Raw genomic sequence first — 126,968 nt, forward strand, 5'->3', positions numbered from 1 at the left:
TCGAGCCAGGATGCCATATCGTCGGCGCCATCGACATCGCCGTCTTCCCTCCGCCGAGCCCACCAATCATCCCCGTGAGTAGTTACCATAAGACCTTCGATCGCAGGTATCAAGTCCTGTCGTCGTAAGGGCTTATTGTTCTCGTGAGTATCGACAATATCTGCGGGTTGAGTGTTTACCCAACGTACTACATGGTCGATGACCTGTGCCATGACCTCGCCTTCCTCCTTCTTGATCTTCAACAAGGGCTGCACATCCGGAAACCGAAGAGTGAGGTTCTGTTGAAGATGGCGGCAAAGACCGTCATAGGCTTCCTTGTCGAGCGAGCTTAGAAATCCACTTCGCCGAGCTGTCTTTTGGACCGGTTTGATGGTGGAAGGGGCCGATGGGCTGGACTTGCTGTCGTCGTTACTGTTGCCGCCTCCCTTGGGATAAAAGACCTGGTGAACATCAGCAGCATCATAGGTGTCGCTTTTGAGGCTGCCGGCTAGCACATTCCAATCGGAAATTTGAATGGACTCGGAGGTGGAGGTAGGAAGTGCCCTCAGAGTTTCGAGTACCTGGTAGAACGCATCGAACCAATACTACTCCCAGGTCAGCAATATGTTCTAGGTAAGGCTTGATGGTGGCCAAGATTATTTTTCTTTTTCTTTCTTTTTCTTTTTTTGCCCTGGAGTGGAAGAGATGGACGAAACGATGAATGATGAACCATGATCCACAGACACCAAGGGCGAGTCACTCACATCGTCCAGTCTGTACCCTGCGATCTGATACCATTTTGAAATGTTAAATGTGGTTCTCCCCAGGGAGGTTCGACACCAGCGGGTAACCCGAGGTCTCCACCGCTCGCTTCGCCACAGCGTGACGAGACGGCTGATGGGAAAGCGAGCTTCACTTGTCAGGCACAAGATGTCCAGCATGCTTTTCTCGATACCCTTCTTGTTGACATTTCTCTCGACGGAAAATAAAGTGGGATCCCGATCAAAGGCCGAGACGAGCTGTAGCCAGATTTGACCATGGGTGTCGGGCAGGGTGAGATCACGGCGATTGACACGAAGCTTGATGTCAAGTTCGACTGGTAGAGTGTCTGTGCAGAAGGGTGAGTATGGTTTGTCATGTATATATTAAACATGTACGGAATGAAGATTTGTTAATAGTATCGGGGACGATTGAGAGGGGTCACACCTTTGTCGTAAAACTCGCAAATCCACCATAAATCGCTCGAATCAGAATGCGTCTGTTTCACGTAGTCTTTCAAGGCCTCGATGCGATGCTGGCCAGCCATGAGCTCGGGCCTCTCGTCAATGAAATCGGCCCAGTTTCTAAACGATAACACATATTGACGTCGGTCCTGGATATGGCTCTGATTGGTATCTGGGAGGGCGTTGATGATCATCTTTTGAACGGCGGCGGCACTGCAGGAGACCTGGATGTAGTGCTGCTCAGCTCGACGTGCGAGGCCACCATTCTGGAAAGAGCGACAAAGATGGGCGACATGGTTGCGGTCGAGGGGCCTGTTACTGCCGCGAGACCAGGAGAAGTCGAGGAGATGGATGGGTAGCTCAGCGACGGCAAGGCGGTAGGGCTCCGCCTGTTTCCTCAGGGAATCGACCTCGGTGAAGGTTTGTGGAGCAGGCTTTGGGGATTTGGCGGGCTTGGATGGTGACGGTGGTGGTGATGATGATGATGGGATGTCGTTGACGACGGGGGTAAGGGAGGGAGAAGTGGATGGATGATGGGGTTCATGAGAAGGGTGGATAGGTGTAGTTTTCCGGCGCTTGGAGGGCCGGGGATTCGTGTTAGATTTGGGAGGCAGAGGGCGACCAATTTTGATCATGGTGGTGGTGAGGATGATGAGGGCAGTGGATTGGTATATATTATGTATGATGTATATTTTATCGTTACTTTGTTCCCAAGTTAGGTGAGATGTGGGAAGGAATAGTTGAGGGGAGAGAAAGAGGATATGGATGAAAGTATGAGGAGTATTATTATATCGAATGGGAGACGGGAGAGGATACAGGGATCAGAAAGGCGACCAATCAAAGAAAGGTAGGAGACAAAGAAGGGAGGGCGAATGAAAAGTGCGGAGAGGGAAATAGAAGGTTAAAAGTTTAGAGGGAGGATGGGGCGCACGGACACTTAAACCTGGGATTGAGATATGAATTGGCAAAAGTTTTGGAGGATTGAGGGTGCACGGACACCTGAACCCAGGTTCAAAGAATGAATTGGCAAAAGTTTTGGGAAAGGTATGGTGCACGGACACCTAAACCTAGGTTTAGGCGGGTCTGGTGTAGAAAAAATGGCAAGTTTACTAGCAAGGTTATAAAAATGTAGAGACCTATAAGTAAAAAGGTCTAAATATTTATGACTTGTAACCCTAACCAGGACCCCTTCGGCGTGTTTTTTGACTACAATCCTCTGGCTCAGCTTTTGTTGATGACAACTTCTGTCAAAGGTGGAGAATGGGTTCACTCGCCTAATTACCGACGTCACCTTCACCAGGGAAGCATTCTTTTCGTCTGTCGTTCAAAACGGGACATTAAAACGGACGATATTCATAGGTTTTGTAACCTCATTGAGGAAATCGCTGTGCCTTTTATCTTGAAGGAAGATGCATCCAGTCCCGGCGCAAAAAAGAGATTGCTGAGTCGGCTTGAAGAAGAAGGAACTCGTCGTGGCATGAAATACCGTGTGGAAATGTACTGAAGTATGTTTTCGGCTTGTACTGTTTAGCATACCTACCTAAATATTACTGCATCTTACGTTAAAAAATACATATTAGAGTGGTGATGATAATGCTAGAGTCGCGATGTAGTTTTTTCCAAGTCTCATCATGAAGGTCCATGCTGCCTCATTTTTCGACACCAGCTAACTACCCTATACCATACACCCATTCCAAGTCGCTGCGTATTTTATACTGCAACTGCCGTAAAGCATCCTTTTGACTGAGGCCATCTAGTATTTAGTATTATGTAGATTTCTTTTCTTTAACTAGCGCGCATTATAGAATTTCTGAGTCGAGTATGATATCGGTCTTAAAAATAGGTCCAGGTATAATGCCGGCCAAAGTTGCGTAATTTCCTGTCAAGCCTCGGCCACTTATTCCACCTGAACAATAAACCTTGTCCGGATTTTGGGACCTAACAACTTGCTTTTTTTCTATCCGTCGGCAGCTGCGATCATAACTTTATGCACGTGTGCGCTACAAAGGTAGCCTTGAAATTACGCAAGAAAATACATCGTACTGCACCCATAGTTCTCACCCCATCATGTACGCTCTGCATACATTCATGCCGCTCACCCCCGTCTAGTTCGACAGTGCAGCTCAAACTAGTGTTATCTTCGCCATAAGGATGGAAGGTACCTACTGCGCTATCCATCATGGAGAAGCCCTCTGTTCGCTTTGACTGATATTCACTGATTGCTACATTACTCTAGCCTGACTATCATCTGGTCTCTGACTGCCTTTCTCAAACGTTTCTGTGGTCTCCACGACTGGTCCGTCTCCTCTGTCTGCGCGCTCGAACCCTTATCGTCGGAATGGATCGAATCCGTACCGACGACAACCTTACCAGCTCGTACACAGTCACGTCGTCGGAAATGTCTCCGGAGTCTTTCCCGCTCCTCCGCTGTTCGTGGACGTTTCCTAGCTAGCAGTTGTAGATAACGGAATCCTCGTGACTGTGCTGCTGGACCTCTTGGAGCTTCTTGCTCAGCTTGCCATGTCGCGGAACGCGAAAATGATACGCGAGACTGTCCAATTTCGGGTGTGATGCTTCCCCCTGGAGTGCTAGGATGAACGTTGCCAACCTCCAGTAGCTCGCTGAAAACTTGGCTGAGCTCGTCTAGGGTTTTATCTCGAATACGCGTGACCATCCGTAATTGGGGCGGATGGCCGTTCTCTACTACGGGAAAGATACAACCTCTATTATATGCCCCAACAGCACGGCCAAGTCGAAGCGTATCAATTCCAATACAGTTGCGCGTGCTGCTGATCAAGTCTCCTGTAGACCAGTGGTAGCACGGTTTTGTATTGTCTGCACTACTTGCCCAGCCTTTATCCCCGAACCGACGCCTGCATACTTCTGACAGTAGTTGCGATAGATCGTCTTGAGTGGAGACCTGACGGTCTGCGTCGTTGACCTTTCGCGTCGGTACAGCAGGCTCGACGTGCCCTGTAGACTTGGAAGATGGAGTGATGTGGACAACCGAGGCCCAAGTAAGCCGGCGTTTGAGATTGGTAGCCCTACTTTCTTTTGTCGTCGTTAGAAGCTCTGTGTCTGACGGCCAGGGCAGAATCCAATGTGTCAATAGCACAATTCGCCTAAGCTGTGCGTACCACTGTGTTGCGGCCGCCGCCCCAAGCACCATCTCCACGAGCTCGATGCTTCGACGAGTCGCGATACGATAGGGCAGCGAAGCCCACCCTCTACGACGCTTCATAGCCGTGCCGGTAGAGCTCGGTGAGAACAGGTCATCGAAGAGATCCTTCATGCTTGTCGACCGTATCTTATTGCCAGCGACAAGGTGCGGTCTCGTGTGGCTCACATCACGTTGGCGGTCGTGGAACAGGTTCGATAGCCCATCGTAGCAGAAGCTTGGTGGGCTAGACTCTGGATATTTCATCGACCCTTCGTCCGTCACATCGGAGCCCGTCTTCCAGCTGACACTCTTCAAGGCCACACGCCAGACATCCCGCTGAAAGAGTTCGATGACTGTGGAGTGTAGGTATTCGAGCCACAGTCTCTTTGCCACCGCGTCGTCCTGCACTCGATATCGCCCTAACCAACTCTGGGCTTGCCACATACGAACGTGGACATCTCGAATATCCTTGAGGACTCTCCATTGACGCTTGTAATCCTGACGTAGGAGGTCGTTGCCTACGGCGAGTCGATCGCCAACATCGGAAGCAAACCGCCAGGTACTCCAGTCAAACTTCCCTGGTAGCCACCAGCCAAAACCGTGCGACGTAGACGTCTTGTTCAGACCTAGCCCTTCTCGCTCTACCTTGACGATCCGCGCTTCCCCACCCTCAACTCTCACGCGCTGCGTCGACGTCCATCTATCTCCACAGAGTACCGATTCTTTCGCGATGAGGGAACAATCGTAGCTGAACCGAAGTCCACGAAGCGCTGCTGCCATAACAACAGTCTCGGGAAGTGAATATTTCAAGCCGGTCTGCGATTTTACATATTCAAATAGGAAACAATATCGATTGACGCTAGCACGGAGGAAACGGGCCATCGTTTGAGAAGAAACGGAGAAGAATGGATGGTCCCTCTCTTCATCTTCTTCATCATCGCCTGACCCATCCTGCGGGGGGCTAGATGAGAACAGACCAGTGATACGCCGTAGAAGGGCCAATGATACCCTGTCTTCTGCACGTATACCATATGTGAATGGGTGATGTGTTGATTCTTCATGATGTATCTCATCATCATCATCATCCTCATTCTGGTCGACAGCGGGAACGTTGCGATGAATACGGAGCTTGCTCAGACGGTAGGCACATTGTACTCGGGACTGGTGGGCATGTGCCCCTCGTGTGGAGTTACGTTGATCTCTGAGATACGATGGGTCTAGCGCCATGCTCTCGGTGTGGCGGTTCTGGAACGGGTACTGCTTAGCTGCATCGAAGGGAACTTTGATGAGGTTGTAGAACTGGCTATACACGAGACCATTTCGAAGCTCCCAGCTTGATGAACTAGGAGTGATGGTCATATCTCTCGCATCACGAAGAGTAACAAACGGATAGGTCGTCCTGCGGATTGGCGGAGCCTGACGTTTGCCCGATTCGTCCTTGCAAGCGTCTTCCTCACGATGATACAGCCGATTTTGGATCCGGCTCCACTGTAGCCGGCGACGCCAGAGCCTATCCATGCAGCAACGGCGCCAGATAAGCACGCGTCCATGTGGTCCTGTATCGGCCGGCGTCATCTGGCGGCCGATGTCAATGTAAGTGACATCCGGATCAATGTACGCCTCGTCAACCGCAGAATTCCAGTGGTGCTGCCACTCCGCGAGTGCCGACTCGAACGTGGGCCGCATCCATGTCAGTTTGGTGTTCTTAGCAGCCATGTAGAGTCGCAACCCTGCATATTCAGGCCAGAGAGCAGCCCTGGAATGTATCTCCTCCCATAAAGCTGCGAGGTAGCGGGACTGAAGCGTGACGTAGAAGTGCTTGCGTCGTGACCCCGGCTGTGCGGCCGGACCGTCTCGTCTTTTCGCTCCGGTAAACCCATCCAGTTCTTCTTCCATATCGGCCTCCTCTTCCTCCGCCACCGCCAGAGCTGCTAACGCTTCCCGAGGCGCACTGCAGTCCGAAGACGCGATGGCATGTGTCTTTGGGATATACTGGAGTATGTTATTGTCATCGACAACAGCTTGTATGGCGGGCAGCATCACCTCCTCGTACCAGTGCACGAAGTTCTTTTTGGGAATACAGGTCTGGCTGTAAGGATCGGAGAGCTTGCCGGAGAAAAGGGCAGGGAAGAAGGCCCAGATGAACGTATCCGCAAGGCCAATGACACGTCCAAGGCAGTAGTTGGGGATGGTATGGAGAGGCTGGGTTGTCACTGTGCCATCTTGCTCACGCGTACCTGGGATTTCCATGCTCAGATGGACATTATCGACTAGGTTGAGCGTGACATGCGACTGAGTGTACCACTGAATCCCCAGCCGGGCCACGCCAAGGGACGTGGGGAAGCTGCAAAGACTATCGATGTCGTAGGACGACGATATCCTGTCATCTTCCAGACGTCGAGCGCTATGGTTAGAATGCATGCAGAGATAGGGCGGATCTTGTTCACCCTCTACCAAGCCTTCCATGGCGGCTTTGCAGGGTCCGCCATAGCGTGTTAGGCCAGCGTCCGGTGATGAGGACTCCCGCGTGCCGGACCTTAAGAGATCCTTCGCTGGGTCAAGGACGCAAGGTAGTGGCCCGTTTGTGCCATCCTCCCCAGTTACACCCTCTAACCTCTTTGCAATATCTAATAGAGAAGAGCAGTTTGGAGAGACGCCTCGCTTTGTAGTTGCATCCGCCAACTGGGAGGAGTGGTCCTCTTCATGTTGCCGGGACGTACATCCTACCGGTCTGCTCCACTCTTGGAACAGGAGCAGCGCAGGGTCAGCCGGCTCTGAGATGGTAACTGCATCGCTACTACTACTCCTCCTGCTGCCGATGGAGGTGGCACTGTGATTTGTTGTTGCGCCCAAATATTGCGATATCACCTCGATCCAGTACGATATAGCACCAACCTCTCGCAAGTCTGGGTCTTGCATCTCGGACAAATACGGCTCCTGCTGTGTCCAGTCGAGTATCCCGGACTGATCTTCTATCATCAAATCCTCACTACAATACTGCTCTCGTGCGGTCAGAAATCGTCGGGCACATTCCACGACTATGACACCGCATGTCCAGCCATTTACTTGTCGAGTGATCGGCACATCGCAAATGGATGCGGGCGCAGAGTCCGGAAGTACCGAGTCGTGGATGTCTCGGAGCGCAGAATAGTAGCAGTCATCACGACTTCCAAGTGAATCGCAGAATAAGAAATGCGGCCGTGCTGGCTGATAGATGGCGAGTGACCAGTGACCGACCCCCTCCTCGATACCTGGACGAAAGATCGACAGTATTGTGGCGTCATGCCGTCTTATATCTTCGATCTCGGCCTGGCTCAGCTGGATAGAGTTGTTCTGAGGCTCACCAAGATGAATGGCGCGTGCGAGCGTTGTGACGTCCCGCCGGCCGCTCAGCTCAATGGCCAGCCGCATACCGCAGAGAACGTCATCGGTGGTAAGGTAGTCTTCCCGTTCCAGCCGACGGCGGAGGTTCCACGAGTAGAGCCCATGATAGATCCATTCTACTCCAAACCCTCTTGGTGATGAATTAGAGGATGGCGATGTGGCACTAGAACGATCGACAAAGCCCGAGTGTTCCCGCGTGAACCTTTGCACGCCCGTGGCTGACGGTAGAAGAAATCCGTTGCAGTCATAAGCTTGTGAAGTTACTCCATTGGAAGAGTTGTCTGAGGAGCGAGTACAAGGCCGCCGTACCCAATCATCTAACATGCTTGTATTTCGTAACTGCGATGACGGCGTTGCAGATGCTGTCGCATGGCTTCGTCCCTGGGCTTCATCAGATCTACGTGATAACCGAGCAGAGCCTTGAGATTGTGGAGTCGAGGATCTCGCATCGCCCTGCAAAAACGCTGAGCCGGAAGCTACTAGTGATTCGATCGTATCTGGTAAGTCGCGTCAGTACCTCTATCAAGATAGAGCCACGCCTGATCTATAGGTTCACAAACTTCCTGCCAGACCATCGCCACTATCCCTCCTTATTGCCTCACTGTCTGGCGGCGTCGTGATGAGCAACTGCTGGACCTTGTCAACTAAATCCTGCAGCTCTTCGTCTCGAGCTTCGAGTTGCGGAGAATTGGCTTCGCCCCTGTCAATGACCGCGTCGTAGCCATCTCCTGTATTGTCTTGTCGTTGTGATATAAGCTCGAGTTGTATTTGGGAGTCCTCGAATAACGGATTGTAGTTATCTTCGGGTGTATCATCTAAACTCGACCGTGCGGCCCGTGAATTCTCGTGATGGTTCCAGACAGGTGGATTCCACGACGTTGATGCCGCTGTTGGGTCCGTGTCCGCCTCACCCGCACAAGTGGGCTCGGCTACTACATCTTGCTCTAAAGGTGTTGGTATGTTAAGATGCGGCTCTAGGTGGAGGCCAATAACGGGGTTCGTAGTCGATGGTAGAGCAGGTGGATGGGGTTGGTAATGATACACAAACTCCGCATTCTGCGATCCAACGGCGACGCGGTGGGAATCAACAGATTGTCCGTGTTGTCGTTGGTAGTATCGTTGTGATCGCGCGCGTTGCGAGGCGAGCCGCTCCTCTTCCGTTTGTGGCACTTTCCTCGGGGGGCGGCCTCGGCGTTTTGGAGCGGGTTGGGACATCGTCTTTCATATAACTTGGCCGAAATGGTTGTTCCCGTAGGTCTTCGCGCGTTTTCCGAGTAATCGGTGACGCGACGCAATTGTTGCTTGCCGTCCCCTGCAGCAGCTGCTGTAGCCTGCATGGCAATCAAACCTTATTTTCTTTTTCGACGGTTACAGGTTCCATGAGTTACCAGTGTCACAGTGTAAACTGGTCTGCGTAGGCCAAGTGGTAAGAAACGGTTTCTTGCAACATCAATTTGCTCAAAGACCTTATAAGTAAGAAGGGAAAACTGAGAGCAAAACATCGTTTGTTAGTGGTTATCTGGTTTTCGAGTCCGCTGCATATGTGATGATGCTGTTGTAAGGAAAAAGTGTATAGTGCGCATCTCTCGTGACTGATATTATTTGGGTATGATCGTGCATTTATTATATAGCATACTGATCGTGTGTATTAATATGTCGTGGAGTTGGTATGCTGAATTATCAGACCGTTGCATCAAGAATCATGATGGTTGTAAAGCTATCTATTCTAGTGGTTCGCTCTTCGCGCTAAACCTAATTGAATTAAATGTGAGCCAAGACTTCTGGGTGGAGGAGCATCACGACCATCAACCTCATTTTCCATCATTATATTTTAAAACTTCATAAGTAATTCCAGAAAATAGCTATGAAGTCAGGGAAACTTTTAATTAGCTTGAAATGGTCTACTTAAGATCATGGGCATAAGATATTACTATATCTGGAGAAAAGTGTACCCTGAACTCACGAACTCGTTGGCTAACTCTTACCCCCATCTTCATGAGTAACCCTAACCCCTGATGATTAACAATCACGTCTTTATTTTATGGGCACAGTCTCACAGAAGGCCAATATGTCCAAGTTCTCAAGGTATATCGCGCCAAACATACTGCGGTTGTCGGCTAAAGTGGCAAATGGAAACCTGGCAACGAGACAATGAGCTGAGTAAGGTGGCTGTACCTGGGGTTGCCAGCGACATTCGATTTGAGACTTCTCTGGCTCCCTCCGTATTAATATGCTTATGAAAAACTCCTGCATAGTTGTAACCACAGGCGATATAACTTTGACACATGAACATCCTAACTACTTTCTCTGCAGCTAATCGCCAAGCTGTTGTTTATATTGCGCAGTAGTGCTGGGTGAAAATATATTTTATGAAACTTGGTTTTTTTTTTTTTTTATTGAGATGAGAGTTCTTCTCAGGTTTACATCTCCAAACGATTCATCTAGGACTTTAAACTCTAAATCTAGGACTTTCAGACTGTTAGTCTGAATCCTGAAGCGAAGGGGGATCCCCGGATTTTCCAACACGCGAGGAACTCCAATAAGGCAGGGGGCTCGGGGAGCGGCAGCCGAAGTGCTAGCAATGTGATATTATGGAAAACGTCTACCAATACCGGCATCAGGCTATCAGTACTGGCGTTGTTTGTACGTTGGATTTCCCATGATAGGCTGCCATTAACCAGCAGATCAAACTGTCATGGGACTGCATCCTACTTGAAACAGCCATCTGACTGCACCACCACGCCATCAACCCAACGAGTGCAGCAGCTGTCGGCTTCGGAGTTAGGTTTCGGGTCTTGCAGAAGGCCGTAACAGGTTCGATAAAATTCGGGGCCTGAGATTGCCACATCGGTCTTTTCACACTAGAATATCCAATAAGTTGCCGCACCTAATTGATGACCGACGATATCATACCCATATATCCCCCTTTTCTTCAGAAATGGCTGTAGTAAGTCAGCAAGTGCCACTCGTATAAACATAATAAGAATCTCTTACATATCGCGCGGTGTTTACCACTGCCACAGGCCTTGATCGTGGCACAGTCATTGGGGGTTCCCGTCTCAGGGTATTTCATACATCGGCACCGATCCCAGTCTTCTGCCGAGGCAGTAGTTAAGTACCTAAAAGCTTAATTAGAAATCGAGCAAATGGGGTTCGAATCTACTCTTTACAGCAAAACCATTGCAAGCGCGGGATTCATGGTTGGTAACACGAGAAGTTAGGGTATTGAAGTTCAGGCGTTGCGGAGACAACTAATGAGTCTTTCCGATATTTTCTGAATTGGGTCGTATCTACCGTCTAACCAACGGACCAGACGTGCGGCAAGGAGAAGTGTTTCTCTTTGTGAGGTAAAATATGTTCGTCGCTTAGGATTAAAACTTCACTTCCGGCGATAGAGTAATAGTTGGGCAGAACGCAGGTTTCTCTTCCTTTAAGTACTTAAAGCACATTGATAATCCATATATTATTAATAACCCTGTTATAGTATACCGTGTGGTGCAATAAGTTTGAGGATCTTTGAAGGTCGTGTTCATCTGCCGATTTGATTTATCTGCCGGTCTTGTGTACTAGTATTTAGGTTAAAGCGGCAGAACTACCTTTTACTTGTATTCTTTTAGTGTTTCGGCATATAGTTTAAGCTTTCATTCATATTACAGTGGGGTGCAATAAGTTTGAGGATCTTTGAAGGTACCGAAGCAGCCGGTCTAGCCGGATTAGATCCTGTTCATCTGCCGATTTGATTTACAGTATGTTACAGGGTAATTATACTTTATACTCTACCCGTATCAAAAGAACAGCTTTTAGGAGAGATTTAAGCAGCGAAGTGCGCCATATAAGACTAAAGATGTATTTAATGATGGACTCTCCCTCTATTTCCTCGTTCCCACTCATTCTTTTGTACCGCACCAAGCGTCCGGGCTTACCTTCCCCTCAGTTCCACTTCCTAAGTAAGTCTTTACGTCCTTACTTATACCCTCTCAATACTATATACGGCAGCTATGCAACCCTTACGCATTCTTTTACTTTTCCCCCTAGCTGTCTCTGTGGCTGCTACGCCTATTGATAAGAGGTATGTCTGATTCTCATGAATACATCTGTCACACATTAATATATAAAGCCTCGACCAAGCCGCCACTATTGAAGAAACTGTTCATCAACCTCATTCTCATGACGAGAGAGCCCTTGTCGAACGGTAGGTAATTTAGTATAGATTTGACGTTGCTTCTAATGTAAATCACAGCGACACCAGTGGCATTTTACTCGCCTGCATAACAGGTGCCGGTTCGGCGTTTCAGGCATATGCAGGATGCTATCTCACTGCATTTCGTAATGACCCGCGCACTCTTACGTTGAGGATGGACAAAACTAGGGGTGAACGGATATCGAACGTGCTTGTTATTTTGAGCGGGGGAGCGCTCTCACATGCGGTGGAGGAGGTAGTCCAAATCGCGCCGGGTGCGGTGAGGAACTTAGCTACTTTAGGTGCATCGACTGTCCAGTTTCTACACAATTTCCGCTAGCTAGTGTTGTGTGTTGTGTGGATTAGGCCCGATGGGGATAAGGAGCAAGCAGGTGCGGCATTATATGGGTGGGTTCCCAATAGTCAGCGGCAGTAGTTAGCAGCAAAGTATAACTTCATATAACTATTGCCTTTGAGGAATCAAACTTACGCATATTGTTGTCGTATTAATTTCCAGTGGAAGCTTAATAGTCTCGGGACTTGTTCTTGTTTAAGATTAATTGGCAGAAATAATCGTCGTGCCCAAGTGGTGATTATCCCACATAGGATCCGACTACCTACTCTCTCGCCTTCGTAAGTCAACCAATCGGAATATTGTGAAACAGATTAGCAAGGTAAACAATTAATGCCGTGAGCGGGGGCCGGAGTAAAGGTCCTGCCTGACGCGAGGCCTAGGCAAAGCAACCAAACATTTCGGGCGCCGTGCCACTTCAGGGCTCTTCTCAAGTTCCCGATTGCAGCAGTCAGCTGAGACCAATTGAGTGGCCTCTTCTGCTGTGCGACCCCGTATTTTGAATGCAGATGACTTTTGTGTCTCTAATTGGCAATATCTGACAATAAGCTCGGCTCACCCTCGTCATGCTCGGTCGTCAGCATGAAATGTTTGTGATTTGATTTGTACAACTTTTGCTTGGCTCATTTGTGCAACGAACTTACCTTATACCTCCTTATCCTCCCTTTAATCTGGTTGGCACTTTTCAGTAATTCCTATAATGATCGCTATGCCAAGCCTAATACATATAACCCTCTGTATACCTAGCACTGATATATCTCTCGGAAAAGCTCGGTTAAAAGTAACTTTAGTACTTACGACGTTGTTCAGGTAATAAAATATCAGTCACCAAATAGTGATCACTTAGTAATTATTGAAAAGCGCCGACCCTGATTCATGCCATATTGTGTTGTGTAATGTAAGCACTAAATACAGTAAGGCTCCTAGACTCCGATAGACTGATAGGCATACAGTCGCTGCATACCAATACTACATCGGCCTGAGCCGAAAGAGATAATTATCAGGCGTAAAGTCCAGAATAGCTAGGTCTGTGACATTCTACAACCCTAGCGCTACATCAAGAGCCAAATTACTATACTTTCGCCTGGGCATAAGTGGTTATCCTCAAGCTATCCTTGATATGATGTTGGGGCTAGCAATACGTTAGATTAGTTGAAATTTCTGTACTTGGGGACTTGATAATACGATAGCTCTATTCTAGCATACATACAGACATACATGGATACAGGTTCGAACGCTAATTACACTGATAGTGGTCTCGTTCTCAATGAATCTCTCCTAAATCAGAATTGTAGACCTTTATAACGACGAGGTGGCATGCAAGCTCACATAAGGAGCCCACATATCCTAAATCATAGGAAGGCGAGCTCCAACATCGTTACAGAAAATTGGTTAGGCCTCAACAGCAGTGGTGACTAAGCTTAAGTGGCGATGAAACCGATGAATATGGCGCATAGAACAGCGGCAGCTGCGCCGACGCTTCGCTGGACGTCTAGACTAGCCGCACTATTGTCTCTGTCGCGCCCCCCGTCGCCAGGTTCATTTATATGTGTCACAACCTCACTCATAGCGCTCAAGACTCGAGACTTTACTTCATCAAGCTTCCCCGAGATCAAGGTTTCTGTTCCATCAAAAGCCGTGCCTATGGTTGACGCTTTATCCTTGATAAGCGTTTCGCCACGGTCCAGGAGGCTGCTGCCTTTCTCATTCGCTTTATCCACAAGCTCTCGAGGTCACGTTCAAGGTGGACTTTAGGCGGTGCAGTGAGCGTGGGGCTAATCGAATCTAGAGTAACGGGGGGTTTATCAAACGACCCTTGGTTACTACTGAGGCTGATTAGAACATGCCAGACAGGATATGAGAGGCAAACACTGACGTCTGATGACAGTGATCGGAATGGTCTGGTATGAGTTGGTATTGGTATGGTAAATACCGCCAAGACTTGGTATGGTTTGGAGAAATCTCAATACCATGGTATTTGTTTGTTTGTTTATTTATTTTTCGTCTGGGTGGCTGTAACGAAGCCAGATCTCCTACTGGAGCAAAAGACGTGCTGAGCTAGCTAGGTACAGGGAAACCCCGCTTCCTTCACCATCCAGCATACCAATGGCACAAAAGGTGCTGTATTTCTCAAGCCCGTCACCCGTCAGCGGGTTCGGGGGCAATCTATTGTCGAACTTTTTCCACCGACCAGAATTCTCTCGCGCGTCACTACATCTGCTGACGCAGTCCACAATCTCCAGTAACCAAGTTGTAGCTCGTAGTCGACTGTCGCGGCGGCAGGGAAGAACCTCGGAATTTGGGGTCCATGACGATTTATGAATAGAAGTGCAGGGTGATTGACTGTAGATTTGCTAGCAAGGCGCTCTCGCGACGCGTGCCCATCGGTCAGCATTCCACTCCAAGAACGCCGTCTTTGCCAACCAAATATCCTCTGAAAAGCTTTTGACTTGGCTGACTTCGCCTGCTTGAATCGCCAGTCACCTTCTTGGCATCCATCATCGTCTCCGACTTCCACGCTCGCTTGTTTGGCACCAGCTGCGCCAACGGACGCCGAGGCGGCTTGAGGAGCAAAGCCCGTTCAAAGTCGATCACCATAACCCTGTTTGTCTCAGGATTGAATAACATGTTTGCAAGTCGCACATCTTTGTGGACCACGCCCTCTCGATGCATGGCTCTCAACGACCGAATGGCCTCGTCTTCGAGCGGCCTGTCCGTGTCGCCAATTCTCTGTGCTCTGTCGATGCTGCAGCCTCCCCAGGACAGAAATGTCATGTGCACTACGTAGGCCCGGTGGTCATAGTAGTAAGTCTTGTTCATCGATCCAAGGTCAATGGCACCCAGGAAAACAGGCACGTGGACGCCTTGGATTGGTTTGAGACGCTCGTAGACAGCAGCCTCGTGCTCGAGATCTTTGATGAAAGCCCGCACCGTGCCCTTGCTGACAAAGGTGTAGCCATGCGCAAGTAGGGTCACTTGGAAAACCACACCCCGCGCACCACCCTCCCCCAGTGGCCTGATCCCGTCGTCGAGCGACTGTTTCAGCTGCTTCCAGAGTAGGCGAAGCCACTCCTTGTGATCGACAGGATGACGTGCGCGGGCGGCGGGAGCACAGCTCTTGCCGTGAAGTGCCACGTTCGGGCACTTTGGGTCGAGAAAACCACCCTTGACCATCCCGACAAGACATTTCTGCGTACAGTACTGCCGACCCTGCTCGCCGCCTCCTCCTCCGCGCGGCCGTAACGCCAGTAACGCTAGTCGCTGGCTCCGCCTAGTTCCTTGTCTTGTGTTTCGTCCGCTTGGCGTAGGCGTGTCCGGTGGCCTGGGCGCCGACTCGTCATCAGATGGTTCCTGCCTGTCGTCCTTCCTCAACGACCCCTCGCCAGCCTGGCACGCGGCTGTTCGACGTGTCCTCTTGCGAAGCAAGGCCGGCGACCGATTGACATCCTTGTAGGTGGTAGGTTCATGGCCAGGTGAGTAGTCTGATGACGCCGATCGTTCATTTTCTGGGATAGAACGCAATGTCGATTCGAAGTCCTCAGCCCACGTCTTCAAGTTCTTCATGGCTTTTAGACGTTCCTCCTGCCTATTCCCCCGTCGTTCTCCAGGCGAACCGAGAGCCATAAGGGTGAACGCCAGATATTGACCGACAGCCGTGCATATATGGACGTTGTTTGGATGTGCCGACACCTCCGGACCAGGCTCTGCTAGGTGATAGTACAGCGTCTCAGGTTCGTCCAAGTCAACCTTGAGAAACACGATGGCCTCGCCAGTAGTAAGAAGACCATACCGGTATGTTCCTGGAGGGTGTGGGTGTTTTCCGGCTCGGCACGCTCGTGCGAACTCGGGCCTATTTGAGATGTTTGTCAGCAGGGTTTTTATAACCTCAGGGGAGACGGTTGATTCTATGGCTTACAGCTGCACTGGTGGTTAAAGAATTTTCGGAGCACACGATCATAAACGCCGCTTTGTGCACGTAAGAAATCAGGACCGCCAGCCGTATCCTGGTTGGAAATCGCCTGGAGGAAATCGCTAAGGATCAAATCCTCGGGCTCATCCGAGGGTAATCCAGATAGATCCGACCACACAGATGAGTTCGACCTCGACAAAAGAAGGCTACCTCTCGATTGGGATGATGATGAGGAGCTATGGTGTCGACTAGAGCTAGGTGATGTTAACGATGGTGTCATCGGTTGTGATGCGGCATCATCCTCCAATACGGAGGCCTCGGACCTGTTATCCTCTTCGTCTTCTGTTAAGAGATTAACATTAGACAGGGCTGAAGATGACAAGGGTAGGACGCTTGTTTCGATATCAAACTCCGGCTCAGACTCAGGTGCCGGCACCGACGAGGGTCTGGGCTCGTTGTCCGGTATATCAGCAGGCAGGGACAAGGACGGTGTCGCATCGTCTCGAAGGCTCAAAGCAGAGAGCTCATGAGTGAATGGTAGATCTTGACATTCTGTAGCTTCTTGGAAGATTTGTTGTAATCTTGTAGCATGCCGTCGATCGCGGTATCGTTGGACACGGAGACGTGTCTGCGAGCAGGGTGATACGATATGGTCTACCTCGTAACGGCTGACGGGCGTCGCAGCTATTTGTTCACTTTGCAAAGGTGTCCTAGAGTCTGGGGTTTCCGCTGCAGAGGTCTCTTCATCCTCGTTAGTTTCGGCTGCTTCCCGGTAGCCTATGTTTGCAGAGTATGGCGTCGCAACACAGATTGTATCGGCAGGTATTTGTTCGCTAATCGGTCGCACGGGTGCTCGCAGTCGCGCGGTTGTATCCGGTCTGTGAAATGCCCCATCCGCTAAGATGATTGATTCGTCAATCGTCAAGGGCGGTTCACTAGCGAGACGTGGGCTTCGGCGACGCGAGCGAGTGGCGTGCAACGGCGGCTGTCTGTCAATTGGGAGTGGGTCGGTTCGGCTAGACGGCTGGCCATCATTACCTATCGATAATTATAAGTAAAGTCACGTAGAGTACGGATGGAAAGATGGAGAGACATGCTTGAAACAACTGGATCCTCCAGGATTGTTTCCGGGAACGATTGGCTGACTATATGGGTCTCGGCATCTTCTATCTGTTTAGCCTGGCGGGCTACCAGACGCTGCTGTCGCTCTCGTTCTCGCCTACGAGCGGCCTTTTCTGCCTTTTGGCCTTCTGTTAATGGACGACGACCCATTCTAGCGCGCGTTGACAGAGTTGTCTTTGTGGAACAAGGAGAGAAATAACGAATAATAGAATGCTCTACTTGATGTGTTTGTTTACTTGTTTACTTGTTTATTTACTTGAACCTCACGTCTATATGCAACAGCAGGGCCTACTTTCGAGTTCACGCTTTCTTTGCTTTTTCCTATGTGACGTTGCTGATCTACACAGTATAATGAGTGCTGATAGGAAGTTTGAGATTAAGAGGGTAGAAACTAGCAGGGGTGTAGCGTTTGAGAAAACAACCAGCTGAAAATTTACGGTACATGGACGAACCTAGGGTAGACATGGTCGTAAATAATTCTAAATGTCTATAACAAATACAAATAAAAAATCAGCGATGATTTTAGGATAAATTAATATGACTACTGATACTTATAACGTTATACTTTGTTTGATGTCCTTTCTTGTTGGGGGGGGTTTTTCTTTTATCCTTCCTTGGCTTGATAAGCTAAGTGATTTCTTTAATAAAATAAGATATTTGTCGATATTGTTTTTCATATTCCACTGTCAAACATCGAAATCATAATGATATGAAGTAAAACGAGATACCTGACGCTCGATTTATGCCATGGCCGAGGGCTGAGAGATATTGAACGATGAATTCTTCAGTCCTGCAAATATCGTGACTTTCCTGTAGGAGTTTTGATTGATCACGAGTCACCTTGAGCGCCAAGCTAGCAGGCAGAGGAAATTAGGGAAAACGTCTTGACTCGTGTATTAAATAAGGAAAGGAGTGACTCTAATGAACCTTGATGCGTAGTCGTAATTTTTGTACGGTCATTGTATATTGTATGGCATCTCCAGACTCGTTATTCTTAGACTGGATGCGACTTTACTCCCAACCCTAGCATCCTGGTCAATTTATCGGCAGGGTTGGGTAGAGTGGGGTCTGTACGTTCAGTTATTCGATATTCTATTGGTTCGGTGGGTCGACCGTTCAGTTAAACGCAATACCATTGGTCTTCGGTATCAGTCACTAAAAAATGTAGGATAGACGTACTGACAAAGGATAACACGATTTAGACATTATAATACCTGGCTGATGCGAGGTACCATGGTTTCATTGGGCTATATAGAGTAATATTTATTGGGCCTTTATTTAAACTGACATTATATGGTCGCCATCGGTGTAAGGATCGAAGGAAGCTAGATTCTAGCTGGTATCTTTTCTGTGTCTTCTAGGACCTTTACAAATAGTGAATCTAGTTGAAGAACAGTGCGATGATTCTCAACGCTAAGTGCTGTATAGACAATTGTCGAGAACAAATGGAAAAAAATCGGGCATCGAGAAGAGCAATTGTTGAGAGTATTGAGTACTGACACAGGTGCTCGAAGTAAGGTTAGCTGAGAGTGGATAGTGGAGACATACGTTCAGTTATTCTTGATAGGATTGGCCGCAATGGCAAGCCACTTGCAGGGTTGTAACGGTACGTACCGAGCAACGTTTGGGTCTAGAGTTAGAAAACCTCTGAGAATGGGAAGGAAAGTACGAAGAAATGCGCAACACGGATCTAAAATGTCTAAAACGAGTGATAGTGGTTGAATTACATTCTGGGCTATCGTTGGACATGACTTACACATCATCTTTCGCAGTGGCGGATTTGTTGTGGATTTTTATCTGTGGTATTGACCTGCGACTGAAATCTCACTGACATTCATGACCATCTCAACCCTGCCCTTACTTACAACACTGATGCTGTGGCCTGCATGGCAATTAAACCTTATTATTTTCTTTTTTTTTTTTTTCGGCAGTTACAGGTTTATGGGTTGCCAGTATCACAGTGTGCACTGGTCCGCATAGGCCAAGAGGTAAAAAAAAAAAACAGTTTCTTGCAACATCAATTAGCTTAAAGGCCTTATAGATAAGAAGCAAGAAATAACTAAAAGCAAGATACTTATTAGTGGTTTTTGAGTCTACTGCATATGTAATGATGTTATTGTAAGGAAAAAGTTTACAGTTGGCGTCTCTCGTGAGTGGTATTATGATCGTGCATTTACTATATAGTATACTGATCGTATGTATTGATATGCCATGGAGCTGGTATGCTGAATTATCAGATTCGTTGCATCACGAATTATGTTAGTAAAGCTATCTATGTCGTTCAAGATTGAAAGGTAGATTCCAGTGGTTGGCTTTTCGCGCTAAACCCAATTGAATTAAATGTGAGCCAAGACTTCCAGGCCGATCCCGCGCTATACCTAATTGAATTAAATGTGAGCCAAGACTTCTAGGTGGAGCATCACGACCATCAACCTCATTTCCATCATTACATTTTAAAACTCCATAAGTAATTCCAGAAAATAGCTATTAAGTCTGGGAAACCTTTAATTAGCTTGAAATGGTCTATTTGAGATTGTGGGTATAAGATATTATTATATTTTGAGAAAAGTGTACCCTGAAACTCCCACGAACCTTTTTGGCTAGCGCTTAGTCCCTTATCTGTGGAGTAATTAGTTAAATCCTATGATAGGTTATATTGTTAGCAGATAGGCGTAGAGGCCATTCATCTGCTAAGGAAGTTGCCTTCGAAGTGTCACGTCTCTTAATGGTAACTTCAATGCGTGTTAGGCTTGATCAATTTAAAGAAGTTTTATTGAAAGCTGGTGAGATAAGTTCTATGTACTGCTAAAGGAGTGTATATATACTAGAGGTCTTCGTGAGGACCGATAGTGTGCTGGCGTCGGTCCCCTCAGGACCGATATTGTTTATGCATCGGTCTGTAGGACCGTTGAACGAGAGTCGTCGGTCCTTATCTTATCTTTGGACCGAAAGTATTGGAAGGTCGGTCCAATGTGAGGTGGTGGGTCCGTTCCTGTGATTGGAGAAAAATAATGAGGTACACGTGATGTAACCGCTAGGGTCGTAACACGATCTCTCCCCTCCGTTGGGTCTTGTCCTCAAGACCTGCATAACCGTCGTTTCTTCCATCCGTTGGTCGTGAGTCAAACCTAGTCTTGTTTTTTTATTTTCAATGCTGACAAAATGTCAGGTCGTGTTTCCAAAAGCAAACCTCATCCGAAAACGTTAGAGGCCGTCAAACTTTCTGAGTACATTGTCAGGTTTGGTGACGAGATCATGCCGTGTTCCCGTTGTTTCCGCAAGGGCCTTTCTTGTCAGGTCAAAGGCGATCAATCTCATCGGTGCCAGAATTGTACTGAGGCCAAGGTGGTGTGCGATGGTTCGGGTGTTGCTTCCTACTGTATGTTCCGGTTTTTTTTTTTTTTTGTTTTCTGTTTCTGATGTTGTTCTGACGTTCTTTTCTTCGAATAGTGGAAAAGAACATGAAAGCTCGCGTTAAGTTGGAGAAGGAGGAGAGCAAGCTGAAAAGGCTCTTGAAGCTGCTATGGCGAAATTGGCTCGTATTCGCAGTCAGAAGCGTTTGTTGAAGAAGAAGGGTGATGAGTTGTTTGCTCGTGGGATGCAATCCCAGGAGGAGTCTGGTGAGCTCCAGGACGAGTCCGTGGTGATTTCTAATGCTCAGTCCCTTGGGTGCCGTGGACATGATCGATTGGAATTCTATTTTGGGCGACGTTCCTTTTTTCGAGCCCGGTTGATGAAAAATCCTTCAGAAGTCGCTGGGCATTAACGAGGTGTTTTGGTGGTTCCCATGTATTTTCATTTTCTGGGTAGTTTTTCCATTTTATCAAGTATTCTCTTTGACCGTTTATTTTGCGGGTGTCCCTGATAGCCTCTGCTTCATAGACTTCTGGTCCTGAGATTTCTCGTGGTTCGTTGCCTGTTTTGACTTGTATTGTGTCCGCTGCTGATTCGAGTAATGAAACGTGAAAGATCGGATGGAGCCTAACTTTCGGTGGTAGGTCCAGTTTGTAGTTGTTTTCTGAGATTTTTTGTAGTACCTTGTAAGGTCCGATGAATTTGTAGTCCAATTTGTGACTTGGTCAGTCTGTTTTGATGTTTTTTGTGGCTAGGTAGACCATGTCTCCCTCCGAAAAGGTTGGTCCCTTTAACCGTTTTAGGTCGTAGTAGTTTTTCATGCGTTTTCTAACAAATTCGAGTTCTGTTTTCATTTCTTCGTGTAGGTTTTTGAGGTCATCACTTTTGAGTATGGCGGCTAGGTTAATTAATTTTTCTTGTTGTGTATCGTAATATGCATTCAGTGTAAATCTAAAATTGGCGTAGGCTGGTATAAGCTTCGTACTTTCGTTGTATGCGGTATTATAGGCGAGTTAGGCTATTAGTAGTTTCTCAACCTAATCGTTCTGTTCGTAGTTGATATAACACCGTAGGTATTGTTCAAGTACTTGATTTATTCGTTCGGTTTATCTATCGACTTGCAGTCGAAACGCTGTCGTAAGTCGGTGGTTTAGTCCAAGTCGTGCTATAAGTGATTGCCAAAATGTTACTGCGAATGTAGGTCCTCTATCCGAAAGGATTTCTGTAGGTAACCTATATACGCTAACAATGTATCGGTAAAAAACATAAGAAAGTTCTTCTGCATCTATTACTTCTCTGTAGGGTAGGTAGTAAGAGAACTTTGTAAGTCGGTTAACAATAACTATGATACTATCATAGAAGATTCCGGTTAAGGGTTCTTCTGACAAGGGTAGTTTGGTTATAAAGTCTATTATAATCAAATCCCAAGGTCGTTGTGCTACTAGCAAGGGTTGTAGTTGTCTATAAGGTTTGTGTCTTTGCGCTTTTGTTTTTGCACATAAATCGCATTGTTTTATAACCTTTTTAACTTGTCCCTTTTTGAAATGGCGGTAGCCTAGTTCTTAAAGTCGTTTCATTGTTTTCGTGACTCCTTGGTGTCTATGTAATAGGTGTGCATGGATTTCATAGATGAATTCTTGTTCTACTCTTTCTTGCTTATCTTAGTCTGTGAGGGATTGTATTAGGTATCTCCATCCCTGTGGTTTTTTCTTGCAGATTGGGCATTTGTCTATAATTTGTCTGATTCGTTCGTCTCTTCCTGATCCGAAATACCAGGAAAGATGGCTTGCGCTGGCTTCTTCGGGTTTCTTGTGCATATCTCGATGGTGTTCTTTCAATTATTGCATGGAGATATATTTCTTGAATCCGATGTAGCGTTGTTTTTCTTCTTCTGTTATTCCTTTGCGGGTTAAGGCGATGGTTTTGATAGGTTGTGTGAACTGATATTCTCCCTTAGAGTTGGTTTCCAAGAGTTGTTCCCTTGGTCTTGACAGTTCCAGTGTCAAAGTCTGGTCGTCGACTAATGGCGTCTGCGCGTCCATTGTCTGTTCCTTTACAGTGCGCTATGGTGAAGTCGAATTCACATAGGTATTCGGCGTAGCGTAATTGTCGTCGGTTTAGCTCTTGCGTCGTTGCAAAGTAAGCTATGTTTTTGTGATCGGTGAACACTTTCACTGGGTGTTTGCTTCCTCTGAGGTAGTGCCTGAATTCCTTAAAGCAGTTGACGATAGCTAGGAATTCTTTGTCATAGATGGGGTAGTTGAGTTCTGCTCCGTGCATCTTATGAGAGTAGAAAGCAATAGGGTGTAGTACACCGTTGTCGTCTCGTTGTCCTATTTGTCCTCCCAAGGCGAAGTCGGAAGCATCGGTCTCGAGTTCAACTTGCCGGTCGGGGTCAAACATAACAAGGACGGGTTCGCTTGTGATGGCTGATTTAAGCTTCTCGAAAGCTTCTTGTGCCTTGTCGTTCCATTGGAATTGTTTATCCTTTTTGGTGATTTCCGTGAGTGGGATAGCGGTTTTACTGAAGTCTTTGATGAATCGTCGGTAGTAGTTGGCGAATCCTAAGAAGGATTGGGTTTCTTTTACCGATGTTGGGACTTTCCATTCAGCGACTGCTGCTATCTTTCGTCTGTCCATCCTGATTTCGTTGTGCGAGATTTCATGTCCTAAGTACGTTACTTGAGACTGATGAAAGTGACTTTTGGTGGGTTCGACGAGCATGTTGGCGTCTTGCAGTGCTTTCAAAACCTTGTGGACGTGTTCTGTGTGCTCTTCTTCTGTGTCAGAGAAGATGAGGATATCGTCTAGGTAGCAGACTACAAAGATGTCAAGGTATTCTCGAAGTACGTTCGTGATCATGCGTTGGAATACTGCGGGTGCGTTGGTTAATCCAAAAGGCATAACCAAATACTCGAATAGTCCGTATTTTGTTCGGAAGGCTGTTTTCCATTCGTTGCCTTGTTGTTGTCTGTGGGTTAGACGGTCACGGTCAGTGCGAGGCGAGGCAGCGGCTACGCTGCTGTAAGTAGGCTTGGGGATGGTAGGTCCGGCACTGGAGAGCTCTCGTTTCCAGGAGTCAAGGAAGCTGTCGGCAAACTGTTGAGCGAAACGTCGTTGCGGTCCGGTAGTGAATTGTTGTGCGGCTTCTTCGAACTTGGCGCAGAAGGCCTGGAATACCATAAGTTTGGCATTGTACTCCTCTACGCGTTCGCGCGCGAGATCATTGGCTGATTTAATGATAGAGACTGGTTGCTGTTCAAAGGTCGATGAGGGGCTGGCGCGCTCAGCTCCTTCCGTAGCTGCAGCAATGGTAGAGGCATTAAGTGGTGAGGATGGTGTCTGAGCCATCCGCCTGGGACCGGGTGAAACACCAATGGTGCCGTTCACGGCCGCAGGGCTGTTCTGTAAGAGGGCTGCACGGGCTCCTCGGTTCAGATTGGCGGGAGTGTGGATCCCTAAATCGAAGGGGTCCGGAGCAGCGGGTGTTGTTTATCATTGACGCAGTCAGTGCTGGGTGAAAAATGTATTTTTTTATGAAACTTGGTTGTTTCTTACTGAGCTGAGAGTTATTCTCGGGTTTATATCTCTAGATAATTGTATCTAGGACTTTAAACTTTAAATCTAGGACTTTCAGACTAACAGTCTGAATCCTGAAGGGAAGGGGGATCCCCGGACTTTTCCAGACAGCGGGCGGGTTCGTCGTAGACGAAGCCATCCCCGCGGCTTGCGGCTGCGCAAAGCGCAAGTCGAGGCGTTTGTTGTGCACTTGTTAAGGATTTAGGCGTAGACAGGGCCACTTTCTTAACAGTTGTATGTCAAGAAAGTGTGATGACAAAGGAAGGTGTGGTAATAAATACTTGTATGTATGTATGTATGTGTATTTTTCGTCCGGGGGGCCGTAGGCCCCGAAAAGTCTCCTACTGGAGCACAGGACGTGCTGGGCTAAACTATCTAAAATCGCTGCCGTGCCGATCCTCGCTCAGGTCATCTGCAAGGCCTTTTGCGTCGGAGCCGTATACATGCTCGAGCTTTTTCTCTACTCATCCCCCCAAAAGGCACCTCTCTACCCGTAGCTTGCCCTACAGTAGTTGTCGGTGAAGCACGTCCCATTGGACATCAATACAATTGATCTTAGCAGAGCTTCCCTCCAGCAGCGTCTCCCATCTAGTTCATCCAGCATATCATCGGCACAAAGGCGCATTTACTTTCAAGAGGTCATCCCGTCAGCGGGATCTATTCCTCTCCAGCCTAGAATTCTCTTGCACAGATAGATCAAGTAGCTTTCCGTACCCTGAGGCAGGCTGTAGTGATGCAATTTCTTGTACACGTACGTACGTACGTACTGTATTTTAGCCGCTGTACGTACGTACAACCTTATTGTACGTACAAATATGTACCATACAAATGTCCCCCTTCCTTTTTAGGTAATACTGGGAACTTAGTAGGCTTCTCACGGTCCTCGTCTTCTGCCATTTTGGCCTCAAACCTCTGATTCCACCTCAGTGCCAACCCCCAATATATCACCCGTCGACTGTAATACACCCTCCCACTCAAAATCTCCACTGGTGGAGGCCATCACACCATCCATCCAGACCTTCTTGCCCTGCGCATTCACAAATAACTCGAGATATGAATCTTCGAGTTCTAGCCAGTCCTTCTCCTCAAGATCCGCCCAGCGCTTTTTATGGGCGTACTTCTGATCCTTAAGGCGATCTAATACGCGGTGGTTCATAAAAATGAAAGCCTGCATGTCAGCGTGCATGGGCGTAAGGCGATTTCGAGCTTTCGTGTGTATGAAATTAATAGCAGAGAAACTTCGTTCTGAGGGCACAGAGTTCGCAAGCGTGTTCATTACCTTCACGGCTACTCTAGCCAGAATCGAACCCTGGTTGAGGAGGCACTGCCACGCCATTGCTGGCTTGAAGCCATCATCGTATACAGCGCTGTGCTTATTAAACAAGCCGTCTGGGCCGCCTGTACGCATTCGGAAGTGTGTGAATTCGGAAAAGGCACGGTGATATTCGTCGTCGTTTTTCAGCTGTTTCTGCATATACTCTTGTACGCGCGCAAAGACGCTAGGCGGCAGTTTCGAATTTGGACCTGTTGTATCAGGCCGGAGGGCATCGGCGATCCAATGTATATCGTACGTCTGCTTATCGAGCCGGGCTTTGAATATAGCGTCAATGTCGTCCCACGGAATATCAGGAAACTGATCAGCCTCTCCCATCTCAGACCATTTGCTTTTGATTTGCAGCCAGCGATTTACAACGTGTGCGATTCCCGCCCCATCAGCCTCGGAAGCGTGTTGAAATTCGTTCACGGGTTTTAGCACAGCGATCGCAGCCTCCAGTTTTAGCCAGAAGCTGTTGTCTTTGATGATTCGAACCGCTTCGGGCAGGAGAACGGGGCAATCTTGAGATCGCAGCTCATCCCGTACGTCTTTTCGAATAGACCAGTCTCTGGCAGGGTCTCGAGAACGGAGGAGGGAGAAGAAAGAATTGTACTGAGAACCCCAGCGTGTAATTATGCTATTCGGAACGAGCGAGTTAGTATATCGATTTCTCAGTCACAGCTAACGATTTACCGTTACCTTCTGATCAGCGCGCGAGTTACTCCGTTCCACCTTGTGCGTTGGCACATTCTCAATCTTTGCAATTGTAATTTAGACCGTGAGAAGAACTTGAGAAGGGTGCTGACGTTATTACAGAGATCCTCAAAGAATGGAAGAAGAAGGATATCTTTAATTAGAAGCTGAAGGCCGTGAGAATCGCATAGAGAGAAGTTGATATGTGAGAGCTCTGGGAATCTCCCTAGCAAGCCGTGTACAGAGCGCATCGTGTTTTCGGTATCTGTACAGATAGAATTGATTCTGGAGAAGATCACCGCCGCACAGTTGCTGCATTTCTCCCCATATCAGCTTCACCCAATTCTCCGCTGTGTGCTGTTCGTCTCCCGTGTCAAACGTTTTCCAGTAGAAGGCTGGGCCGTCTGGTAGCTGTACCGAGATATTAACGATTCTGTGACCCGAGACATTATCTGAAGCGTCAAATATGATGTTGAGCCATTCTGAGCTGGTAATGCGTTTGAAAACCTCGTCATAGAGTTCCTGATAGAAGTCGGGAAGAATTCTCGTGATGGCGGCGCGGCTAGGAGGCTTCCAGCCAGGCTTAATGCGAGTGAAGAAATAACGCCAACGGCGGCTCTCGAAGAGGCTGAAGGGCCGACCACCGGCGATTACAGCAGCGGCGGCATCATAGGCATAACTGTGACTCTCGTCCTGCGAGATATGCTGAATTCCGACCTCGGTTATCTTCTTTTGTATGGCTTCTGAGTAGGAGGGAAGATAGCCAGCGTTATCTTGAGTTTGACGCTCTTGTCGCTGCTTGGCTTGCCATTTCTCACACGCAGCGAGATGCTCTTTCGGTCTCCCAACAGAGGTCGCTGCAAAATCTTTTTGGCAGTGACGGCATCTGTATCGCTTGCTTTTCTTGGAGTTAGAGCGGCCGAGGTCGATAAACTGTCGCCAAACGAAGGCAGCGTTAGCTTGGGTGGGCGCCATCTTTTTGGCGATACCTTCAATCAGGAGAGAATGGCAGAGTGTGTTGAGCTGCTCAGCCAACGGAGTTTTGTACAGCCCCCCGTATTTGTACAATAAATACTACGCCACCCCATGCACATTGGAGCGGCGATGGGGCGCATGGGGTAGCCTCAGCCGAAGGCCGTGTGTCCGCGGGCCGGGAAGCTATTACTACTACTACGTACTGATCCAGTGCCATGGCCATTCTTGGTATTATATATCATGTAAGGACTCCGTGTAAGAACCTGTCGTTTCCTAAGCTCCTGATCCCTCATCTTCATCTTCATGCCATCCGGGGGAGACCCGTAGACCAGGTGATTACGATCAAATGGCGCATCTAACATCAAACCCTCAAGCGTTTTTACACGAGAGACAGCCACGTAGCTTAAACCGGTCTGAAAGTCCCGGCAGGAGAGATCCGTCACGATCATATCTTCTGTGATGCTTTGTGACTTGTGCACGGTAATAGCGTAGCATACGATCAGGGGAAACTGCGTGCGAGCGCAGAGAGTGGCTCCGATGAGAAAGTCTCTCTCAACTGGGAGAATTGGGACAATCTTTTTGCCATCGGGGGTGGTCAGGAACACCGGTCCGTTGTACTTGTCAAACTCCATCATGATAACACAAGGAGGATCTTGGATGGGGTCAGCCCCGGGTGCCCAGCCGATGTCGTAAACCGTACCGCGAGCGCCGTTGCAGAGGCCAACGGGCTGCCAAAGGTTAGACGTCAGCATCAGACGAGCGCCAATGCATATAGGGATCTGCTTCGCAAGGTTGCCCGCCTTGTCATCAGGGGCAGCAGCCGCACCAGGGCCGACGTTCTTAGCTTTGACCTGGACGACTGGCCGGCCGAGGCGGTCGAGGTGATAGTGGTTATACTCGTTCACCCTATCTTTGGTAGCGTATACTCGCAGGGCGCTGGAAAACCTCGCGACCTCTCGATCGTCTAGTTTTGCCTGCACGCGGGTGGACAGGAGCTTCCAAGACTCCATAGATAGTTGGAGCAGCCGCAGTTCCCCGAGAGCTGTGCGAAACGCCTCCTGGTCGTCGCCGCGCTGCCTCTGAACAACCTTCAAGAATACTGATTTATCGAAGCGCCTATATGCGTTCCTGCCCTTGATCTCTACTCCCTGCACCTCTTTGTCGTAACAAAGCGGCTTCTGTAGCACAGGGGGAAGCTGGAAGAAGTCACCAACCAAGAGGATGTTCAGGCCGCCAAAGAACTCCTCATTCCTGTTCGGGAACGCCTCGCGGAGACGGTCATCGATCCACGATAGCTGACGCAGTCCTAGCATGCTCTTCTCATCGATGATGAGGTACTTGATATCCTTCAGCTTCTTCTGGAGCTGGGTCTTATCAACGGGAGATAGAGGCTTGAAGTCCTTATTGATTGGGAGGTGTAACAGGGAGTGCAAGGTAGTGCCCGATATCTGGTTTCCTGCGACGCCCGTTGGCGCAGCACGCCAAACAGGTGTCCCCCTCCCCCCTGTCGCGGATTGGAGGTGCGCGGAGAGCAGGTTAATGAGGTATGACTTGCCAGTGCCGCCTCCGCCATCCACATGGAGTAGCAACTGAGAGGGATCCTGGGTCAGGAAGTGGCCCATCACCGTATCGTATACTATGCGCTGCTCTGGATTTAGGGAATCGCGAGCCTCCAAGGGCTGATCATCCACATCAAGGTCAAGGGTGTTTTCCGCTTTGCGTTGCTTCCAGTAGTCGCTGTTGAGAATGCCATCATCGGCATACCGCCCAACACGAGGGGTCCAATCGTAATTGATGTCAATGTCTCGGCGGCCGAGGATGTCGATGTCCTCTTCCTCCAGTGGGCGGTCAGGTAGCATGCGGGCGAGTTCATGCCAGTCCTCCTCCGCGATGGGCTCCTCATGGATCTCAAGCTCAAATTCATCCTCCTCTGCCGTCAATTCATCTGTATCTGGTTCCCCATAATGATCGTCCGCATGGGTATCATGGTGCTGTCTGCAGTGCATGTACGCAGCCGTGAAGGAATCGAACCGCTGCCCGCCCACAACGAGCAACTCTTCTGGAGAGCGATGTGGATGAACCATCATCAATTTAACACGGCAGAAGTCGTTAAACTGGGAAGAGGCCTCCATAGACTTGTATCGAGGGAAGTAAGACAGGACTCTCTTCTTCGCGTGAGCAGCGAGTCTCCTCCACGTGTTGAGATTGTACGATTGCAGGTATTCGAGATAGGTTATATCCTCATGCTGGTCCTTTCTCTCTAGATATTTCCTGTAGCTGCCGATGGCCTCGTTGACATCTCCGTCCACACGATACGAACGTGCCTGTCGCTCCAACGGACGGCAGTCCACGGTGACAACCATACGGGTGCCTTCTTGCAGCGGAATGTTAAGCAGCAGATGGGAAATCTCCTGCGCCGAGTAATCTCTCTCGGCAATCAGCTTGTTCATCAGGCGAGAGGAGAAGGACAACAGGGGCTGAACGTGCGATGTGTGAGGCAAGACCTGGTCTGCAAGCCTGGCGAAAGACTCGGTCTTCTTCTCAGATTTACTGCAATACTTCGCAGCGTACGTAATAACCGCCTGTAAGCTGGTGCAAGGAGATATGTCGATATTGGCTAGCCAGCCTAGGATAATCGCAGGATTGAAGTTATTCATGAGGCTGTCATTCCGGGCCGCCTCAAAGACATAGTACGACCTGCCTTCCTTCCTGATCACTGCGGCCAGCTCCCGCAAGGCACGAGGGAAGTCAAAACGACACTCCCTCTCTGGATTGGCAACGTTTGCCGCCTCGATATCCGCAGCGGCACCTTCCATGTCCCTCGCCAGATCACCGGTTCTCTTCCTCACGCGCAAGCAGTACGTGGTATTGCACTTGTGGCGCTGGCAGCGGTTGACGATTTGTGAGAGCCGCAGGAATGTCATCTCTATGCTCAGGGGATCCACGCTCAGGGGATTACCCTCACCCTGAGGCATAGTCCTACTCGGCTCAGGGTTAATGGCAGTGACGTGGAATCCCCATGTGCGTGCAAATACATCACGAGCCGCTTCGTCCTCCATGTCGGCCCCTGGACAATTATCCATCCAGTACAGGCCGTGGTTGTGTGGGCTACCACGGCCTTGCCATTCGTACCGATCCCAGTAATCTGTGATGCTGAACTTCTTACTTAGCACGATATCCCGAAAGAGGGTGTATCGGCGGTAGAAGTGGAAAGCAGCAATGTGAGGGTTCTGCCGCAATAGGCGGCGCGATAGAGCCATCCTCTCCGGCTCGGTGGCGGCTAGCCAGTCGTCATACTGGGGCATGTGCTGGTAGAGACTCCGCCAGTGTAAATCTGCCGGGCTAAACGTGATGAATGCACCAGGACAACCAAGGTTATAGGCATAGGCCTCGAGGTCCTGCCTCTTTTTGTTCCAGAATGGACGCGTACCGCGAATAGACACCGCATGCCTTGTGATCGAGTTGATCAGCGCCTGCGCCTCGGGGTCCTCGCTGTGTTCCAGCGCCTGAATAAGTTGCTCTCGCGTCAGCGGCTGCTGTCTCCCATCATGTTGCTTCACGAAGAATCTGGACCGCGAACGTGCTTGTGACCGCATTAGCGTGTTGAAGGCGACGAAGCGGAAGGTCGGGTGGCGTGCAAAACGCCCGTCGTGCCAGCGCATCGCGTGCTCGACGTAATCCTTGTAATCAATGGAGCGCAATCGAGGTTCAACAAAGTCGGCTCTACCGTCAGGAAAGAGGCAGGGAAACGCCAAGGAGAGTAGGGCATGAGAGCGATTGAACTCATTAATGGGTGTGTGTCGTATATTCGGGAGCTGCAGCTCGTGTTGCGCCTGCGCCTGGAAGCTTGTGGAAAGCTCTGAATCAGCTTCCGACTCTCCGGCGAGAATAGACCGCAGAGCATCGAGCTCCGTGTCCTTTGCCAACATGTCTGGCACTGCAGCCTCGTCCTCCAGGTCAGGCTCTGCCTCCTGATCTTCCTCGGGTCCAACATCCGCAGCCTCCACCTGACTCTGGGGGATGGCATCCAGGACATTGCCATCTTGGGGCAATTGATTTAGCCTCTCTTCGTCGATGACGACGCATCGATACCCAGGATGATGGCGCCGGAGGTAGTCTAGCCATATGACAACCGGCTGGCGGCGGACACGGAACTGGCGGGTGAATTGCCGACTAAGAATTGCGTGGGACGACGTATTGGCAGGACGTAGTAATACAATGTTCAACTCCTGCGGCAGAAGCGGGAGCTGGTTGTACACTAAGCCAACCTCACGGAGAAAGTGAACTACGTGCCCCCGATACTTGTACTGCTGCCCTCGCACAAGCATAATGTTCACGTGGACGTGAACACGAGCAATCAAAGACTCTTCGGTAGGCGTAAGCTGGGGCAACCGGGCCGGTACAGGGCCAAAGTCGAGCTGATTATCCGCAGAGAAGAAGTACGGCTCGTCGGGGTGGCGTTTCTCATCTTTTCGATAACAACGCGCACAAATGCCATCGCAATCGATCTTCATCTGGAACCAACACTCCCGGCATCGACCGCAAAACTGCATTTGGTCATTGTCCAGCTTTGTCCAGAACTCGCGGAGGATTGCCTTATCGCGACCAGTCAAGGCGCAAGCCTCAAGGTCGCCATTCCACACCGGATCTTGCGCATGAAAGACCGCCGATTCTTCAGGTGGAATTATCACTGGACTCCGAATACGCCGTGGCGGCATCGACGATCGAGTTTGCCTTCGAGATTTTCTTGGCCGCCCTCCTGTACCAGGGGCAGGACCACGGCGACCACGCCTTAGCTGTGCGGAAGGCTGCCGCAAGCGATGGCGAAGAGGGCTTCCATCCACGCAATCATTATCGTCGTTCTCGTCTTCGTCCCCTAGATCGGAATCAGACTCTACCCCTAATTGTTTGAGGTACCTCCGTGGTCGATCAGGTGAAAGCAGCAAGTTGAAATAGTCATCGGCGTCAATATCAGATTCAGAGAACTGTCCCCTGTCATCCCCTTCCTTGATTATCCCATCCCCATCTAGAAACCCACTCGGTCGTAGTTGATCTTGACTCCCATCTACGTTCCGTGGTTAGCCTGAACAAACTACTGGGGCCACAGAACAAGGATACCTTCTCCAGGACCCTCAAAATCTTCCAAGAAGCCAAGTTGAGATATTGTGGGAGTCAGTGACACAGTCTCCCCTGCACGGCGTCGTGAACGATGGTCGCGCTGGATAACAGCCAGCTTGGCCCTCGCCCCAGCCTTCAAGGAATCATCTTGCGAGTCCTTCCCCCCCTTGTGGAACCTGGTGGCCAAGTAAGGGTAATCCACACCAGGTGTGCTGCTTCGAAGAGTAGATGGATCAGAATGTGAGACGAGTGGATGGGTCGTTGGCTGCACAGGCGGTGACGGAGCTAGAGCCCGGAAGAGCCGCGAGCTTTGTTGGGTTGGTGGAATTGGCGTCCCTAGCACTACGTGCGGCTGGCTAATTGACTCTCCGAATAAACTCCTAGCTGTATGAAGTTGCCGTAGCTTCTCTGGCGATGTAGGCTGGGTTCCGGATCTCTCGTTGGGAGGCGATAGGCCAGCATCTCCTTCGGTTCTCTTCGTGGCAGGTCTGCCAGGTGAGGATGGACGAAGTGCAATGTTCCGCAGCGTCTGGAGCACGACTTTGGATCTAGAATGCTTCATTTGATGAGGGTTAAGAGACTTATAGACGAGGAAGGCAGAACTTACATGAGAAACGCGCTGGTTACGGCAGTCTATGCATTGCTTAGTTTGCCCAGCAGACTGCCTCTTTGCTCTGAAGGCACTCTCCGGTCTCTCCTCCCCACAACGAGCACAAACAACGAAGAGTAAATCAGTAGAGAGCTCTTCGGGGTTGAGACCGATATCCATTACTCAATCAACGAGGCCATATCGAGACCTGTCGAATTGGGGAGATGAATTGAACGCGTGGTACTGGCACAGTACTGAGTAAACAAACAATTCCAAATGGACGCAAGCTGCCGGCACTCCGCGTGAGCCTTTCAGGGGCCAGCACCGATTGGCCCCACTCTTTTGGTGCCATCAGCCAGTTGCGCGTTCTTTCGCGGCTGGCCATACAAAATCTGGACCAATCAGATTCCGAGAAACTTATTTATCCCTGTCTGCACCAAACCCTCATTACTCGGGAAAACTTATGAATTAATGTAGAGTCAGCCTTCGGCTGAATTATTATATCGAATGGGAGACGGGAGAGGATACAGGGATCAGAAAGGCGACCAATCAAAGAAAGGTAGGAGACAAAGAAGGGAGGGCGAATGAAAAGTGCGGAGAGGGAAATAGAAGGTTAAAAGTTTAGAGGGAGGATGGGGCGCACGGACACTTAAACCTGGGATTGAGATATGAATTGGCAAAAGTTTTGGAGGATTGAGGGTGCACGGACACCTGAACCCAGGTTCAAAGAATGAATTGGCAAAAGTTTTGGGAAAGGTATGGTGCACGGACACCTAAACCTAGGTTTAGGCGGGTCTGGTGTAGAAAAAATGGCAAGTTTACTAGCAAGGTTATAAAAATGTAGAGACCTATAAGTAAAAAGGTCTAAATATTTATGACTTGTAACCCTAACCAGGACCCCTTCGGCGTGTTTTTTGACTACAATATAATATTTTATTCTAAAATATAATATTAATAAGAAAGATTAAATAAAATAATATATATAATAAGTAAATTACTATTGAATTTACTATTTATTTCCTTTAACTTAGCTATTTTCCTATTTTCTTTTATTATTCCTTAGGTATCTCTCTTAGAGAAATCTCCTCTCCTATTTAACTTTCTTTTTCTGCTGCTAGCTGTTCTTTCTTGCTAATCACCTTCGCCTTTATTAACACAATCCTCTTTCACTTAACTCTTTCCTTACCCCTTTCGACGCTATGTCGCTTACCGCACAAAGTATGCTGCCGCCGGTACTACCCCCATGGTCTTCGCTTTGATTGAAAGAGGCTTTCTACCTCACTCCACTCTAGTCCCTCTCTGGCCAATCACAGCCTTAGATATCGACAGGGGCTTCCTCTTTCAGTGAAATTGGGATGGACAATAAGGATGTAGAAGTTTTATATCATATTCAGTATCTAGTTTGAGTGGGTTAGTATACGATAGTTGTTATCTCCCACCTCGTCCTCTCCAGCCATGGCCGTTGTTCGGCATACGTGGTCGCGGAACCGACCGCCGCTGTGGTCTGTACATGGGCGGTAGGAACACGGTTGCGCTTGTGCTCGCGTTCTTGCACAGATCTGATCAAGTCCTGTTGTTCTTGACCAGTCTTGTCTCGGTAGCTCAAGGCTGACTCGCGCATCTGGTCCACGGGTATTGTCGGTCGGGTCAGTTGGCCATCCCGCTCAACGATCCAATAGATTCGAGACGAGCCACAGGCCCAAGCCTGCAGGTAAACATACTCGAAATACGCCTCAATGTCGGCACGCCGGGTAGACCGGCGCGGGTGTTGGGGATACTCGGGTAGATCTTGGCTGTAGTGTTGTATGATGAGAGTGAGGTTGATAGTGCGATATGTGCAGACAGGAAAATCCATCGTAAGACCGGAGCCTCCACTCCTCAAGTGAGCCGTCTGGGAGAGGCGCAGCTCCGTCCGGGCTTTTCAGCTCTAGTTTAGCCAATACCTTGGAGAGCCCTTTTCGCCGACTCAGGGGGATATTGTGTTTATCACGAAGATGATTGGTAGGATGGGATCCATTGGGGGAGATGGCGTGTCTGCAATTCTTGTCAAAGCAGATCAGTAATCGTGATTTGGGATGAACCCATAAAGAAAGTGACTCGAGAAATTTATAAGAGGTAATTGGTAGTGTATCCATATTGACCCTTTTTTTTTTTTCATAACTATTCTTCAATGTTCTTTTTCGATCTCTTAGAAGTAGACTAAGAGGCGGATAATAGTAATAAGTGGTTAAATAGAGCAGGAAGTGGATGTGGTGGAGTAGGAGTGAAGGGATGGAGTGCACGGATAAAAAACATATAAACAGGAGGTTGTTTTTGTTGAGCTTTGTTACCATAACAATGTGCACGGACGAAAAGTTTAGAAACTACAGGTAATTTTACGGCAAAGCTCCGGGGAAATCTGGGGTCGTCTGGGTTGGCACGGACGAAAATTAGACAATGTGGCGGGATTTAGTTCAGCCTGCGCACAGTAGGTGGGGCGGGGTACGGATTGGAGCTCCTTGAGCTCTTAGATGAGACAGAATATTTTTACACACTTTGGAACATATTACTAAAAACCATTGCCGAAGAAAGGCGGACTGGAATCCATGGCTTTTTGCTGTTTATATGTTGGTCTGTTCTCAAAGCCACGCGCGAAAGTGTAAATAGAACCCCCAGTAAAATGCACAGCCTTCTAAGTTAAGACGTAGGGGTGATGTGGAGCGGAAGGTTCCGTCGGATCCTCGGTAGCTTCATATACACCAATTAACACATAAACGATCTTCACATGCATCGTCTTTAGATGAACTTTTCGTATAGATGGTACCTATATCTACCTTCAGTCAGAGGGCCGTGACCGGGCATATGTATAATCGAACAATCTATATATAATGCCAGCAGGCCTACCCGCAACAGTTCACGCGCGCACAATGAAGTCAGGTGCAGCCCGTGGCGCTCCAATAGGTCGCGCCAGCTATTTTCTTGATGCGTAAACTATTATCCCATTCTAAAGTACCTTGAGGCATTCCTTAAGCGGTTTCAGTCACGAAGTCGGGTGTACAATACAGAGGAGCTATGGCTATCAATGCGAGTTCGATATAATGCTTTGTACATGAGGTATCAGCATTCGCGGGCTTAGGTCGTACTTATGTGTAGCGCCACCTTGTTTACATTAGACTTTAACAGCTTAAAATCATGTTCTTCGTGGCTTTGAAGAATGCCTTACTGTTCTACTGAGAATGTTGGTGTAGCTAGTTAGCCAAGTGCAAGTGGGGGGCTGCACATCCGGGCTAAGGTCACCATGTGTCCGCCATAGCTACCCTCAGAGCCCGATTCTATTATTAGCAAATAGAATACTTCAGTTATATTTCAGATAGTAGAGGATATTAAAAAGAATGAAAATCCTTAATAACACTACTTTGATACCGTTACTCGATGTCGCCTAAGTAGCAGGCATAACTTCTAAGCCAACTTTTCTGATATTCCTTACTATATACGTTAACATATATACTGGCATATAGGTTAATTATTCTAATAGGCAAATCACTGGTCTAACTATAACTCTGACTGCTTGAAATAGCTTAATCTTAGTGGCTGCCTTATCTATATTCCTTATCCTTATTAGAAGCTAGTTCTAGAGCATTCTAAGCTTTGTTATTTACTAGATAAATGCAACAGATAAGGCTACTAATATACTGCACTTTTAACACCAAGCAATTTTTCGCAATACTGGCATATTAATCGGTGCTGCTTAAGAACTACTGGCGCTTCTATTCCTATGGCGGCATCGATAAACAGGGTTAAGAGACTTCTCGGTGACTATAATTCGGTTATAGGCATAGGCTTTCCTTGCTCTTACCAACTTCTGCATCTAGTCTACGGTTAGACTCTTTTTATCTGCTATTACCAGATCTGCCGGAAACCACATTTTAATTACGCCTAGAACTTATAAGATAGTATTTAATAACACATCTAAAACCAGCCTTTTAAGCAAATCACTTAGCAAAACCATTATTGCAGATACATATGCATAAGGTTATTATAGGAGTAATAATAGCTTGGCATAATGTAATTTATTTATTTAAAAACAAATTACATAGACTAAAGATGCAAATGCATCCTGCGCTCTTAGGAATGGCTTCTGCTCGGCTATACTTAAACTTAATAGCAGATACATCGACTCTTACTATAACCTAGGTATTAACGCGCCCTTAGAAAATAGAATTTATTACTGCAGGGTAACTAAATGCGCTATTATCGATCCTAAGGTAGTCTAAAATTTTATAAAGGAGACTTACACTAACTATACCGCCTACCCCGTATATTAATATTATCTTAGCAATAGCATAGCTCCTAAAATACTATTTACCTTTAAATATAACTTATACCTGGCCGTCTCGGATATTAGATATAGGTTGAGGTAATTTTAGTTACTTGTATTTCTCTATATTGCTAACACCTTTATTGGCAGCTTGATAAGTCAGTATAGCAGAGATATTAAGGCCTTAAGCTGGCTTCCCTCGGAAGAATTCTACCTGCTAGATGCAGATCTTACCCTCGTCTAGCTACTTCCAAATTTTATGTTCTCTATGACCCCTATCGATAACCTATTTTTTGGATTTCATCTAAATAATATCTTAAGAAAATTCTGCTAACCTGATAGTAAGTCTTATCGAATGCTAGAGTGCTAGCGCTAACTAGTAACAGATTTAGTAAACATCATAGCTTATACTAATTAATATCAAGTATATAATCCAAAGAGATAAACGCCTATATGCTCCCTGTTAACCGCAGCCGTCCTACTACGAGATAATATTTCTAATATTAAGCTAAATCCTAGTCAGAATATTACAGCCAGACTAATACTGGCCCTAAATAGTGCTAATAGTATTGGTTCCTCACTTAGGGGAAGAGGGGCAGGCGCGCTTCTTGCAAGTAAAAAGGTTACTTAGTCTATATAAAGTTTTCTTCCTAGCAACCAATAGGCTACTAAAGTTAAAAACTAGTTTGCAATCAGTTTAATAAAACTCTAGTATGCCCTTATTAAATATTTAACTAGTCTGACTTCTCCCTTAACAGAAAATCTTGCCCTAAAGGTTCTACAGACGTCTAAATCCTAGAATCTCTGCCGATTAATAAAAGTCCTAAACCCAGGAGGGTATAAGTCCTTTAGCGTTCTTGCCCTTATTATTATCCTCGTTATAGGAGGCATGGTTATTATTATAAGCATTATTCTTAAGCCTATTACTAATTATATTTATAATAATTAGGTCACAGAGCACTAGTTCTAGAGGCTTTAGTAGATTCTTAATAGAAAGCTGCAGCTTTAGCAAATAGCATATAAATATTCCGGGGTAGGAACCTAGGTAAATAAGGACAGATATATTCCCGTTACTACAGAAATCACAAAGATAACTTACTTTAACAGAATCCCTGTTAATTTACCTAGTATAGAGTTTAACCAAGAAATACCTAAATAAGACTTCATTATCAGGCGGTTAGGAAGCCTAGGGTAACACCATTTAATAATACCAGGCATACCTAATACCCAAGAACACGCACTGCTTCGAAAGCAGCTTGTATAAATATAAATAAAAAACATAAAGGTTAGGAAAGGAAAGATAGTAAAAGGCACCCTGGTGCTGCGCTACTAACTTAATCCAGTTAAGGTTAATATGGTTATTAGCTCGGTGGTTCTGGATAATAATACTAAGGTCTAGGATAGAGCAGCAGAGATATTCTGCGAGAATAAAGCTAAGGCGGCAAAAATTGCATAGTAAAGCAGACAGAATATTAGGAAAGCATATAGATCGATAGTGGTGTATTAGTGGATGCCACTAGTATAGCGCCGCCTAAAACGCTAATTATCGCCAGGCCTATATTATGCTAGCGCCACTAAAGTTCCTATATAAATTTCATTATCGGCTGCCAGCTAACGCAAATAATAATTGCCAGAAGCTAAGGAGAATAAAACTTATATAATAAATTAATTATAGTTATTATCTTTAGGCATCTTGCTTCTCCCTGTTTACCTAGCTAACTTCTTAAAGAGTATTAATGCAATATAAGCATAGGCAATATCTATAAATACCCTACTTCTAGAGATAATTTATATATGCATATAAGTTAAAGTTCTTATGCTTTTCTTTAATTATATTTATACCTCTGACTCTACTAATAGTTCTCTTAAGAGAACTAATAATATTACTATAACTAATATCCAAGTTTAATTATAATATGCTAACTACTAAAATTCCATCCTTACTGCTATTTCTGAAGATTATGGCATTGCTATCAGCCTGTTTCCTAAGGATAACCCTGTCACTTCGGCGGTCGGTTTTAATCCGGCTTGGTAAAGAACTCATCTATCGCACCAACTGAACTAAAGCAGATTTTAAAATTGCTCCATTTATATTCCCAGAGTCCTTTACTAAGCCCTGAAGTACATGGACGATACGTGGACGAAGGGGGAGACTCGGCGCCAACGGAGAGCAGCGACTCCTCTCATGGTGGGCTTTCTAGCGACGCCAAAGCTCGCATCGGAGCTGGTGCGGCTATCGGTGCACTTGCCATCATCGGATTGCTGCTATTTCAAACGGCAGAAAATAGCCCATATGATCGTCAGCACAGACATCTCGTAGGCGGCACTTGGCGTCTTGAGACCTTTTGTCTCAGCTCAACCAGTCTCATAATCATCGAATAAGGTCATTTGGCCAATAGCTAGTATATTGTACCTCGACTAATTGCCAAAGTTGAGCCTAATAACTAAACCTCTGCGGCATAGTATAGCGGCAAGATATACTATAATAGTGGGTAGGCGAGAGCATCCTATTATCGTCTATGCTTATTTATCTTTTCTTGGTAGAACTTCGTCACAGGACTGTGAATCTCTATAAAGATCCTTTCTACTTCGCCTAATAGATATCGCCCTCCATATCCCTGTTAACCTACCCCTCGCGACTCTATTTCTTTCATTTTCCCATCCATGCAACAAACCCATCACAGCATCCCCTTTCACTGAATTCCTCTTTCACTTAACTCCCTCGCTGGCCCTGTCGACGCCAGGTCATTTCCCATGCAAATTACCCTGTCTGAGGTGCCTTCCAATCCGACAGGGGTCTCCTCTTTCACTAAATAAGGACCGAGGCATTATTGCTAGGCGGGTTTCTTTACATGTTGCCCCCCTCGTTTTCAATCAATGTTGCCCCTTATGGTTCAATAGCGCCATTTCATTTTGTAAGTATTTTTCAATCATGTAGCCCCCAGCATGAATGCTGAATGGTTGATAGAGAATGTGGTGGTGTAGGGTAGTATCCTTGAGGAATTTGGTAAGACTTAGCTTTTTTACGATTTACCTCCAATGTATTTACCGATAAACTATGACTATATGCCTGGGCTCCTTAGTTATCGGTAGTAGCGATCCGAAGAAGAAGGCCTTTCTCAAGAGCTCTCAGCCCCGCACTTAGTTGAACCTCGATGACTCCTGGCGCTTTCCCATCTTAGCCTTGATAGTTGGATGGCGTTTAACGAGTCTGGCTACCCAGTGTACACCGGTATGACTTCCCAACCTTGTTGTCGTATAAAGGCAGCAACATTGGCGCGAACTTGACTGTGAGACAGAACACAGCCAAGGGCCTCTTGTCTGAGTATCCAACTGACTGATCTGGTCTCTTGGGTCTTTAATAACAGCTGGTCAGGATGGGTGGCCTCAGGCTTAGGTGGCAGACCTCATAAACGGTCTAAAAGATTGGTCAGAGGGATGTCATGCTTCTGGGCAGATTGCTTTTAGGAGAGGCAGTTGTCCGTGTCATTCTGCATGGTTTCAGCAGCTTCACCCTCAGCAAACGAGTCTCGGGGCGTTTCTGCTGATATTTCTTGAGTAGGGGTACACGACAATTAGGAATAGAAGAGTAAGGTACGCGTATGACCCGGGTAATTTAGAATTTCATTTCCTACATATAATATAGCCTTTTTACCAGGCTTCATACATTGCTCTCGTTTTTGTAAGTCGTCTTTAGCTGGATGTATTAATTTTAGAATTTTTGTTGGGTCAAAAAGAAGTATCCCTGCAAGTGATGAACTCTAAACACATTGGTTAGGTAGACTGCAAAGAGAATATAGGAATAGGAGCTGGGCGTGACAATCAATTAAGAGCTGGAGGCGGGAAAAGATATCATCGTCAGCCATCTTAATTAAGAACTTCTTGAGCTAAAGCAGCAAGAATGGACATTGAAAGGGATGAGTTAGGCGGAGATTACTGTTATTAAGCCATCTGATCTGTTGTGACAGGGGTGCGCGGCGTGCACGGGCCATGATTTCGTGTATCAGGACCTGATACACGGGGTAATTGGTACAGTAGGCTGAGAACTTAGCTGCGTTCTCAATCGCGACGTCTTAGTATATCATCTGTAAGCCGCCGACAGGATATAGGTCCGTTTTGGGACTCTCTCATGGACAAAGCTTGGGAGGCAATACACTAAGTTCATTTGCATGGTTCCTCTGCGCAAGTGGCCATTGTAACACTGTGAAGCTCAGTTAATCGTTCCAGTGAGTTGTTTAGCTTTCTTCTGTATTTAAACCGTATCAGTCAGTGTGCGAGAGATGAGAAAGCTCGAGGCCTTGATCCCTGGCCTGTTTTAGTGCCACCAGAATGCAAGCTCTCAAGTCCTTCACGGCAGCGAATTACCCACGTGACGACGCGCGAAGTTCGTGAATGGCATGGTTTATGGCTAGCAGGTCCTACTGCTGTCAACAGGTTTAGACCATGTATCATACATACGGCTCATGATCCCAAGCCTACATCTCCTTTGAATAGCAGATCCATAGTTTATCCTGGTGCATTTGTGCCTTAAGCCACATATCTCGCAGGCTTACGCCCTCCCACCGCGCAGCATAGAACCATGCGTTAAGCGAGTAGATAGCTACCTTAACTCGGCCTTGGTACTTTTCGCCTCTACTGCAGACGGTCTCTTCAGTAGAGTTATCCCAGTCTGCATCGTATGCCCAAACCCAATATGGATCAAGCTCTTCGTTTTGAGACTCAGGAATCAGTTCAATAGGGACTACAATGAATGTGTTTTGCACAATACCTGGGGATGATAGAGACTGTCTATATTCTTGGAAGTGTCTGCTGGACTATCAGCGTGTATCCAAGATATCAATGAGGCAATGTAACTTACCGTCGGAAGCAATCATCCCCAGCCAAGTCTCCCTCAGAACCTGCGGTAGCCCACACCTCAGTTTGGAGGGCCATCAGGTCATTGCGTTTTCCCTGGCAATGGATACCGAAGTAGGTTGCTTCTCTCACGTCCCTGGCTAAGGAGGGCTACGGGCTGTTGTTGACCATATCCAAGAGTGAACTCCACCTACGACCGTATCGCTGTTCGACCTCCTTGGTTTTGTAGTAGACAAATCCCCAGGGCTGCTGAGCCCGAAGAATCTCTTGTATCCAAGCTGGTGGCGTATGGGATGCTCGCTTCCAGATGGCACGAACCGTTTTCTCGAAGTCCTCAAGGGGCTGTGTTTTTTCCTCATCCGAAAGTCGATCAAGTTCTGAGAGCATCCATTTCGCATTCCTGCGTGCCAGCTTGATCACGTCACGGCGTATATTCTCTCTATCTCGTGCCGCAGGGGTTTGAAGCTCCTCCTCCTGAAGACGACTCTCATAAATGTCTTACAGTGAACAACTATTGTCTCCATCGATATAGTACAAGTCGCAGTAGACTAGCTTCCACGCATCGATTGGTATAGCGAAGTAATAAGCCCGGTCAAAGTTTGAGAATGCTTCGAACAAACCCTCGTACCTGGAAGCGGACCGAGTGACACGTTATCAAGCTGGCGCTAGCTATTTTGGGCGATGTAATACATCACTGATTTGTGGAAACGCGCCTTGTTTTTGCTACCCTATACGATTCATTTTGGTACCAATCTGTCTTTATTGACAACTCTCTCCTGTAAAAATTCTTTCTTGGCACGCACTGTTAGTGCGGTGCTAGGAGCGGGATTTTCTGCAGGCCACGCGACCACACAAAAACTGCGGGGACGCTATCGGCTCCCTAACAGCAGTTTTCAGAGAAGGAATTTTGGAGAGTTCGCCTTCTCTGACAACACCTTTGTCGGATCTAATGGCGGCACCTCAGAACCAGAACGCCTTAGATATCGGAGGGCGATGCCCCGGGCATTCGTAGCGACATCCTTCCGATCAACGACGCCGATTGCGATGGGTTTTTCTCCTTTAAAGGCAAGCCGCACCGTCGGCCTCTGATCCCTTCCCGAGGTTTTTCCCTGCCGCCGCGACAGTCGACTACGAGCTACAACTTGGTTACTGGAGATTGTGGACTGCGTCAGCAGATGTAGTGATGCGCGAGAGAATTCTGGTCGGTGGAAAAAGTTCGACAATAGATTGCCCTCGAACCCGCTGACGGGTGACGGGCTTGAGAAATACAGCACCTTTTGTGCCATTGGTATGCTGGATGGTGAAGGAAGCGGGGTATCCTGTACCTAGCTAGCTCAGCACGTTTTTTGCTCCAGTAGGAGATTTGGCTTCGTTACAGCCACCCAGACGAAAAATACACATACATACATACATACATACATATCTGTCTTTATTGAGCGACTTGACCGCCCGCATACTATTAGCTCTATTCTTGGATTGTAAGTAAACGGCTGTTAGTTTGATTTGGAGCAGGATAAATGAAAGACAGGCTTATATATTTTCAAAAACTTGCTTCTCAAGTGTAACTTAAGCTAATCGGCTCGCTTATCAACTACTGTAGGTTTCCAAATTTACTGTGTGGCTGAGCATTGGCATGTGACACTGCCAGCATGACTAAGTAGACTGATGAAATGTACTACTCCATAATAGGAAATGTAACGCTTGACAGATAAACACCACTATTCCGTAATAGGAAATGTAACGCCCAATCGAGAGTCCAATCTTCGCAATATTGGATGACATGCCACGACTACAATATTAATCAAAAGTGAATCAAAGTTGGCTCGGAATGCTAATTCAAGCCTTTGAAAGGGGATCGTAATTTAATTTAGCCGAAAAATGTGCTGGTGGCTTTGAACCCCAAGTCGAATTTGCCTACTGGATTCACTCGTGTGTGTGACGCGCCGATTGTCAATCGAAAGGGGACAAATCAGTCGCTATGGATTAAATGGGAATAAACCGGAGATAGTCAAGTACCTGAAAAGAAGACAGGGGTATGTGACAATTAGGAATAAAAGAGTAAGGTTGTATCAACTAATTTTTAAATTCACAATCCTTACATCTCTGCACATTACAAGACGGACAACGATCAACAAGATGAATATTAAACCAACCGTCCCCGCAAATGCACTGTCCATAAATGAGTCATTTTCTATTCAAGTAATTCGAATGGGTAACTTACACATCGGTAAAGCATTGGTATATGACCAGTACGAATAGTAGCGGGCATTTTTTCAGAGACACTTGACAAACGGCTCTTTTGTTTTACTGCTGTCCGATGGACAGCATCGCCTGTAGAGATATGGGGTGGCCCGGAGTTCAAGTGGTATAACTAACATAAAGTTAGTCAATTTTGCCTTTTCAAGAGTAAAACCAATACATTAGTTGTACAGGTCCTACCCTCTCCGCGAATAGTGTGCATTACCCTTATACTGCTGGGTCCTATGTCTTCCATTTCTTTGGATTTGTTCATGTGTAGGTGATTAAGTGCGTCTGTGTGACCCATTGAATACGCGAGGTCGTACGGGGTGCTCCCGTATTCGTCCTTTGCGCAGGGATCTGCGCCTTGCTTGAGGAGGCGTTTGATTACCTCGACATTACCAGCGAGCGCAGCAGAATGAAGTGGTGCCATTTTTATGACATCCGTTCGGTTCGGATCGGCACCCTCAGCAAATAGCATGTCCATGACATTCACATGGCCTCGTAGAGCCGCCGCGTGAAACGCTGTAGCACCCAGCCGACCACCCTCGGCGTCGATCTCTGCGCCCTGTGATAGAAGAGCTCTGACGCAATACTCAAGGCCGAACGATGCTGCATAATAGAGCGATGTGGCTTGTCTAGGGTAAGCATTCCAACACAGTTTGCGCTCTTTTATAGCTGATGTGTATTCCTGTTTGTTGCCAAACATTGGGCGAGAGCATATAACCTGTACCCAGGACATAAAAATAGTACGACAACTGGGACTGAAAAAACGCAGAGCCTTGTTACTAAGTTCTTCAGAAAAGAGGTTGGCATTTCGAACGTAGGCGGCCCACCATATCGATGCATGGTAGAGGAAGGGATAGCGAAGTAGGCGACTCTCAAAGTCATCAGCACTACCAGCTGGGCCGGATCGGAAGTCCGCGAATGAGAGATACGTCAAACAGCTTAGTGCATTCTGTATGTTTGCCTCAGATTCAGAAAATGCAAATATTGAGGCCCTGCTTCTCTTGATTGCATCTGATAAGAGATAGTCCTTGACGGACAGATGCGCCAGCATGACGTTTCCTTTGGCTGTAACCACAATAAGATTTCCGCATAGATCTTGAATATCCTCAGGACTGATTAGTAGGGCAGCTTCTTCGCAAATATGGTCCATGTTCGGTTCGATGGCCAAACTTTCGTGAAGCTCACCAAGAGACAAGGGCGAGACAGTACATACTAGCCATTGGAGTAGCTGCCTTACAATTCTGATCGTCCCGGATGGAATTTTGACAAGGATGTTTTCGTATGTTTCGTGCAGACCTTTCGGGAGGGTTTTGAGGGCTTCTCTGATGTCTTTCATAGTCTTGAGCTGCGCAATTTCATCAAGCTGGCATCGAACCCAAAAGAACCTGATCTCCAGGTTAGCTCTACAATCATTCGCAAATCAGATAATGACACAGTTAGATCAACTTACATCCCGCTGGCTTGCACTCTCAATGACTGTAGGATAGTTTCTCTGAAAGATGGCTTAAGTTTCAGCATCCTGAAGCCTGGATCGTGGTCCAGCCGGTAGTTTATATAGCGGTCGATGTCAGAATTTAAACAGTTCGAAACAGACTCCAGACGTATCCTTGGAAAGTCTGATAATACTTCGCGAATATCGGCCTCGTCGCGACTGCTAAGAAGTATATTCAAATGATGCCCTTGGGTACCCAATTGGCGAAACAGTTCAAGGATGCCTCGCCGACTCTCGCACTCATCAAGCGCATCAACAAGGATTATCACATGATGCTTAGACGTTAGCAACATGAGGATCTCGCTGAGAGTCCGCAGGTCTGTCTGCCTGACGTAAGGAGATTGGGTCGATGTGTTCCTTTCAAAGACTTCCTCGAGATCTTTTGGGAAACGACCCAATTGCGTACATATCTGAGCGATAAGAGAGCCAACCAAGTTGAGAGGATTACGTGTTTCTGGGCTTCTGAAATCGCAATAGAAATACGCCACGTAGGTACGGTCGTTCTGGTTGCCGCATTGCTGGATGAAATCTATCACGGTCGACACAAGAACAGTTTTTCCAGATCCGAGGATACCAGTCAACCAAAGGACGGAACTTTTGGCACGCCGCCAAAATTTGAACTCCTCGTAAGACAAGAGCCAGTCGTTCGTCCCAGTTACGCGCATATCCATAGCTGCACAATGGCTTGTAAAGGGGTCAACAGGCGACAGCCAATTAAGAATTTGTCGTGTCCGGTCAGTAGCTTCTCGATTATTCTGGCGGTCGTTCAACGTATGCAAGCAACACATGAGGTCAGCTTGTGACCTCTCTATGCGTCCTAAGCCATCTACCAGTCCGGTAAGCTGTCTTTTAAATTCAGTTGATGTTTTCTTGATCTCCAAGGTTAGCTTCCGGTGATCGTTTTCTAAAGCCAGCCATAGGAGGGACTTTTCGCGCTCAATGGCAGCAAGAATCTTCTCCACCTCTCTCTCTGTGAATGGCCATTTGAGAGTTTCCAACACCTTCTTATGCCCTCCTTTGGACAGAAGCTTAGCTTGGATGGTCTGCAAGGTAACATCAAGTCGCCCCAGAGGCCCCTTGGGACCTTGAAGGGCCTCGATTGTACAAGACCATGCCTTGCCTTCCTCCGAATCATCCGCCCCATCCTTCAGCTGCTGGAGTATGTATTCACAGGTCCGGACCTCTTCTCGAAGACGCTTCCGCAGGTTAGTTGCGCCAGCAGCTGCGTTTACATATTTGACAACCTCGGAGGACAGCTGGATAGTGGCGATGATACTCGCGGTTGTGCTGAGTGGATCCATCCGGGCGATAAGTTAAATATGCTAACCTCAGACGACCAAAGGAACATTGATTGTTCAATAGTAGAGAAAATCGCACACGGTATAGCTTCGTAGGGTTTTGTACAGCATGCGTGTAAGGGGTTGCGGTTGGCTTTATGAAATACTCCAGGAAGAGACAACTTCCATGTTGCTCCACATTACTGGGCCTGCTATTGGCTCATATGCCTACATAATCAGCACCCATGATGCATATCGGTAAGCAATGTTGGCAAGCCACTGTGACTAACCCCAGCACATGAGCCAATTATTGATACACACGTATAGAATTGATTATGGCCGGTACCTACTGTAACAAGGGTTGTCTGTAATGTGCCGGATTACACATTGCTATTCCCAACTGTGCACGGGAGTGAGGTCTTCCCCAACTAGCCTCTAGCCACTTTTCAGCCCAAAATCTCTACTCTTCTATTCTTAATTATTATAAAACCCAAATTATCGCCCCACCTCCTGTTCATTCTTATATATATCTATCTCTAACCTATTTACATATATTAATTTCCATAGCGACTATAATTACTACCTTACGCATTACCAACATATCTAAATACATGCCACATAAAGGCTCTCATATTATTTAAAACTAATAATTGAGGCAACTGATTAATTGACCTAATTATAATAAGTTATATTAAATATATTACTTTTATATAAAAACCTCTATAAATCAAGGTTAAATCCTTATATTCAACTACTAGTAAAGAGATTATAATATTAGTATAAGTGCCCATTATTAATTATAAACATGAGATACTCAGCTTATACAGTAGTAATCCTATAAGTTAAAGGGAAGTATCTAACTTCTGCTGCCCTCTTTATTATGCAGCTTACTAAGTGTGACGGTTGGATTCTGAGGTAGCCCCTAGGGTCATAACATTAAGAGCCTTCTCTACGGCTTAATTCTGATATAGTTTGCAGGGTAAAGCGTATTACCTCACAATTGAGGAAATATACGACAGCCAATAATTGCCTATTTGCTTCTCCTCACTGCCATACTGCAATTATCCTCTCGCATTACTAAATGACTCGCCGAGCGCTTTGAGTTGCTCGCCTGCAGTTGTCAGTCTGCCACAAGTGCCACTGAACGCCCGAAGACCTTGTGCTTCCATCACTGCATGGTCAGCTACCCGCTATCAAGCCCTTTATGGCCTGTCTGTGCTGAGGGGCTTTTATGGCTGCAGCCGGTCAAGCAAGTAGTTTTGGGGGGTTGACTAAACCGAAAACGGCCATAGACCAAGGTTGTTTTCTCTTTCCTCAAAAAAGGAATAAACTCTATTATCTGTCCCTTCAGTAGCCTTAACGCCCACTATACGGCAGAGCCATGCTTTCAGAACTGGCTAAATGGCACCGGAGCAATGCCACAAATGTGAGCGAGATGATCTAACATATGGCCATCTTTAACTTCTATCTTGTCCGGAGAAACAGCAGGCATCTAGGCCGGGTTGAATTTTAACCATCTTCCTATACACAAGGTCATCATACGTGGCGTGCACGGGCCATAATTTCGTGTATCAGGACCTGATACGTGGGGTAATTGGTACAGTAGGCGGCGAATGCAATTACCTCCTGCAGCTGTGCCCCAACTGTCCTGTGGCGGTTGCGGTAGTGATGCCTGACCTGATCTATGCCGGGCTTGATGGCGGCTGGGCAAAGGAGGCAGAGGAGGACGCCGAGCTCTTTGCAGAGTAATAAGAGAATAGAGCTCCATTCAAGTACGAGTGGCAATATACGTTATAACCCATATTTATTAACCACCTACTACTCCACGATCCAATACCGAACACTACTACCCTTTACAAATCTCTGGAGTAATACATGTTTCCACCCTTTTTCGCCACCTTTTCTATCTTGAGGTTTACATGAGCTACAATGGTGCCTGAGGTTCGACTTGTCGATAAATAAGAAGTCACAGTAATCGCAGCTGAACCCACCTAGTTTTGGGAGTTGCGGGATAGCCTTACTACCATTTTCTGGAAGTGGTACCTTGGTCGGATCTTGAAACGCTTGCTTATCACAAAACGATAGTATTCCCTTAAGTTTATCTCCCGTGTACTTGTGCGTATTTCGAAAGTGGGTTTCGATGCCCCTGCCAGGTCGAACAGCACCTATACAGAGGAGGCAAAGCAGAATTTGAGGCTCATCAAGCACATGGAGAACTCCATCCGTGACTTCAGAGTATTTCCTTCCGGTACGCACGTCTTGGGGTAGGGCCTCATTACATGTTATAGGTAAGATCAAGTCCTGCTTGCCTTGCCAACCTTCTGCTGGTATAGACTGCACATCTTCCTTACTCATGGTTGTCAACGGTCCGCTACCCTTTTGTCTTTTTGTCAAATAAGCTTCATCCATTGGAGGTATATGGTCCGCAGTGACTTCTGTGATAATTCGCTTCCTATTGGATGGAAATGACGTTGGGCTGATAGGTGTTCCTTCAGGTTTAAAAGGCAAGCTCTTACTTGACTGGCGCAGAAACTCATGCCAACGGACCGAAGCCCACTCATAGCATCGTAGAAGCGATGGTTGAAGTCTGGATGGGTACGCTCCATCTAGTCCATATATGATCCCACGCTGGAGTGGCCGATGCCCACTCTGCCAAGCGAATATAGTGTTAATGTCAACATTATCGCTGCAGTCGTCATGCCTATTGAACGGGATATACACCTCGCGAACATGTTTCTCTGTGACTGCTATGGCCAGCTGGCGATACGTCCGTACATTAATCCTTTGTTGCCATACTTCTAAAGTCGCCTTCGCAACAACGTCTGTCAGGTGAGATGTGGGCCAAGGCCTCCCGTTGTGATGGAATAGTAATCGTGTCTGCAAGCACTGTTGGGCGCTCCTATCGGTACCGAGCTGCTCGCGGCGTAGTAGATCAGCAACCCGTCGAATATAGACAAGGTACTTGAACAGAACGTGACCCAGTCTGACCGGAAGGAATCGCACCACATAGAATTCGCGATTCGTCAGTCGCTTTGCTTTATGATGGCAGATAATGTATGCCATATAGCCACCCCAAACATATACCCCACAAGTTGTATTCAGGCCATTCTCGTACTCGAGGCTGAAGAGTTCTCTGACTCGTGGTGTCTGGCCACATGCAGTGTAAAGACCACCAGCAAGCTGCTCCTCCATCTTCCTGACTTGTTTCAAATACGCTGTTACAGCATGCCATCGCCATACTCCGTCTTTAGCTAGTCCGTTTCTGCCTGCGGTATAGGCATGAACTAATAGCTCCAGGTATGCTGACTCAAGACCGTTCCCAGGGCAGTTAATAAAGCTGTAACCACTTTTTGAACTAGACATATCGTCTTTGATCTTTAATAAGTCAACGTGTAGATATAGACCAAACATCAACTGATCACATAGTGCTTCTGCCTGTGTAATGAAATAGTCTGCGAGTTTGCGAAAGTTGTTCATTGTTATTTGAAAAGTGGCATGAGACACTGTCTCACCATCGTTGCTCCAGTAGAAAAGCATGGATAGTGGTTCAGTGCGTGCGATGTTGCGCCCAAAATCTCTAAGGCTTATCAGCTCCGCCAATGGGTATTGTGAGCCTAGAACCATGTACTTGGCTCGGAATTCATTAAAGCACTCGAATTGCCCAGCGTCCGGCCGTTATGGGATACCAATAGACTGATATTCACGTAGAGGCAATGCTTGCTCTAGGAATAACATACGCTGTATATAGATTATTGCTGACAGCTTGGAGCAATATTGTCGAGCGAGTTGGAATCTCTGACAATCTGCAGAAAATCCAAGAATACCGCTAAAATATATAAGCAGTGTAGAGCTTGGTTGCCAATCGACATAACTTTCGGTGCTGAGCATAACACATAGCTGAAACAACAGTTCGAGGAATTGTCCGCTTGCAGATGCAGTAGAGTCCCCCAATGCCCATGCGAATAGATTCTGCTGGGTTCCAGCTGTGTTCCCCTCAACATCGTCATAATATCCAGAATCGTTGTAGTCGCTCTCATCGTCATCGTCATCCTCAAGTTCCCAAGCTTCAACGTTCTCATCATCTGTTTCGGCGTCCTCTGCACCTTCTTTCCCATCTGATCCCTGACAAGCTCGAGTGTTGGGATGAACATCAGTGGATTGGCCTTCCATGGGACCAGAGTGTATTCCTACTAGAAGGCTTCCCCGTTTTTTCATGACTGGCCATGTTCCTTTCGACACGTCGAGATGGTTCCAAATGTTGTGCTCCCAGATCCGATCTAACTGTGTGGCGATCTCGGGCTTTATCTTCACATTCGTCATTCCTTGTCGAGAGTCATCCGGCATTCGGTATATTCGTAGGATAAAAGCCAAGAATTGCTTCTGAGTCCTTCGATATCTAACCTCGCTACTCGTCTCTGCCACGAGATTGAAAGCAAGCTCTCGGCGACTCTGCAGCCTCGAGCTGAGCAGCCAGCAGAGAATATTGTGACTAGTACCGCGAACCGTATCCTCACAACGATCTATCACCGAGTCAAGCGCTCTCACGATGCATGAGATCTTCTGTTTGTCCTCTCGTGGGCTAACAAGATTCGGCGCCCCTTCCGAATTGCCCTGTCCTAAGGTGTAGTCTGCGTGGAGGGAATGGCGATTGGGTAGTCTGATCAGCGCGCGCAGAATGTCTCGTCGGGACCCTCGGTAGATAGAAGGCCATTGTGTTCGGTCTAGCCACAAGCTTGTAGCGGCAAATGTGTCGGTGCCTGTGTCATTGATAGTCGTCCGGGGTTGACTTAAAGCTTCTCGATACCTGGCTTCCCGATCTATAACTTGTTGTAGATGGGTGGATGCCTCATATGTAAGAACATAGGGCGTTCCTTGCGGTTTCTTGGCACTTGTCTTTGCCTTCGGCCTGTCTGCCTTTATTTTTGTCTGTATGTTGACCTCAAACCATTTGCTGCCTTCTCGGGAAGGGAAGAATCGTTGGCATGCAACACCTTCTATCCATGGCAGAAGTTCGGCCGCCTGATGTCCTATGGGTGGCCTTCCTTTGCTTCTGGGATTGACCCACTCATGAAGCTTGGTACAATGCTCCTGCATCGCCTGAACCTGGCGAATATTAAAACCACAGTGTCGGCATTTGAGGACATCAAGCTTAGGTGGGGCGAGGCAAGGAATGGGTTCATTTGTTGGTAGTGGATATTGTAATTGAGGTAGTTCGGCCCGGGTTCGAAGCACATCTGGTAACACTTCGATAGATTCCGCTAGCCTGCGCCGGGTCCATAGGTCGATTCCAGGATGCTTTTTGGCAAGATGGGTGGTAACTTCTCTGGCCAAGCATGCATATTGACATTTCTGACAAACAAGAATCCGATATTGAGAAAGAAGCATAAACGGGTATATAGGGTTAGAAGGGCCGAGCTCGGTCAAAGGCTTGAGTGTCATGGTCTGACGAATTAGTGCTGTAGGCAACCAACATTAGTTGCTGGCTCGATATTATATTTGTCGCGATGGACGCTGATGAATCGGAGCTAGAACTTGACGCGCTGCTGTTAAAGTGTTGTCTTGCCTGAACGTGTAACCAAGCACCAATTAGAAATCCAAGTCAACCCCCTGTTGAGGTCCACTCTATCCCAATGCTAGACCATTTTTCAAAATTCAAGTCTACCCCTTGTCAAAATTCAAGTCAACCCCCTGTAAAGTGGGGTAAATTAAATCAATTGTACAACAATTGATTTTGGACTGTAGCACTAGGTGCCTTGTCCCAGAGTATAGTCGTTGTCGAGAGAGTGACGGTCAGGTAATCTGGTTAACGATCGCAGAATATCTCGACGTGAATCCCGATAGATCGACGGCCATTGCGTCCTGTCTAGCCACAAACTTGTAGCAGGGAATGTATTAGTGCCTGCGTTATTTGCAGTTGCTCGTGGCTGACTTAAAGCTTCCTAATATTGAGTGTCCCGCTCTATGACTTGTTGTAGATGGAAAGATGCCTCGGGTGTTAGGGTCTGAAGCGTTCCTTGTGGCTTCTTAGAACTAGATTTCGCTCCTGGTCTGTTCGCCTGTTCCTTTATCCCTATGTCGACCTGGAACCATTTGCTACCTTCACGGGAAGGAAAGAATCGTTGACACGCGACATGTTCCTCCCATGGTAGCTCGTAAGCGGATGCAGGGCAATTTGGTGCTGGTCTTCCCCTGCCTCGTGGGTTTATCCAATGGTGCTTTTCACTGTAGTGTTTTTGTATCTTTTGGACGCGACGAAGAATATGGCCACAAGCACGGCATTTCAAACCATCTGGTTTTGGCGGCGCAAGATACGGGATAGGTTGAATTATATCCGTTAGGTACTGTAAGTAGTGACGTAGATCGTCCCGACTGTAGATAATATTCGGAATCTGTTTTATCTTCTCTACCAGCTCCTGTCGACACTCTGGCTGTATATCGCGATGACGTGTTCTCAGATGCGTAGCAACCTCATCGACTATAGAGGCGAACCCACAAACCTGACACACGAGAAGACGGTATATAGAGAGAAGAACGTAGGGAAAAATTGCACTGCATGGTTCAGATTGCAAGTTTAAAGCTGTCATAGTGACTTGGTGACTAGTAGTAAGATCTGAATGATGATGGTTCTTTAATTAACAACGAGAGTATCTAGTAGTATGATGTTACCCCCCACAGCACTTTACGCGAAAGGACGTGACGCGTTCTGTGGCAAACCCCTGACAGGCCCCTGTTCTGATCAGCACTACTATTCCCGTATATAGTACAACATTAAATCAACTCTACACCCTGGCAATAAATCAACCCTACTAGGGTTAAAGCGGGTCAATTAAATCAACTCTACTAGAGTTGATTTTGGACTGTAGCACTAGGCATGCGCCCTGGCCGATTTCCAGAAATTCAACGTTGTAGCGCCATGCTGATCCCAGATACAGTGATTCCATATGGCTGCGATCGCCTTAATCTGTGATCTCTTAAACCGGATACCAGCACGGCGCCGACAAACATCAGTAGGTAAGCAAAAAGCGTGGAACACCATAGCTATAAAGCGCTTAAGGAGCCGGATATACTTTGTTCTACTAGCCGCCTTGCTGACAAAGGTAAAGGGCTTAGCGTAGCATCCATGAGGCCGTACGCTACGTAGCCAACAGAGAAGGTTTCGGCTTGTGGTCCGGGCCGTTTGCTCGCAGCGATCCATGACCATATCCACAGCTACTAAGATTGCAGCAATCTTCTGCTCGTCACCCGCAGAGCTGATTAAGTCTTCACCTGATGTAGTATGTGTAGCACCACTTCTAGCTCTACTTAACACGACGCCGCGGACTGATGATAAGGAAGAGGGCATGGTGGTCAGATTTCGCAGCAAGCCGTGGTCGAAGTTCTGGTATGTCTGCTCCTAGCTAGTCTGCTCTAGCCAGGGCCGAAGATCTGTAAATGTTAATGTAGAGATTTTTGCACTGGTGTCTACCTCATTTGCGATTAAGCCTTGCTGCAGGCGTTGCTCTCGCTTAAATGCGCCTCGGAGGTGACTGTATACATCTTTTCCCCGGATGGGGCGTGTCGTAGTCCTGCGATACTCAACAATCCAGTATCGTCCTCCAATAGGGTTCTTCGTCCAAGCCTGCAAGTATATGGGTTTATACATAGCCTTTGGCTTGACCTGCAATTCCAGTCGCCGCCTCTCATGTTCGGCACCCACATGGCGGCTTATAACCTGACTGCTGATAGTAAGAAGATCGCAGAACTTGCAGCTGAACCTATCGAATAGTGGCAGGTTAGGATTATATGGGGACTTATTCTGGCGTAACAGCGCGTTGGCGGGATCTAGAAGTGGAGGTTCCCGGTTCTTCAAAAGACGAACAACTCTACGCCGGTCGTTAATCGGGATGCTGTGGCGTTTCCGAAGATGCTCGTTCACTTGGGCAGGCTTGGAGGAAAGAGCAAAGCAACATTGCTCCTGAACGCAGATAAGGAGCTGGGCGTGACAATCAATTAAGAGCTGGAGGCAGGAAAAGATATCATCGTCAGCCATCTTAATTAACAACTTCTTGAGCTAAAGCAGCAAGAATGGACATTGAAAGGGATGAGTTAGGCGGAGATTACTGTTATTAAACCATCTGATCTGTTGTGACAGGGGTGCGCGGCGTGCACAGGCCATGATTTCGTGTATCAGGACCTAATACCAAAGGGCACGGGCCATCAAATCTTGTATCAGGACCTGATACGCGGGGTAATTGGTACAGTAGGGTTTCCCAGGAGATCTGCTTATCCTTAAGATGCTAACCTTAGTAAACCTAAGGAAGGCAGTCTTATAGCTAAAGCTTTATTACTATCTAGAAAAATACCTTAAGTCTGGTAGACCTGAATACTTTAATAGCTTTAACTGCTAGCTTTAAGAAGACTCTCAGTCGCATAATAATGGCATCTTGCTTATCTAGAGTGACCTGCCTGAATCAGTTTGCCTGCATAATGTGGTAGAGGTCTCTAGCAGTAGTGTCAAGCTTAAGTTCTGGCCTGAAGAGTTCATTATCTAAGGCCACCCTATGAACCTAAATGGATCCCGGCTGTAAGATATATGCCTTACTAATTAGCTAAGACAGCCTGTATTATATAAACTAATTCTAAGAATAGCTTAGGTGCATTCTATAGCTTAAGATATTAAATAAATCCTATATATTTATGATATCTCTCTCTAATGTTATGGTAATAATATGCACATTAGAGCTAATAGTTTATATGGCTTCCTAAGTGGTTATATTTATACTATCTCCTCCTTTTTTATAAGTTATGTTACTTAATTAGGAGAGGGTGATGCATTCTTGTCATTTCTATTAGCCTTAATTAATATTAACTAAGCAGATAATCTTATAGATTAAGTATGTATATACACTAAAAAGTGTAAAACACCTGTAAAACCCATTACAGTATGTAGGACTTGGCCCACCAGGCTCTGCTGATGCCCTGGCTTTATATTGTGATGTCATGTTTTCAGGTGAGTAGCAACCGCGTCGATTATAGAGGCGAACCTACAAACCTCATATACATAGTGATTGTCATGATGATTTGGTTGCTAATAGTATGATTCAAATAAAGATTATACTTTAATTAATAATTATACTTTAATGTTATATTTACTAGCACTTCATGCAACTGGATACAGCGCGTTCGACAGTAAAACTATATTTATATCAGAACTACCGTTCCTTAATGTGGAATAATGTAAAATCAACTCTACACTCTGGCAGTGATCAACCCTACTAGACTTAAGTAGGTCAATAAAATCAACTCTACTAGAGTTGATTTAGTCATTGGTTACTATGGTTTGACAAGAGACTGGAGTCCGGACCAGACCGACCTGGGCTAAACCCTTAATCCCTCTGACCTCTCTCCTTCGTTGGCGCCCCAGTTGGCGCAATGGTTGCTTATGAACCTTTTTGAGATGATCTTCTATTGCTGTGTGATCTCGGCAGTTATATTGGTCTTGATTATCTTAATAAAGTAGATAGCAAATTCTATTGTGAAAAACACTAAGGAACTGAATTAGATAGGTGATCAGCAGCGGTCACACCCTCCTGAATATCTCATCTGCGTTTTATATAAGAGGTAGATGGTTAAAACTTTATTTAAATAACTTAATAGTAATGACCTTAAAGGTATGCATTACATTATAGTGATATCAGATATAATGTATGATATTGGTTTGCATTATAATGTAATACTATTTGCAAATAATGATACACTAAGAAGGATTGTAGTAAAAGAGATCTTTAAGTTCTATATTAGAAGGCGGCTATACTCTACTAGCTGTTTGATGACATGAGCTTGTAAAGATTATTGGAAAGAAACCTCAGATTGAAATTAGAGTAAAGAGGGTGGATAATATATGAAAAGTAAAGTATGGGTTCACACGCTTGTGATGCGCGTGCAGACTGTCGATCGAAATGGGACAAATAAGTCGCTATAGTATGGATTACATGGGAATAAACCGGAGATAGACAAGCACTTGAGAAGTAGACAGGGGTAGGCGACAATTAGGGTACACGACAATTAGGAATAGAAGAGTAGGATTCAGGTCGTGCTATATTTTAAAGAAATAATAATATGGAAAGAGACGCGACACATACACAGACAGAAAAGTAGTAATTCGACATATTACAGCCCACACTATGTACAGGAACCCCCTATTACCAGTAGTGTAGTTTCATTTCATATATGATACTACTTCGCGCCCCAAGATAGAATTTATAGACATACTCAGCGTGGCTCTGCAATTTCGTATTCCCTTGGGGCTAAGAAATTACCCAGAGCATCAGTGGCCGCCCTTCGGACAGAAGCATCTTCATTTCTTGAATAGTTCATGATGTCCCGGAGGACCCCATCTGTCAAATTTGGTCGCTGTCCTAGTATACTGATGGCTATACTTCGGATAAAAGGATCTTGATTATTTAAACGGCCTGTAATATCCTGGAGGATGCCATCTGGTAAGCTTAGTTGTTGTCCTAATATACTAATGGCTGCATTTCGGATAGATGTATCTTGATTATCTAAATAGGGTATAATGTCCTGGAGGACCACATTTGGCAAACTTGGTTGCTGTCCTAGTATACCGATGGCTGCACTTCGGATAGATGTATCTCGATCATCTAAATAGGGTATAATGTCCTGGAGGACCACATTTGGCAAACTTGGTTGCTGTCCTAGTATACCGATGGCTGCACTTCGGATAGATGTATCTCGATTAATTAAATAGGGTATAATGTCCTGGAGGACCACATTTGGCAAACTTGGTTGCTGTCCTAGTATACCGATGGCTGCACTTCGGATAGATGTATCTTGATTAATTAAATAGGGTATAATGGCCTGGAGGACCCCATCTGGCAAACTCGGTTGCCGCTTTAGTATACCAGCGGCTGCACTTCGGATAGAAGCATCTGCATCCCCTAAGCGAGCTACGATAGCTCCCAAGATTTGTTCTCTCATGATAGTTTAGTTTGCGATACTGATCTTCTGAATGTCGGGGCATGTTCTAGTCATACCCTGGAGCACATGGCTAATAGGGTGGATGATGGCGCGAGGCTGGACGTCGAAGACGGGGAAAATCAGGCGGCAAACGTTTGTCCCAACCACTACCCATGCGCCAGAGATGCCTCGATCTTGTTAGAATCAGTATTAAGCTATCATATTCACTAACTATTGCCTGGACGCACCTAAAGGTTGTTCGGACCAGAGTTCCTGTATTCTGAACTTTTGGCCCCTGATAAATGTTATGCACTCAGTAGGGGAAAGGTAGACTTCTATGGCCTTTTGGTCTGGCCGAAGGATAAGACAATCTGGTGTTTAGGGCGTTTCGCAATGCGAATAACTGAGCCCTGGACGGCATGGTCCACATGGGAAAGCGTGCTGGCATAATTTGGGCACTCGGATGCGCTACTATATTCAGACACCCGTCTGCCCATATATCAGTCGCTGAGGGGAGGTACGTAGCGGAGGCTTATGTCACTTAAAAAGATAGGTTGACCCTGTGGCTTAGCTATAAGCTTTTCTAGCTGATTTTATACGAGTTGTATAGGTGGTGTTGGGTTGTATAACACCTATTCAGCTATATTAACTATAACAGGCCTACTTAAAAGCCAATTTACCTGTGGCTTTGATAGTTGGTAGGGGCGTCACACTTCCACCCCTCAGCCGTCCTCAGAATTTCATGTCCAATACCATCCAGTATATGATTCTTCTTTTTGACCTCACTCTGCCATTTCCGTTTCGTGTTATTCCGGCTTTCGGCATAATAACGTGACAATGCCATTGCAAACATCAGGTTGTCGATTATGTTGATTATTCCCTCAAAGGTTGGGCGTCGTTCGCAATTGTTGCAATCAAGCAGGGGCACCAGCTGCCGTATAGAGAGCCTATCGCTTACGGGGGACCAAGCCCGTAACATCGAGGATTTTGCGTATGCTTGAGTTTGACCATGATTGAGCAATCTGCCCACTAGCGTCTCCCTCTATCGCTCCCATCTTTTTCTTCGCATTCTGTATGCGACAAGGCTTGCGGGAAATGTAACACACACCTCCGAGAAGGCGTCGTTGTGAGAGCCGATGCGGGGCTCCAGATACTTGGGTGTGGCCTGTCTATAATAATACAAATCAATCGGGCACTATCTCGTCCCCCTGGCGTAATTAATTTCATTTGTTTATTTGACACCACACATCGGCTTTACACCGCTACCCCTCCTTCCCTAAAGAAAGCAATAGGTGGATATGCTTCCACTAATATAAGTTTGAGAGGCTGCGGATTACAGCCTACACAGGCTTTACATGTTAGATCGGCAGTTGTTAGGACTTGTTATTACTTCTATAATAAAAGGGAGCTACTAAAATACTGACCTCTACTGTAATTTAAGCCTATAAGGTTATAAAACCTGGATTACCTTGAAGCGTCAATTGTTAGGTCTAAAGTATTATGCTTGTATAAGCAAGTCAACCCTCCTGGGTACCTTTCAGCTAAGTTTTATAGCAGCCCGAATCCTAGCCAATAGGAATGTTAAGTATAGGGCAACCTTGTGGCTTATCTATAAGGTTTTGTAGCTGATTTTGTCCAAGTTGTGTGGGTGGTGTTGGGGTTGTATAAAGTTAGAATAACATAACTATAATCCCAGTTTCGTCGGCTCAAAGACTCTAATATGACAAGGGTTATGGAATCACAAAAAGTACTATCATGTGTCTTTTCTCAAGAGTTGGCAAAATCCACCTTCGGATTGCCTTGCGTCTTTCCTCCGCCAATATACTTCAGGGAAGAAACATCTATTTTAGTACTCCTTCACTTAGACTAGGAAGTCAGAACCTTAGCTAGCACCTTAGGCTCTGAGCCGTTGAATTTGTCTGTCCTCCCAAACGACAGCCACTGACAATCGTCAACACGGGGGGAGGGATGGGCGAGACCTTACAAAATCGGCCGACTCAAGTATGTTGACCTAAGACAGGACTCATCCCTGGTTTTCAACCAATGCCCTACCATAGTCTTCAGCCTCCTTTCAACTATCTGATGTGTAGTAATTATTTAATGAGGTAGAGCTGATGGCTAGGTGAGAGTTTTTTATGATCTATGGCAATTCTTTTCCAATGTGTATATATCAACGTAATTAAGAAGCTATCTATCTATTCTGCTCGGACGATAATACGTCATCAAGTACCGAAACATGTGACATGAGTGGAATTCTTGATTCCCTGGCGATCACATGTGAACATTATATACTTGTAGAGCAGTATACCCACCAATTAAATAGCTTCAATACGTTGCCAATTTTCGATTACCAATGAATTACCGCCGGCAAAAAGCCTTTTCAATTGAATCACAAAACCCGCCAGTCTAAAACTTTGTCGCCCTTGTGACCTCATTGCAACCTTGCTTCCGTCATAACGGGGTAAGTCGGGTGACAGTGAAGACTATATTAGACTAGTGGTCTGGTGATCCAACTAATAGATGGCATTATTACGTAAACGCCACTTTGATTCCTTAGTAAACCCAGCTAGGGCAATCAAGGTTTCAGCTCGACGAGGCAGGCGACTGTAGTCTTAAGGATGGAAATCGTTATGGAGGATAATAGATGTCAGCAGAGTTGCTGGAACTGATATATACGGGTAGCCGTAAGACCCTGGCGAAGTTGGAGCTTTCGCAAATCGACTTCTATAATATTCCTTCCACGTCTCTAATCATTTAAACTTCAACGCCATTGCTCGTCAATTAGCTGCAAGAGAACTCATTAAAGACTAGATGAAGCCCAACTGGTTTAGTCTCCTTGCTGCCATCCCCACTGCCTTTTCAGCACCACTGGCAGAGGCAGCTTCCGAGGCCGCTACTAAAAGCCACGGCCAGCGGTGCAACTCGACGAACCTGACGACCCCTGCATACGATAAAACCGAGCTTGAATTTCGTAACACATTTCATCTTAGTACCGCAATATGCGGTTCTGTACTGCTGCTTTTTTGGCAGTATTATGTGCGGCATAGCGGCTACACATTGAGCCACAGGTGGTGGCACTCGACAGATGATGTGATGTGGATACTGATGGGCTTAATCAGTATTCTCTGGACGGTTATTATCCCAGTCTCTGCCTTACGTTGGGATGACTGCATCTCGATAGGTCGCCAACTCATTCTCCACGGATGGGGCGGATATGAATTTTGGGGAAGACTTGCATTCTCACCTTGGATCTTAGACGGAGTCTTCATCTGGTGGGCTATTCGGCGTATCATCCAGATGTTTAGTGTTGGTATGTATACTACCTGTGCTGCCCGCGTTCTCTAGGTTCAACTTCCAGGACCGCTAATATACTTACCTAGGTAAATTATGCCGACGATCCTATTGGGAGGCAGTAATTGTCTTCATTCTCACTGTATTCCCAGCAGTCTGGGCAGCCGTTGGAGCTCTGGAGGCAAAGCTCTACGTTCTTGGGATGCTCACGTTGGCCTGCATAGCCATGTTTGTCCTTATATTAGCAGTCTCCTACCGTGTCTCCAACTACGATACACACCTGGCTCATCGGTATGCAATGGATGACATAAGAGCTCCATTGCTGTCCCATGATGCTACTAGTATGGCTTATGTCCTTCCATATCACAGCTCCGGCTTTAGCCCAGTGATCAGCTACAGTATCGACAGCGAGCAACAACTCCTAAAGTCCAACAAACAGTTCTTGGAACCGATGGACACGAAGGATTGGAAAATACAGCACTGCAGAGCAGCTGCTCACACAATCGTGACAAGCCTTATTGAAAATATCGACGATGACAGGAAGATGATTCAGAGACTGGCCTCTTGGTTATACTTGCATCCCAACGTACACGAGAGATGGCCAGCGCTGCCAACCAGGAATGGAATATTACGCCCCGGATATTTTCTAATTGGTAGAGATGTCGTATTTGCCCTTCTTCTGTGGGAACGTCTCGTTTTCGAGCGTCGCTGGCAGCTCGACAAAGAATTCCGCGACCGAGTTTGGCTGCTCCATGAGCGAAAATACACCGGACGAGGGTTAAATGACTCGCCGAATAGGAATATACCAGCTACGAGAGGCAAGCCTAAAAAGGGTGACGGCCTCGACGGCCTTTTGGAAGCATTTGATGAAGTTTACCGCATTCTCGACCATACGAGTCCACAGCGGTTTGTGCTCCGAACTAAGGTTCTAAATCAATTCGGCAGGCTAAACCCGCCATCCAGCTCCGTGGTGGACGACTTGGTACCACTGACGTCAGTTGAAGTTTATGCAGTGAAACTTTGGGAAACTTGCTGGAAAGAATATCCGAGTACATTTGGAGCCTTATACCTCTGGACTACGGTCTGGTATATCGATATGGGGAATATTGGAATTCATACGACACCATTACTCCCAAACTCAGAAGCAGAACGAGATACAAAACTCTGGCTGGACTATGCCCCAGATTATATGACCGCTTGGAGGATCCGGTGGAGGTATCTATGGCACAGTAGCATACTATGCCAGCTTGTGATTATGCTTCCCACTATTATTAAGGGACTTGTAATAGGGATTATGTGACATACCTCTGTGTTACTAAGTTTTAAAGTATATTTAATGTATTATATTATAACGTGTTTGATAAGCAGGTGAGACAGATAAGCAGGTGAGACACTTTTCATTACCTATAAGATAAAATCACTCTTAAAAATACCACAATCTATTAGATTAATTAGAATTAATCGCTATACTCTTCTATATTAACTTCAATTTCCTCCTGACAGGTCCTTGCATTATGCCCGGTCTTGCCGCAAGTTCCACAGTGCCGAACCCTCGGCTGACCCGAACTTCCTTGACCACCACTTCTTGACGACTCGGCCACTACCTGCGTATCAACATCCATCTGATCAATTGCTTGTAATGCATCCTCTATAATTAAAGGCCCTCCTTTCTGTATCCTATTTCTTTTCCCTCTCCGGCGCTGACCTACTGACCTATTTGCTTGTTTAAGTTGTTGAACCCTTTCCTTTAATACAGATATCTCATGCAAAAAGGTTCTATATCCCTTTTTAAAATACCTAACAGCTTCAAGTATTGACTCTGGGGAGCTGCTCTTGTGATGGACGATCCGTGCTTTTAGGTATTTGGAATGTGATTGGGCCTCTAGTACTGTCTTTGGGGTCCTTGAAGCCTAAGGGGTCGAAGGTGCCGTGACCTCTGTAGGAGGCGTCGGGGTCCGTAACTGCACATCCATCTTTGAGATGACATTTTCTGGGTCAAGGGGAGCAAGCCCGGCTCCTCTAAACCCTCCAAGGATATTGCTTTCTGTAATAGTAGCTAGGTGGGCGGCATAAAAGGCGGGAAAGAACTCGGTCTTAGAGATGTGGGTTATAGAGCATCTGATCAGACGCTCTATTTCTCGCCCATAAGCCTTTTTCAGTGGCCCAAAGCATCCAACATCAAGAGGCTGGAGTAGATGAGAGGCATGAGCAGGCATACAGAGCGTAATAATCTTATTCTCCTTACAATATCTTATAAATTCGGCCGAATGGTGGCTTTCATGACCATCGAGGATCAAGAGACGATAAGAACCAACCGATCGGTCCTTTGTTGATCGATCAAAGTGCTTGAGCCAGTCAAGGCCTCGCTGGTTATTAGTCCATCCATTTTCGCTTAATGCAATAACCTAATCGCCGGGTAGGTCGCATTCTCGATACCAATTAGCAAGGTGATATTGGCCTGAACCAATGATAAACGGCGCGATCGATTGGCCTTCTGCATTGATCGCCTCGATCACAGTAATCCATTCACGATTTCCAGGCTGTACCTTTTTAGGTCTTCCACGCCTTTCTGAGCTTGTAACGACCATCCCGGACTCAATCATACCCATCATAAAGCCAGTCTCATCAAAGTTCCATATATCAGCTAACTAAATACCGTATTTCGCGATCATATTCTCTACGAGGCGAAACCAGTCACGAATAATAGTCGGATCTTCGCATTTAGCTCTCTGATAGTCATACCTCCGAAATCGACGTGTCTTAAGCTCTGGTTGCCGTTGGATAAAGTTATGAACCCAGCGTTTGCCAACGGGTGATACATCGCGGTCAGCAAGTAGAGAATTAGCCAATTTTTCCACAAAATCGCGCCGAGGGGGAAATCCTCGCGAATCTAGGTCGAGGATAAATTGAACTATTATCTGCTCCTCTAGATCAGATAGATTCCGTGACTTTGTGGTGGTACTATGTATTAATTGAATTCCATCCTGGCGGCGACCTAAGGTGCAGTGATTGACTTGATATATGGTTGCCGCTTTTCGGATACTTAATTTTGGGTCGTTTTGAAGGGCTTGAAGTGCCAGAAGGATCCTAGCCTCATATAAAGACTCTGACATTTTGTATTCTTGATAAATATTAAATTGAATGGTGATAATGTAAGGTGAGGGATTTTTGTCTCACCTGCTTATCTGTCTCACCTGCTTATCAAAGACGTTAACCCTAATTAAGAATTATTAGTATACATTGCGTTTTCTGTTTTTAACCAATTACTATTTAGCATTTTTGCTTTATATTTTCCCTAATAGCAATGCATTTCTATTAGCTAACCCTTTTTAAGTTTAATAACTTAATTACTTTAAACTTAGATAGTAATTGCGGACGCGCTGTTGCGATCAGAGCCCCACTTAGCAATGGTCTGATCAACAATGCCAAGATCCATTAGGCTGTAACGACGGAATAACCTCCCTTCCCCGGACCCTATGCCACGTCAGATTATGTCTCTTGAAACATAAAGAAGGTCATTTGGTCAACGATCAACGCTCGGGCCTCCTTCGAGTATGACAGTTGGTGGGATGCCCCTGCAAACTTGCGGGTTTCATCCACCTTATCTGTCGCCATACATAAAGCAACTCGTCGGTATTTATCATAAGACGAGAGAGAAAGCTCGGTTACAGCCAACACCTGTTATGCAGCAGGACGTTTTCTTCGTTAAGGGCGAATCAATAATATAGATCATCTGGTCAGGACTTAGTGATCTCCGCGGAGCAGGCCGGTGTGCCCAACGACGACTTGATGCTGATATGGTGCGCGGGGTAGGCGTGTCACCTTACAACTGAGGAACATACGCAGCCAATGATTACCTATTTAGTCCCCTCATTTCGAATTGCTTGCTTGCATTTGTTAATTTGTCACAAGTGTCATTGCGCGCCCGATGGCCCTGTGCATCAGCTACGTGGTCAGCTGCCCGCCGCTAAGTCACTGTGTACGGACTAGCATGTGTCGAAGTCTGCCTTGCCTACCATAGCGAAAGGGCTGTTGTGGCTGCAGCCGGTCAAGCAAGCCATTCTCAAGCTTTCGACAGGGGTTTGCATCAGACCGAAAATGGCAATGGACCGAGATTGTTTTCTCTTTCCCCCAGGACCTTCAAAAATTGTCCAAACCGGCCGGTAAGGCAAAGAGTTTTGTGCCAACTAGCTCCATCGCGCTATAGTAGTCTCTGATATCCCTCAGTAATTTACCTTTCAGCTGACGATACCGAAAGTGGGATTCAATGCCGGTGCTGGATCGAATAGCTGCCTTACAAAGCTGCCAGAGCAGCATCTGGTATTACTCCTTCAATTAGATATAACCCTCCATATTATTACTGATTGGTTTTGTCTCATCTGGTTATTCTCTGTGGCTAGATAGAATAAAGTAGTAGATGTTGTTCTGTTTATATTCCTACTTAATGTTGACCCTGCAACCCTATTGTGGTGGAGGATTTGAGTCAAATCGCCTGCGAATAATACCTAGGCCCGAATATCGGCGTGCCTGGTGGTGTTGAAATAAGGAGAATCCTCCCCATCCTCCTCCTCGTAGGCATCCTCACCCATCTCGGCATCTGAACTTAGCAGATCCACAATCTCCTGGTCGTTACTTCCAGAGCACTTGGGATCCATGACCTCACGGTAGCCGTTGTAGTATCTTCGCAAGATACGTAGGATCTCTGGTCCATGAATCATGACTTTGTCAAGTTGGATGCCTGGAATCTTAGACATCTTGTTTAGAGAAATTGTCCACCGTATAGCCATGACCTAGAGCTCCTTCTTGGTGAACAGTGGTGATCTGAGCCCTTTCCGCTTTCGGATTTTCTCCTCTGCTACCTTTGCTTCCTGGACGAAACCGTCGATAATATCCCGGTGTATTTCGTTTAAGTCCTCCAACTCGGCACTGATGGATATTGGAAGCCCAGGCGATCGCGAGGGCGACTTCAGTGGTTGGTGTTCAGGCAGCTCTTCAAAGGCCTCTTCATCCTCGTCATCATTTACCATGAACCTATCATTCGCATAGCCGTTCAAAGCCATGGCGCCATTCCCATCGTCGCTTTTCACAGTATGAGATTTCTTTCTCCGTCGTCCAACAGGTAAAGACACGCATGGCGACGGCATGGCGGTCACATCCTAATCCTTCGGCTTCTTGCTGGCTTGCTTTGATGGGGGCTTGGAAGACTTGTTAGTCGCGCCCACTTCCGGCACTTGAATCGATAACATGAGCTTCCGTTGCCCTGAGAGAAACAGGCGGTATATCGATCCAAGTTTCAAATACTGGATTGCCATGCCATGATTTCCGACTTGGTTATTCTCATGAAATGCCTTCTCGGCTAACAGTTTGTCGAGTACTCGAACAAGCTTATGCTTCTTAAGGCTCTTTGCCATTCCGTACCAGTCATCTGAGTGACGTGCCTCATAGGGGGGATACTTCCTCCCTATGAGGATATTGGCGCATTGCACCGCTGTAATTCGCCTCTGCGCCTGAATAACCCGGATGGCCGCTATGGCATACTCAGAAAACTCTCGCTGCTCAAAGATCAAACCAGCTTTGCAATTGTCGCAAGTCTTGCGGCACTGCGCTGCAGTAAAGTCCTCGCCAAAATAGCGAAGTATTTTAACCCGTTGGCAATTAGACTTGTTGTTACAAAATGCCGTGATACGGTTGAGCATAGATATCTGGCGCTCCTTTTACTTATTGTTGCCCTTACTATCAGCGATTAACTTCTTTAGGGTCCTTATATCCTGCTTGCCATAGAAAAGATTGCAATTGGAGGGATCTCCGTCTCTGCCTGCGCGACCCGTCTCCTGATAGTATCCTTCTAAGGTTTTTGGAAGTCCGTGGTGTATGATAAACCTCACGTCTGGTTTGTCGATGCCCATGCCGAACGCAATTGTTGCAACGACAATCTTGACCTGGCCCTGCTGCCAGGAAGTTTGTACCTCAACCTCGTAGTGTAGATTTGGACGATTGAAGCTTTGTGAGAACGCTTGACAGTTGTCCATTCCGAGATTGTGCCTGATGTCGACGATGACGTTCTGTGTCGCGGTGGCTGTGAGAGCCATGACTGGCACTCCAGGATATTTCTGGCAGACTTTGCCTAAAGTTTTATAATATGGCCGGAAATCATGGCCCTATTGGCTGATGCAGTAAGCCTTATCAATGACGATGCGAGCAAGTTTACCCTTGTTATACAGGGTATGCATCCCATTGTTGAAGGTAGTATTCTTTCTTATTATCTCGGGGGTAATATACAGGAGCTTAATGTAGTCCTCTGGGCTTCTATTCTCGAAAGCAGTTATAACCTATCTCTTATATTCAGCAGAGTACTCGCCATTAAAAGCTACAGCCTGAATGCCTAGAGCTTTCATGTAGTCAACTTGATCTTGCATCAAACTGAGCAAGGGCGACACCATAATGGTGATACCCTGAGTCTTGCCAGTTCTGATAACTGCCGGTAATTAATAGCATGAAGACTTGCCGCCACCCGTTGGCATAAGAACGAAGGCATCTTTACCTCCCAATGTTGCATTAATAGCCTCAAGCTGATTATGGCGGAATCCTTTCATTCTGAACCGGTCCTTGAGCATCCTTTGAACTTCAGATGACCACGAATGTCTCATCAGCTCGGCAGGGATTGACTCTGGCGCTACTGACGTCAATAGCTCCGTTGACGAGGTTCGAGGCTTTGCAGCAGCTGCAGCATTACCAGTTGTCTCCGAGAAGACTTCTCTAAAGTCTTGCGAGATGGGAACGTGGGACTGACGGGTCTCATAATCCTGTGCAAAAGCAAGCATCTCCTCATCGTCGCTGAAGTCACTGAATTCATCGTTAGGGTGACGATATGTCGCTTGAGGCGGACTTCGACTGCCTGGTACCAAGTTTCTCGCAGCTTTGAGCAGTGGCTGGAGCTGGAGTTCATCTAGATCAGAGAAGCCGTCGTCACCGACACCAAATTCTGTATCCACAGGCATGGGATTCACCATTGATGGTCTTGTCGCCGGTCTTGACTGATAAGGTGCATTGGAGGGTTTTGCGGTGTCTTTCGGGAAAAGAGGAGCCCCAACAGCGTTGTTTTCCTGGGAGATAGCACTCGTCCTTTGTGAGAACTCAATCCTTGATATTGCTGGGTACTGCCCGTTCTGAGAAGCTTTGGGCAGCTGAGGCTCATGAACAACTCGCGGACCCATCCCGCTTGCTAGTGTAGCAACATTCGACATCATAGACATGTTGGCACTCTTTTGAAACATTGGTCGAGTGCCCTTCACAATGACTGATGCAGGAGGGCGACCATGCGTTGGTTTCTAGACAGTCCCAAGGAAGCCAGCTACATCTAGCCCAGTGCCATTGATTGTTTTGAGTAGGACATGCTCCACCGCTTGGATTTCATCGATGAGGTCATCAAGTCGAACTTCGTCCTCATCCGTGTCAAGGCCTTGGGCGTAGGCTTGGGTAATGGCTTGGGTAAGCTCTTCGCGTTTCCTACAAAGCGCCCTATACTCATCCGTTGGGGCAGTGAGTTGTTTGAAGGCCTTCTGTTGTCGTAACAATCGCTCTTTTTCTGACTTAACCTCACTTCGCTTCTCCTTCGGCCAGCGCTCATTAATCGCTCTTTTGAAATTCTTATCGTTTTGCTGAATGAGCTTGTCCATGAACTCACTCCACTTAGTCAAGGTCGATGGTTGAGAACTCAACTGATTCAGAAGAAACAATGTTGGACTTGATTCGGGATGGGTTTTACTGGGAAGTTCATTAAAAGAATCTTCAGGTGTAGCCTTGGTGGTCTGCGAGCTGTTTGACGCGATGGCGCGCACTCTAGGGGCGGCTACTCCTGGAGGAATGAGGCGTTGGGAGAGCGAAGCAAAGTCTGGCTGGACTGCAGGCATAGCTGTCGACCCTGCTTGAGAACAAGTTTGTGCTGGTTTATTCGTAGAGACTTTCAATATGGCGATTGAGCTATTATGGGAAGGGGGCATCAAAAATTCTCCGTCGGAGTCAGGAATGAATGGCTCATTTCTGCCATCCTCCATTCGAAGGGGAAGCGAGTTGGTCTGATGGACTGGATTGGAAGCTTCAGAATTAACAGCAGACTCCTTCAAAGGGCTTGTTGGTCCCTTTGAGGGATGCTGAGTGTCGATGACAGGTAAGGATTTCCGAGGGGACTGCTCATGAGCAAGCGGACTGTGTACATATCTTGAGGGCGATAGTATTTCATCTCCGTCCGCCTCACTGATGGGTGAAATTTCGGTAGACAGATGGTTTTTGAAGCCATCAGGGGTTCGGCGTGTTCGACTGCCGCGAGATCCGTCTCTTCGGCGTGTTCCGGATCGATTCCCAGGGCTCGTGGGAGAATAGGTACCGGGAAGTTCGTAGATAGCTGGGAAATTGCCTAGGTTGTTGAATTCTTCCTCGCTGATTTCACTGCTCTTTCTCTTTCTACCGCTCGAGGCCACTAGCTTGGGTCGAGATACGTCATCTTCGCGGCAAAGTTTCGCATCGCTGTTGAACGGTAGTGAGTCAGAGAATTCAGAGGCATCGTTGGTTAGGTCTAAGTACTCCAGACCATCGGCGTTGAGGTCGGGGAAATCGGGGCTGCTCGTACGAAGGGTTTGGACTACGGCCGAAGCCGGGGCCTTCTTCAGTGGACTTTGTGTCTTGCAAGGCTCAGGGCTCCATGTGCCTGGAAACACCCAATTAGCTTAAATTGTCTCTATGGTACTCAGGTACTTACTGAGGTTAGTGCGCCTGGCAGAAGCATCTTGTCGGGCCAAGCGATTAGGGGTGATGGAAGAGGAGCTGAGAAGCTGCTGGGGCCTTGAAATAAGACCGGGCTTCCTGGATCTCGAACTCGACTTGAGGCGGGCCATGGTGTCGTCGTCCTCCACTATCACCCGGTCCGTATCCCGAAACCTCGCGTCAAGCACGCCCGGCCGATAAGATGTAGTTCACAGCGTCGTTTAAATGTGATTCGTCGTCAAGTCGACTGAATGGTTCAGCTTGGAAGCGTCGTCGTTTTTGAGTCTGAATGTTATACCTGGGACAACCCAGTTTGGGAGGCGTCACTGCCCCTCAGAAACGGTGGTATTGCAGGCTTGTAGTGGGCTCGGCCGGTCAACAGCCAGGACAGGTGCTCTACAAGGTTGTTGCAAGTCATGAAGCCGACACGTCCATGTCGAGCGTCTATTAGTCACGATTTTCGAAAAATGGAAAAAAAAAAAAAAAAAAAAAAAAAAAAAAAAAAAAAAAAAAAAAAAAAAAAATTCAAATTTGCTTCGTCTCGGGTCGGAGCGTTGAGATTAGACAGTCTCCGCTTGTTCTCGCCACCCAGGCAGCAGTCAGTTGTTGGTTCAGTTTCTCTTCCTCCCCGGTTTTACCCGCCATTCCACAGGAGCCATGTCTGGCAAGCGGGTTTAGCCGGCAGCCGAAGCGTCCGAGATATTTGTCCGAGGCGCCCCACTTCGCTAACGCCATTTTTTAGCGCTTGGCCAGCCTTCCGACTCTTCCTCCTAGACCTCTTTCTACATCGGTGTACCAAACTCTGTAAATGTCGGTTTGAAATGCCATTGCACATATAATTCAGGCTTCTATGAGGCGAACCGTACGTCTCGTGTATGGGTCCTTCTCCCCCCAGTGCTCGACTTGAAAAATGCCGCCACAAGGCCGGTAAAGATTGTCTGGAGCCTTGTGCGGTCAAACGGATAATAAGAACAAGCTGCTCATGCTAAACGTGAAGGTTAATTGACTATCCCTGAAAGAGCTAGCGCGACTTGGGATTGGCAAAGAAACGGTTAGATCTTACCCCACACAATCGATAGCTAGTTCAATTCCATGACGAACATTACATCACTAGCTGTTTCATAAATAAGAGAATGCAACCTCGACGAGAAGCTGCTCATTATGGAAGCACACTATTTTCATTATATCTTACAAAATGAGTAATTCACAGGACTCAATCGAATGGCAAAGTCACCAAAGAGAGCGAACGGTTCACCAATCCATGGCACAAGTTTCGACCTCACGAAGCCGCCGATGGCGATAGTGAAGCTTATGCGATGCTGGATAACCGACGAAGAAGCTAATAAAATTCACTTACAGTTTCAAAAATCCTGTGTCGCAAACCGCCAAGTCCTATGGAGCGGCATGCTACGTCAGAAAGCCCAGCATTGGGCCGATAAACATGATTTTTAGACATTAATAACGGCTTTGGGTCCGCTGCTAAACCCTTCTGATCCACAATGTCTAAATGGCACGAAGTCTTCAGCAGCACGTGCCAGATATATCCATGGAGCCTCCATATTATTCGCTTGGTTTATCACCTACGGTGACCTAGTCACGGTGCTATCGCAGCCCCCTCCACAGCGATTCCATCCCTCTGGACAATCGTTCTACCAACTGTACGAAGAACCTATTATCAAAGGTAAGATGGATAACCAGGCCGTAAAGAAGATTGTCATAGCCCATCCTACCGTGGGTGCAGCCGTCGACTTCACGTATGAAATGTGGCCACATAATAAGCCGTCGCTGTGGATAACCACCTTTGGCATACCGGACATCAAAGTATACTGGAGACAAGTTAAAACTGCGAAGCCTAATCATCATTCATATGACTCAGAGGTAGGCTGCGAAGAAACAGGTAAAGCGCTCAGTCACCAACTGAATAATGAGAAGGGGGCACAGTTGCCGCCCAAAGTCACGCAAGTAGCGACATCGATTGCAGCCAAAAAGTCGCCAGGCCTAACTCAGACCACCAAGAAAAAGAAGAAGAAAATGAATAGTAGTAAGAAGGCGGGTACGGTGAAGAAACGGGACGAAGAGGATATTGCGTTGGACCCTCTCAAAGGTAAACCGCCTGTAGGATTAGCAGCGGTGGCCCATTCGACAGGCGTAATTGGACAAAATAAAAGTGCAGAGAGCGAGAAAAGGAAGCGCGAGAAAAAGAAGCGGAAGACATTGAGAAGGAAACAGAGGAAGAAGGAGTTAGAGAGGGGCACTTTGGGACCAAGGCAACAAGCTTCAAATGAGTGAGGGCAGGAAAGGCAATGAGATTGTCATTACTGAATCAAGAACGGGGCAAAACAAGGCAGGGATAAAAAGGAGCTTTTCGGAAAGAAAATTTAGCCGAGCAAAGTAAGTTCATAGTCAAATTGTCCAAAAGCTTGCGAGAAATGCCTCTTAACCTTAGAACAAATAATGAACCTTTGCCGAATTTCAGCTTACTAAATGCTAGTTTATGACTGGCATTCTATCTAATATTGCGATAGATATCATCATATCTTACCTGATTTTTAACTTACTGAGACCGTTGTGGTGACCATATTGCTGATCATCAGCTGCACTCATTTTAATTGTCGGCAAGCCCATGTCATGCAAGCGCCACAAAATTTCCCATACAAAGGTAATTGTCGGCTGCCAGCCGACGCAAGTAGTAAATTTCAGGGTTTCCCAGGACGATTAGGCGCAGGATCCAGAGGCAGATTGAAAGCGATTAGTGGCACGAGACTCTGGGTGACGTTCAGTCATATCAAGTAGTGTCATATCAGGTAGTTCACAGACAACACATGCCTACCCGGACACCTCAGCCCATCGTACATATGAGCGAGCCAGTGGGTAATGAGATAGCCAAAATAGGGATAGATATCACTCTCTTCAGACTCTGCTCCATTTGATTTCGATCTCAAAACGATTCACCGTTCCTACCCCTAACTTGACTTCATGACCTAACCTTGACCGCACTGCGTCGTCTCAGCACGCGACTGATCAGGAGAAAGATCCAGAGGCAAACGGCAGCAGTCAGTGACTTGCAAGCCACTTTGTTCCAACTGAATGTATCTTATTCATTCCACGCGCGACGCCGCTCTACATAAAAACCCCAGTAAAATTCATATATATCAGAACAACAAAATTCTAACTGATAAATGAACAACTTACTTTGTATCGCATAGTAACAAAATGAGATTAGCAGCAGACCAGAAACTATTGTGGCAATGATAATCCTAACTGGTGCGCCTTTGATAAAAAGTCTTTAGGCGTGTTAGAGTTACTGATGCTGAAGTGCCACGAAGAGGCGAGTAGGATAAGCCCCTTGGAAAGTGGTTTGAGTGGCAGGATATTTCCTGCTGGCCCAGGAGACGATCCAGTGCCGCCTTTATTAATGCTAACTTACGCTCATCCCGAGCCAGGCCGTAAATTACTTCCCTATCCAAGTCGCCGAGAGACATAGACCAGTCAGCCTCGCAGTCAGGCAACTCCGTGAGGAGACCAGGATATCGCGACGCGTATCCCTGAATATCGTCTCTCGACCTGTGCGCCGCATCCTTATATGATTAATTCAGTCTCTAAAGACATCATTCTAATTGCGCAGGGTTAGATTGAAAAAGGCCGGCGAAAAGGCCGCCAGAGGCAGGATATGAATAACCCGCAAATGCAACACTCACCGAAATCCGCGAAGAGCAGTCAATTAGTATCAGATATGAGGTCCCTATGGCATGAAAATATAGGATATCTACCGACGCCGTCATAGCCATTACCAGGCATGAAAATCGAAAGGTTGTTGGCCAAACTGACCCTGTTCCCCTCGGGGTCGAGCGAAAGGAAACCTACCCTTGCCAAGAATGGGGGGACGTTGAAGGCCCAAGACTGGAATGCATGAAACTCCAGGCAGACAAAGATTTCCTTTGATCAGTACTGATATAGATCACTGTAGGTTTCTTGGTTACTGTTCCGTCCCGCCTAAACTAGGGACTTTCCTGAGATTGCCATCAATTCGTATAATACGACTATAAGTAAGTAGTAGGTGCTTAACCGGGCTTGCATAAGCACTTTAAGCCTTAACTGGCCGTTTGCATACTGTTAGCTAGTTATGCATTCTTTGTAACAAAGAATTTTTCGAGAAGAATGGCCTATTATCCGAAGTCTAGGTCGCCAGCTGCTCATTAGCGATTCAACGAGCATACTACATAACATGGAGGCAGGCATTTTATGTTTTCTAAAAGCCTACTCCACAGCGCAGATATACGCTCCTGCCTCTGCCTATAATACTCTCCTCAAGAATGTTTTAAAGCACTAGGCGATCGGCTTCTCAGATCCGGCTACGCACCTACATCCAAAATCTCAACCGAGTTGCCCGAAAGGAGACGATTGGGTCCTAAGTTCTTTCACTTAGTAGGCTTACATATAGAAGAATAAGTTTAGAATAAAACCTTTAATATAAGATTAGACTTTGCATTTTTAAAGAGGTTGCCACAACAACTACTCTGTACTTTCCTACTCGGGTTTGCTAAGGGAACTTAATATAATTTACTTGCTCTTGCTTTCCACTTTCTAGATCGATACTTAGACTATTAAGGTTATAGAAAGTTAACCAACAAGCCAGCCGCCCAGGCGTCAAAGGTGGCAGGACTTGGCAAGATATCCTATAGTTATATTTTGCCTTATTAACATATAAAATAAGATTATAGACAATAGGTTGCTCTCTAACAATTCTATTTGTTCTAAGCTATGGCATTTAATTGCTAACTAAGAAAAAAGTATATCATCTCCATCGCATCGCTCCCTTTGGCTTCTGCAAACAAAGGCAACAAAAGCTAGAACCCCCTAAAGGAGGGCTAGCAAAGGGCTGCGTTTATAACAAATAGAGAGTAACAGAATACAAGGCCCATATGCCTCGAAGATAGAGCAAGTGATCCCCTCACTCCCCTCTTCAGCCGTGTTAAATAGTAAGCACTCCCGTCATTCAGCTAGTCAAGCTCAGAAGAAGTCATTTAACATGTCCTCAACTTAAGATCACGATGAATCCACATTCATGCTTAGATTAACCCTGAGGAGAAGCATCGAATGCTAGGGCAAGCCCGAGAAGGTATATAATGAAATCGCCAGTCACTTTAGGACATTTAGCAATGAAACAGAAAGATGAGCTAGCTATTTTCTTGTAGGACGGTGTAAATTGGACTTTGGCAGAACCTGCATCTTCTTTTCAGGCGGCCGACTAAAACGGCCATTCGTAGGCTACATTACCGGTCGTATAACAGACATACTACCCCGACGCTGGCGGCAATTGCGAAACTGCTATTGTAGATAAGTGTAATAGAAAAATCAGGAGACAAGCCTTCATATCACAGAAGAGTTGGAGAGTATCAAGAAGAGGGTAGAGAGAGGTAGGCATGACAAAAGCAATATAGTAGGATATAAGTATGGCGGGATCCAGATCCGAGTATTGCTTCTATTATAATAGTAAGGAGTAGGATCTGGCGAGATCTAGATAGTATTATTAATAGAACCAAATAAGAGAAGAGGGAAATAGAAGAGGAAGAGAAAAGGGGGATAAATAAAACTATAACTATGTGATGTGAAATAACTAATATAGATGACCCAGCAACGTGCACGGGCCAGTTGCGTTGTATCCTGTCATGTTACCGCCACGACTGCGTACAGTAGGGCACGGACCATCAAATCGTGTATCAGGACCCGATACGCGGGGTAATTGGTACAGTAGGGGACTCTTGCAACAATATCATGCTGGTATTCTCAAATCGATGATCAGACCGTTGGATCGAGGCTCCACCATCGATTTGAAGTGGAATAGGCAGTAGTGATGATGAAGTACTCGCGTCGTAGAAATGGGTATGTTGTTGGTCCCTCTTGGCAGAAGTTGCTTTCTGCCGCTTTGTTCGCCTTTGTTCTACGTTTGCATTCGTTTTATCCTGGGGTGTAGCGTACTGGCGTGGTCGTCCGCGCCTCTTACGCCCAAGCTCAGATTGAAGAGGCGGATCCATACTCGAAGGCTCAACAGGCACTATTGAACACAAGGAATAGGTGAGAGGTTTGGGACGCATAGAGATGAAGCAAACAAAGTACTTACACAAATACATCAGTGAACCCCCTAAGGCCACAGATGTGGAGATTACTTGACTAAACAGACTTAGCGCGGGTACATGCTGCGCTAGCTCAAAGAAGGATTAGTTTTGACCACGAAAATCGAATCAGGTTTAGTTTTGACCACGAAATTCTGATTGGCTATGGGCTGGTGAAGCGACGACGACGTTCACAACTAATACGAGCGATAACGTCACAACGAGAGCAGGAATAAAGATAAAATGAGCTTTTATAATATCTAAATGACCTTGAGATTGTGTATAGTGTATGGAAAGTAGTTTTGGTCAGCTCTCTACGCCCATGTCTAGTCACCTTTTTCATGATGTCGATGTCTATGACCTGCTGAACTTCAATCATAATGCTTGCCCCCCTGGTCACTTTCAACCACTAAAAAAAAAAAACGGCCAAACTTCAAATGCATCGCTTGGCTGCAATTTGGGTTCAAATTGATTGATACTTTGGGAAAATACTCCCCTTGAACTTACCTTTCAATTGACACTGGTTTTATTTATTTTATTCATTATATACTAAATCGGGTCTACCCCCTGCTTTTCAAATCGGGTCTACCCTATGTCATCAATAGCGTATTTTCATTTTGTATGTAATTGCAAATCGGGTCTACTGCCCCCGATTTCACCCATGGGGGGTAGACCTACTTTCTCAGTAAAATAAAATCTTCCGTATTATTAAAAGTCCCTTAGTTCATATTCCAGTGTGTGAACCAATATCGTGGTGTTGTTGCGTTGAGTAAATTACAAACTCCCCAGATGTAAAGGCCGTAACCCGGAACCCAAAGCTCAACATTGATCATTGATCTGTGACATCCACTTGATCACAACTCACAACTTGCCGGTGCGTCAGCTTCCCTCCCTCACACCCTGGCATCCACTCAATTCCTGCCGACTGCATTGCTGCCGCGATACTTCCGACCCAGTATTCCTCTGGCTTGACCTCCGCCTTCATGTTCCCCATGGCCGATCTCACACTCTCCCCTCCCTACCTAGGCATAACAGTAATAACCCTCTCTCCATGCTTCGTCGCAATAACATTCACATTCGTCGATCCCGGCCTCGCAATCTCCGCCTCCACAACCGAAGGCGGGATGCCCCTCGGATCAATCTCCTTCACCATCTTCGTCAAGATCTTATCATACATCGGATCTCCCGGTTTCAAGCCCAGCCGCTCAAAGCGCGCTTGCACCCTTGTCCGGATCAGCGAGCGGACCTCCGGCGTATTGGGTGCCATGCGCTCCAGAGCGTGTTCCGTGTACCAGCGCCCGTTAATGCGCATCCCTCCTCCTTCGCGGGGTAGGTCCCAGATGGGATCGGTAAGCGCGCGAGTTGGGCCTGTGGGAGGTTCGGGTGCGACCATGGACGCGGCTTTGCCGAGCCCGTACGTGACTCCCAGCGAGAGCAGAAATTCGCCTGCGGCGCCGAGTCGCGAGACGTCGTGGCCGGTGAACATCTCTTTGCCGCTGCCGATCTGCCAGCCGCGCTCGAGCGCGAAGTGGAGCGGGTTGACGTCGCGGAAGAACTGGTACCACCCCAGCTGCAGCTGCACCGTTGCCGGGTGCGTCCAGACATAGTGTCCGACGATGCGACGCCGGTTCTCAAAGTTGGCGTATTGTGCTGGGGCGTCGGAGCCGGAGCCGAAGAGGCGAGAGGAGGCTTCTTTCTCTTCGGCGGTGAGGTGGGAGGGGTCGACTGCGGAGCGCATCTGGATTTGCTTGGGGGTGCTGGAGTCTGTGAATGCTTGGATGTAATCCTTCTCGAGCTGGGAGAGGGGATGTGCCCAGTCCTGACGGTTCGGGCGGACTTGTTTGTCCCAGAACACGCCTACGTCTCCGGGCTTATCAATCGTGACGATTTGATAGACAATGTCTCTTTCTAGTGGATCTGTAGATTCTGTTCCCTCGCTGTCGACCAAAGCGGTAGGCGAGTCGTGAACATAGCAGTAGATGTTGACACCATCGGCGAGTCCAGCTGGATCTGGACTGGCCCATCTCCCCAACCATGGCATGTAGTACCGAAGCCCATGATAGCAAAGCCCGCTTTCTTCATCGCGCTCCTTACCCGCGTAACGGTATCGCTTTGGTGTCTCTTGCTGACTTCTTACCGCTTGATACGATGTGCTACCGTAGGGGGTGTACTCCTCATAGGAAATTATCTGTGCTTGCTCGTCGAGCTCGAGAGAGGATGACTCCAGGTGGTTGCTAAACTGGTAGCGGATCAGTTGCTGTGGTGCAGGGTCGTTGCCAACCGTGTCACGCGTACGTGACTCCACTAGAGCGATTTGTTTCTCATCATCCACAATATGCAGTGTCTCGCGTTCCAGTGTGATTATACCACTAGAGTTACGCCGCCGAAATACCTCGAAGCTTCCAAGGTAGATACGCTCTTCGACCAATCCTGGCAATTTCTCCCACACCTTTCGAGTGCGAACACCCCGAGCATCATACGTATAATAAGCCGTACCTCCGCCACCCAGTTCAACCTGCCGCAGCTGGTCTTTATAGTCCCAGTGCATGTTGCCCTCTTGCTGGTTCGCTGGGTTGCCCAGATGAGGCATTAAGATGATGTTGCCATGAGCGTCATAAGCATATCGTTCGGTGGCCGGGTCGTTGCTACCAACTGTTGTGCTGCTCAGGCGATTACTGAACTTCAGCGATGTACCTTGAGTCCCGTCCTCAATGAGACTGTTTTCCTCGTATTGATAGTTGCGAGTCCAGCCTGGATTGGCAGGATCGCTTCCAAGATGTCGCAGAGACTTGAAATTCCCCACCGCATCATAGACATATCGCTCCAAGTACGTGCCCATGGCTTTGCCATCATTGGGATGATCCAGCCCGGTGTGAAACCTGTTGAAGGCGTTAGGTGTGGTGGGCGGATTACGTTGTCCCCCACCCTGGCCTAGATGCTCGCGGCCCGTTGCCTCGATTAGCCTATACGTCGCATCATACGTGTAGTCCGCGCTGGGATCGACACGCTTATTTCGAAAGTAGATGCTCTGCTGAGCGTCATCGCGGATGTTGGTGAGGTTGCCTTTTGCATCGTACGTGAAATTCAGGTTTTGCAGCCCACAGGATGTAGCTGGAGGAGGTGCTTCAGGGGACGGAAATCGGGATTCAGGTGGATCGCCGCCGCAATCCTCTCTGAAGGCTGGTCCGCGCCGTGTGTATATTTGGACTACTCGGAAGGTTTCTGGGTCGTACCTGTATCGAGAGGTCGCGCCGTTTTTGTAGAAGATTTGTAAACGGTGCCCCTTGGCGTCATAGTCAATGTTACTCACGCCTGCGAGAGAAGGGGGTACGGTACTCGTGTCCAGCAAGCCACCAGGGTCGCTCGAATAGTCAAGCCAGACGTGTATCTGCTCCAAGAGGCCGGCTTCGTTATACACAGGCTGAGTGATATTTCGCTTTGCTCCTGGCCGGTTGCTACGTGGGGCAATCGCCTGGACAGTGCGGTTGAGGGCGTCATAAGCTGTATGACTCTCAAAGACGTCTTCTTCTACATTTGGTCTGAGGGCCGCTTCAAGCGCAGCAAGATCAACAAGCTCAGTACTGGTGTCGGCTGGCAGAGCAGCGTTGACTGTTGTCCAATCAATCGATTGTCTGTATTCTCGCGCCAGCTGGCGTGAAGCTACGAGCAGATTGCCTTTGAAGTCGTAGGATTTGCTTATCAAACTTCCGGCCTGATCGAGGTGTAGATAGAGCTTGTTGCGCAAGTTGTTGAACTCGGCATCAGGCACCTTTTCACCGTACACCAAGCGCTCGGCGAGAAGTTCCTGGTTCGGCTTGGTCGGGTCAGATCCCGTAATGTACAAGCGGGACGGGCGACGAAGTGGGTCGTATTCCGTGCGGAAGATATGGCCTCTGCTATCCCAGGCGCGGACTGGATTGCCAATCACATCATTAAGCATCCATCGCTCGCCGTCTTCCATACTGAACTTGTAAACAATGTTGCCAAGGACATCGTGGTTATGGCGTACAACAATACGATCCTTGGCATCGGAAACCTCCCGCTGGTTGCCCTCAATATCAAAGACGACACGTGTGTGGTACAGCTCCTCGATGGCCGGCTGACCTGCAGGAGTATCGCTGTACTTGGTTTTGTTGTGAGCAACGGCGAGAACTGTACGACCCAGCGAGTCCAGATAGTTGGTGGTGGGCGTATTGGCATGTTGTGCTGCCTTCGTTGCGGCGCTCTGCTCCAATGTGCCCTTGGCCCCAGTGATGCGCTGCTGATACCACGTCTGCCAAGTGTCTGGTTGTGATTTGAAATATCCCGCCACATAGCCCGAAATGTCTGCATCGGTCCGGGGATCCCCAGTTTCTGTATGCTGTGCGGCAACTGTATCATTAGGATCAAAGGCTGTCTGCTGCCACGAGTCGAACACCAGCTTCTCGTAAGTGTTGTTAGGATGCAGGGTAGCGACCAACCGCTCGGCGGGGTCGTAGAACAAAACAGGGCTGACACCGGTTCGAGCACCGAATTCAAAATGATGGCCGCCTATGCTGACAGGAAGCTGGCTGAAGTAGGGCTCATACTGGCGCACAGGTTTGCCTTTGTTGTTGAAAATGGTCCAACCTGTAGCTACCCAACGTGGGCTGACAACGGGCTCGCCTTCGACAACTGGCCCCGGTTCCGACTGTATCTTCTTCTGGATCTCGCGACCAAAGCCGTCGGAATAAGAGAAGCTGGCTTGAATTTGGAGACCACGCTGGGGCACGGGATCGCTGGCATGAGTCTCGCGAGCTAGGATGCACGAGTAGACTGGCAGCCACTGGGTTGGGTTATCGGGATGTGCTTTTCGAGTGCGGCTGAAGTGATCAAAGTCGTACAGGACACGTGTAGTAGCATTCTTGAGCAGACTGGGCGCGGGGACGTGAGGATCAGCGGCATCGTAAAAGCCATCAAGCTGTGTCGAAGACAGATCCGCCTCGAAGCTGCTCAGCGAGTCCCCGACAGTGTCACTCTTGCCCTTCACTGCCGTACCCACCACAAGCCCTAGCGCATCAAAAACCATTTCTGTCCGGTTACGGTTGGCATCAGTGATTAGCCTGGGCTGTAACACACGGTAGTCGTTGCCGGGCTTGGTCGGATCCACATTGCCGGCTTCATCTCGTTCGCCGACAGTAATACGGTTTCCCACCGCATCAAGCGTCTCCTGTATCAGAAGATCATACGCATCATAGCGCACTGAGACATCGGTGCTCACCGCACCCGTGTGGAAGGGATTGCGATAGCGAAGCGCGAGAAACCAGTGCTGGCGCGCGTAGGCCAGTTCCTGCTCAAGCGAATCCGTGGCATTCGGAGAGTAAAACATGTGACCAGACGGCAGCCACCAGTTCGCATCGCCTTCGACATGCACATATCGGGCTTCGTAGCGTAGCACCGCGTCCAATTCTGCTGCCACCAACTTTCCGCTGTCCACGAACAACGTTGATGCCAGCTCCGGCGTAAAGGCCAGCTTGTAGTTCTCCAGCGGCAGTGCCAGTGACCCGATCTGGCCCAAGGGAAGCGGGCCAGAGAAATCGTCTTTCCGGTACAGCGTGCGTGTGTGCTCAATCAGCCGCAGACGTGTGTCAGGAGGAGCATGTGCAGGATTACGGCGCCAGTCCCATTGACCATAAGGCCATACTATTGTGTCTTCTGGCTGATCCAGCTGCAGCGGGAACAGCTGCCTTGTAAGCCTGGCCATGTCATCAAAGGCAAAGAGATCGACTCGAATGTCAGTGATTCCTGGCTCAGGCGGCTTGACAATTTCGTATGCTCGAGACTCGACAGGAACTCCGACACGATGCCAGTCCGTCTCCGACGTACGGTTGGCAAAGCGAGCCACCGCCAGCGTGAGGTGTGTTTGTTGATGCTCGTCCAGTTCATCAGCACCAGGGAGAGTGCGCCGGCGATATGCAATAGTCAGCGAACGAAGGACGTTGCCCCAAGCATCGACTTCGAGCGCCAGTGAGTGGCTCATGCGCGGATCAGCGCGCATCTTGCCATCTACAAGCACCAGCTTTCGCTCGTAGTGCAGGTCAATCTGCTCACGCGCATGCGTGGCAAACACCGCGAACTTGTTGCCGCTCAGAGGCTGGAGTAAATCAATTGTAAAGGCGTATTCTGTGACAGTGTATGGTCTTCCAGCAGCCGGGCTGCTATCCAGTCCGTAGACCTCCTGGCGCAACAGTGAGCCCTTGAGTGCCCGGCAGGCATCCCGCATCTCGTCTACTGTTAGAGAGTGCGGCGTAAAGGTGCCATCAGCCAAGTGTAGCGCGGCAGGAAACACTGTAGGAGCTAGGAGCATGCCACGCAGCTGTTCATCGCCCAGCCCCCCGAGAGGACCATCTCCCTCACGGTAGTACTCATGCTCAAACTGGGCCGAAATACGGTCGTGTGCGGCGAAAGCACCAACATGGAACCACTTGCGCGTCAGCATGGGTGGCATCTGCGAACTTTCTTCCTCATTTGCAGCGTTGAACAGCATGTCCTCGCGGCCATCACTATTGAAGGCTCCGAACAGCTCTGTATCGAGCTGCTCGACCATGCCGAAACCACGGAATTCGCGCTCGCTGCCGTCAAAGTAGCCATGGTGATAGTTATACTGCCTAACAAAACGGTTGCGGCCGACCAAATCAAACGTCTCAACCCGCTCAACGACATGCACCACAAAGGGTAATTTTGTGACCCAGGGTTTGCCGGCTGCCCTGTCTTGCACATAGAACTTGGTTGAGGGCGCGTAATGCATGTGGGTTTCCATCCCAAGATTGTTCACTGCCTTGATCAATAGGTGTGGCTTGTGCTCTCCTACCAAGTTGGTATACCGCATCTGCCGTCCGGAGTCTCCAGGCAGTGGCGACGAGTAGACCAGACAAGCAGTGCCATTTCCAAGCAGATCCACGACCCGCACTGACGACAAGCTGTCCGTGGAAGGGAACGGCATCTCGAGAGACTGGCGTGCACCCCAGCTATTCCCAGCTTGGTTATAGTAGATGTCGACTTGTTTTGCACCCAGATAGATTATATCGCAAGTACCCGAGCCATCGATGTCCGCTAAGCGAATGCGACGTTGGTCAAACAGATCGGGGTAGTCAAAATAGGGGGCATTGCCCATGGTGACCTTGGCACCGAAGCGACCGTAACCGCAGTTGGGCCAATAACAAACCTCTCCATTGCGAAGGCGTACCAAATCTGACAATCCATCTCCAGACATATCACAGATGTAGACCGATCCAGTAGGGTCAGAGAATAGGAGTTGTGGGCCGCGATCTTCGTCCGAAGGCAGGAGCTGCCGGGCTTGTGGTGCAAAGCCTTTTCTCGCCAGGGAAGCATACCAGATCAAGGCCCGATCTTCTGCTATCAGGATGTCGGCGTGGCCGTCACCCGTAAGATCCACGAACTTCTGATTAGGATCTTTGAAATCTAGGTTGGGCCAAGAACTGAATTCGCAGAAATGCTCCCACCCATCGTCATCTTCGTTGCGTTCATAAAATCCAAAGGAAGGGCCTTGCATCTGCACCAAATCCAGGTGACCATTACCGCTGATATCTAACAACTGAGTACCAGCACCATCGGATATGCCCACAGCAGGTTTGGTGGCAACAATCTCGGCTGCGCCGAAGCAAGCTGTCGCTTTCTGGTCGGCCTTGTCGGCCATCCCCGGGGGATACGGGCTGAGGTTGCGCTTGTAGAGCCAGGTGCCGCCTTCCTCAGTAAGGATGCCTGATGCGCCTTCACCATCGAGATCCACCCACTCGTAGTCCGTGCCCAAACCAACGGGCAAGTTCTCCAGAGTCTTGGCATCGACTTCTTTCAATTCGTTCCGGAGGATAGCCTGGCTGTACTCAAATTCAAGTGGTGGAAGGGATTTCTTAAGATAGCCGCCCTCAGCGAGGCGTCTGTAGCCGCTCTGACTGATAGACGCTATGAGCGAGCAGATGGGGTGGCCTTGTTGATTGTCATCCGAGTTGTTGCGAAGGTTGCGGTAGACAAAATTGGTTGATCGCACAAGACAGTCTCGGCCGACATCTTGCTCGTCGGGAAAGTGGTGGAACATAAGCACTCGCTGGCACAAGCGATAGTTGCGCACCTCGAACCCAGCCCGGTATGACGAAAAGGGGTCGTGGCGGCAGAGCCATTCTCCGGCATCGTTTGGTTTCGGAGATGAAGCGTTATGCTCACCGTAATCAAAGACCACCTCGAACATCCAGCCAACACTCTCGATGCTCTCCTTGGTCAGCAGCCGTGGTCGTTGACCTGTGCTATCCAAAAAGGGCACGCGGTTCCCATAACGAATGTGCTTGACGTGCTGGCCAGTCATGCGACGAAGATCACCCCCTTTTCCACGATTACGCTCGTGAGGCTCTGTCAGATTAACCTTTGTGCCATCTTCACGCTTGTACTCGTACACGACGGCATTGCCCTTATCATCACGAGTTTCACAGATCAACCAGCTAAAAATCCGTTGCGGATCATCCGAATCGGCAACCCGGGATTCTTGATCCTTGCCATAGATCGTGAGGATGTTGTCTTTGGAGATGGAACGCCAATGAATGTCGCCTTCATCGCTTGTCCATCGCTCGATGCGAGCAAAGAGCGTATCAATGCGTGGTCGAAAGCGATGGATAGCATAACCTGATGCCGTGGTCGTATCCGTGAAACGACTGCCATCTGGGCTAAGGACCGGTACCAAATCTTCGGCGCCGGAGAGGATGAAGACATCGGAGTCTTCGACATCGTAGTACCGGGGCAATCCCTTATCAGTTTTGCGAGTGATGGTAGGCAGAGATAAATGCCAACAATATCCAAAATCCCCGTTTCCTGCTCCTGAATCATACGAGAGAGAGAGTTGCGGACCAAAACCAGAGCGATTAGAGCTGGTTGCGATAGGCACAGTCATGGAAGCAGTTCCCGTGACTGGGTTAGCAGTAAATTTCTCCCCGATGCCCCGAATTGCACCTCCTCCCTTAGGGAGTGAGATTGAGGGGAGCAAGGTAGAGGAGGATGAAGTGTTCTTGTTACTTCCGTCTCCTTTAGCATCACCCACGCTCTGCCCCCTCGGGTCGCTGGAATCAGGTTTGCTTCTGGCTACCACCATCCTGTGGAGTATACCGTGTTTTCCTTGATACTGAGGGCTTCTGAGCCGATGATTAGCAGATTATCAAGTGCCGTGTTCTCACACCACGGGACTCCAAAGGTTGGGCAGAGAATTGTATGCAACCCGCCCAGAAGGGAATTCAAATGGGCACCCAGTTTATACCAAAACTCTCACAGCAGCGCCCAGGCAAGCAGTGGTCGATAGTAAGTTGATCAACCAGAGTGCTTTGCACAGGAGAGGATGTGTGCAAGGTAACGGCCATACCTTGATTGACCAAACCGCAGGAAGAGATGTTGTGTCACTATAGAAGGTAGCCAAATGTAAAAGAGTGAAGCAATGGATACCGCAGACAAGGTAAGGCAATAACAAGAGAAGTAGAGCAGCCAGTGAGTGAGGTGATGTTGCAGGCACAATCCGGGCAGGGATGCTGATGGTAATCACCTTACCAAGGGTGCAGACACAGTGCAGAAGCAGTCAGGTCTCTTATCAACCTCCACCATTCACCTTCGCCACCAATTTCCGTTGATTACCCAACTTACTGTAGTTCTGTCGAATCAGATATCATTCGTTTCTATTATTATCGCATTTTAATCCTTAAGTAGTGGCTTGCACTGTTAGTTGGCCTAAGTGTTGCCTATGGAAATATCCGACTATTTTATAGATGTTTACTTGCTTTTAGCTTTTTGCTTTTAGCTTTTGCTTTTAGCTTTGAGTGGTGGCCTGCACTGTTAACTGGCGTTAGCTGGCCTAAGTGTTGCCTACGGAAATATCCGACTATTTTATGGATATTTACTTGCTTTTAGCTTTTTGCTTTTAGCTTTTGCTTTTAGCTTTGAGTGGTGGCCTGCACTGTTAACTGGCGTTAGCTGGCCTAAGTGTTGCCTACGGAAATATCCGACTATTTTATGGATATTTACTTGCTTTTAGCTTTTTGCTTTTAGCTTTTGCTTTTAGCTTTTACTTTTAGCTTTTACTTTTAGCTTTTACTTTTAGCTTTGAGTGGTGGCCTGCACTGTTAACTGGCGTTAGCTGGCCTAAGTGTTGCCTACGGAAATATCCGACTATTTTATGGATGTTTACTTGCTTTCAACTTTCAGCTTTTAGCGCTGACTCTCTAAATCTCGTGAAATACTGCTGTTCTAGTAGTGCCACGATTTACTATAATTGTCTCGGTAAAACAACTTCAGCCTTTTCAACTGGTCTGCTCATCTGTAACCATCGTGCGTTTTCTTTCAGCTGCTCGTACTAATTTCCCTATTCGTGCTGAATGCCGCTATCTTTACACACGAGCATCTTATGATATATTCGAAACCTAATTTTAGCCCCTCACTGACCACAAGGATCGAACCCCACCAGCACCATAACTGCAGTCGCAAAGATCTTCCCTCTTCGTTGCAGATGTTGAGGTGAGACTGCCATGTGCGAATCGGATATCCCATGGCAGGCACCCGTTACATTCAAATCACCCCAACATCAGGGTAGTGGTCGTTCATCGTTTGGTCTCTGCACGTCTCCTCCCCTCACCCACAACGTCCGCCTTTTCAAACGCTACAGCACTGAAAGTAGGCTAGTTGGGAAACACACATCTACATCACAAGTCTCTAATCTATGACACTGGAAATTTCCATCACCCTCGATTGAGGCTGATCACGCTCCAACTCCATAAGATGGCATCTAACCCTAACACCCCAGCGTATTTTGTTGTTTCTGGCAAGGTGACCAAGGTGGATGGCTCGATTCAGCAGGATGTCGAGGCTCGCGCGTTTGACGTTGATCTTCGCAATGAGCAGTGTCTCGGGATGACCAAGATATCTCCCAAGGATGGATCTTACGAGATCAAATACAAAGCCGATCAATTCAGCAGGGCAGAGAAAAGAACGGCAGATTTGAAGGTTTATGCTTACAAGTGGTTTTCCTCCTCAGGATCGTCTTCGGAACCATCTTATAGACCAGGGTCACCTAAACCGTCGCCACCTAAGCACACCGCTGCCCAACTATCGGCTTCGGCAATTCCGTTATCTGAAGGCCAGCCTTTGGCCATGTCAGAGATTCATTTCAATGCGTCAGAGAAGGAGATCATAAATCTAGTAATCGGAGGTGCCGTCGTTGTCGGCCCTTCAGAGTTCAAACGTCTTGTTGCAGCTATCACACCACTTCTGGAACGGACCAAACTTGGAATCGCAGATTTGGTCGAGGACGACAAGAGCAGGGACATAGGACGTGTGGTCCTATTTTGTTGGTTTCTAGGAGCGCAGTAATAATTAATGCGGACAGTGGGGGGCATCAGTATTCAATTGTCAGAGCTGAAATTCTTGGATTTATTGAAGACTAACTACTGCGAAAGCATTTCACAAGGATGTTTTCATTAATCAGGAACGAAAGTTAGGTGAGTCCCTGGAGAAAGCACTTCAAACTGCCATAGACGAGAACCTCATTGACACTATGGATGCCAACACATTCGCCGCTGCCATTTCTAGCTTGAGAGCTTGTGGAGCTCAGTTGGCTATCAAGACACCACCTGACTCATCAGGTAGTTCAGTGCCGACGCCTCTAGGAGCATTACTCACTGCGACGTTGCCTAAGCCTAGTTCTTTCATCGCAGAGCTTTCCAAGTTTGATGGAAATACTGAATCTTTCTGGAACTCCGTTAGAGAAAATCCGGATCTCAAGGACAAAGCTGGCAACCTGCAATTCAACGTACAAGTTGGAATTGCGACTATGACACATATGCCGCTTGTCCAGGAACTCACAAGGCGCCAAGCAGCTGGACAGATCAAGGACTTCTCCGACCTTGTGAAATATAAGCAGAGTGATTGGCTGCAACTCGTCAAGCAATCCAATATTGGTGTTCCTAGCTCAGTACCCGGAGACGGAGCAGAGTTGCAAGCCAATAACTATGCTAAGGGGATGGTAAATCTCCTTGAGGATACTTTCCCCACCAAATTTATCAGCAGGAGGCTGGCGGACCCCGATGATGACGAAGTACATTCGGTTCTGGATGGTAAGGCCCAGATACAGACTTTCTTACAGAAGAACCCTAAGTTCGAGATGACGACTATGCGGCTTGCAGACTTTGTGGCCGCTAACCCGGATTCGCTGAAGGGAATCGATAACCCCGATCTTTTGAAATTGCAACTGTCGAAAGTCCAGCGCATCTACGCCATTGCTCCTCGATACACGCAAATGCGAACACTCTTGGCGAACGACGTAACCTCAGCTATGCAAATCTCAAGAATGGGACGCAATATGTTCCTCAACTCGTTCAGTTCAAGATTTGACAGCATGTCAGATGCGATAGGCGTGTTTGAAAAAGCGCGCCAGAATCACGCAGCCGCAATCAACCTGTGGACAAACTTTAGCTCTAAATGGAGAGTCCCCAAACTGCCTAACTGGCTGCCGTGGTGGATCGATACTGCTCCTGCTCAGAAGGCTATCCCGGATTGGGAAACCCTCTTTGGGTCCGTTGACTCGTGTTCATGCGACGATTGCAGCTCCATGACCGGCCCTACTGCGTACTATGTCGATATCCTGCATTTCTTGCAAAACAGGCTGCTGATTGATGACACGAAGACTATTCGAGACAAGAACGGCAAAATTACTTCAGTCATTTGGCAACAGTACATGAAACCAAATGAGGAACGAGCCTTCAAAAATGCCAAAGATATTTTGTTTGAACGGCGCGCAGACCTTGGAATGATCCAATTGACTTGTGAAAACATGAAGACTCCTGTGCCCTACATTGATCTTACTCTCGAGATTCTAGAGAACTACATTAGTCCGGTGCAAGGTTTCGCGCCATTCGACCTACCAGTTTCTGCGGCGAGGGCTTTGGATAACCAAGATCTGGCAACGTTGGCACCCCTCCTCCAACCGCACCTACCGGTTCCGTTATCCGACCATGCCGTGGTCAACGTCCTTGTTACCGGCCATTCATGGGCAATAGATGAACCGGCTTACACCTACTTCTTCGACAATATTAACAACACTATCCACGCTGGATCTCGAAGTCGACAGACCAGGGGTCCGCCTGCCGAACTTGCGGCCAATCCCCAGTATGTTAATGCAAATGCCTACGACCAGGTGTCCAAAGAAGTGTATCCGTTGGATCTCCCGTTCGATTTGTGGATGGAAACGGTGAGAACGTATCTAGCTCACGTAGACGTCCGCCGTTATGAAATCATGGAAACATTCTCGACTGCCGATCGTTCACAGATAATTTCCGATCCAAGAACATTTATGTGAAAGAACATCTAGGTCTCACAGCATCCGAGACAAACATCATACTCGGTGTTTCCGGTTCCTCCGGCGCACCCTTTACCGATTACTGGAGACTCTTCGGCTTCGCAAAAAAGAATTTGGATGCGAGCACCTCTATTCCCGATCCCGCCAACAAGTTTCATATGATTCAGACTGGCGATTGGTTTTCTGTAGTAACAGGTAGAGTGGATGTATTTCTCCAACAAACTCGTATCACTTATTCGGAACTTCTCAATTGTCTGGAGATTGGATTTGTCCTCGACTCGGAATCGCGATTGAACATCGTCGCCGTCGAAGGCGCTCCAGTCGATACATGCACCTTGAGTCAGCTTCGTCTCGCTGAGGCTGGGGATGGGTCTCTGTTCAACCTAATCAGAATGATACGGCTACAGCGTAAACTTGACGGGTGGTCGTTGATAGATGTTGCGAGAGCTATGGGCTCGAAACTACTTCCATCAGACACAGACTCCTTTAGGAAAATCCTATTACGGATCTCCTGCATAAAACGAATCTCTGATGGGTTGGGGATTCCTGTCGATCAGATCCTTGCATTCTGGCAACCACTGGAAAGATCAAGTTACAGAGATCACGTCGTTGACGACGATGATTTGCCAGCCCCTGGCAGTCAGTACGAACGGATCTTTCGCAACAAAACAATCAGCACCCGTGGCGATTTCATCCTGCCCAAAGATCCTTCAAAGCTGGCTGGAACCCTCCGTGAGAATTTACCCATTATCAGTGCATCTCTGAACATCAGTACATCTGATATGAACCTGTTGTTGAAAGATCCAAATATTGTGCCTGATGATAACTTGAATTTAGATAACCTCTCCAGTCTCTTTCGGCATGTGACCCTCATGCAGGCGCTGGATTTGATCGCAAAAGACTACATTACAATCCTTCAGCTCATGGCCGTCAAGCCATTTGAGTCTCCTCAGGCTACCGTGGCCATTATTGAACGAGTACAGCGACTAGGAAACTCTCCGTTTTCGCTTGCCCAGGTGGACTATATATTGAGAAATCGCACCCGGCCCGATGAAGATATCCGCATGCCAGATGATACTTTGGTGATTATCCTGGCAGATATCCGTTCAAATCTGCAGCAAGTGGCCATTGATCAAACATACTCGGATGATATCGATGACAAGAAGGGAGACATCACCAAGAAAAAGCTTTCTTTGCTTAATTGGGATGCCACTGTTGTTGCCACAGCAATCGGCATCATAACCAATTCGCAATCCTATGAGACGGCGCTTGAGCAACCACTTCCTTCGAATTTGATTTTTCCGGATAGCCTGGGAGAGGCTTTGAGTTACAACGAGGACACATTGAGATTAACCTTCTCACGGATCATGAGTGAAGATGAGAAAACCACTTTGAAAGGGCTTGCTAATGCCACTCCCGACTTCATCAATGCAGTAGATCGGCTCTCGTTGATGCCTAGCTTGTTCTTTACTCGAAACTTGCGTACTTATTCCGTTCCACTATTTTCGGTACCCCTGACAAGCATTCCTGCTGGAGTAAGCATCCCCACGGCTCTATCAAAGAAGGTCTATTGGGATAGTGCAACCACCAAACTGTACTCAGTTGGCGCTTTGCATGATGCCGAGCGCCAGGCCCTCATCGCCGGTGTTTCTGATACAGCATACAAGCAAATCATTCAAGACCTGTACGATGCGCCCTTGAATTGGAGTCCGGCGAATGGCGATGCATTTTTGGATGATTCCGATATATCCTTCATAGTGGATACGACAAATGGCGCCAGTACATCACAACGATTCTTGAGGGTCCTCAAGAAGCTACTCCCTTACCTTCTTGAGAGCCTAAGCAACCAAGCGATCCAGCAGAAACTCGGCCAGGCAATGGGTCTTACAATACGACTTATCGATCCCCTCCTGTCGCATTATCTTCATATTTCAGCTATGACCTTGAACGATCTTTTCCGGGACCCTTCGTACGCTGCTAGCAACAAGCTCATTCCTGTCACTCCTACTAGATTCCCTGCCCAGTTTCAGGCTCTGAGACTGCTTGAAAAGGTGGTGATGATAGTCGCGGGATTCAAATTGGGCGTTGATGAATTGAACTGGTTGTTCACATTTCGCTCGCAGACAAATGACCCGGCCGCTGCTTGGCTGAACATCGAACAACTTCCTTTAGAGTTTTCGGATCAGTTTGTACCGGATTTCCCAGGATGGGAGCGTCTGGTTGCTGTCATCCGAGTGCGAGATTCCTTCCCCAATGGAAAAGATATTTTAAACTTCATGTGGACTGCGTCACGGTCTACTCAAACGGCAAAACCGGAGTTTCTGACATCGCTCGCAGGGCTGACCTTATGGGACGTGGAGGCTCTCAAGGCGCTTGATGGTCCCACTGGATTGAACTTTACCTTCCCACGAGCATATCAGGACGAAACTGCTCTTTTGAAGATAGCTGCAGCCCTGAGCTTGGTGAGGAAGATTGGCTCCACTGTCTCCGATGCTATACTTCTTGCCGGGTCTTCGGTTACCCAGACAGCGGCCCGGGCGGTCAGGCAAGCTGTAAAGTCCAAGTATGATCAGGACACATGGAATACGGTCGCGAGACCACTGCAGAATATTCTTCGAGAGAAGCAGAGAGCAGCTCTCGTCTCGTATACCCTCACACACCCAGATCGAAGCCAGCGCAAGACGTGGCACACTCCAGCCGATATATCTGCTTTCTTCCTTATCGATGTTGAGCAAGGCCCTTGTGCATTTAGCTCCCGAATCAAGCAGGCGATTGGGTCCGTTCAGACATTTGTCCAGCGCTGCCTCCTCAATCTAGAAACTGAGGTCATCGCAGACACCGAAGTAGACGATGGATGGGTGGAGTGGGAATCATATCTGAAGTCTATCCTCTTGGCATCAGCCAACAGGGAGATATTGAGCTATCCCGAAAACTACCTGGAATCTCCCTTCCGGGACGACAAAACGCCCTTCTTCAAGGACTTCGAAAACCAGCTTCTCCAGAATCCGGTCACAAAAGATACTGCTGAGCAGGCGATCATGCAATACCTAGACAATCTTGACGTCGTGGCACATTTGCATGTTCTCACCTGCTACCATCAGAAAGAAGGAATCAGTGGCACAGCCACTGCCATTGATATCCTTCACATCTTTGCTCGGACTCGAAGTGTTCCGTTCAGGTATTTCTATGCCAAGAGATTAAATGACAGCACGTGGACGCCTTGGGAGAAACTCAACGTGGATATCTCCGGGGAGCATCTCATTCCCGTTGTTTGGAATCGGAGGCTACATCTTTTCTGGGGATTGTTCACCGTCAGACAGCCGTCCCAAGACTCAATCAAGATGCCAAAGCCCAATGAAAGCATCCCAGCATCTCCAACTTACGTGGATGTTCAGTTAGCTTGGAGTGAGCTCAGGGCAGGAAACTGGACCCCGAAGCAAATCACCGACAAAGTTGCTGTACTTTGGAAGAGCGATGCGAATCCCGATATGGCTCAGGACTTCAACAATTGGTACACATTCCGATTCTCCATCGACAAGAATGACAACTCCTTGACCATCTCTTGCGTTACTGCTACCTACAAGCCCGCCAAACTAGGGTATTTCAAGTTCCTCGACCTAAAAGGCATCGTCGCTGTCACAACTGTAACGCGAGGTGGAAGACATCACAGAGCGTCACCAATCCGGATCCCGCGCGGAACGAGGGAATATGCTATGACATTCAAGGGCTACCAGAAACAGGTCTGGTTTCCAGATGGGTCAGCTGACCGGAACGTTCTGATGACAAACCCCGGAGATGAGTACACTCTCGTCTTTGACCCGCAATATACCGATCCGTCGGTGGATCCGGTCTTCATTTATCAGCATGATCAGAGAACATATTTTGTGCAAAGACAAAACCGCTTCATATGGTTCAACCCACGGGACTACCTCTCTGTGCCCAATCTTGTCCACCCGGGCCTGCTGGAGGGCGGTTTGCTTGGTCGTTACGTTGCTCCGTCCCCTAGTCCTATAATAAGTCAAACTTTACCGAATCCTTCAGTTGTTGGGTCATCAAGGTTTCTTGCCAGTGGGCCTTTCGAAGGCGAACCGCCTCCAGCACTCGATGATGTTGGAGAAGTAGTAAAATTCCCGGGTCTTTCATTGCGCAAAAGCTCTAGCCGATTCCTTGGTGGAGAGATAGACGCTGGGCTTGGGTCCCTCGATCTATCACATCTGGCAATACCGATTTCGACTATCCGGTTTGGGTCTTCCTTCCAAATGTCTCCCATTTATCATCCTATGGTGACGGATTTCATACAGACCTTGAACCGTGACGGGTTGGACGGCTTGTATCAGCGGCCGCTTCAGTTGTCCCTGAAATCTACCTTCAGTGCTACATACCAGCCCGTGGCAGGGTACTTTGACGTGTCAAAGTATCCGGTTGAAGATGTTGATTTCTTGAGCGGAAGCATGCCTTCGCTGTACAATTGGGAGCTGTTCTTGTATATTCCTATGATGATTGCTGGGCAGCTTAGTACCAACCAGAAATTTCGCGACGCGCAAAGATGGTACCACTACATTTTCAATCCCACGGACACTTCTTCGCTCTCTCCACCCAACCGGTTTTGGCAGATGGGCCTCTTCTTCAATACCAGCAAGGATACATACGCCAATGAGACTTTGCCAAAGATCATGGAGTATCTAGCTAAACGGGGAAGCAATGTCCAGTTGACAAGTGAGGAGAACAAGATTGCCGCTGCCCTGGAAAAAGACGTATACGAATGGAGGAAGAATCCTTTCAATCCATTCCTTGTCGCAAGGTCCCGCACAGTTGCTACTCAGAAGTGGGTGGTCATGAAGTACCTTGACAATCTCATTGCGTGGGGCGACCAACTCTTCCGTCAAGACTCGATTGAGGCTATCAACGAGGCTACACAGCTATATATCCTCGCCGCCGAGATTCTGGGAGAACGACCGGCTACGATCCCTCCTCGCGTAACCCCTGCCATCCAAACTTTCAACTCGATATCCGGCTCATTAAACGAACTGTCAAACCCCTTGGTCCCCATCGAGGAGATGGTATCTGCTGTGAATACTCAAAAGCTCACACATATCTACCCCGGCCACCGGCCATCCCCAGCTCCACCCACAATGCTTTACTTCTGCGTTCCGAACAACCCGAAATTGCTCGGCTATTGGGATACCGTCGCAGATCGACTCTTCAAGATTAGGAACTGCATGAATCTGCAAGGAATTGTTCGCGAGCTGGCTTTGTTTCAGCCGCCTCTTGATCCTGCTATGCTGGTTCGGGCTGCTGCGTCAGGTGTCGACCTTAGCAGCGCCATGAGCGACATGAACGTTCCTCTTTCTCAATACCGCTATCCAACCCTGGCAGCTAAAGCAACCGAGCTTGTAGCCCACGTGAAGGAATTGGGAAGGAACTTCTTGGATGCGTTGGAAAAGCGGGATCAGAATGCAATGTCTCTTTTGCAGACACAGAATGACCTCGACTTGCTCGACAAGGTAACGGCTGTTAAGGAGAGTGCAGTCGACGATGCGAAGTACGGCTATGAGATACTGGACAAGGGACTCGCCATAGCGACAGCGAAGAAGGATTACTTCACAGACCGCGATCTGATGAACACGTGGGAAGAGTTACATATGGTGCTGGAGTTAGCTAGTACTGTTATGGATTTGGCTGAAAGTGGAGCTCAGCCTGTATCCGCAGTTATGCATCTTATCCCAGGTCAGTGTCTTTCTTGTTATGAAGATTAACGTTAACAATCTCTATCAGATGCTAAGTTGGGTGCCCCTACAAGTATCGGCATCACCCTTGGAGGTCCCGGGTTAGCGAATTCTGCTTCCAAGTTCGGCACATTCATGGGAAAGCTTGGCGGCTTAATCAAACACGCAAGTTCCATGGCTGCCTCGATGGGAAGTTTCAACCAGAGGAAGGACGAATGGGACCACCAAGCAGATATTGCTGCGAAAGAGATTGCTCAGATCAATGTCCAAAAAGATGCAGCGAACCTTCGATGGGAAATCGCGAAGAAGGAGTTGGCGAACCACAAAACGCAAATCGAAAATATGAAGAAAGTGAACGATCTCATGCATAACAAATTCTCGAATATTGAGCTGTACGAATGGATGATTTCGCAGCTTGCATCGGCGTATTTCCAGGGATACCAGATGGCATACGATGCTGCCAAGCGAGCTGAGAGAGCTTTCATGCAAGAGGTCGGCGTTGAGAATCCTAATTACATTCGCTTTGGTGCTTGGGACAGTCTGAAGAAGGGCTTGCTAGCAGGTGACCAACTTCATCAAGACTTGTTGCGGTTGGAATCCGCATATCTGGAGCAAAACAAGCGCGAGTACGAAATTACGCAGAATATCTCTCTTGCCCAAATCGATCCGCTGGCCCTGATGCAGTTGCGTTCTAGCGGAGAATGTTTTTTCAAATTTTCAGAGGCGTGCTTCGATATCAGCTACCCAGGGCATTACATGCGCCGACTAAAAACTGTAGGAGTCACAATGCCCAGCATCGTAGGTCCATACACGTCGGTTAGCGCCACTTTGTCGCTTCTGAAGAGCTCCACTCGTATTAGCGCTCTGGCAAAAGACAAGTATACCCGACGGGACAACGACACACGATTCCGCGACAACTATGAGCAATTCGATTCCATCTGTACCAGTACGGGAATTAATGACCACGGGCTTTTCGACATCAGCCTTCGAGACGACCGGTATCTGCCTTTCGAATATGCCGGAGCCATATCGAGCTGGCGTCTCACGCTGCCGAAGAAATTCCGCCAATTCGACTACGACACCATCACCGATGTCATCTTCCAAGTCCGCTACACGGCGCGCGAAGGCGGCGAGGTCTTGAAAGCCATCGTGGAGACCGAGCTTTCGCAACGCACCCTCGATGCAGTTCAGATGGCCGAGGGCCAAACGGGGATGGGCAGGCTGTTCCAGCTGCGCCGAGATTTTCCAGATGACTTCTACCGACTGACCCGACCGTCGAGACAAGATGCGCCGCAGGAGATGACGCTGAAGTTGACATTGCAGCACCTCCCGTATATGTTCGTCGCAGCCAAGGGCATCACCGCGACGAAAGCAGCTATTTTTGTACGCGTGCGCGACGAGTATGTTGATGATGTCACGGTGGACAAGCTTCTTGTGTCTCTGCGACCGAAAGGAACTGATAGGGGCGATGGACTGACGCTGCCGCTTTGGAATGGATTAAGGAGAGGCTCGGCAGATATTAAGAGAGCTTGGGGCGAATTGACGTTAACGGTGTGGCTCGCGGGAGAACAGAAGTTGCCGCAGGATGCGCTGGAGGATGTCTTGATCGTGGTTTATTATTCGGCGAAGTGGTGATTGTGAGACTTCGAGGCTTCAACTAGTAATTGTTGTGGAGAAATGGAGTCGGAGGTAACTTTATGCGATTACAGTGTCAAGGTCACTAACCGGATTGGGTGTAACGAAAGAGTAAACTTGACTTGCAAATAGCGTGCTAGCGCTTCCTCATGTATGCGGAGCCAGTCGGCAGGGCATAGAGAGGCAGCGGGTCAGGGCAACGCCGATATAGTTATGCCAAGCGAGGTGTGGCAGGAATCATGTAGAGAAAACCCTAGTCTTTCTCTTATTATCATTTGTCGTGTAACTCGAATTGTTGCCTACCCCCCGTTCACTCTCACGTATGACTCTACCTCCGGCCTATTTCCATGAATCCATTCCATAACGACACCTTTCGTCCGTGCGCGCGACCCCCGCCAACCTTTATGAAATTACAAACTTTGTAACTGTGTACGCTGATTGGGCCCTGGAGCTGATAAACCCTACTGTACCAATTACCTCCCGTATCAGGTCCTGATACACGATTTGATGGTCCGTGCCCTTTGGTATTAGGGTCTGTAACCCCTGTCACATTTCACTTTAATCGATCAATTGAATTGAACTTGAAAACGGTCGCAACGCTGGAAATTAAATTTTCTAATACGAATAGTATTAGTATAATATATCCTCGATGTAATGAATCGATGCATCTAGCCAAATTGTATTTTACGGATGAAAATTGGGGGGCACAACGAATCCGTTTGGGTTAAATGGATTTGATGTGTCTGTTCATTAGCGTGGTTTTTTTTTATATGGAAGTACAAATGGATTTAATATCGAATCCGCCACGCAGCTAGGATAGGCTATGCAAGAAAACATTCGACGACTTGCTGGCTTGATGAATCCTCGAGATATTGCACTTTGAACCTAAAGGCAGACGAAATTAACACTAGCAATTAAAGGCGGCATTGATTTTCATCATTTAATAGGGTTCCACCATAGCTCCGCGAACCCTGAAAGCGTGCACGGACGAAAAGAATGTATTACGACGCAACTCTAGGGAAATTGGAGAGACGTCTAGCGTGCACGAACCAGAACATGTGCATTGCGTCGCAATGTTCGCGGTAATCATTGTAGTAGGTGATTTTTCGGGACAACGTCGGAGAATCTGAAGGTCGTCCGGGTTGGCACGGACGAAAATTAGAACAATGCGGCGGGATTTAGTTCAACCTTTGTACAGTAGTAGTAGGCGTATCCTCCCGGGCGGAATAAATTCATTCATTCATTCATTCATTCATGCAAAGTGGGCCAGATAAACGGACTCTACTACAGTCGATGAGAGCATTGGTTACTAGGCTTATATTTAGCATTTCAATGTAGTGACACAATCTTCTCATGGCCTTTAGCTGAGGCTGCTTGGAGCGCGTTGCCATAGAGGTCTCGTTAGTGCGCTAGTGTCTGCTCCCTCATCTAACAGCAGTCGTACAATCTCTTTGTGCCCAAAAAATGAAGCAGCTTGGAGAGCGTTGTTGTAGTCGCCGCCTTGTGCGTTGACCTTTGAATGCTTATCCAATAGCAGCCGTACAACCTCTTTATGGCCTCTAGCTGAGGCTGCTTGGAGAGCGGTGCCGTAGTAGCCGCCCTGCATGTTAAAGTCCGCTCCCTCAGTCAACAGAAGCCGCACAATCTCTTTATGGCCTTTAGCTGAGGCTGCTTGGAGAGCGGTGCCATAGTCGCCGCCCTGCGTGTTGACATCTGCTCCCTCGTCTAACAACAGCCGCACAATCTCTTTGTGACCTCCATATGAGGCTGCATAAAGAGCGGTGCCGTAGAGGCCGCTTCGTGCGTTGATGTCCGCATTCTTATCTAACAGCAGTCGCACAATCTCTTTATAGCCTTCAGCTGAGGCTGCTTGGAGAGCGGTGCCATAGCGGCCGCCTTGTGCGTTGACATTCCTATTATTAGACAGTAGGACTTTGACGGTTTCTGTAAGTCCGCCAAGGCACGCGAAGTATAAGCAAGAAGCCTGTGTTGTGCCTGGCTCTTCAACCAATGGCCAATCGAGTTGATACAATCGAGTCCATAGCCGAAATAATACATCATTCTCTAAGAAGCTCACAGCTTCTGCAACAATATCACTCGAAACTTGAGCAGGGCGAGTGTGGTCCATCCAGACTTTTGCCGCGTATTTTGCCAAGGGGAATTGTGACTTGATGATGGCGACACTGCCTTTTTTCAAGCTAGTAAGGTAGGTCAAGCAGGTCTGTGTGATGACAATGCTGGCCTCTGCATGCAAAAAGCCTTGAACTTGGTAGCTCAGAAGATACTCCTTAACTGAGAAATGAGCCAATTGGACTTCCTCTACCGCGTCCTCGCCGCCATGTGGACCCTGTACGATCGACACCAAACTTGGGCAGAACCCGGTAATCTCACTTGGACAAGGTAGTCTATCCTCCGGATCAAAGTATCCTGGTCGGCTGTCGATCCGCACAGCTATCACATCTACCGCCTCTTTCAGTGTCAATGGCCGCTCGGAACATACGAGAAACTGAAGCAGGCGAATGGCTTTGTGCTTACGCTCAGGCGGGATTCTTTGCAGTATACGATTATATGTCTCGTTGAGATCTTGCGGTAAAGATTTCAGGGCTATTTCAATACCTTCACGGTCAAGACATGTCTCGAGACTATCGAGCTGGCATGCTGCCCACCTGAACCTAGAACCAATGTTAGCCACTTCTTTGCTTAAAAGAAGCCAGCATAAAGCTTACATCCCATCTGGTTTGCTTCCGATTTCGTTGCGAATCTGCTCCAGTACGGATAGAAACGATGCCCATTTAGCAAATTCCGGGCTCTGTTCAAGCCTTGCCATAACATAGGAGCGTATATCGGCGTTGATGGCGTCCTTATTAAGTAACAGGCAGTTGTCTTTGCCAATCAAGGGAGGAATCTCACGTTGAAACTCTGCTTCTGGGCGCCCAGTGGCAATCAGTCGGACATGACCAAGTTCGGGGATAGATATAACGTCCTTCATCCACTGAAGAAGTTCGGCTCTTGCAGTAGACTCGTCCAAAGCATCCAGTACCAGAAAAGTCTTTATCGGGCCTCTCAACATCGTATGGAGATAGCCTAAAAGTGTCTTTGTCGCCGGTTGGTCCCTACCTTCACGATGGGATTGGAATAGACCATCAAGTTCTCTCGAAGAATCGACCTCGAGCTTGTAGAGTTGGAAGGCAAGCGAGCGCAACATGCCGTCTACGGTCTGTTTCGTTGTGTCGCTAAAGTCGAAAAAGAAATCAAGGGTAATATAGTCATCTATATTCATAAGGTGGTCGATAATCGTCGTGCTCAGAACTGTCTTGCCACATCCTGGCAGCCCGTAGAGCCACAGATGCCGACGTGATCCAGTTTCCCATTCTCTAAAGGCAGCGCTATTGAGGAACCACTCCCCAGTTCCTTCATGTCTGAGTTGTCTTGCACGATTGGCATTGGTCGAGGAGTCAGGAGGAGAGAGCCATTCCTTCACCTTGGCCACATACTGATTCGATCTGACCGTCTCCACTATGACTTTGGTTACACTCGACGTTTCCTGCACATCATTCAATGTCATTCCAACTATCTAAAGTTAGAAGGCGTCGACGAAGAGAAATGGTGATACTAACTGGAACTCAGAACCTCGCTAATCCTCCTCTCGGCCTCGACTTTATTAGGCGGGATCTGACGCAGAAGATCTTTCGCATACGCAGCTGCCACCATGGCCGCGAAGCCCTGCCACTCCTTGTTCTTATAAGAATCAGAATAGTCGTATATACCGCGTATAACCAGACATGGGAAGTGGTTCATCAGGCCTGCCGCCTCCATCTCAAAGCAGAGGATGCCCTTTTCTGCCGCCAACTTGTCCCGCATAAGCGCATCCTTCATCAGTTAATTAGCACTGGCAATTAATCTATAGTGGATGGCTGGGTAGTCGTCTTCTTCGTCCCGTTTAGCACGGACCACTGTATGGGATGAGTCGTCGCCGCACACCATACTACAGCATTCGGACGAGTTTGAAGGGTGTGTGATGTCGGATCGGTACAGTCTATCGCTACTTGAAGGCAGGCAGGAGTATTTCCTTCGCTTTTTGATGTTCTGCAATGCCATTTCTGCGTCATCATTAAGCCGGTGGCCTTTCAATTCGTACCTACCCTTGAGGGCACTAACTGCTGTCCGCAGCACTATCGGCGGTTGGTCTAAGAACCCTGTTTCTTGGAAAGACTGATTCTGGATTGTCTTGCCAAAATCATATTGAAACACCCCGCCTTTCCCACCGTCACGGCTACTGACGATAATGTCGCCGAGACGTATGTCTTGATTTGGACCTGGCGCACCACCGGCGATACCGACCAGGAGTCCGATGCGGATATTTGGGAAGCTATGAAGCATGTCTCTTGCTACAGTCGCAGTAATGGCCGTACCGTACTCCCCATCAGGCAAGACGGCAATCACAATGTTATGATTTCCGATCCTGCCTAAGGCATAATTATTGTTATCGTTCTGGGCCACTTCTCGAGGGCCTTCGTGTTCTTCGTCAAGGAAAGCCTGGGCAGCGACGAACTCGGTAGTGAGGGCGCAGATCCAGCCAACCGTGTAGCCCTGGTGGTTCGCCATGATTTGTAATATAATCCTACTAGAGAATAAGGTACTGACTAAGAGGGATTAATTGATCCCTCGATAGGTAATAATTCTTAAACCGTGGACTTGAAATACAAAAAGTGTCAAAAAGTGAACCAGGGTGATATATATTTATGTGCAGAAAAAAACAGGCTCTCACCAGGCTGTATGATTGAGGGGGTGGCGTAAAAATAGGCGCCTCCCTTTGCAGTGTTGCCGTAAGCTGAGCCTCTTCCACGCATGATTGGCGATACCCGTCCATGCTAATACTATAGGCGCCTTAATTAACTGCCGAATACGAGGGCTGAAGCCCAACCTGCAGGTGCTCGGGCACAAAAGTGGCGCATTCGATGTTGCTTGTTGCAATCAGGTTGACCAACCAGCATGCCCTAATCGTTGGTTATGAGCAGTGCGAGAGCCTTATGTGGCATGCAATCGGGCGCGTGGGTAACTCGTAAAGTAGTAATTGTAGTCGCTACGGAAATCGATGTATGGAAGAAGGTGGGAGATAGGCGTATACGTAATATAAACAGGGGGTAGGCCACAATTTGGGGTACACGACGATTAAGAATAGAAGAGTAGGGTGTCGATTTTAGGCCTATTTGAGAGAGCGGCGAGAAGAGAAGCGCGTCGGTATGCTCGATATGAAAGCATTTACGCAAGATTGATATCGCGACTGGCCGTATATAGACGAGGTACTGGAAGATGAGTCGGGAAACAGGATTGGAGAAGAAGCGTACGACATAAAACTCGTTGTTGGTTGCCAATCGAGCCTTGTGGTGCCTAGTGATTGAGCACATCTTTGCACCCCATAAGCCAATACCTCGCTCTCTTGAAGCAGTGTTGAAACACTCCAGCGTCAATAGCTCCGAAATTCGTGCAAACTGGCCGCCGTCAAGGTTACAAAGTACCATAAGTCCCTTCAGATGATCATCGTGGGCCTCCAAGTACGCTCGAGCAGCTTTGATATTCCAGGTACCGTGGTCTTTGCCCTGTAAACGGAGCAAGCCATCGACTGGGGAGATACATGCTCTTAGCAGCAACTCGGGGTAGGCGCCTGTCAGCTTATTGGCAGGATCAGACACGAAAGAGTAGCCTGTTGTTGTCGTTGACAGATTATCCCGAATCAGCGATAAATCGGTGTGAGGAGGCTCCCAGTCATACATCAAACGGGAACAGGATGCCGTGGCTGAACGAAGCACTTCACGAGTCAGGCCGCGGAAGTCTACCATCGAAAGTCGTTGGTTGCCATCCCAGGAAAGGACCTCGCCATCATCGCTCCAATGGAATCGGAAGGACGACCCTTGAGACCGGCGAAGATCGTTACCATATGACAAGAGACTTAAGAATTCGCCCATGGGCGATAAAGTGCCATCACACATATATTCCCGGCGGGTCGAATTAAACCTTCGCAGCAGCCCGTGACCCGGCGGATGCGTAAGTCCCCCATAATTGTGCGAGAAACGCGGCAGCACGGCCTCGAGAAATATCAATCGAGAACAGTATATAAGCTTCGCCAAAATCGGGGTGAATCGGTGCGGCTTCAAGTACTCATCTCCTTCTGGGGTCGTTAGCCCGCGCACGGCACTGAAATACACCAGCATCGTCGAACTCGCGACACCACCGTCGAAGTCCTCAGTGACAGCAGAGTAACAAAAGCGCAGTAGAATATCGAGCGCAGGGTCTTGTGGGTGATTCTCTTGACTGTTCGAAGACCAAGTAGACATTACTTCGGCATCAGATGGATCACCTGTGTTCACAACCACACTTTCCTGACTTTCATCTTCAATCTCGTTGTATCTTTCATCATCTTCACCTCCGTCATCGTCCTCATCATCTTCACCTTCGTCATCATCTTGGATCTCGTCCTCATCCTCATCATTATCCTGATACTCATACTCCCCTTCGTCCCCATCGTATCCTCCATCCCTGTCAGCAGCAGGGTCTACATCAACATGTTCTCCAGACTTCCATATGTCATCTACCCAAAGCTCCCGTAGGACTCTGAACTGATGCTTTTTCAGCTTATGCCCTGTAACCTTCTGAAAAGTCGTCGGTAGTAACCGAAATAATCGGAGCCAGAAACAGACAAAGCGCTTCAGTTCTTTCCGGTAAACCTTCTCGGAAGATGACTTTGCAACCAATTCGAAGGGCATCTTGTAAGGACGATCTGGAAACCTGCCGCGGAGCCACCTTCTCAAACATACATCCGTTGTCCGGACTGTCTCACCGCATTGATCCAGGAGACGATCAAGCGCGGCTATTATAAATAATAACCTTCGCTTATTACGCGCCGGACTGATGATGGCGTCTCCTTTAACGACACCGAGAGGTAAGGGTCGGTTATCCGTGCAGTGAGGTAGCGCCGTGAGGCGAACTAGAACATCGCAACGCGCTTTTCTAAATGTTGTTTCCCAGCCTGTACGCCGCAGCCAGTTGGTCTGTAAGGCGGAAGAAGCTGGCGTCTCTCTACCACACGAATTTCGACCTCCACTCTGCTGATTTTCCAACCGAACATGCTCCTCAGTGAACAGCTTCTGAGCAAGAAGCTTAATGGGATCAGGACTAGCCTGTAGAAGACTGCTGCTGGGTATAGACCTGCTGTTGACGTCGTCGTCATTGCTGACGAGCCATGACATTCGAGTATTATTCGCTGTCCAGCTCTGGAACAGAACTTCTTGTTGGATATGGTCTCGCAGCCAGTGCTGTCGGCTTTTCTTTTCAGCTGTGAATTCCAACTTGTCGCGGTGTTCGGCCCTGAGGTGATCCTCCAAAACCTTCCTACTAGCAGAGTGGAGACCACAGTGCTTACAAGACAGGCCTTTTTGTACGGCAAGGTACGGGTGACGTCGTGATCCATGAGGCCTGGGGGCTAAGGTGTCTGGATCTGGGAGGTTCAGTGAGGACAGAAGGGGCTTGAGGCCATGCCGAGCAGATCTGGCAATGCCGTGCTTTTTGCCCGGATGCTCCGATGCGCGTTTAGGACTCAAAGCAAAACCGCATTTAGTACATATAATAGCTACTTCCGGCAAATTGTAATAAAGGCTGAGCCTTTCGAGCTTCTGCAGCTTTGCTGGAGGTAAAGTAGGGTGACTTTGTTGCCTATGAATAGAAGAACGGGCCATTATAACTAGGCATATATAAATGTAATAGAGAGGATTGAATGGCGGAGATAGATTAGATACTAAAAAACATGTGAGTTTCAGTAGAAGATGGTAATGAATGTTTTTTTCCAGGTCTGGAGTAGTCAAGTTGAACTGGACAAGGGTCAGCCGACGGAAACGCGACGCGTTTCGTGTTTTAGGTTTTCTAATTTCACAAGTGCGGTAGAAGAAACGCAGTGCGTTTCCATCGGAGAAATGTGGGTTAAAAACCCTACACGATGATTGGTCTAAAACAGGAAACGCAATGCGTTTCTGCTAGTAATACTTGAGTAGGGATAACTTATTCTTAAAGCTGCAGAATTTGCTGGCTTTTGCACTGCTTATATGGCTATTATTACTGCAGAAATTGCTTAGCCTCTTTGCATGCTGCTGCATTATCTTATAATTAGGTGATTTATCGCTGCATAACTTATATGCGTCTCTGAGTATACTCTCGGCTGCGGCAAGAATACGCCTAAGATCTATATCTGTATTACCTGCGCCGCCTTCTTCTTCTCCTTCTCTATTATTATTATCATCACTATCGCCGCCGGCATTATCATCGTCGTCTACGCTTCGTGGTAATGCATACGACGATATAATCTCGGTATCGCGGAGACCCTGCAGGTGCATAGGGAACCCGGTATAGACAAGCCAGGGCACCCAATTAGCCTGTGATGCCTCGACATCTTGCATAATCTCGGCCTCCTTATCTAGGTTGCGCGAGGCCTAGATAATATCAGCCTTCAGGTCTTTAAACAGCTTTCCCTCCTCCTGCGACATAGACGCCATAGCCAGGCCTGACCCTGCCAGCGCCCCTCCTGTTGTTGGCAGAGATAGGTCTTCTTCGACTAAAAAATAGTCGATAAGGCCCTTAGCCGTGAAGTATATCTGGAGCTTATATGCCCTCCAGAGAGGCATGGCGTTTATATGCTCCGAGGCCTTCCTCCCGTAAACCGGCATGTGATTATACATCTTCCTAGCCTGCCGCATGCAATAGTTACATTAGACTTCCGTGCAGGTGCAGATGTAGCCTTCGTATATAGTAAGACCCTCTATAGGCCGGCATGGCCTTTTTCTATCGGCCCTCTAGCCTATTAGTTTTAGGACGAGATATATCCCACAAGACTGGCATATAGTAACTATTTATTTAATTTAACCCTAACCATCTAATATACTAACTATTTAATCTTGAAATACTAAATCTTACCTTTTGCAGAGGAAAACGTTTAGATGCAATATATCTAGAACATGCCTAATTCCTCTGCTGCTATCGGTAAGACCCCTAATTAATGTATGATTATATAATCCCTAACTTTGTCTGATAATAGTGTGAAGTATGGCTTTCCAGAAGTTTTAATGCAGATATTACACTTAAATGCAGTATGAATAGCTAATCCGGGAACTGGTTGCACCTTCTTACGAGGGATGGCCAGCTCTTGGAATGAACAAAGCTTATATATGCTAAATCGTTTTATCAAGGCTTTATAAGCGAGTCTAGTGATGCAGTGCAATTTGTTTAGGTGGCTATAGAACGACTTTTGCCTAGGTTGGATTATCGATTCATATGCGATATAGATAAGGATCTAATACTGAGCATTATAGAGGAATCTATCTATATACTTAGTTTGGCCTGTGTCGTGACAGGAAGCGGTATTGCTAGTCCTGGCTATCTTTGATGCTTAACCTAGGCTGCAGGGTTCTGCTAACCTTTTGCTGCAGACCTTATGAGTCATAGCGGCGTTTATACCGGTAGAGTCTTCTTGCAAACGAAGGCAACATTCTTGGTAGTATTATCTACTCTAATCTTGCTAAATATTTAATAAGCGGTAATATATTTCTAAGAGCTCCGGTTAAAGTCTTTCCGGAAGAGCTCTATTAATAGCATACGTGGTCAGGAGTATGCAAGGATGATAACCCGCTCCTGCCGCAAATACATACATTAGATCACCCGCGCTAGAAGGGTAGTAGAAATTCGACTTCTCAACTAGCTTTGCTAGATACCTCTTGGCGATTACTAAAGCAGCTTGCCTATACAGCGATAATGTCCAGGGCGTGATTAGGTCCTGGGTCCTGCTTCTCAGGATATCCGAAGCTTGGTTAGACGATAAATGCTTCTTTCTACCATTGGGGTCCAGGAAGAAGAACTCTTTACTGTCGTGGCATGCTGAATGCATCGTTTCGGCTAAGAATTCCTAGACTAGACGAATAATAGCAAGATACTTTAAAAGGCTGAGGCTAAGGTCTATAGGAATATAGCAGACGATGTAAAACGCATAATTGTTGGATGCTCGGGCTTTATTATAACTAATAATAATAATTATATGCCTATCGTAGAAAAACATATTGCATATAGACAGCTTCGAGTTTAAGTATCGAATACTGGTTACCTCGGTGCCTCGGCCAGGCAAACTGGCTCTGAAGTGGATTGCTGCAAAAGCGGACTTGTTGAGCTTGATACTAGCACTGAGGTACTTGTGATAAGTCTCTGGGTTCTAGTGTCCGGATTTTGTGAAAGGCGTATTACGAAACAACGACTTTTGCAGCCTATGGAGGAGAGTCTCCTAAATATCTGCCAGGTTGTTCTCGGTTTTATCGATAAATAACCAGCCTGCTTTTCGATATATCAAATCGTCTCAAATGGCAGAAACGTCGATATCCGGTTGCCAACCTAATAATATCTTATTTACCTGCTCTTGCACTGTTATTACAGCTTTGTAATAAGTCTTGCAGAACTCTGATAAGAATACTTTTTTGTCGTTGCCTATGGTGAATAATTAACTATCAGGAGCCCAAGTTAGGTTACCTGGTATCTCCTCTTGTTTCACGATAGATTTTGCAAATGCTTTCAGTTTAATTAACTCTCCAAAAGGTGTGTAGCAGCCTCGCAGAAGATATTTGCTGCAAATAGACGAAATACGGTCGGGCTGAGACGAATAAGCTGTCCAATAAGGCTAGGCGAGCTTAAGAGTATTATAGCCGAAAACAGGCACGGCGTACTTAAGAAATAAGAGTTAGCCGATTTACATAAGGGCAGATAGTTTGGGTAATAAGCTATGGGCCGGATAAAAAGTTAATGATGGCCCCTTAATACCTAATATGGCTGTAAAGTAAATAATAGTAGATGCAGATATATCTCCAGTAGGTTCTTAGTACGTCTAGAACATTATTAATAGTTAAAAAATAGCCTCAGATAAGTGTAACCAAAGGCCAGACAAGAGACAGAACATCGAGTTTATAGATAACTTATTTCTACTATTATTTATATCGTAGTGTATATCGTTTCCGTTAGAATAAACCTTAGTCTCGACTAGGTCATACTTATTAATATATTTCTCGTTAGTCCGGCGATTATCCTTATCGTTATCGTCATCTTTATAGTCAGAGTCGCCATACTTATTATCATCTCTATCACATCCTTCGTCCGGATTCCAGTCATAGTTCGTTCCCTTACGCTATAGAAGAGTAACCAGATATAATATATAACGCATTATAATAGTTTAATTACTTCTAAGTCGTAAGTTATAGATATCTTATTATTAATATGTTTAAAAGTGCTAAACCCTGAATATATAACAAATAAACCTTTTCTATACATTAATATATCTTTCTAAGCACTTTATAACTTTGAACTTGTGGGGCCAAAAGTTATCTTTCTAGTAGGTATTTAACTAGCATCGAGATCTATATAAAGTCTTAGCCAGCATAAATATGGCTTAATTAATCATAAGATTGACACCACGCAATATAACTCGTAGCTAGGCTTCTACGGGAGCCGGACTTCGGAGTGCCATATCGTGCTATTGGCCTAACAGATAATCTTCGTTCTATGCTGATTTGGGCTTTTTTGCCGTGGCCGCAATAATGCTAAGCGGTCGGTTATAGAATAAGCAAGGCCACCTAGTATGCTATAACCATAGAGTTGTTTTATTCTATTTAATATTATAATTATTAAGCTGATATTCGCTAAATCCTAGAGGCTATATATTTAAAGATTATCAGGGTTATTAAAAGTTTTAATGCATTATAGCAAAAATAAACAATTAATAATAGTAAGTATTAATCAGTAAAGTGCTTTCTATACTCCTAGAATGCAGTCACGAAACATATGCAATTAAAATATTAATTTACACGTAGGCGGCCACGAGGTAGTATTGCTCTGCGCTACAAAGGAAAAGTTGGCTGCGAGGGTTGCAATAAAAGAAAAAGTAGCTAATAAGTGGGTTTTGCGATGCACTTTTAATCAAAAAGTCTGCAGGGACGTCTAAAACACCGTCCCTTTTTCAGTGAAAGAGGAACTAGCAGGGGTATAAGCCAATAAGCGGTGGTGAATTTCCTCTTTTACTGAAAATGGGACTGACCATAAGGATGTAGGAAGTACCCTTGGGTCCTTAGTAAAGCAGAAATTGCCTAGTCGATTAAGAGTGGCTATACCCTTGGAGAGAGCTATATCTAGCCCTTTTAATCCTGTATTACAGAAACGGTAATCTATCTCGGCTATGGCTGCTTCTATAACCTTAGCAAAAGCCACTATAACCCCTAGAAAGATATCAGGAGGGAACTATTAAAGGATACCTGCATAGAGCTGCTTCTCTTTAAGGAAGAGCCTTATTAGCTGGAAAATAGGCTATAGTATGCTACTAAAGTTTTAATAATAGCATATAAGCCGGGGAGCGTTAATAGAGATAACCTGCTTAAATCGAAATGCAAACTTATTTACCTATATGGCCGCCTTAACCCTCTGTTACTCTTAAGCAAAGGGTATTAAAGCGCCGGGATTATCAGGTATAAGCCGCCCTTATACCTAGGCAAGTAGTTACTGCTGCTTATCTTTAAGCTAAGCTATATACTAGGCCTCTGTTAAGGGAATGGTAAGTGCAGCTGTAGCAAGACCGTGGCTTGCCAGTAGGTCGTAGGGTCTATAATAGATAGACTGCTTTAGGTTAGAGTAGCCCTAGAAGAAACCAAAAGAGAGTATATTAGCGCCTTAGTTTTAGTAACTTATATTCTCTTTTATAACAGTAAAGAGGTCGCTATCCAGGAACGCAGGTAGGCAATCTAATGTGAAGTTCCTGTATGCAGGGTAAAATCCTAGTAGGTAGAAGGTATAGTTACTCCTGTAAAACTCCCTAGCTACCTGGTTATAGTTGGCAAGTAGATATATAGGAGGACCTAGTCTTCCTTCTGCATTAGGATTCTTATTTGCTGCAGTATAATTAATATTAATAGCCAGGGCATAAGAGATGTGGCTAATGTTATTGAGGTTATACTTTGCTTTAAGGGCTTTATGTAATTGCATAAGACTAGGACTATATAATGCATTATATTCTCTCTAATTATCTAATGCTGATAATAGAGGCAGACTGGATAGTAAGATATCTGTTGCCTGCCCTTAATAGATATCATTATTATCGTTAGCACCTATGCCTACTAATGGCTAATAAGGATTAGTCTGCCTATTATCTTTATTCCTCTAATCTTATAGCTGTATCCTAGTAGGCTGGCTTATAGAAATAATTTTAGACTTATCTATCTACTTGAGAAACCTCTGCTCCTACTTATTATTGCCATTATTATCGTTATTGCACCTATTTGCATCGACTTTATCCTCACGGCCTTAATAATCTATGTTAATACCCCTAGGGCTAAAGTTAAAAGGTAATTAGGGGGCGATATTATCTGGCCCGTTTAATACAAATAGGCTGTTATTATCCTCTATTTCGATATTATATTGGCAATGCATCTCTTTATTATAATCCTATCCTTGCTGCATTATCTGCAAGCTACTATATTTATTATTACCCTTATTGCTCTTATTACTTGGCTTATCAGAGTAGGCTGATTTAATAATAGTTTCTTCTTCGAGGTTAGCTATGCCTTTATTAACCTCTATATTAATATTAGCTTTATAGTTATATACATAGAAAGCCGGCTAATAATCGGCCTAGAAAGCATTGCCTTAAGTAGAGAACCTCTCGAGGAACCCTGTCTAGCTATCTATAAATAGTATCTAGAATATGACCTACTTATTAAAGGCTATTATTTGCATCTCCTTGCCCTAGAGAGTCTATCTCGGCTTAACTCCTTTACCAAGGAGCTTGCCTCGGAGGAAGATATCCTTAATATATAAAGTAAGCATTAGAGCATAGCCCTGCATAAGAGCAGTCCTTATATATGTTATATTATATCGCCGGCGGGGGTTATTAGCACTAGCAGCTCTCTGACTTAGATGCATAATAATAAACCAGGCTTCCCTGGTAGCACTAGTAACTATATGAAAGGTGCAGCTAGTTAGGTTAAAATCAATGCCTTGCATATACTTAGCGCTATATATAGTATTTTACTATCGAAATAATATAGTAATATTATCGAAGAAGTGGCTAAACCGGCAGATTGGCCGATAAGGTAGACTAATAATACTAATAAAATCAAGTTAAAAGACAGGATAATAATTATCCTCCTTGCTTACAGGCTTCGACCCTGTCTTCTTGCTGCTATAGTTAAAGATAACTCGGCGTTATAGGAGGTTAAGAGCATATATTTCATTAAAAGCTTTATTATTTATCTCGGCAATAAACTTATTAGCTAATATAATGTGTTAGTTAGGCAGAGCAGGAAAGGAGAGTTAAAAACCTAGCAGGGCCTCTTTACTTAAGCCCTAGGCAAGGAATAGGAAGGGGAGGGGAGAAAGGGGTTAAAACCAGGTCGCTGCTTTTACATACTCTTATACTCTTCGATTAAGGTAGTACTATACTATATATCTAAGAATCACCGGCATAATAGTCTATCCTCTAACCCCTCTAGAACTAGTCTATTGCGTCTTCTATATTAACTATATTTCCTTAGATGCTTATAGGCTCTTTAAGGTAGTGTTTATCAGCAGAAAAGGGAGATATATACTCTTACGCCTTATCTTAATCCTTGCCATTATTGATATCAGGACTATCCGACTAGACATTAAGGTTAATCTCTTCTGGAAGCCCTAAGTATAATATGGCAGGTATCTTAATGTCGGCTGTAATGGCTATCTTAACTACCGAGAGGGGGCTTTAATGCTCTTTTATAATAATAGGTTATGTAATAAGAAGAGTAAATAGCTATAATATATAGGGGAAAATAATAAGTCTAAGGGTATAAGCTGCTTATTTCTATCTGATACTCTATTAATATTATATATAACACTGCTTGCTAATTTATAGAATTTAACTACTATGCAAGCTAGTGCAACTAGATACAATATATATAACTCTAACTTATGCTATTACTGTTATAACTAAAGCTCTTTACGAAGGGGTATTGCATCTTTAGTTAAGCTCTAGTCTAGAAAGGGGAGTAGCTGCTATACCTATAATCGGCTTATTAACTTTACTTAGCCTGAATGCATTTATAAATAGCCCTAGGTTAGCAGACCTAAGGTTAGATATCTAAGCGCGCATATAGCTAAGGCAAAAACTTAAAACCTAATAGGATCTTATATATCTTAGTCTAGTTATTATATTTCTAATTACATAGAATAGTAATAGGTCCCTTATTGTTCTTTAATGCAGAGCAACTAAGAAGGAAAATGCAGAAATAAAGTAGCTGGCTTGTTATAGATACTATAAAACTCTAAAATCCTATTACATCCTAAGGCAACAGGGGTGCCCTTGCTGCAACTTAATCCTTCTGGCTTATCTGCTATCTCTTTTCTCTCGATTTTTACTATTATATAACCCTATATTTATTATAAGAATTAGTAATAATAGTTTAGGTATATTAATACTAAGGTTAATTAATATTTATAGGTAAATATAATGCACTTTAGTAATTCTAATTAGATCTAGCTATAAGAGTAACTATAATAATTACTTAAGTAATTATATTTTATTATAATTATATATTATATTATTATTATTGCAGTATTACTGCTATTTAATAAAGCTAGTAATAAAACTAGTATAAGGTAGATTGCACTTATTATTTCACTAAGTTATTCTCGACCTGTCCTGTAGTAATTAATGCCTATTTCCTGCCATTACTATAGGACTATTTATCTAGGATACTTCCTAGGGTAGCTGCAAGCTAAGGGTATAATCCTGGCGATAGTTACGTGGTTATCCTGTCCTGGCTATTTAGGATTGGCCGGAGCTTGGCCGTCTGCTTAGTAGTATTTTCCTGGTTGCCGGTAATTGGCTTACCCTGCCGCCTCCTATAGCTCCTTTCGGTAGTTTTTGCAAGGGATAGCTAACTTCTGCTGTAATATAAGACTTTTAAGGAGGTGGCTAGTAACCGTAATCTATGGCATTCCTCCCCTGTGTGCCGTCTCGGTGGTGGTGGCTTCTTAATGCTGTCTTCGGGGCAGGAGGCAATAAAGGCATCGGAGTCTTTATATAACTAGCAGATAGCGGCGATGATAGTGGCTGATGATGTTAAGAAGATTGTGATAGTTAACTCTGCTGCTGTTGCTGTTACTGCATTTGGAGTAGTAAGTCTTCTTCTGCGGCTATGATCCCTATGTGCCTGCTCTTATGCTGTGCCCTGTCTGCCGTATTAATTAGGATAAACCCTTGCAAAGATAAGGGCTGTTTAATATAGTAGTTTAATAATACTATACCCTGTTGGCAAAGCACTTTATCTGGGATGTTGCTAATATGCTCTTCTGGTAGAAGCAAAGGTGCTATTTGCCGCTGCTAGTGCTGCTAATTATTATTATATTCGGAGATTGCAGTAGCTGATATTATTTCTGCTAGTATCTTATTATATCCCTAGTATACTACCTAGATTATCTATAGGTCTTTAATTGACTAAGGCTCTCTATTGTTAGACTTATTATTTTCTACTGCCCTGCAGCATTAACCTAAAGCCTATAAGAGCATAGTATAATTAATATAAGCACTAAGTTTACTCGAGGTATATATGCCTTATAGGGCAGGATTCTCCTTTACCTTAGGAATATTTCCTAGCTAACTACAGATAGCCTATATAATAGCTAATGCTAGAGGTTTATAGCGCATTTTAGATTGCAGTTAGTAAACCCTGTTATTTGCGCTAATGCGTTATAAGATTAAATCCTCCTATACCGGATAGAATGCAGGACTAATAGCATATTAGATAATATAAAACAGGCCTATCTAGAGATTACCTATACTAAAGCATTCTGCATAGTGCTTATTATATTCTTTAGGCATTAGATCGAGATAGTACTTCGTTAAAGGATCCCTGAATTTAGTTATATAGCTGCAGATATAATTAAGAACCTGCCTTTCCAGGGTTTGCAAGTGCAGGTCAAGCCAGGATGCAATATTATTAGTGCTATTAATACTATTATCTTCCCTAAGTTAAGCCTACTAATTATCCTTATAAGCAGTTATTATAAGATATTTAATAGTAGGTATTAAGTTATCTTATTATAATAGCTTATTATTCTTATAAAGACTAATAATATTAGCAGGCTAGGTGTTAACCTAGTAAATAATATAATCTATAACCTGCGTTATAATCTTGCCTTCCTTCTTTTTAATTTATAGTAGCAGCTATATATCTAGAAAGCAAAGAGTAAGGTTCTATTAAAGATGGCAATAGAGGCTATTATATATTTCCTTATTAAGTAAGCTTAGAAACCTACTTCGATAAGATGCCTTTAGAACCGACTTAGCAGCAGAAGAAGCCGATGGTTTATTAGGGTTATTATTGCTATTTCTATTATCCTCTTTAAGATAAAAGACCTGGTGTATATTTATAGCATCGTAGGCATTACTTCTAAGACTGCAGGCCAGTATAGTCTAGTCTGAAATCTAAATAGACTTAGAGGCAGAGACAGGAAGTGCCCTTAAGGTTTTAAGTATCTAATAGAATATATTAAACTAATACTATTTGCATAAGATAATAGCATATCCTAAGTTAGCTATATTATATTATATATTATTTATATATATATATATAAAAGATGCAAATAAATAAGGATTACTATATATAAATCTATAGATATAAAAGGGGAGTTACTACTTATATTATTAAGTCTATACCTTGCAATCTAATACTATTTTAAAATATTAAATATAGCTCTCCCTAGAGAGGTTTAATATTAACAGGTAATCCGAGGTCTCTACTATTTGCTTCTCTATAGCGTAATAAGGCGGCTAATAGGGAAGCAGGCTTTACTAGTTAGGCATAGGATATCTAATATACTTTTCTTAATACCCTTCTTATTACTGTCTCTCTCGGTGGAAAACAGGGTAGGATCCTGATTAGAGGCAGAGATAAGCTATAACCAGATCTAACCATAGGTATCTAGCAGGGTGAGGTTATAACGGTTAATATAAAGCTTGATATCTAGTTTAATAGGTAGAGTGTCTATAGAAGTAAAAGGAAAGAATAAGTATAGGCTGTTATTATTATTATACTTATATAAGTATATTTATTTATATAGAGAAGGATATAATATAATAATCTAATAGTTAGGGTTTATAATAATTAATAAAGAGGGGCATATCTTTATTATAGAATTTGCAGATCTACTATAAATTACTTAGATCTAAAGCTATCTGCTTTATATAGTCTTTTAAGGCTTCTATATAATGCTGGCTAGCTATAAGCTTAGGCTTCTCGTTGCCGTTAAGGTCGGCCTAGTTTCTAAAGGATAGGATATATTAATATTAATCTTAGGTGGTGCTCGAATTAGCATCTAGGATAGCATTAATTATATTATAGACGGCGGCAGTACTATAAGAGACCTGGATATAGTGCTCCTAGGCTTGGCATACAAGGCCACTATTCTAGAAGGAGCAATAGAGATAGGCAATATAATTATAGTTAAGAGGTCTGTTGCTGCTACAGGACTAGGATGAATTAAGGAGATAGATAGGCAGCTCGGCGATGGCAAGGCAGTAGGGCTCTGCCTGTTTCTTCAGGGAGTCGACCTCGGTAAAGGAGGGTAGTAGAGACTTTTATAAGTTAGAGGGCTTAGAGGATTCGGATGGCAATAACTATTAAAGTCGAGCTGTAGCATTATAGCTAATATGGCTGATAACGGAAGGTTTATCGGGGGAGGTAGATAGACAGGTTAGATAGGAGGGATAGGTAGGGGTAGTTTTAGGCCGTTTAGAGGGCCGGGGGTTTATATTAGAATTAGGAGAAGGATATTTAATTTTAATTATAATAATAATAGTAACTAGTGAAAATATTAATAGAGGAGTATTAGGTATTATGATTTATTACTATTATCTTATGCTAGATAGATATAGGCTAGCAAAAGGATAAAAAAAAAAAAAAAAAAAAGGAAAGTTAAGAGGAGGAGGATAATAGTGGTTATTATTATAACAAATAGGAGGAGGTATAGGGATTAGAAAGGAAAGGTGACTAATAAGAGGGCAGAGGAGAGAAGAGGTGTTAAAGGATTAGGAGGGTAAAGGGGCGCATGGATAGGTAAACCTAGGTTTAAAGGGTAGATAGGCAAAAGTTTAGAGAAAGGATAGTGTATGGACACCTAAACCCAGGTTTAGGCGGGTCCAGGGTATAAAAATGGCAAGTTTTATAGCAGGGTTATTAAATGTGGAGGGCTAGGGCAAGATTTTTAGGATAGTTTTAAAAGTTTAGAGGGTTGCAGTACGGGGGCTTCTAAAGATGTATAATTTTTAACCTGACCCTATTGGATACAGGCAGTTTTACCACTATGATATTAGATTTAAGAAGTATATTTCTATATAATAACTAAAAGAATACTATTAAGATATATATAAAAAACCTAAAGAAGCTAGTATAAGCCACCTCTCTTAGTATTTTAGATTAGAATAAGATAAATAAATTAGATAAATTATAAATAAATACTTAATCTATAAATAAAAACCATAGGGATAGAGATACCTAATATAATCTCTTATAGACTAAGATAAGTAAGAAAGAGTAAAATAAGAATTTATCTATGAAATCTATGTATACCTATTATATAGACACTAAGGAGTTATAAAAACAATAAAATAACTTTAAGAACTAGGCTACTACCATTTTAAAAAGGGATAAGTTAAAAAGGTTATAAAATAATGCAATTTATATATAAGAATAAAGGCATAAAGATATAAACCTTATAGATAACTATAACCCTTACTAGTAGTATAATAACCTTAGGACTTAATTATAATAGACTTTATAACTAAATTACCTTTATTAAAAGAACCCTTAACTAGAATCTTCTATAATAGCATTATAGTTATAATTAACCAACTTATAAAATTCTTATACTATTTGCTATACAGAGAATCCATAGATGCAGAAGAACTTTCCTATATTTTTTATTAATATATTATTAGTATATATAGATTACCTATAGAAATCCTTTCGGATAGAGGACCTATATTTGCAGTAATATTTTAGTAATTACTTATAGCACAACTTAGACTAAATTACTAACTTATAATAGCATTTTAACTATAAGTTAATAAATAAACTAAATAAATAAATTAAGTACTTAAGTAGTACTTATAGTATTATATTAATTATAAATAAAATAATTAGGTTAAGAAACTACTAATAGCCTAACTTACCTATAACACTGCATATAACAAAAGTATAAAGCTTACCCTAGCTTATACTAATTTCGGATTTATACTAAATACATATTATAATACATAATAAGAAAAATTAGTTAACCTAGCTGCTATACTTAAAAGTAATAACCTTAAAAACCTATATAAAGAAATAAAAATAGAACTCGAATTTATTAGAAAACATATAAAAAACTACTATAATCTAAAACAGTTAAAGGGACTAACCTTTATAGAGGGAGATATAGTCTACCTAGCCACAAAAAACATTAAAACAGATTAACTAACTTATAAATTAGACTATAAATTTATCAGACCCTATAAAGTACTACAGAAAATCTCAGAAAATAACTATAAACTAGACCTATTACCGAAAGTTAGGCTCTATCTAGTCTTTTACGTTTTACTACTTAAATTAGTAGCAGATATAATATAAGTTAAAATAAGTAATAAGCTATAAGAAATCTTAGGACTAGAAGTCTATAAAGCAAAGGAAATTAAGAAAACCTATATAAGAAATAATTAAAGGAAGTACTTAATAAAATAGAAAAACTACCTAGAAAGCAAAAACATATAAGAACCTCTAAAATACCTTATTAATACCTAGCAACTCCTAAAGAATTTTTACCAGAAGCAGAAGAATTAAGGAAGGCACTAAGACCTAAAGAATCCTACTCTGACTATTTGGCAATAACAGACTAATCCCAGAAGGAACCATTAATTATAGCACTCTTAAGAGCAACCTACTTACTCTATTCTGCCTTTTTAAGCTCGTCTATAAAGTTAAAACCACGTTAGATTATATCCAAGCCCTTCACCTTAACCTAACAATGCTAATGCTGCAAATAAGTAATCTTAGCAAACTAAATATTTATTGCATTATAAATATAAGTAGACTCTGCCTAAAGACTAATTAGTTCTTTCTTAATAGCCTCCTCCTCCTGCTCTAAATAATGCTTTTTATTAATAATTCTTTTAGCTAACATTATATTAGCAAAACCTATAAAATATTTCACAGATAAAGAACATACCTGCTGCAATAGAAAGACTATAACTATTACAGGATATTCTGGATTTAATGCAAGGATTACATCGATTTAATTTCGTAAGGTTAAGGATATAAGAATCCTCTATTTTCCAATAGATGCAGTTAAAATAAGGCATAATAGGGTTCCCAAATGCTGCAATAAGAATACAGAGAGAATTGCAATTTTCGGTAGAAGTCTTCTTAGCCTTAGATATGCAGTTAGACATCTTAAGGGGATTATAGGATTAAGATTAAACTCACCAGGGGATAACTAACAGAAAGTGTATTAACCAGGCCTCGAGGATAAGGCCTAAAGGAGGGGAGAGATCGTATTACAACCCTAACAGTTTTATCACGTATACCCTACATTTTCCACTAATTACTACACCTCCCATTAAAGACAATTAGCGCCAAGACTCTATGATTAGAGCTAATCTACTACAATTAATACTAATCCACTTAGATTACTACTAATCCTATGATAACCTTATCGATTAACTGTAATTAATCTAGTATATAGAATATATTTATTTGCACTTTTATAGATTCTAGCTTACTAGCTATTAATAAAACTTCTTTATATTAATTAAGCCTAATACGCATTAAATTTACTATTAAGAGATGTAATACTTTGATAAGCTTAGTTACACGCCCTATGCAATCTGCTAATAATAAGCCTAGCATGGCTTAGTTTATCCACAGTTAGAAACCAACTATTATATAGCTTGGCTTAGGGTTAGCTTAGGGTTAGCTGCCTATTTAGCTGGTTTTTGCTAGTAGTTTTATATAAACTGTAGTTTTATATAAATAGTCTATATGCCTGGCTTTTTAGGCTAATTAGCTTATATAGCAGTTAACCCTAAGCCTTACTTACTGCTATAGTTTACTGTAAACCTGCCTAGGACTAGCAACTAGGTTTAAAAAAGGTAAATTAACCTATAATATAATAGTACTGCACTAAACTCCTATATAAAGAAAAGGTAAATTAGCTAATTTACTATTATAATAAATATTAGGGCAGGCTATGCCTATGGCCCTATATCTGTAATTATAAAGCTTATAGAAAAGAGGTGGTGTTAAGAAGAGGTTATCTATAAAGACATAATATATCTGCTTTAGCAGTATATCACATAGGGAAATAACAACGCCCTGCATATTGCCTAGTTATATAAGAGCAGCTGCCTCCTTGCTAGCTGCCTCTCTCTCTTATATGCTAGGGCGACCTCTCTTTTGCCTTGGCCCCCGGTCTAAGGCATTATAATTTAAGCCTTTAAAGTGCCAAAGCCACCGAATAAAGAAGCCTGCTTAGGCAATGACCTAGATCTTGAAGCCTAGTGGAGTTGGCTTCCCTTTGATAACAGTTATTGCTATTAATCTGCCTGTATAGCAGACTATACACTTATCTACAGCGAGATAAGAGCCTGGTTGGAAGAGTGCAGCTAACACTCTCTGTATGTAGTTAGACTACTCTTTAGCAGCTTGGAATACCTTCGGAAGGAGGGCATTTTCATCGACCTTGGTGTAATTAAAGGGATGAAGATAGCGGTAGATTAGCTTAAACCTCTAATAAGGCATAAACTTAATAACTAAGTGCAGAGGGGATTAATCTCCTAGCCGGGGAGCCTTCTAATGGCTTCGTAGCTTCCTTTCCGCATAAATTCCTATTTAAATCAGCATGCCAAGCCATACACAGATCTGTGCAGTAGAGATCCCTTCCTAAGCTAGGAGCGTTAAGTGTTTATGAAGTAGGTTATTCCAGCTGTTAACCACGCCATTTTTAAGCAGGTAATAAATCTAACTATTAGTATATTTAATCTACCTCCAAAGAAGCGATTTAGGTATAAAAAGCTGGAAAAGATTAAGTAGTGTATTAGGCAAATAACTAATATAATAATCGCGAGGTTGTATAATAAAAGGGCTGAAATTAAAGCCGCGGGTCTTATTAGCCGGATAATTATTAGCCCCGGCAGGCTCCTTTAGGCCCGTTTAGGGGCCCTTATGTTGCTTATAGAAGCTCTTATTATTATAGGAATTAATCTCCTGTCTTTAACTAGGATCTGAAGAGGTATTTATTAATTAAATTGCTATAAAGTATATAGTAATTTGGCTATAAAAGGATAAAAGCTAAAGCTTTTAGTACCCTGCTTATACTGCTATAATAACAGGGATAGGGTAGGGCGGGGTATGGATTACAGCCTGTTAGGCTCTTAGGAGATAAGTATTTTATTTTTATAGTTATAAATACTAGCTTTTAGTAGGAAAAGTATATAAGGTCTAGGGATATATAAACTAATAGGGAAATATATTAGTTAGTTACTTAAGGTAAAGTTTTTTATAAGGTATATATAATATAGCTACTAAGATTATAATACTAAGCTTAAACTAATATATATAATAAGTATGCTAATTAGATAAGTATACTAATTAAAAATCTTAACTCTCCTAAGATAAATTGCAATAAAAACATAACAGACTATCTAATTAATTAAAATTAACTATTATACTTATCTCTAGAGGCCTTAATACCCTCTTAATAGGTTCTTATATTATGCCTAGTCTTACTATAAGTCCTATAATGCCAAACCCTTAGTTATACTAAACTTCCTTAATTATTACTTCTTAATAATTTAGCTATTATCTATATATTTATATCTATCTAATTAATTAAATCCTAACCTTCCTATATAGTTATACTCCCTCTATTTTATAGGCAGGTTTTTTTTGCCTTATATTACCGGCTAAGTATCTTATTTACCTATTAAAGCTCTTAGTTCTTGGCCTCTAGTAAGGCAGTCTTATATATATTTCTTTTTACTGCCTTAGTAAGAGACTAAAGAGCTTTAAGAATTAATTCTAAGGAGCTATTATAATATCTTCTAATTTATCTCTATAGGTATTTAAACTAGGATCTAGCCTTAAGAGCTATTCTTAGGGTCCTTAAAGTCTAAGATTAATCTTATTAGGCCTCCTTCTTAATAGGCATTAAAGTCTATAGCTATATATTAAGTTTTAAGATTATAACTTCTAGGTTAAAAAGAATAAGACTAGCTTCTCTAAAACCCCCTTTAATATTTGCCTTAGTTATAGTTAATTAAAAGGCAGTATAAAAGGCCAGGAAGAACTTAATCTTAGAAATATAAGTTATAGACCTTCTAATTAGATACTTTATTTCTTAATTATATACCTTTTTTAATAGCCTAAAATACCTAATATTAAGGGGTTAAAGTAGGTAGGAAGAATAAGGTAATATATAAAGTATAATTGTCACGGGCTGGGCTCGGTAGGGCAGGTGAACGGGGAACGCTTCAGGCAGAATACGGTCTATTGCTACGGATAGGCACTGCAGGCAGGTCAGGCTCTATTAACAAGACGTAGCTCGAGGAGCTACGTTCAGGAACTATCTGGTCGGTAAACAAAGTCTCTGCGATAACGTATCGCCACGTGATCCGGATCTACCTTGTTAGTGGTCTAGGGTAGGCCAGTCTGGTCGAGCTGTGACAGTACCCCCCTCTCTTAGCATCGAGCTCTGTCGAGATAGGTCACTGTGGTCCAGGTTTATCGGGATATCTCCTGTGGAAGTTAGCCACAACCTCGGCGGCGTTCTCCACATAGTCTGCGGGGACTTCTGTTGGGTCTGCGTATCCAGCCCATTTCACGGTATACTTCAGTCTAGGACGGCCTCCGCGGCCGCGTCTGTCCCAGCGGGAATCTACGATATCTTCGACTTCCCACTCCTCTACTCCTTCAGCTTCGACAGGCGGCGGCGGGTCTGGATTCTGGCCCGGCAGCGGGTCGGTAGCGGCGGGCTTAAGCAGGTTTGTGTGAAATACCGGGTGTATCTTCATACTGGCAGGCAGTTCCAGTCGGTAGGCGTACGGGGAGATAACCTTCGTGATCTTAAGCGGGCCGATGTTCTTCCAGTCTAGCTTCTTCTGCGGTCTCAATGTCTTGATGTTTCGGGCGTCTAACCAAACGTGATCTCCTTCACGATATTGTCTGGCAGGTCGTCGGTGACGGTTCGCTTGGGTTTCGTAGCGGGCTTGCGCGGCTATACTCTCGGAGCGTAGGTATTCCAGTATCTCATTCATTTTTTGCGCGAACTTCTCAGCGTCTCTTGTGGCAGGTGTTCCTTTGACTGTAATTGTAGGCTCGAAGCCCATCCGCGGGTTGAATCCGTAATTCGCGAAGAACGGGGACATACCGGTCGTCTCAGACTTCAGGGAGTTCGCAGCGAACTCGGCCAGAGGGAGCCATCGGCTCCAGTCATCTTGTAAGTAAGATACATAGGCTCTCAGGTACTGTTCCAATATCGCATTTAAGCGTTCTGTCTGTCCATCGGTCTCGGGGTGATAGGCGGTTGATAGCAGCGAGTTGATTGATAGCTGCTGGGTAAGCTTCTTCCAGAACTCAGCCACAAATTGGGGTCCCCGGTCTGATATAATTGTATGTGGGAGGCCATGTAGCTTCCACACCTCTTTCAGGTAATAACGGGCGGTGTCTTCTGCATCACAGGTCCCTTTACAGGCGATAATATGTCTCATCTTCGTGAGGCGGCAGGCTATAATCAATATGGCGTCGTGTCCTTCGCTGGGCGGCAGGTAGGTGATAAAATCCATTGATATGTGTTGCCAGGCTCGTTCAGGTACCGGTAGGGGCTTTAGGACTCCTTGCCTTGCCTCTCGGGCAGGATTGGCTCTTCGGCAGGTATGACAGTTCTTAACCCATCGTTCAACATATGACAGCATTCCAGGCCAGTAGTAATCGCGGGAGAGTAGATCATAAGTACGGGCGCGGCCTGGGTGACCAGCTATAGGGTGTTCGTGGCTAGCCTTCAGGAGTGCGGTCTTCAGAGGGTCGTAATTCGGAATATAAACGCGGTCTCGGTATAGCAGTCGGTCTTGTATTACTTTGCATTCGGCAAGTGTGATCTTCGGGTGGCGTGGGGCTCCTTCTTCTAGGGCTTGCAGTATCGACTGTAGATCTTCATCGGTCTTATAGGCTTGGTCTAACAGGCGGCTAATGTCTTCTGGTAGCTCTAAGGAAAGGATGGGTTCCTCTATTGGTATTGAACCTTGTCGGTGCGGTTGTCGGATGCGGGCTCTCTGGACCTTTAACGGTGGAAGTTGCCAATTCTCCTTCTTCAGGACTACTTGGCTCTGGTGCGCCAGGCGCTCATCCCCCTCTTTAGGGAGGTCCTCTGACCTCCTGGTCAGGGCATCGGGCTTAACTCCTTGCTTCCCTGGTCTATAGGTGATCTGGAAATTAAAGCGGGACAAGAATTCAGACCACCTAGCCTGCCTCCTATTCAGCAACTTCGTGGTCGTGAAGTACTCGAGGTTCTTGTGGTCTGTAATAACTCTGATAGGTGAGGGTGCTCCCTCCAGTTCAGGTCTCCATTCTTCAAAACAGCGGATAATAGCCATCAGTTCCTTGTCGTAGATCTCGTAGTTACACTCTGTAGCAGTGTGCTTCTTTGAGAAGAACGCCACCGGGTGTAACCTTCCTTCGTTATCATACTGTGAGAGTACGCCTGCTGAGACATAATCAGAGGCATCGGTCTCAAGGATCACGTCCTTGGTCCAGTCAAACGGGCGTAGAATTGGTGCCGTTATAAAGGCTTCCTTTAACCTTACAAAGGCCTTCTCGCAAGTATCGTCCCATATAAAGGGTACATCCTTTTTTGTCAGTCTATTCAGGGGTGCTGTGAGCTTTGAGAAGTCACGGATGAACCTCCTATAGAAGTTCCCGAAGCCAATGAAGGCTTGTACATCTGTCAGGCAGGTCGGTGTTTTCCAGTTCTTAACAGTCTCAACCTTCGCGGGGTCCATTCTGATGCCTTCCTGGCCCACGATCAGGCCCAGGAATTTCGTCCCTTTCACTAGGAATTCGCACTTCGATGGGTTTGCGAAGAGCCCAGCGGATCTCAGCCTCTGGAGCACCAACTTGAGGTGCTCTATGTGCTCCTCCCGGGTCCGGCTGTAAATCAGGATGTCGTCTAAGTAAGCTGTACAGAATATATCCAGGTGCTCTCGCAGAGCGTCGTTAATATAACGTTGAAACGTTGCAGGGGCTCCTGTCAGGCCGAAGGGCATGACCAGGGACTCATATAATCCGAAACGGGTCCGGAAGGCCGTGAGGTATTCTTGGCCCTTCTCGATCCGGAGGTTGTTAAAAGCGGATACAATATCTATGCGGGAGAAGTACTTCATGCCGGACAGGTTGTTCAGGGATTCCTTGATCAGGGGTAACGGGTAGCGGTCCTTTACGGTGATATTATTCAGGGCCCTGTAGTCCACGCAGAATCGTAGCCCGCCGCCTGGCTTCTTGACAAACAGCACTGGGGAGGCGACGGGTGAAGAGCTAGGTCGGATGAATCCTTTGCGCAGGTTCTCATCGAGCCACTCTCGTAGAGCTGTCAACTCTTCTCGGGACATTCCATATAGCGGGCCGAAGGGCAGCTTCCCTCCGGGTATCAGTTCAATGTGGTGATCTCCGGCTCGGTGCGGAGGTAGCTTCTCTGCTTCTTTAGGCGAAAATACGTCCTGGAACTCTCGTAGTTCCTCGGGCAGTCTCAGATCCTCACTCTTATTCTGTAATGCTCTGTCTATCTGTTCCAGGGTGACAGCGAAGAAGCGACAGCGGGTTCTCCGGCTATATAGTCTGACAGCTTGTAGGGATATAGGAAGGATATCCTTCCTCCTCAGGCTTTGGGGAATGTTCTGTTCTAGCTGGCGGAGGAATTTCTTTGGGACGGTCTGTAGGGCTTTGATTTTTGTGGGCTTGGCTGGTGTATTACAGAACTTCTGACAGTATAGACTATTAAAGGTAAAGGTGTGGGCTGCGAAGCCTACCTGTGGATCGTGTTGCTTTAACCAGGGCATTCCTAAGACTATAGGATAGCTGGCTAGCCGGGTGACGTAGAATAACATATTCTTCTGGTAGTGGTCGGCGATACGGAGTCCGGCACGGACGTAGTGGGTGATCTGTCCACTCTCGGCAGGGCGGCCATCGAATACTTCTATTTCGAAAGGCCTCTTCAGGGGGCGGAATTGCAGGTTCTGGGACTTAGCCCAGCTTTCATCAATGAATCCTTTCCCTTCTGCTCCGCTATCTGTCATAGCGTAAGAAGGTATTGGTTCCTTTCCAGTTGATATTAGGTTAGCAGGTAAAATCATTAAGTTAGAACGTTGGTTCCCTTCCTCTTCAACTGGAATCCCATGGACCGAGGCGGCAGATAGTCTGATCTTCAGTGCGGGTGGTAGTGAGGCGGGAGCCTGCCGCCGACTTAGGACAGGCTCGCCCCGTTTTCCTGGTGCCTTCGTGAGTTGCGGGAGTCGGATCGGTCTAGAGCCGGGGATCTTGGAGAGGAGTGACGGCTATAGCGGTAAGGGCTCTGGGGAATAGCTGCGTGTCGGAATTTAGCAGGCCGGGTGTCGGGTTCAGGGCAGTCGCGGAGGTAGTGAGATGACGACCCGCAACGGAAGCACTGGTTATTCTCTCTGCGGTAGTTCGGGCGGATATAGCGGCGTTGATTGCTTAAGTCCATGGGGTCTCCGGCAAGCTGGGGATTCTCAGGGGGGCTTCGACCCCTACGGGGCGAGGGGGACTTCCTCTCTTGTCTCTCGGCCCGTGTGCGTGTAGGACCTACACGAGGTATAGGGTTCGACCTCTTAGGGATATAGGGTCGGCTCTTCTCACGGTATTCTTGCAGGCGTATATCCAGTTCCTTGAAGTGCGATACTAATGTATTATAGCTGTAATCGGCAGGGGGGTTATTCAGGAGCATCTCGGATAGCTCTTTCGATACGGCCTTCTCGAGGAAAGGGGCCAGGGCATCTCCCTCAAGGCCGCTATCAAGGCTCAGGCTCTGAAACTCGGCATAGAAGGTAGAGAAGTCTCTATCTCTCTGTTTGATAACATCTAGCTTCCGTCGTGCTGTTCTGGCTTCGTTCGGGTCCCCATAGGCGCCCTGTAGGATATCCAAGATATCCTGATAGTCTGGAAGGCGGCAAGCTCCCTTAAAGATGTAAGGTTGTATGAGCTTGTAGGATTCCTTGTTCAGTCGGCTATTCACATAAGCCATACGGCTCACTGCAGTCGGGTATCGGTCTTCATTAACGGTTAGTTTCTCTGTAATGGCATCACGGAAGCGGCGTAAGTCTGCGCGGGTAGCTTCAAACTTCTCAGGGTCGGGTAGTCGTTCTGAAAGGTAGGCGGAGGCGGTAGATCGGGTAGTAGGAGGCGGAGCCGCTCCCACAATCTCAGCTGCTTGCGTCTTAGCAAGGGGATCAGGCGTAGCGGAGGGCGTTAGGGCTGATACAGTAGGTAGTCTAGAGGCTATAGCTTGGCGGGCTTCATCCCGGGCCGCCTCTAGTTCCTTTTCTTTCTTATCAAGCCGGTCCTCTACCCATGACCTCTGCATCATGGCGGCGGACTTCTCGATCTGTACCGCCTGTAGGGTGTTCTGGAGGTTCAGGATTTCCTCTTGCTGGGTCTCGACCTGGACTTGGAGCTCTACGAGCTTCCTATCGGCTGCGACCTGGTTGGATTCCTGTTCTTTCATCCAGGCGTAGGCGTCGCTTAGGTATTGGTACCACTTATCGGGGTCCTCTGCATAGCATGCCTCATATTCGGCGCGGCTTCCTGGGATAGCGGGGGGAGTCGGGTGGGCAGGCATTGCGTTCGGCGTCCAATTGGTGGGAGCTACGTAGTGTCACGGGCTGGGCTCGGTAGG

The 126,968-nt window shown here is 46.3% G+C and overlaps 22 protein-coding genes across 22 annotated transcripts in view, besides 4 other annotated features; 4 read left to right on the forward strand and 18 right to left on the reverse strand.

The window, feature by feature from the left end:
* FOXG_17282 (uncharacterized protein) overlaps window positions 1-1,837 on the reverse strand; it is a gene marked incomplete at both ends in the record, with an annotated part of 3,092 nt that extends 1,255 nt beyond the window's left edge. Inside the window, 3 exons of the mRNA XM_018397295.1 lie at window positions 1-584; window positions 744-1,087; window positions 1,186-1,837. The exon at window positions 1-584 is cut by the window's left edge and continues 1,255 nt beyond it. Of these exons, the coding sequence (XP_018258087.1) occupies window positions 1-584; window positions 744-1,087; window positions 1,186-1,837 (1,580 nt within the window). The remainder of the gene's footprint in view (window positions 585-743; window positions 1,088-1,185) is intronic.
* A 12,829-nt stretch (window positions 1,838-14,666) lies between these two features.
* Window positions 14,667-17,460, reverse strand: FOXG_17285 (uncharacterized protein; the record flags this gene model as incomplete). The annotated part of the gene is made up of 3 exons (XM_018397296.1): window positions 14,667-16,128; window positions 16,203-17,226; window positions 17,262-17,460. The coding sequence occupies 3 exons, from the start codon at window positions 17,458-17,460 to the stop codon at window positions 14,667-14,669; spliced, it is 2,685 nt and encodes an 894-aa protein (XP_018258088.1).
* Window positions 17,461-20,472: 3,012 nt separating this feature from the next.
* FOXG_22730 (uncharacterized protein) lies at window positions 20,473-20,876 on the forward strand (the record flags this gene model as incomplete). Its single annotated transcript, XM_018403142.1, has 2 exons — window positions 20,473-20,689; window positions 20,761-20,876. 2 exons carry the CDS (start codon window positions 20,473-20,475, stop codon window positions 20,874-20,876), a joined length of 333 nt encoding a protein of 110 aa, XP_018258089.1.
* Window positions 20,877-25,147: 4,271 nt separating this feature from the next.
* Window positions 25,148-25,894, reverse strand: FOXG_22731 (uncharacterized protein; the record flags this gene model as incomplete). The annotated part of the gene is made up of 1 exon (XM_018403143.1): window positions 25,148-25,894. One exon carries the CDS (start codon window positions 25,892-25,894, stop codon window positions 25,148-25,150), a length of 747 nt encoding a protein of 248 aa, XP_018258090.1.
* Window positions 25,895-26,407: 513 nt separating this feature from the next.
* FOXG_22732 (uncharacterized protein) lies at window positions 26,408-27,226 on the reverse strand (the record flags this gene model as incomplete). The annotated part of the gene is made up of 1 exon (XM_018403144.1): window positions 26,408-27,226. The coding sequence occupies one exon, from the start codon at window positions 27,224-27,226 to the stop codon at window positions 26,408-26,410; it is 819 nt and encodes a 272-aa protein (XP_018258091.1).
* Window positions 27,227-34,323: 7,097 nt separating this feature from the next.
* Window positions 34,324-34,788, reverse strand: FOXG_17287 (uncharacterized protein; the record flags this gene model as incomplete). Its single annotated transcript, XM_018397297.1, has 2 exons — window positions 34,324-34,330; window positions 34,409-34,788. The coding sequence occupies 2 exons, from the start codon at window positions 34,786-34,788 to the stop codon at window positions 34,324-34,326; spliced, it is 387 nt and encodes a 128-aa protein (XP_018258092.1).
* Window positions 34,789-41,568: 6,780 nt separating this feature from the next.
* Window positions 41,569-42,829, reverse strand: FOXG_17288 (uncharacterized protein). Its single transcript, XM_018397298.1, has 2 exons — window positions 42,089-42,829; window positions 41,569-42,036 (listed from the first exon to the last, which is right to left on the reverse strand). Exons 1-2 carry the CDS (start codon window positions 42,160-42,162, stop codon window positions 41,706-41,708), a joined length of 405 nt encoding a protein of 134 aa, XP_018258093.1. The 5' UTR covers window positions 42,163-42,829; the 3' UTR covers window positions 41,569-41,705.
* A 1,641-nt stretch (window positions 42,830-44,470) lies between these two features.
* Window positions 44,471-47,124, reverse strand: FOXG_22733 (uncharacterized protein; the record flags this gene model as incomplete). Its single annotated transcript, XM_018403145.1, has 2 exons — window positions 44,471-45,716; window positions 45,782-47,124. The coding sequence occupies 2 exons, from the start codon at window positions 47,122-47,124 to the stop codon at window positions 44,471-44,473; spliced, it is 2,589 nt and encodes an 862-aa protein (XP_018258094.1).
* A 1,829-nt stretch (window positions 47,125-48,953) lies between these two features.
* Window positions 48,954-52,539, reverse strand: FOXG_22734 (uncharacterized protein; the record flags this gene model as incomplete). Its single annotated transcript, XM_018403146.1, has 3 exons — window positions 48,954-49,036; window positions 49,092-50,677; window positions 50,861-52,539. The coding sequence occupies 3 exons, from the start codon at window positions 52,537-52,539 to the stop codon at window positions 48,954-48,956; spliced, it is 3,348 nt and encodes a 1,115-aa protein (XP_018258095.1).
* Window positions 52,540-54,493: 1,954 nt separating this feature from the next.
* Window positions 54,494-55,129, reverse strand: FOXG_22735 (uncharacterized protein; the record flags this gene model as incomplete). Its single annotated transcript, XM_018403147.1, has 1 exon — window positions 54,494-55,129. The coding sequence occupies one exon, from the start codon at window positions 55,127-55,129 to the stop codon at window positions 54,494-54,496; it is 636 nt and encodes a 211-aa protein (XP_018258096.1).
* A 2,222-nt stretch (window positions 55,130-57,351) lies between these two features.
* Window positions 57,352-59,111, reverse strand: FOXG_17291 (uncharacterized protein; the record flags this gene model as incomplete). The annotated part of the gene is made up of 4 exons (XM_018397299.1): window positions 57,352-57,611; window positions 58,134-58,250; window positions 58,305-58,427; window positions 59,015-59,111. 4 exons carry the CDS (start codon window positions 59,109-59,111, stop codon window positions 57,352-57,354), a joined length of 597 nt encoding a protein of 198 aa, XP_018258097.1.
* A 1,589-nt stretch (window positions 59,112-60,700) lies between these two features.
* Window positions 60,701-60,814, forward strand: FOXG_22736 (uncharacterized protein; the record flags this gene model as incomplete). The annotated part of the gene is made up of 1 exon (XM_018403148.1): window positions 60,701-60,814. The coding sequence occupies one exon, from the start codon at window positions 60,701-60,703 to the stop codon at window positions 60,812-60,814; it is 114 nt and encodes a 37-aa protein (XP_018258098.1).
* Window positions 60,815-60,867: 53 nt separating this feature from the next.
* On the forward strand, window positions 60,868-62,647 carry FOXG_22737 (uncharacterized protein; the record flags this gene model as incomplete). The annotated part of the gene is made up of 2 exons (XM_018403149.1): window positions 60,868-61,366; window positions 61,437-62,647. The coding sequence occupies 2 exons, from the start codon at window positions 60,868-60,870 to the stop codon at window positions 62,645-62,647; spliced, it is 1,710 nt and encodes a 569-aa protein (XP_018258099.1).
* Window positions 62,648-65,852: 3,205 nt separating this feature from the next.
* On the reverse strand, window positions 65,853-66,101 carry FOXG_22738 (uncharacterized protein; the record flags this gene model as incomplete). The annotated part of the gene is made up of 1 exon (XM_018403150.1): window positions 65,853-66,101. The coding sequence occupies one exon, from the start codon at window positions 66,099-66,101 to the stop codon at window positions 65,853-65,855; it is 249 nt and encodes an 82-aa protein (XP_018258100.1).
* A 36-nt stretch (window positions 66,102-66,137) lies between these two features.
* Window positions 66,138-66,407, reverse strand: FOXG_22739 (bloom syndrome protein; the record flags this gene model as incomplete). The annotated part of the gene is made up of 1 exon (XM_018403151.1): window positions 66,138-66,407. One exon carries the CDS (start codon window positions 66,405-66,407, stop codon window positions 66,138-66,140), a length of 270 nt encoding a protein of 89 aa, XP_018258101.1.
* Window positions 66,408-66,503: 96 nt separating this feature from the next.
* On the reverse strand, window positions 66,504-67,436 carry FOXG_17292 (bloom syndrome protein; the record flags this gene model as incomplete). Its single annotated transcript, XM_018397300.1, has 2 exons — window positions 66,504-66,919; window positions 67,082-67,436. 2 exons carry the CDS (start codon window positions 67,434-67,436, stop codon window positions 66,504-66,506), a joined length of 771 nt encoding a protein of 256 aa, XP_018258102.1.
* Window positions 67,437-67,832: 396 nt separating this feature from the next.
* FOXG_17293 (uncharacterized protein) lies at window positions 67,833-70,238 on the reverse strand (the record flags this gene model as incomplete). The annotated part of the gene is made up of 3 exons (XM_018397301.1): window positions 67,833-68,675; window positions 68,739-70,051; window positions 70,103-70,238. The coding sequence occupies 3 exons, from the start codon at window positions 70,236-70,238 to the stop codon at window positions 67,833-67,835; spliced, it is 2,292 nt and encodes a 763-aa protein (XP_018258103.1).
* A 1,000-nt stretch (window positions 70,239-71,238) lies between these two features.
* FOXG_22740 (uncharacterized protein) lies at window positions 71,239-72,513 on the forward strand. The gene has a single exon (XM_018403152.1). The coding sequence runs from the start codon at window positions 71,794-71,796 to the stop codon at window positions 72,394-72,396; it is 603 nt and encodes a 200-aa protein (XP_018258104.1). The 5' UTR covers window positions 71,239-71,793; the 3' UTR covers window positions 72,397-72,513.
* Window positions 72,514-77,238: 4,725 nt separating this feature from the next.
* FOXG_17294 (uncharacterized protein) lies at window positions 77,239-85,335 on the reverse strand (the record flags this gene model as incomplete). The annotated part of the gene is made up of 1 exon (XM_018397302.1): window positions 77,239-85,335. One exon carries the CDS (start codon window positions 85,333-85,335, stop codon window positions 77,239-77,241), a length of 8,097 nt encoding a protein of 2,698 aa, XP_018258105.1.
* Window positions 85,336-87,002: 1,667 nt separating this feature from the next.
* Window positions 87,003-87,570: a sequence feature (Protein overlapping with rRNA (FOXG_22741, KNB20061.1) was converted to a misc_feature.).
* Window positions 87,571-87,679: 109 nt separating this feature from the next.
* Window positions 87,680-89,539: a sequence feature (Protein overlapping with rRNA (FOXG_22741, KNB20061.1) was converted to a misc_feature.).
* A 50-nt stretch (window positions 89,540-89,589) lies between these two features.
* Window positions 89,590-95,304: a sequence feature (Protein overlapping with rRNA (FOXG_22741, KNB20061.1) was converted to a misc_feature.).
* A 48-nt stretch (window positions 95,305-95,352) lies between these two features.
* Window positions 95,353-96,938: a sequence feature (Protein overlapping with rRNA (FOXG_22741, KNB20061.1) was converted to a misc_feature.).
* Window positions 96,939-98,298: 1,360 nt separating this feature from the next.
* Window positions 98,299-101,543, reverse strand: FOXG_17298 (uncharacterized protein; the record flags this gene model as incomplete). The annotated part of the gene is made up of 5 exons (XM_018397303.1): window positions 98,299-99,610; window positions 99,665-100,155; window positions 100,433-100,482; window positions 100,556-100,808; window positions 101,097-101,543. 5 exons carry the CDS (start codon window positions 101,541-101,543, stop codon window positions 98,299-98,301), a joined length of 2,553 nt encoding a protein of 850 aa, XP_018258107.1.
* Window positions 101,544-101,935: 392 nt separating this feature from the next.
* On the reverse strand, window positions 101,936-104,671 carry FOXG_17299 (uncharacterized protein; the record flags this gene model as incomplete). Its single annotated transcript, XM_018397304.1, has 1 exon — window positions 101,936-104,671. The coding sequence occupies one exon, from the start codon at window positions 104,669-104,671 to the stop codon at window positions 101,936-101,938; it is 2,736 nt and encodes a 911-aa protein (XP_018258108.1).
* Window positions 104,672-105,418: 747 nt separating this feature from the next.
* On the reverse strand, window positions 105,419-106,866 carry FOXG_17300 (uncharacterized protein; the record flags this gene model as incomplete). The annotated part of the gene is made up of 3 exons (XM_018397305.1): window positions 105,419-105,673; window positions 105,900-105,933; window positions 106,631-106,866. 3 exons carry the CDS (start codon window positions 106,864-106,866, stop codon window positions 105,419-105,421), a joined length of 525 nt encoding a protein of 174 aa, XP_018258109.1.
* Window positions 106,867-126,968: the final 20,102 nt, after the last annotated feature.

Source organism: Fusarium oxysporum, genomic scaffold (assembly GCF_000149955.1).
Source record: "Fusarium oxysporum f. sp. lycopersici 4287 supercont2.44 genomic scaffold, whole genome shotgun sequence".
NCBI classification, from domain to species: Eukaryota; Fungi; Ascomycota; class Sordariomycetes; order Hypocreales; family Nectriaceae; genus Fusarium; species Fusarium oxysporum.

Bases quoted from the DNA above. Each gene is read 5' to 3' on its own strand.
- FOXG_22740 (XM_018403152.1), top strand. From the start codon at position 71,794: ATGGATAACCAGGCCGTAAAGAAGATTGTCATAGCCCATCCTACCGTG.
- FOXG_17288 (XM_018397298.1), bottom strand. From the start codon at position 42,162: ATGGCCCTCCAAACTGAGGTGTGGGCTACCGCAGGTTCTGAGGGAGAC. The intron at 42,037-42,088 runs GTAAGTTACATT...ATAGTCCAGCAG, and splicing joins GGGGATGATTGCTTCCGACG to ACACTTCCAAGAATATAGAC.